Source organism: Neovison vison, chromosome 1 (assembly GCF_020171115.1).
Source record: "Neovison vison isolate M4711 chromosome 1, ASM_NN_V1, whole genome shotgun sequence".
Classification (NCBI taxonomy): domain Eukaryota; kingdom Metazoa; phylum Chordata; class Mammalia; order Carnivora; family Mustelidae; genus Neogale; species Neogale vison.
The window spans coordinates 82,978,027-83,122,205 of NC_058091.1; the positions used below are offsets into that span (position 1 = coordinate 82,978,027).

The 144,179-nt window shown below is 36.0% G+C and overlaps 4 protein-coding genes across 7 annotated transcripts; 1 reads left to right on the plus strand and 3 right to left on the minus strand.

The window, feature by feature from the left end:
* Positions 1 to 7,442: 7,442 nt before the first annotated feature.
* Positions 7,443 to 50,924, minus strand: KPNA5 (karyopherin subunit alpha 5). Of its 3 annotated transcripts, XM_044250080.1 has the most exons (15): positions 50,725 to 50,924; positions 50,413 to 50,577; positions 44,446 to 44,579; positions 41,507 to 41,608; positions 41,306 to 41,405; positions 40,228 to 40,322; positions 37,578 to 37,709; positions 35,304 to 35,392; positions 30,678 to 30,777; positions 20,586 to 20,749; positions 18,630 to 18,708; positions 15,876 to 16,001; positions 14,957 to 15,084; positions 10,846 to 11,024; positions 7,443 to 7,799 (listed from the first exon to the last, which is right to left on the minus strand). In XM_044250080.1, the coding sequence occupies exons 1-15, from the start codon at positions 50,726 to 50,728 to the stop codon at positions 7,612 to 7,614; spliced, it is 1,785 nt and encodes a 594-aa protein (XP_044106015.1). In that variant the 5' UTR covers positions 50,729 to 50,924; the 3' UTR covers positions 7,443 to 7,611. The 3 variants fall into 3 exon arrangements, with proteins under 3 accessions (XP_044106015.1, XP_044106032.1, XP_044106024.1); XM_044250097.1 differs by lacking the exon at positions 50,413 to 50,577 and having other exon boundaries at positions 14,957 to 15,045; XM_044250089.1 differs by lacking the exon at positions 50,413 to 50,577.
* Positions 50,925 to 52,933: 2,009 nt separating this feature from the next.
* ZUP1 (zinc finger containing ubiquitin peptidase 1) lies at positions 52,934 to 81,544 on the plus strand. 2 transcript variants are annotated; one of them, XM_044250111.1, is made up of 10 exons: positions 52,934 to 53,172; positions 54,468 to 55,043; positions 64,213 to 64,323; positions 66,024 to 66,145; positions 67,891 to 68,059; positions 71,029 to 71,217; positions 71,649 to 71,814; positions 76,193 to 76,344; positions 77,384 to 77,604; positions 81,312 to 81,544. In XM_044250111.1, the coding sequence occupies exons 2-10, from the start codon at positions 54,482 to 54,484 to the stop codon at positions 81,357 to 81,359; spliced, it is 1,740 nt and encodes a 579-aa protein (XP_044106046.1). In that variant the 5' UTR covers positions 52,934 to 53,172; positions 54,468 to 54,481; the 3' UTR covers positions 81,360 to 81,544. The 2 variants fall into 2 exon arrangements, with proteins under 2 accessions (XP_044106046.1, XP_044106056.1); XM_044250121.1 differs by lacking the exons at positions 77,384 to 77,604; positions 81,312 to 81,544 and adding an exon at positions 76,756 to 76,778.
* Positions 81,545 to 83,721: 2,177 nt separating this feature from the next.
* On the minus strand, positions 83,722 to 96,064 carry RSPH4A (radial spoke head component 4A). The gene is made up of 7 exons (XM_044236975.1): positions 95,953 to 96,064; positions 94,494 to 95,364; positions 92,579 to 92,813; positions 89,318 to 90,058; positions 88,049 to 88,199; positions 86,741 to 86,858; positions 83,722 to 84,768 (listed from the first exon to the last, which is right to left on the minus strand). Exons 1-7 carry the CDS (start codon positions 96,017 to 96,019, stop codon positions 84,525 to 84,527), a joined length of 2,427 nt encoding a protein of 808 aa, XP_044092910.1. The 5' UTR covers positions 96,020 to 96,064; the 3' UTR covers positions 83,722 to 84,524.
* An 18,022-nt stretch (positions 96,065 to 114,086) lies between these two features.
* On the minus strand, positions 114,087 to 114,518 carry LOC122899367 (transmembrane protein 230-like). The gene is made up of 2 exons (XM_044236989.1): positions 114,425 to 114,518; positions 114,087 to 114,364 (listed from the first exon to the last, which is right to left on the minus strand). The coding sequence occupies exons 1-2, from the start codon at positions 114,516 to 114,518 to the stop codon at positions 114,087 to 114,089; spliced, it is 372 nt and encodes a 123-aa protein (XP_044092924.1).
* Between the last annotated feature and the right edge of the window lie 29,661 nt (positions 114,519 to 144,179).

A 144,179-nucleotide genomic window follows, 5' to 3' on the forward strand; every position in this document is an offset into this window, starting at 1 on the left:
GTATAAAGGCTGAAATAAGCAAGCAGAGCATTGTTTTGTTTAACCTGGGAACATGTGGGAACATGTGCCTTAGGTGACTCAATTTTTTTTGCCACTCTACACAATGTCCACAAGTAACCTTGACAATGACCTGAATATTGATTTGGAGGAGTAGGGAAATTTGATGATAAAGAATCTGCAAAAACCAAGAGAAACTACACTGACTAAATCATATTTTGTGGAAAAAAATCTGGTGTTTTTTCTGCATCATGAATAAGCATATGGTTTTACACTGTTAATACTTTGAATAATAGACTTTCTAGCATTGAACCCATTTTAAGATATACCCAATGTGTCATTTATCATTTTATTGCTTTTAAGCTCCCAAAAAAAGAGAACAAATTTAAAATGCCTGCTACTATTACAATCAATATTGTACTAGAGATCCTACGTAATACAATAAGAAAAAGAAACGAGGATTTGAAATGAATGTCATGATTCAGGTAATTTTGTCTACAAAACCCCCAAATCATCTATAAATTGGAATTTGACAAGGTTGTTAGACATGATTAATATATAAAGTTCAATTACATTTGTATACCCCAGCAGCAAGTTAGAAAATTTGGGGTAACAAAAGATAATTGTTTTATAACAGTGAAAAACACAAGGGTCCTACCTTAAACTTTAAAAATGGGAATGATCTTTGGGGTAAATACCCAGTAGTGCAATTGCAGGGTCATAGGGAAGCTCTATTTTTAACTTCTTAAGGAATCTCCACACTGTTCTCCAAAGTGGCTGCACCAACTTGCATTCTCACCAACAGTGTAAGAGGGTTTCCCTTTCTCCACATCCTCTCCAACACACGTTTCCTGTCTTGCTAATTTTGGCCATTCTAACTGGTGTAAGGTGGTATCTCAGTGTGTTTTTCTTTTTTAATTTTTTAAAAGATTTTATTTATTTGACACAGAGAGATCACAAGTAAGCAGAGAGGCAGGCAGAGAGAGAGGGGGAAGCAGGCTCCCCACTGAGCAAAGAGCCCGATGCAGGACTCAATCCCAGGATCCTGAGATCATGACCTGAGCCGAAGGCAGAGGCTTCAACCCAGAGCCATCCAGGCGCCCCTCTCTCAATGTGGTTTTAATTTGAATCTCCCTGATGGCTAGGATGATGAACATTTTTTCATGTGTCTGATAGCCATTTGTATGTCTTCATTGGAGAAGTGTCTGTTCATATCTTCTGCCCAGTTTTTGACATGATTATCTGTTTTGTGTGTGTTGGGTTTGAGAAGTTCTTTGTAGATCCTGGATATCAACCTTTTGTCTGTATTGTCATTTGCAAATATCTTCTCCCATTCCGTGGGTTGCCTCTTTTTTTTGACTGTTTCCTTTGCTGTGCAGAAGCTTTTGATCTTGATGAAGTCCCAAAATTACCCCAAAGATACAGATGCAGTGAAGAGGGCCATCTATACCCCAGTGTTTATAGCAGCAATGGCCACTGTCACCAAACTGTGGAAAGAACCAAGATGCCCTTCAACGGACGAATGGATAAGGAAGATGTGGTCCATATACACTATCGAGTATTATGCCTCCATCAGAAAGGATGAATACTCAACTTTTGTAGCAACATGGATGGGACTGGAAGAGATTATGAGTGAAATAAGTCAAGCAGAGAGAGTCAATTTTCATATGGTTTCACTTATTTGTGGAACATAACAAATAATATGGAGGACATAGGGAGATGGAGAGGAGAAGGGAGATGAGGGAAATTGGAAGGGGAGACGAACCATGAGAGACTATGGACTCTGAAAACAACCTGAGGGGTTTGAAGGGGCGGGGGGGGGGTGGGAGGTTGGGGGAGGCAGGTGGTGGTTATTATGGAGGGCACTTACTGCATGGAGCACTGTGTGTGGTTCATAAATAATGAATTCTGTTACACTGAAAAGAAATTTTTAAAAGAAGTGAATGATCTTTTTTTTAAATTTTTATTGTTTATAAACATATATTTTTATCCCCAGGGGTACAGGTCTGTGAATCGCCAGGTTTACACACTTCACAGCCCTCACCAAAGCACATACCCTCCCCAATGGTGAATGATCTTTGTATAGAAAACTACAAAACTTATTTTTTGAAATACAGTAAGGGAACTCTAAGTAAATAGCAAGCTTTAACTTCTTCATGGATAGTAAGAGTATCATTAAGTTGTTAATTTCTCCAAAATTGTCCTCTACATTAATTTCATCCAAAACCCCTATGGGGCTCTTAACAGAATTTGTGAAGTGAATTCTTTATGTGAAAATGCAAAGAGCTATGGCAATCCTGAAGAAAAAGCAAGATAGCAGACTTGCCTGATCAGATAATCACATAGTCACAAAATATAATAGTATACAGCAAAGAAAATGAACTAGACACATGCATCAATGTGAATGAATCTCAAAAAATGTTAACATTGAGCTAAAAAAAATCACAGAATATGTAAAATATCCCATTTTATATATTTCAAAAACAGGGAAGTGAAACTATTTTAGGGATTCATAAACATGAAATAAAACAATGAGGAAAATCATAGGAATTACGAACACAATCCAGAGAATGGTTACAAAGGACTGATAATTTAAGTTGGGTGGTGAATATATGTGTTTGTTATTCAAATTGTCTTCTTACAATCCTCTTTGTGTATGTTTTATATAAAACAATTTAAAAGATGGAATGCTCAGAAAATAGTGAGCCATGTCAAAACCCTAAATAAAGTGTATTAAATTTTGTCATGCTATTTTAGCTTTTAAAAACATGTTAACCATAACTGAAAAAGAACAGGACAGATCCCTCAAAAGTAATCTGTAAGTTTAAAATATTCAATTTTTAAATAACAGGCATTTATTTTTAGGCATTACACATTAAATTCCCTCAGCTGCCTATTGTCTCCAAATTAAAATGGTTGTGCATTAACTACTGAGCATTCCAAGTTATTTCACGGGGTTGCCCCCAATTGACATTTTAGTTCTGGTGGTGCTTTATAGCCAGTGAATTATTTGAAAGTCCTTTTTCAGAACAGAATGGAAAATTGAAATGTTAAAGTGCTATTAATAACGATATGATGTATGTTTCCTAAATAAGCTACTGAAACAAATATAAAAATTATTTAATGTGCTAAAAGGGGGTATCATGTGCTCATTGAACTTAGTCAACTCTTGAAATATGAAAGAAAATTAAAGAACTCTTTTTTTTAAAGATTTTATTTATTTATTTGACAGATCACACATAGACAGAGAGGCAGGTAGAGAGAGGAGGAGGAAGCCGGCTCCCTGCTGAGCAGAGAGCCAGATGGGGGGCTCAATTCCAGGACCCTGGGATCATGACCTGAGCCAAAGGCAGAGACTTTAACCCACTGAGCCACCCAGGCGCCTCCAAAATTAAAGAACTCTTAATCATAGAAAAACAAACAGAGGGCTGCTGGAGGGGAGAGGGTGGAGGGATGGGGTAACTGGGTGGACATTAAGGAGGGCATGTGATGTAATGAGCACTGGGTATTATATAAGACTAATAATCACAGGCCTCTACCTCTGAAACCAATGATACATTATATGTTAACTGAATTTAAGTAAAAAATGTTTAAAAGTTAAAAAAAAAAAGAACATATATAAAATTGAGCAAACATATCATTAAAGGATGTACTTAGGAATTTCTGGGAAGGGAATGTCACTGCATATTTGTCTATTGTTTGCCTTGTACATTGTCTTTTCAGGAATTCATTTATCACTAGAACTGCAGAGTGCTTTATTGAAAGGTACCCTAAAAATAACATCCAATTACTTTCATTATTCTGTGATTAATCTGTTTCAAATACTGAAGGAAAGGAAACCAGGCAAAGCAAAAAACAGAGCAGCAGCAGCGAACAAAAATACTAGTCTAAGGAGGCTTAGGCTTGGCTACAGTGTGGACCATGTATCCCAGAGTTCATTAATAAATTAAATCGCACATTCCCTCTGATTTCTGTTCATCAGGTTTTAAACTCTACCCCTTAAATAAATGCATCATGTTGCATTAAAATAACAGAAAAGGAAAAAATAATCTCAAAACATGTGCATGTCTGTTAACTGCCAAAGCTTGAAATACAAAGACAAATTTGATGTATAGCACAAGATGTAAGTTCTAAAATAAAAGCAACACACTGCTTTATCGGATATGCTACAAACAGCAATCTGACTGGTTTTAGAAAGGGAATGGAATTATAATCAATGAGGGCACCTATTTTTGTTCCATTAGGAGTATACCATCCTAAGTGAGAACAAATGAAATAGAGACATTTATATAAATGCAATTATAAAATAGTATTTTATTATTTTTAATAGAGTGCTGTAACATTTCATAATATTTCATACTGCTCAAATGTTGGTTTATTTAGTTATGGAAGAATATCCTCCCCTCATCCCACTCCCCCATTCAGAATTTAGACACATTACCCTTGTAGAGCCCTACCATATGGGCTCCTAATGTCACATTTTGTAAAACAGTAATGCTATGAACTAAAATGAGTAAAGGTTAACAACAATTACTTTGATTTCACAGTTTCACAAAGCAGCCAGTATACTGCTGAATTGAGAACAGCAACAAAAAATCATTAAGACTTTGAATTAGAGTTACCCTTTTCCATAATGCTCCTTAAGAAAAAAATACGAGGCAAAGGTAATGCTTCTTTTAGTCCTTTATTCAACAAATCAACCTTTACCTTGCAAATAAGTTTTACAGTTACCAAAAGATGTTATTTCTGTGCCACTAGACTTTTTATGTGTTTGGTTTTTTTTTGTTTTTGTTTTTGTTTTTTTGCTTTCTTGTTCTGGTGCTACCAGTTAAGTGAACAAAATGACATTAAAATTAAAGTTCTAGGAACACGTTTCAAAATAAAACCTGTTAAAGAAAACCAGGCTAGTGAGTCAGGTACTTACAAATACAAAACAAGTAAGCATAATTGCATAGATTAACTAGTACAAATTCAAATTCAGACAAAATAAAACAATGAATTTAATTAAATAAATGTAAAAGGCTCTTTCAAGTGTTTTCTTTTTTTTCCATTAATGTTGCATGCACTTCCCTTTTACAACATGTTTTAATTTTTTTTTTTTTTTGGCACAATTGCTCTTGAATTTAAATAGATGTTTTTAGGAGAGCAAGTTAAAAAAAGAGATTTTTTTTTTCCATAAGGGTAAGTGAGATTAATGAAAATACATTTTGGAGCATTTTAAATATTTTATTTGAAAAGTGTAGTCATATAAAAAAAATTTTAGTAACAAAGTATTTGCTAGTCTTGGTTCAATGAAGTCATCAGCATGTCCATAGCTGGTCCCAATTATTAGATAGATACTCACTCCCTCTTGCATTCAAATCTAATCAAATTAATTACCCAAATAACAGATCTAAAAAATTAAATATGAGTCTGTATTTAGATGCTTGAAATATGGTCATATTCTGTGTTAGAGATAGAAGATTTTACTGGCAAAATTTAAAAACTGTCTCCTCAAAAATCGTTTTATATGTGTGTAGGTATGCACACACATATGTATTATTTTTCCTTCTATAAGAACTATTTTGTTTGAAAGACTTGGCTTATTTATTAATGTGACTACAGGGTCCTCAAAATAAAAGCAGGCACAGTTGGTTAGTTTATGAATTATGCTGGATTATCAAGTTCAATTGATTAGAAAGAGTAGAATACCCTGTCACCTGATACTTAGAACCATCTGTACCACAAAAAAATGTTTATCTCATAAGTTCACCATCAATTTGATAATCTTTGATATAACTACCCTGTTCTTTTGACTATACATAACACAAGAGAAAAACTTTTTATACTAAACTTTCTAACTTCCACTACAATAAAAAGGGCACAGATACAATCCTCTACTTAACAATATATAAAAAGGGGTTTGGCAGATACAGTCAGCATTATGGACACCATTTAAACCTGTATTTTATAGCTGTAGGTTTTAAGTGTCTTGCCAAAAGCATAGTTTCATGATACAGAATTTACAAAGTGTCATACTATTTAAAAGTATTCCTATATACATTTTCTTCTTGTAACATGCCTCTGATTTCCAGCAGAAACATTATAAATGCTATCATAAATGAAATCTTTCTTTACAGAATAGACTATGAATCATATCAAAAATGCTTTAGTTCCCATCTTAAAACAGTTGTATACTAATTTTTAAATAAGTATTTTAGGTATATAATTAGAAGTGTAAATAGCCTGCATATAACTATAAACGAAAAGACTGAGTTCAACAGTACCACATCTGCTTAGAAAGCTCTACCAAGTACATCACTGTGAAAATAACACACAGACACCATTTACATATGTATCTATAAATAAATATATATATACTTTTCCTATTGAAACTTTTTTTTAAAAGCTTTATGGTTTGAAGAGGTTTTTGCTGTTAAAACATAAAACATGTACCTTATGTTGACCAATCTGATACAAATGTAACTTAATACACTGATTTACAACAAGCAGCAGTATGGCCCTCCAACTATTATGAAAAAATGAAAAAAACAATTCCTAGTACAGATTTCAACTATATTAAAGAGTCCTTAGCAATTTTCATTAGTGTCATCCTTTAGTGTCCAAACATTAAGTCCATTTAATAAAATTTAACACGTAACAAGGTGATCTCTTCAGGATAATTTTGTCATTCAAGTACCTAAGTTTATTATTACACAGAAAGTGAAACTTTTCAATGACTGCTCTGAAAAAAATCAGAGAAAAGATTACAGTATTATTTTTGCTATGCAGCACTACTTTAGATTCATGATGGCATCTCTATCATGATGCTTTTTAAAATGAAGAGTGAAAAAATAATAAAACACTATTTCAAAAATGGTAGCATTTTTGGTCAAAATACAAAATATACTAATATAATAGCATTTACATGTTAAAAACACAAATATTTAAATGTTGTGTAATCATCTTAATGTGTTCAACATGAAGAACAGCTTTTCTCTTCACAATTGCCACATTTTAATTGATTATCAGTACAATACTTCTATGTTTTATAAATAAATTTTACAGGTTTTCTGTTGTAATTTTTTTTTTTTTGCAAAGTATAACCTACAGCACAGTGATTTATAATTTAAGGTAACAGATATTTTCACATTCTAATTTAGCTTTTACACTATTTCATGCTTCTGAAGCTTTTTTGTTTTTGCTTCAAGATAGAGGTAGATTTAGTAGATTGGGCATGTCAGACTTACTGCCAAAATGCAATTATCAGCTGTACTGCCAATGTGCAGTTTCCAAGATGCGAGAAAAAAAACTCAGAACCATTATATATAATACTTTATCGAAGTTCTCCTTTTCAAGCTTAAGTTATTAAATAATTTCATATATATTTAATTGCTCACAAAGTTACAAAAAACAGGTAAGACAATAAAAACACAAATATACGTACACCAAAATAAAAAAAACTAAAATGAAAGATTGCATCTGAATGGAAACTTCTTTTGTTTTGCTTTTTAAAAGTGCATCAACTTTTTCCTTTTCCTAAGTAAAAACACAGCAAACACTCCTACTGATATTGTAACAAAGAAGAGATCTCTGAAACTATCCTTCATAGCCAGTAATTTTTACCCCACCAAGTTAAAGTTGAAATCCTTCCATTGGTGCTTCCTGCTGCTGAAATACGAACTGTTGCTGACTTTCATCCACCTGAGGTACAATGCTGGGGTCATCTTCCTCTACACCAAAGTAATGTTCAATCAGATCAAAAGCCTTTTGGTAAATTTCCTGATTTTCATGGCTTTGCAGAAATTCAATTTTATCCAGACCTGTTTTACATATATATACATATATAAAGAAAACTGTTACTCAAGTTTCATTATATATGTGAACCAAAATAATGAATCCATAGCATTTGTCAGTCTATCATCAATGGGGCTGTTGTTCCTATCTATTTTTTGCACATACTGAGAGCCAACGCAATTTATGTCTTAAACTTCAAGAATGACAGCATAAGGCAGTGTGGTGAAAGCACCAGCCTGGGAATCAAGAGATCACAGACTCTACCTTGTTAGCTGTGTGATTTTGACCAAATAATTTTGGTTTCTCTATACTTTAGTTTCTCAATTTTAAAATCAATTTCTCAACTTTAGATTATGTAACTCTACACGTCCTTTCCAGAGTAATTATGTTATTTATAAAAAGCACAAAAAAGGAAAAGCATCAAAACAAACACAAATGAAGAAATAAAAGGTCAGCAAACTAACATACATTCTCTCAGAGATAGGAGATCAATATGGAATGAGTATTATTTACAAATCCAATATAGCTATTGTATAATACGCCAAAAGTACAACCTACAAGTGAAACTGAAAAAGCCTATTTTTACAAAATTAACAAAATCTAGAGCACTCTATTTTATTGCCTACAAGAAGAAAAATCTACACTAAGTCTGGGTGATGCTGAATATATTTTTCATTTAATTACAGGTAAACCTCTTCAACTGTATCATTGCAGAATAGTACTGAAGTACCAGCCAGAGCAATTAGGCAACAAAAAGAAATTAAAGCCATCTAATTCAAAATGGAAGAAGGGAAACTGTCACCATTTGCATGCTATTATATATAGAAAATCCTAAAGACTCCACCAAAAACCTTAAAACTAATCAATAAATTCAGTAAAGTAGCAGTATATAAATAAAATTAGTACAAAAATCCATTGCATTTCTATACTTCCATAACAAACTATCAGAAAAAGAAATTAAAAAATAATCCCATTTACAAGTGCATCAAAAAGAATAAACTACCTAGGAATAAATTTAACCAAGGAGGTGAACGACCTGTACATTAAGAACTATAATGAAAGAAATTGAAGACAGTACAAATAAATGGAAAGATATTCTGTGCTCATGGGTTGGAAGAATTAATATTGTGTTAAAATGTCTATTCTACCCAAAACAGTCTACAGATTCAATATACTCTGTGACAAAATTCCAATGGCATTTTTCCAGAAATAGAACAAATAATCCTAAAATAAACATAAATATATTTGAAAGAGAGAGAGCACAGAGGGAGAGTGAGAGGGAGAAGCAGACTCCCCACTGGACAGGGAACCTGATATGTGGCTCAATTACAGGGCCCCAGGGTCATGACGAGAGCGGAAGGTATACACTTAATTGACTGAGCCACTCAGGTGCCCCTTTATAGAAGCACACAGAACCCCAAATAGCCAAAAGCAACTTTAAGAAAAAGAACAAAGCTGGAGACATCATACTCTCTGATTTCAAACTGTATTGCAAAGCTGTAATAATAAAAACTTACTAGCATAAAAACAGATCGATGGAACAGAGAGCCCAGAAAGAAACCCACATATAAAATCAATTAATTTACTACAAAGAAGCAAAGAATGTAAAATACAATGGGGAAAGGGCAGTCTTTTCAAAAAATGGTGCTGGGAAAACTGGACAATCACACACTAAAGAGTGAAACTGGGCCACTAACATACACTGTACCCAAAAACAAACTCTGAATACATTACTTGAATGTAAGATCTGAAACCATAAAGTAGAAGAAAACATCAGTGATAAACTTTTGACACTGGTCTTGTCAATATTTTAGAATTGACACCCAAAGCAAATACAACAAAAGTCAAAATAAACAAGCGGGATTACATCAAACCAAAAAAAGCTTCTGCACAGCAAAGGAACCCATCAACAAAATCAACGAAATGAAAAGACAACCTATAGAATAGAGACAATATTTGCAAGTCATATACCTTAAGGAGTTAATGCCCAAAATACATAAAGAACTGAACACCAACTCAACACCCAAAACAAGCAATCTGGCTAAAATATGGGCAGAGGACCTGAACAGAAACTATTCCAAAGAAGACAGATATCCAACAAGCACCTGAAAAGGTGTCCAACATCAGTAATCATTAGGGAAATTTAAATAAAAACTGCAATGAAAATAATTGCCTCACATCTGTTAGAATGACTATTATCAAAAAGACTAGATATAACAAGTATAGGTAGATGTGGAACAAACGAGACCCTGGTGCACTGTTGGTAGGAATGTAAATTGGTGCAGCCACTATGGTAAACAGTACAGAGGTTCTTCAAAAATTAAACTACCCCCCAAAAACAGAACTATCACATAATTTAGCAATTCCACTTCTGGGTATTTATCCAAAGAAAATGCAAACACTAAGTAGAAAAGACATCTGCTATCCCAATGTTCACTGAAGCACTATTTAGGGTGGCTAAGATATGTGAGCAACATACTGTTTACTGACAGATGAATGGATAAAAAGAAAAAAAAATGTACACATGTATACAATAAAATATTCAGCCATAAAAAAAGAATGTAATCTTATCGTTTATGACAACACGGATGGACCTTGATGGCATTATGCTAAATAAAATATGACACAGAGAGAAAATAATCTCACACATATGTAAAATCCAAAAACAAACAACAACAAAAAATACCAAGCTCATAGATACAGAGAATGGACTGGTGGTTGCCAGTGGGGAAAGTTGGCAAAATGGGTGAAGGAGGTCAAAGGTACAAACTTCTAGTTATAAATAAGTCATGGAGAAATAACGTATAGCATGGGCACTAGAGTTAATAATATTGTATTATGTATTTATAAATTGCTAAGAAAGTAAATCTTACAAGTTCTCATCACAAGAAAAACATTTTGTAACTGTATGGTAATGGTTGTTAACTAGACTTACTATGGTGATCATGATAGTTTTACAGCATATACAAACATGGAATCATTATGTTGTATACCTGAGGGCAACTTGTAATGTTATATGTCAGTTAAAAAGAAGACTTGACTGTAATGATACATTTTGAACTGACTGCTTACCATATGCTTCTTCAATGAGAGCACAGTAAGGATTAATGCCTATTCCATTCTGCTTAGATTCTTGTTCTCCAAGACGTAAAATATTTTCAAGTCCATTTAAAGCCACTTGGACTATTTTAGAGTCCATAACAGTCAACAGGTCACAAAGTGGTTTAATGCAACCTAAGGCTACCAAATACCTTCAGAGTAATTTAAAAAAAAGTGGGGGGAAAAAAAACATTTAGAAAGACTTAAATATTATTTATAGCAAATATTCTTCAGTGAACTATCAATAAACAATTAAGAAAAGTATCTTTATACAAACTCGACATTAAAATATTTAAATTTTCACTTACATAGGAACCTGAAAACTTTTTACTCTATTTTAACATAATTAGCAATAAATGAGATTACAAATATTACAAAAATACACATACAAGTAAATCGTTACTTGGACTGTTTCTGCATGGCATATGAATAGTATTAAGAGCAACAGTGGTTTCAAGGTGCCAATATTTAAAGGTGAGTCTATGTGCACATACTAGGGTCATATAGAAGTAGGCAGAAATGAAGAGGGATAAGGGATACCTAAATCAAATTTCTCACAAAAAAAAATCATAGCTGATGCTCTAAAATACCACCTATGTTTCAGAAGCAATACTGAATACTGAATACTACATTGTGAATAATATTAATAAACAATGTTCACAAAGTTACTCCATTCATTTTTTAGTACTTTGTTCTTTTCTAGTTTTTATTAGCTCTTTTCCATTCTCTATAATATAAACAAAGTAACTGATTTATTTTGTTGGCAAAAGTCCACTAAAGCTAAAGAAAAAACACATGTACTTGTTTGAAGCCAGATTGCATGGCTTCAAGTCCCAATTCCACTCATTAGTTGTGTGACTTTGAGTGACTGCTCTGTGCCTCAGTTTCTCCATCTTAAAATGGGGATAATAACAGTACCAAGCTCAGGCAGTTGCTACAAAAATATAGTTAAGCATTCAATAAAAGTTAGTTTCTTTTTTTCTTTTTTCCAAAGACTTTATTTATTTATTCTACAGAGAGAGACACAGTGAGAGAAGAACAGAAGCAAGGGGGTAGGGAGAAGGAGAAGCAGGCTTCCCGCTGAGCAGGTATCCTGATGCAGGGCTCAATCCCAGGCCCTGGGATCATGACCTGAGCTGAAGACAGACACTTAATGACTAAGCCACCCAGGCACCCCTAAAAGTTAGTTTCTACTCTCCTTTTTTTTTTTTTTTAAATTACATACCTTCACTAGAGCACTCAATTGCCATATACTATAGCTAATCAATATATTTGTTGATTGAATATTTCTTAGAGGTATGAAGTTAAAGGACATAAAATACATGAAGGTATCGGATACACCCTTGGCATTTAATAACTGAAATGACTTAGCACAACAACTGGCAATATAAGACATTCAATAAATATTAGTGGTATGCATGCTGAAACTAATTTGTAATCAAGATTTCCTCCCATATATGTAGAATTAATGAAATGATGAAAATGGTAAGAAGAAATAATGATCTCCGTTTGGACACTTGATTCACACCAATAAATTTAAGTAATAATATATGGACTAGACATAATAATGAAAATAATTAAACAAAGAAACTTTGTTTCCCAAAGAAGATAAAAATAATATTAGTTGATAAAAAAAAAATGCAAGCTGACCCTGTACACTGTTGGTGGGAAATGCAAGCTGGTGCAACCACTCTGGAAAACAGCACAGAGGTTCCTCAAAAAGTTGAAAATAGAGCTACCCTATGACCCAGCAATTGCACTACTGGGTATTTACCCTAAAGATACAAATGTAGTGATCTGAAGGGGCACGTGCACCCGAATGTTTATAGCAGCAATGTCCACGATAGCCAAACTATGGAAAGAACCTAGATGTCCATCAACAGATGAATGGATAAAGAAGATGTGGTACAGATATACAATGGAATACTATGCAGCCATCAAAAGAAATGAAATCTTGCTATTTGTGATGACATGGGTGGAACTAGAGGGTATTATGCTTAGCGAAATAAGTCAATCAGAGAAAGACAACTATCATATGATCTCCCTGATATGAGGAAGTGGAGAGGCAACGTGGGGGGTTTGGGAGGAAAGGAATAAATGAAACAAGATGGGATTGGAAGGGAGACAAACCATAAGAGACTCTTAATCTCACCAAACAAACTGAGGGTTGCCAGGGGGAAGGAGATAAGAGGAGAGGGTGGTGGGGTTATGGACACTGGGGAAGGTATGTGCTATGGTGAGTGCTATGAAGTGTAAACCTGGCGATTCACAGACCTGTACCCCTGGGGCTAATAATACATTATATGTTAATAAAAAAATTTAAAAATTTTAAAAAAATGCAAGCTAGAACAAGGGGGAGATCTTGTTTTATTATTCTTTATATTCATAACATAATGAGATGGAAATGTAATGGAAAGAGGTAGAATGGAAGAGATGTTATCAATATATAAAAATATAAATCTTAGACACAAGATAATAGCACAAACGAAGGCAATAAGGCAAAGCTGTCACAACAGGTTATCTCAAAATCCTCTCAGTAATTTGTAAAACAGCTAGCAGCTGCCTTATTTTATAAATTAAAACATAAATTAAATATTCATTAGAAAATACTTCCTTAACAGTCACTTCAAGAAACCCAAAGAATCCTGAGTTTCACAGACAAATCCATAGAACAAGAAGATTCTGTAGGAAGTCAGGCTTTTATGCAAGTGCAAAGTAGAACCTTGTTACGGGGCAAAAGAGAGTAAAAAGCACAAGATAAAAAGAAATTTAGGAATCAATACTGATCATAAAAGTTGTGATGATTACAAATAACAATGATAATATTAGCTAATCTTAGTAGAGAACTTAATGTTTAGGTACCATGTTAAGTGCTTTAAATGTATGAATTCCAGGGTGCCTGGGTGGCTCAGTGGGTTAAGGCCTCTGCCTTCAGCTCAGGTCATGATCCCAGGGTCCTGGGATCAAGACCTGCATTGGGCTCTCTGCTTGGCAGAGAGCCTGCTTCCTCCTCTCTCTTTGCCTGCCTCTCTGCCTATTTGTGATCTCTCTCTGTCAGGGAAATAAATAAAATCTTTAAAAAAAATTAAAAAATAAAAAAATGTATGAATCCCATTTAATTATCAGGAGACTACCATAAGGTATTATCTGTTACCAAATTCACTTAAAAAATGAAGAAACTGGGGTGCCTGGGTGGCTCAGTGGGTTAAACCTCTGCCTTCAGCTCAGATCATGATCTCAGGGTCCTGGGATGGAGCCCCACATTGGGCTCTCTGCTCAGCAGGGAGCCTGCTTCCCCCTCTCTCTCTGCCTGCTTCTCTGCCTACTTGTGATCTCTATCTGTCAAATAAATAAATAAACTCTTTAAAAAAATAATAAGAAGAAGAAACTGTGGATCAGACAGGTAAAATGACTTTGTCAAAGCCATACAACTTTTACTGAAAAAAACTGGATTTGAAAGCAGTCTGACTTCAAAGCCCATGTACCTAGTATTTATGGTCTTAGTAAAAGAAACAAGTAAACAAACAACAAAGGGCCTATCAAAAAAGTTACAGTGAAAAAGAAAAAAAGGAAACAATTATAGGGAAAGAAAAGATACCATCTACAGTAAGGCTAACAACTGACTAGGAGAACATTACTATAATAACAAATGTCTATTTCAGTATTATCTTTTTAAAAATTATTTTAAATAAGTGGATTCAAATTCATTAGCCATTTCTATATAATACAGTTATATGCATGTGACTCTAATAGTATAAAAAAATATTTAGTGTCCATTAGAGTATATTTTGCAAATTAATATAAACTATTTTTTTTCGGATTTTTAATCTCTGATTTTTCATAAATATTCTGCCAAAGCAAGTGATGTTAACTATCCTTTACTGAAAAACATTAAGAACAAAAAACTACTGTGAATGAATAATATAACTGACATAACAAATGCTTTCATTTAACATTAAAAATGCATTTTAAATTGACTTAGAAATAATACTTTAGTTTCATCAACAAATAAAAAGTATGTAGTACTTTATTTTATTCCATGTGCATTTAAAAAAATAAATATAAAAAAACCCTGTTATCACACCTTATTTGTTCTGGAGTACCTCCTGATGTTGCATTAGTTATAGCCCAAGCTGCTTCTTTCCTGGTGCGAAACTCTGCTTTCTGAAGAATCTCAATCAAAAGAGGAAAAATATTTGCATCTATAACAGCCTGAGGAGGGAAAATGATACAACATAAACAGTCCCAATGCTATTTTAAAAATGTTATAAGTAGAGAAAATATAAGACCCATCGGCTTTAAAATGACTATTTGGAAATAACTTTGGAAATCTTTCTAATCTTCCAACAAACTTTCACATACTTTCAAAACTAGAAAAAATATTAACAGAATATTAATTTAAAGACGATAAAGCTCAGTTGGTTAAGGGTCTGCCTTGGCTCAGGTCATGATCCCAGAGACCTGGGACTGAGCCCCACATCCTGCTCTCTGCTCAACGGGGAGCCTGCTTCTCCCTCTGTCCTTCACCCCACTCACATTCTCTCTCACTCACTTTATTATTAAATAAATAAATAAATAAATAAATAAATAAAATCGTAAAAAAAAGATGATAAAGCACAAGGTAAATACTTGATCAAAATGGATAGGTAATTTTTGACTCAAGAAGCCTGATAAGACCCTAATAAATCATTACTTGAAAGTTGAGAGGAAGGTCATTACCAAACTTATTTAAAACTAATAAAAATCAATCCCTTTTTAAGACCAGCCTTATGCATGCAACACTGTAGGCAGTTTTATACACACACACACACACAATTCCTCAATAGATTACTATAAATGAATGTTGTTATTTTAGAGGAGAAAAGACCATGTTCTGTAAAATACTTTTCAAGAATTCTTTTTTAAGTAATTCACTAAAAAAAAAAAATCATTCATAAAATGCTGACTTTTATCCAAACTTATTTAAGAGATCTTGCTGTTTTCTTAGATCTGGAAGGATTTACCTGAATCTGAGCTCTATTTCCAGCAGTGATGTTAGAAACAGTCCAGCAGGCTTCTTTTCTGATTGATTCCTTTGGGCTACTCAACAAGTGTAAGAGACATGGTAATGCAGAGCAATTCAAAATTACCTGAAACAGAAATCAGGAATGGTAACAAAGTCTTATAGCAAAAAACTACACAACGATAGGCGAATGATTTATAGAAATACAAAAATCACTCTTGAAAAACTAAATTAAGAAAAAAGAAATTCATCTCAAAGTAAAACTTAGGTGCTTGCTACCTTCTACTCTCCCACTTCACCAAACATGCTGCAGTAAAGTGCTCTGTCAAACCACTAAAATGCGAATAAGCAGGACACTGAGAAGTGTGTCCCTCATATTTATGAATACACTCAAGAATTCAACTGATACGACACTTCAAGAGAGATTTAGTGACTGATCACGATCCAACCTCTAGTTTAACCAAATGAAATGAAAAAAAAAAAAAAAAAAATCAAACATTTTCAAAGTACCTGACCTCAGAATAGGTAAGAAACCTCAATGTACAGAATAAGTCAATTTTTTCATTAAACTTTTTTTTTTACTGTTCTGCTTTTCTTTCAGAACATACTAAAGAAGTACGCTCTGAGCAAAGAAAGACAATTATATGGTTTTACTTGTATGTGGAACATAAGGAATAGCATAGCATGGAGGACATCAGGAGAAGGAAGGGAAAGATGGAGGAGACTGTGGAAATCAGAGTGGGAGATGAACCATGACAGGCTATGGACTCCTCTGGGAAACAAACTGAGGGTTTCAGAGGGGAGGAAGGTAGGGGCAATGGGTTAGCCTGGTGATGGGTATTAAGGAGGGCACAGACTGCATGGAGCACTGGGTGTTAAACACAAACAATGAATCATGGAACACTACATCAAAAACTAATGATGTACTATTTGGTAACTAACAAAACATAATAAAATTTTTACAAATTTTTTAAAAATGTAAATTAAAGTGAAAGTAAAAAATTAAAATACTTTGTTTTTTAAAAAAATAAAATAAAATTTCAAACATAGGGAATGCCTGGGTGACACGGTTAAGGGATCCAAAACCAAGGTTTTGGTTCAGGTCAAAATCTCAGGATTGTGGAGACTGGGTCCCAAGTTTGGCTCCACGCTCAGTGAAGAGTGTGCTTGTCCCTCTCTCTCCCGCTCTGTCCCTACCTTCACTGCTAATGTGTGTTCTCTTTCTCTTAAATAAATAAATAAATAAATAAAATCTTTAAAAAAAAAAAAAAAAAAAAAAAAGGAAGTATGTTCTACTTTGTTCCTTTACATCTTTACACTCTTCCATCCACAGCATAATTAATTATGTTCCTATTTTCAGAATACCCACAAGATTTACATTAAATTTATTTGGTGACAAATGTATGAAGCAGTGTACCAAAAGTCTGCTGAAAAGTGTTATGTTTAGAAGGGCATTTCATTTAAAGAGCTATTTTAAATTAATAGCTATCAATTACTAAGGATCAACTGTTTAAAAACTAATATACCTAAATAGGACTTGAAAAGATTAAATGTGAAAGATAACATGTAAATTAAAATAAAGTTTAAGTTATGGTGGCAAACAAAGGAGAATCTAATGTGTTACAGAGTTTCAGTTCCTATCTTCAAGAAAGATTGCTCCAGATCTAAAAGTCAATTGTGATCACACCTTTTCTGGTATCTCAATATTCTCCAAAAGACAGACGGACAGACACACAAACACACACATAGTTACAAATCTGGAAAATATTTCCTTGCTATCTTTTCTTCCATTCTCGTAATCTAGGTCTTCAATCTGCTATAAAAGGTTGGGGTACCAGGTAGTGGGTATTATAGAGGGCACGGATTGCATGGAGCACTGGGTGTGGTGAAAAAATAATGAATACTGTTATGCTGAAAATAAATAAATTTAATTAAAAAAAGATTAATAAAACTCAAAAAAAAAAAAAAAGGCTCTCCTATTTCCAACCAACCCCATGCTTAAACTATAATCAATCACCATTTCACCAACAGGTCCTTCTCCAGTCAAGCTTAATGTCTCTTAAATACAACTCACACGGGGCACCCGGATGGCTCAGTGGGTTAAGCCTCTGCTTTCAGCTCAGGTCATGATCTAAGGGTCCTGGGATCAAGCCCCGCATCCAGCTCTCTGCTCAGCAGGGAGCCTGCTTCCCCCTCTCTCTCTGCCTACTTGTGATCTCTCTGTCAAATGAATAAAATCTTAAAAAAAAAAAAATACAACTCACACATGTCTGCTTCTACACCTATGATCACATAAATCTCTTCTAGTTTACTTAAGTTCTTCCCCAACTTAAGGATATAGCTTTAATTACAACTTCTTTATGGAATCTACAAAGATTTCTCAGCACAGTGATTTCTTTTTTAAAGTTCTATAGCATTTACTGACCAATCAGTTCTCAAGAAACATACACTGATAGGTAATTTGCTTTGCTTTCATATATATTTTCTCCTCAATTTTATTTTAAGTCCCTCAAAAGCCATCCTACTATCTTGTACTTCTTTGTATTGATATAGATCTAGGACAGTGCTTTCACATATAGCTATTCAAGGCTGATCTTGATTATCAAGAATATGCTTACTGTCACATTATAGATGCTTATATAATTATGGTAATGCTAAAGTCTTAATTAATATGTAAACCAAGTAGTATGAAACTAAATAAATTTCTTAAAAATCCATTATCTTAACAATTTATCATATTAAAGTCTGAACTCACCTGTGTTTGAATATCATCACCAGTCACAATATTACCAACTGCTCTTAATGCAGGCGATACAACTTTATAATCATTATGCCTAAAAATAATAAAAATATGAACTTAAATACTATGCAAGAGTTAAAATTTACAAAAGAATTGCAAAAATAATACAAAATAGTCCTTTACCCAGAGATCCCACTCAAGTTTCACTAATTATGCCAGTAATACTTCTGTAATAAAGAATCTAATCCAGGCTTATGTATTATACCCAGTTGTTATGTCTCTAGTCTCTTTTAATTAAAAAGTTTCTATTTTTTCCTTTATTTCATGATTTTGGCATTTATAATGATCATAAAGCAATTATAGGTTTTGTCCAACGTTTCCTCATGATTAAGATACAAATTATATACTCTTAGTTAGGATATTACAAATGCAACCATCTTTTCAATACATAGGATAGCATCTGATACCTGTTTTGTCCACAACAGTGGCACTGAATTCCAGTCACTTAAAATGGTGTCTGTCAGATTTCTCCACTTCAATATACTGTTTTTCCCTTTATAATTAATATTTTTGAGAGAATATACTTTTAGACTGTGTTAAATCCCATTCCTTAAGCCACTTTCACCAATGACTACTTTCACCACCTCTTGATGTGTATTGTCTGAATTATCAATATTGTTTGTTGCCAATGATAATTTTGTAATACCATCATTCCAACTACATGCTTTTCAGTCTATCTATTGATTTATCTACTTATTTTAGTGGGGCTCATGAATTCCTATTTTATTCAATGCTATATCATACTATTATAATTTATTCTAATGCTCAAATCATCTGAAGCTTGGAAGTTAGAACAGCAGGAGTCCCTGCAAGCGGGTTTTATGCGTTCTTCTGATAGTTTGTCACTCTTTAAGCACTTACTACTTTCCGGATTCATCTTATTTTTTCTCAATCCCAGCCCTAGAATCAGCCATTTATCCAAGAATTTTGGTTCCTGTTAATGAAGAGTAGCATTTAAAAACCAAGACCTGGTATGTTCAGCTTTTTAGTATAGATATGTCACTATTCCCATGCCCTTTAAGAGGACATATACACACACATACACACACTTATTTCTACATCTATCTCTTTAAGTTGAAAGCCATGAGTTCACATTCTCCAGTTCTAATCTAATACCACAAGATTATTCTGGCTTTCCTCCTTTCCATATTTATATCTCCATTCTCTTAGAATAAGAAACTGGCTTCTGATCCAGCTAGGCTGTTATCCATCATGTGTCGCTCCAGCCTGCTTGTTATTCTGCTCTAGTGGGTGCCATCCTCAAGCTTGAGCCCTGATCCCCGCATTGGACCTGCCTGCCTACCCTTCTCAGATGTTGTCTTTGGAGTAGAGCCACAACCCCTTCTCAGACCTCTCTTCTTTGTGCCATCTGCTTCATGTGAGCCTACCTAATGGCTTTTTGACAAAAGGAAGTAGTATAATGTCTTTTTAAAGAAAAAAGATAAAGAAACTATCATTTTAAAACAAATTCTCTTATAAGTTTTTAACTTCTTTTGTAAAAAATCTGTTCTTTTTAAAGAAGGTAGCAATAATAGTCTAGCAAGTGGACTTTTACAGCAATTAGTTACTTAGTGAACAATTACAGTTACTGTAATGAACAATTAACTAGATTACTGGTTCTGTACAAGCAGGTACCTTGGGCATTCCATATATACCTGTTGAATGAAGTCCCTGCCAGTCATAAAAAGATTAAAACCAGTGAAATATATTCACAAAATGATAGTTCCAACTAAGGATGGGATACAAATTTAAGAAGGTCAACTCTTCACATTATAGCTGTTCTGAAAAATGAGGCTGATGGCTTTTCAATACTTCCTGAAGACAGTCACTTTTAAGATCTTTATAAGGCCATTACTCTAACTGCTAAATTTAATCCACAATCATAAATTATTAATCATAAATTATAGTTACATCAAAAGTTCCACCAATCTTCGACAGACTCCAGAATCAATGACTGCTTGAATTTTATCATTGGGTCCATCAGAAAGATAAGAAAGGGCCCAGCATACATCTGCTAATACATCTGGGTCACTGCTGAACAACAATCGTGACAAGACATTTAAGCAAGGTGAAACCTGGAAGAAAAGAAAAGAGCCAATATTTAACAATTTTCTCTGTTTAAGCCAAATTTCTTTAGGAAAAATATAGAAACCCATTTTAAAATAAAAATTCAATGCTATAAAAATGCCGGAAAAATTGAAATGTTCTATTGTCTTAAAAAATAATGATCATATATGAGAACATGTAACTGATTTTTTCCAATTAATCTTTTTTTTTTAAAGATTTATTTATTTTAGAGAGAGAGAGACAGCACAAATGAGCTGGGGGAGGGAAAGAGGGAGAAAGAGAAGAGAAGCAGACTCCCCACAGAGCAGGGAGATCAATGCAGGGCTTGATCCCAGGACCCTGAGATTATGATCTGACCTGAAACCAAGAACTGGATGCTTAACCGACTGAGCCACCCATATGTGGGTGTAATTTAAAACTTTTTTAAGAGTAACGAAATACATGTTTGAGATCCCCTATCTATAAATCACACACATAACACACCCAAAAAAGGCATACCAAAATTAAGAGAAGTAAAAATGTTTTAGTTAACTAAAAAGGTTTCATTTTTTAAGTGTTTAATATGATCATGAAATATGATCTAACTGAAATAAACCTCACCCTACTTATTACATGTACATTACTAGAAACAAATCTAATAATCAGTTGGGGACTAAAGGTGTAGAAAATACAAAAAGAAATCTGAAGGGTTTTTAAACGAAAGTCACTAATAAACTGTACTTCTTCAGGTACTGAAACCCTGAATTTTTAATTACAAAAAAGAAAAACCACATACATGACAAGAAATTTTAATCTCTCTAGCATTAATATTACAACTACTTAGTTGTGAAATGAGCATATCACTTCACCTCTTTGAGACTCAGTTTCCAAATCTGTGACACAAAGGCTGAATTAGAGAAATTCTATGATCCTTCCTTTCTCAAACTAGACAGTCCTAGATTCACTAGCTGTATGACCATGGGCAAATTATCTAATATTTCTGAAACACAATTTCTTCATTTACAAAACAGGGATTAAACAATATTGTTAAATTACTAAAAATGCATGTAGCATCTTAGAACAGTGTCTGACATACAGTAAGCACAGAGATACTAGCTCTTTTTATTGCCATGATCAGTATTGATTCTACTACAATCCTTAAAGTTTTTTTTAAAGAGGTTTTTTTTTTTTTAAGATTTTTATTTATTTATTTGACAGAGAGAAAGAAATGGCACAATCAGGGGGAGCAGCAGGCAGAGGCAGAGGGTGAAGTATGGGATCATGACCTGAGCCAAAGTCAGATGCTTAACCAACTGAACTACCCAGCTGTCCCTTTTTTTTTTTTTTAAGATTTTATTTATTTGACAAAGATCACAAGTAGGCAGAGAAGCAGAGAGAGAGGAGGAAGCAGGCTCCCTGCTGAGCAGAGTCCGATGTGGGGCTTGATCCCAGGACCCTGGGATCATGACCTGAGCCGAAGGCAGAGCCACTGAGCCACCCAGGCACCCCCTTTTTTGTTTTTGTTTTTTTTTAACAGCAACCTAAAGTATACCTCAGATAAGAGCTGTATATGAAATTTAGATATACCACAAATAAAGAGTAATGACAACTTTTTTAAGGTTCTAGTACTTAAGATAAATTTTCTCTTTACCTCTGCTTTAAAGATTGCCAGTACATAAACTATAACCTTCTAAAAATACTTATCTATCTTTTCACTGGGCCCTTCTGTCAGGATGACACTAGGGCCCATGAACAAAAAACAAAGTTTGCTTTTTTAAAAAAATTTTGTAATAGATGTGTTTGTAAGTTAATAAAACAGATCTGTACAACTGGATCCTTTCCAAACAATCATGCCTTCACGCTTGTCAATGACCTCCTCCTTCCTTGAGCAGAGAAATGTGAGAATCATTTTTTAAAGCAAATAGAAATTTTCGAGTTAAAAAATAAGCATACAGATCTGTATCTTTTTACTGATTTAAAAAACAAAGCACTACAGATTTCTAGTTTTAAGGGAGCAAAATAAAACCATTTCTGACCCACAGTTTTCTCAGAAACAAGGAAAAGAAGAAAGTGAAATATAAATCCCATTTCTAAGGAATATAGCAGACATCTGTAATCATGCCCACAATATATTGTGGACAGGATTATGAGAAGAGAAAAGGGATACCTCAATGCCTGGAGAGGGAACTACCAAAAAGAAGAAAGCTAATTTAAAAAAAAAAAAAAAAGAAGAAGAAGAAGAAAGCTAATTTATCCTGCAACAATCACTTCAAAGAGCCTAAAGAATCAAAAGTGCCAGTTATCACAGAGGGCACAGAAGAGGAATGGTGCTAAAACAGAAAGAAACCTTAAAGAGTTAAATGAGAAACACGTTAGACTATAGGTAGGTGTCTAATATTCTTAATGCTACCAAAGACTAGAGGTTTATTTTAAGGAACTGAAAATCGAGAAGTGAACTATAGAAACTGAACTTTGGGGTATCAGATATACAGGAGTTTGAAATAAAGCACGAGACCAGAAATTACAGATTAAGTAAAAGTTTACATACTGACGGATGAAAGCCTCTAGTCCTCCTCTAATGTCCAGCTCGCCCCTCTCCAGTAGTATTATCTATTCTACACCTCAACCCAATCTATTTACTTTCCAGCAGAAGACTGGAAAATCTGTCTCTGGAGAAATGAACGGTCTCAGAAAATACAGAAATTTTGAGTTCCTCATAGAAAACATGGTTTTGCTGCCCAATTACTCTATAATGAAGCTCAAGAAATGACGAATCTAAACACTCACCTCTCTATCTATTTTTCACTTTAGCTTTTAGTGTCTGCCTCCTAAGTATGTCCAGAGTGCCCAGGATCACCAGTTATGTGAGATTTCCCAGTAAAAAAGAGACTAAGACAAAAAAACCATAAACAAAATAAAAACATACAGAGAAGCAGACACCAGAAAAAAGAAAACTTCAACAAAATTATAAATCCTCAGGTAGATAATCTGCTGAGTCCATAAAAAAAGCTGTAACACTGATACAGAAAAATTCCACCTAAAGATGAGTAATCAGAGAACAAAAAAAAAATCCTTGAAAATTATTGTGAAAATAAAAATTTCAAAAAAATGTGAATGATAAAATATCTCATAGAAAATCACAGAAAAGTTATTAAAAAAAAAGTCTTAAGCCTTATTAATATGAATTACAGTAAGTTTGGAATACATAAATAAACAAAAAGAGTCAACGATTCCTAACTGAGTTTATATTTTAGTGGAAGAAAGATTTTTTTAAAAATTAAATGTATAAAACATTTTTTTAAAGATTTTATTTATTTGTTTGACAGACAGAAATCACAAGTAGGCAGAGAGGCAGGCAGAGAGAGAGGGGGAAGAAGGCTCCCTGCTAAGCAGAGAGCTTGATGCGGGGCTCGATCCCAGGACCCTGAGATCATGACCTGAGCAGAAGGCAAAGGCTTAACCAACTGAGCCACCCAGGTGCCTCATATAATACATTTTTTAAAACATATATTATATTAAAAGTTACTAAGAAAAAAGTTAAGAGAAAAATGTGGAGGTCAGTGGCTGGGGTAATAAGAGATTACATTATTATGTAGGATAGTTGCAGTGGAGCTCATGGAAAAGGTAACTTATAAGCAAGCACTTACAGAAGATGAGGAAATTATGCAGATATTAAGCAGATATTAAGCATTAAGCTGTAGGCCAGTTCTCAAAGTGTGGACCATGGACCCCTGAAGGATTCTTGAAACCTTTGGGGGAGATGCCAAAACCATTTTCATAATTATACTAACACATAATTGGTCTTTTTCATTTTGTTGATATTTGCACTAAAGTTACAAAAGCAATGGTGGGTAAAACTCAGCACAAATCAAGGCAGTGATACCAAAATGTACCACAGATCTTTGTATTCTTTATGTTCACAAACTTGCAAAGAGGCAGGGTAGGGGGATGATGCCCGTTTCATTTAAGAATTTACCTTATAGAAGCAATAAAAATTACTAATTTTATTAATTCTCAATTTTTGAATACATGTCTTTTGAAGACATTGTGAGATGTAATGGGAAATATGCATACACACACATACATATAAAATACATTTAAAAAATATATCTACTGCCCTATTTGAGAACCAACTGCAGATATTATCATGGTACTTACTTCACCCCTAAAACTTCAGCATGTGTCTCCTAAGAAAAATGGCATTTCTTTACATTCTTCTAAGACGATATAATTGTCACATCCAAAAATTCTTCATTGGTACAATAATATTTCTAAGGTCTAAAGCAAATTTAAATATTTTAAGCTAAGACTTAATTTTGATCCATGATCTAATCAGTAATTAAACATTGCATTTACTTGTTGTATCTCATTAGTACCTAAAAATAAAGTCAGATTTATTGAGGTAAAAATTACAGTAAAAATAATTCTTTTTAAGTGTACAGTTCTAGTGAGAGTTCTGACAAATACATTCAGTTGTATGGCTACCACCCAATCACAAGACAGAACATTTCTATCATCTCTGAAACTACCCTCCTGTCCCTTTCAGGCAATCACTGATCTGATTTTGTTTCATAGTTCTGTCTTCCCCAAAATATTATATTAATGAAATCATACAAAACGTAGCATTTGTGTGTGGTTTCTTTCAATTAGCTTAATTCTTGTGAGATTCACTCACATTGCTGCATGTACAAGGAAAAAGCTTCTTCCTTTTTATTGTTGAATCCCAGTCCACCTTATGAATGAAACATAATTTGTTTATCCATGTACCAGTTGATGTACGTCTGGGCTGTTTCCAATTTTTGGTGATTATGAATAAAGTTCTCATAAACATTTATGTACAGGTCTTTTTGTAGACATACTATGTCCTATTCCCTGGGTAAGTATACCATATTCCTAACTAGCACAATAAGTAAGACAATTCTTACTAAAGTGTCTATGCCATTTTACATTTTTACCATCAATGTTTAAGAACTTCAGTTGCTATCCATCTTGTCAGCACTTGTATTATTAGCTTTTTAGATTTTAACCATTCTAATAGATGTCTGCCTTTACTGTTTTTTAATCTTGAATAGCTCCTCAGCCTATTTGTGTGCTTTCACACCACTGATACTCTTAAGAGTCCAGAACATTTATTTCACAAACCATTCCTCACTTCTGATTTGTCTTACTGTTACCTCATTATTAGACTGAAACTAAACATTTCCAGCCAGGGTGTTACATAGGTGATGAGGTGTTATTTTTAGTCATGTCCCATCTAAAGGGACATAATATCAGTTTTCCCCTCATTAGTAACATTGAACTTAATCATTTGGTTAAGGTGATTTAAGAATTTTAATTCGCAACAGTAAATAAATTCTCAACAGTAAATAAATTCTCAACAGTAAATAAAACTCCCTCCCATCCCCTTTGTAATTAATAAATATTCTGTAGGGCAATACTTCCGAACCACATCAATATTCTGTTCCCCAACAATCTTTCACCTACATGTTTTAGAACTCATTGATGATTCCTGCCTAAATCACTTATTAGCATGGTGGTTGACCTTTCTAATATGAAGTCCTTCTACAACTATTAACTGAGATCCTTCTGTAAAAAAGAGCTTTCTTTCCCCATTTTTTAGAATTAGAATAGACTCACAGATTTTTTTTTAAGATTTTATTTATTTATTTGTCAGAGAGAGAGAGTGTGTGCACACAAGCAGGGGAAGTGGCATATAGAGGGAGAAGGAGGCTCCCCACTGAGCAAGGAGTCCCATGCAGGACTTGATCCCAGGACCCTGGGATCATGACCTGAGCTGAAGGCAGATGCTTAACCAACTGAGCTACCCAGGCTTCCCAGATTCTTTTTATTCAATATACTAAAAGTATTTCCTTTCCATAATTCATCTTGATCCTCAAACAGTACCAAATTTGGCTAGAGGAACCCCTACCTGAATATACTTCGGAAGTAGAGCCAACAGAATTTAACTGATGGAGTGACTATAGAGAATGAGATAAAAAAGAAAGCAGGCGAAAAATGTTAAAGTGCCTCATTTAATAATGGAAGATGGAAAGTCTATTAACTGATATGAAAGACTGCTGGCACAGAAGGTTCTGGGGGAAAAGAACAGGAATTATATTTTAAATATGTTAAGTTTAAGATGTCTATTAGATATCCAAATAAAGATGCTGAGTTTGGAGTCAAAAAGAACATCTGAGCCAACCACTGGAATCTGAAAGTTGCTGGCATGTGGATGACATTTAAAGTCACAGAAAGGGAATATCAATAAGGAATTGAATGCAGATAAAGATAAGAAAAAGCCAAAACCATTCACTTTGTACTCTCAACTTTAGGAGGAAAAAGAGAAGAGGAACTAATATATGAAACTGAGACAGAGCAATCATTGAGGTAGAAGGAAAACTTAAGAGAGAAGTGGCCTGAAAACGAAGTGAAAAAAAATTACGTAGGAAAAGGAAGAGATCGAATGCATCATATGAAGGCAATAGATCATGTAAGGTGAAGACTGAGAAATCAATGTGATGTAGCAAGTCATTTAAGATGAGTGCTAGGGCGCCTGGGTGGCTCAGTGGGTTAAGCCGCTGCCTTCGGCTCAGGTCATGATCTCAGGGTCCTGGGATCGAGCCCCGCATCGGGCTCTCTGCTTGGCGGGGAGCCTGCTTCCTCCTCTCTCTCTCTCTGCCTGCCTCTCTGCCTATTTGTGCTCTCTCTCTGTCAAATAAATAAATAAATAAATATTAAAAAAAAAAAAAAAAAAGATGAGTGCTAAACATTCGCCCCTGGATTTCACAATGCGAAGACACATGTGCACTTAGTGAAAGCAGACTCAGTGTAGTCACTGAGGGAAAATTCCGACTGAAGAGGATTCAATAAGAATGAAAGGAGAGAGAGGAGACAATAAGACTAGACAAATGAGGAATTTTACTATAAAAGAAAGCAAAGAAGTGGATGGCAATAAACATGAAAGCTAATAAGGCTTTCAGGGACCAAGAAAAGATTTAATATGAGAGAAATAACAGTATATATTTATAGTATTGAGAATGATGTATTGAGAATGTGCCCCTTTGGGGCACCTGGGTGGCTCAGTGGGTTAAAGCCTCTGCCTTAGGCTCAGGTCATGATCCCAGGGTCCTGGGATAGAGCCCCGCATTTGGCTCTCTGCTCAGCAGGGAGTCTGCCCCCGCCCCCCGCTTGCCTCGCTGCCTACAGATCTCTCTGTCAAATAAATAAATAAAATCTTAAAAAAAAACCACCTCTAAAAAGCATGTAATATAGTTAGAACACTAGAAGATCTCAAAGTTTAAGCAATGCCTTAAAAAAATGCAATACTGGGGTGCCTGGGTGGCTCAGTGGGTTAAGCCTCTGCCTTCGGCTCAGGTCATGATCTCAGGATCCTGGGATTGAGCCCTGCATCAGAGTCTCTGCTCAGCAGGGAGCCTGCTTCCCCCTTCTCTCTGCCTACTTGTGATCTCTCTCTCTCTCTCTCTCTGTGTCATATAAATAAAATCTTTTTTAAAAGATGTGTTAAGCAGGAAAAAAGGAACAATGAAATATGGCATTTGAAACTAATCATATATTTACACCTATTATCACATTATTACTATTTTAACATATACACATACAGATGCACGCTATTTTAAAAGCAAAGGGGGTAAAAACCTCCAAACTCTTAAAAGGACTTTGTATTTTAAAGGAAGAAATTTCGAATGAAAAGCAATGCATAAACCAAAGTTCACTGGGTAAAAACTCAAACAAAATATAGTTATCCCATACCATTTTTTAAGAGGTAAAATAAAGGGAAAAATGAAGAGGGAGATATTGGAGTGGTAGACAAACCATGAGAGACTATAGACTCCTCTGGGAAACAAACGAAAGGTTTCAGAAGGGAGGGAGGTGGGGGGTATATGTGAGCTTGATAATGGGTGTAAAGGAGGGTATGGACTGCAGGAAGCACTGGGTGTTATATGCAAACAATGAATCACAGAACACTACATCAAAAACCAATGATGTACTGTATGGTGATTAACAGGATACAGTAAAAATAAGTAAATAAATAAATAAATAGGAGGTAAAATAGATTACTATGATTGCTAAAACCATGAATATATATATAATTAGCAAGCCAAACTATATATGCAAGTCTAAACCTACAAATAGCTGGTGAAGGATTCACCATCATCAGTTGAATTAACCCTTATTACCTCCTCAGACAAAATATGAACATTTTCTTTCCCTTCAATTTTATAATAATCATTGCCAAATGATGTTTTTATATATAATTTTTTAAAAGATCATTGAAGGGTACTGTGTACCACATAAATATTCTTTTCCTTGTACTATACCCAGGTCAAATATATATGCCTTGTCCTTCTATTATTAAAGTGAAAATTATAAAAAATTCTTTTACTCTAACTAAGGCCACTGGTGCAACATTATTTTGTAACTTTCTTCCTTGGGGAGCTGTGGTATATAATTTACTCAAAACTTTTCTATGACACATATCTATTAAACCAAATTTCTGATTAAAATAATAATTTTGGGGGTGCCTGGGTGACTCAGTAAGTTAAACACCTGACTCTTGATTTTGGCTCAGGTCATGACATCATAGGTCATGAGATCAAGCCCTGTGTGGGTGGGGAGTGGGAGGTCTCTGATCAACGGGGATCTGCTTGAGATTCTCTCCCTCTGCCTCTCTCCCCACATGCATGTGTGCCTTTTCTATTCTCTCTCTCAAAGAAATACAAATCTTTAAAAAAAAAAAAGCCTTTTATTTTTAGCATACTTTATAATGCTTTAAACTAGCTTCTTAGTCATGTTACGTACTTGTCAATAAACATGGAATAGAATAGGCATGGATGGTTACAGAAAAATTTTATGAACTATGATTAAACCCATAACATGCTACAGGGTATGGGAAAAGATCAACAGATTGATGTGGGGGGGTCCTGGGTGGCTCAGTCGTTAAGCGTCAGCCTTCAACTCAGGTCATGATCCCAGGGTCCTAGGATCAAGCCCTGAGTCAGGCTCAATGGGAAGTCTGCTTCTCTCTCTCCCATTCTCCCTGCTTGTGTTCCGTCTATCACTGTGTCTCTGTCAAATAAATAAATAAAATCTTAAAAAAAAAGGTCAATAGATGATGGTACCAATGAGATTTTAAAGTCATGTTGGTGGTTCAGATGAAATGTGGCTAAAATCATGCATTTTTCAAACTGGAATGGTAAAAGTATAAATGAGAAGGCATACCAACTCATGCATCATATTTTTCAATTAGGAATTTGTTATTTTTTGTCTCCAGCAACTTTTAAATCCTCACCAGATTTTGAGCTCTTCTTAGTGCTATGGTCAGTATTTCCCTTTCAATCTTAGATACTGAATTAGAAAGAAGCATGATGGTAGCCCAGAAATTTACCTACATTCTATCTTTTTAACATCTTATTGATAAGAAAACAGAACTAGGTTAGAAATTTATTAATAATTTATTCTTTTAGCAGCAGAATATGAGCAGATGGGGGAACAGATATTTGAAACAGATAAAAAATACACTGGGAAAGGACAAAACCCTGTGGACTAATTACTTTTCCAATTTTACAACTAATAGGACTAAGAGCTTTTCCAATTTTACAACTAATAAATTACCTTAACTTTTTTGGAGGCTTCAATTTCACTTATAGGAAATAAATGAGAAGAACTAGATTAAAAGATTTCTAAAAAGTCAACATTAACATACATAAACATCAAGTGACACGGTTTGCTAAGAGGCAATCACGATGTAAAGTAACGGTAGAAGGGAAACTTCCTTTCTGTTGTATATTCTCTAGACTTTGAGTATGTGCAAATATTGTCTAGCCAATAAATAATTACTAAAAAACCATAAAGTTCCTTCAATCTCTAAAAGTCTATTATAAGGAGACTAAGAAGTTTACATACATAGATTCCTTAATTTGTGTATTTTACTCATACCTTACTAAAGTTTGGAGGAGGGTTTTTGCCTCTACATAAATTTGAGAGGGCCCATACAGCATTTCTGGTTGTTGTAAGTCTGTTTGAATTTGTTAATAACCTGCCAAAAAAAAAAAAGAAAACAAAAACAGAAAAGAAAAAGAAAAAAGAAAATTGTCACTTTACATTCATTTCTTCTCTTTAGCTATTTTATATCATAAAATATAAAAATTCTCAATATATTTATTACACAGTCAATGTGGTAAAGTAGGAAAAGGTAATTTAAAAAATTATATATATATGTATTTTATTTTTAAAATTCTGAATCTATGATCTGAATGGATCCTTACAAGACACAAAACATGTCCAAAATAAAGGGGGTCATGGAAAACTGATTTGTTTACTTCTATATACTTTATTTTTTTAAACCTTGACAGATTTATTGTTTTTAAGTCACAATATAAAGTACAGATAATACAATTTTGAATATGAAATCTTTACACTGGGACTTTTGAGGAACAGAAAAGGGAATGGATTAAAGTCTTATCAAAAGTAGCCTAAGCATTACAAATTAAGGCCAAATTATCTTAGTAAAAAAAAGAAAAGATACAAAACATTGGGTTTGATGCTTAATTAAAATTATTCACTATACTTTAAAAAGAATATTAGATTACATTGTTTTAAATGATGAAAATAATACATTTCAGGAAGTAAAGAATACAGGGTCAAACTGAATGAAGATCAGCTACTGAGAAGAGATGTTTGTTTTGAACAGATTGTCAGTATTATTGATCTGCAACCTATTACAAGTATAGAGAAATTAGGTTTAAAAAAAAATCCCTATTCTGTAGTGAACTCGGCAAAAATGGTGGAGATGGTAACTCTGGCAGCCTGTCAGCCCCCCAGAAACAACCAAAAAAACCTTGTAAACTTTATCAGAATCGACTTTATCAGAACTCTCGAAGATAGTCAAAAGTTTATAGTACCCAAGAAAACTTTTAACTAGGAAAGGGCTGTGATGTGGTAGGAGATTTCAGGCAGCATAATTTACCCTTGGCCAACTCCCTCCCAAGTCTGGCAGCAGTCTTAAAGAAGAAAGCTAGAATTCCCACTGTGGGTTCCTGGTTCCAAAAAGGAGCTAAGAAGCCTTGTTTCCAAGGAATTGTGTTTGTCTGTTTTGATCTGTGTGGGTGCTGTCTGATGGACTAATGCAAGGGGCCTGCCTTTGTTTTGTCTAACTGGGAACTCTTTCATTAAGATCAACAGATAAATTCTTATCAAAAACCATGAAGAAAAGAAGGCAATGAGATTATATTTAAGCTGTTAAAAGCAAAAGCTGTCACTTAATATTTCTATATCCTACAAAACTATCCTTCAAAATATCAAAGAGAAAGTAAAAGATTCCTAGAACAAAAGCAGAAAAACGCATCACCAGTAGGTCTGCTTTACAAGAGCAACTGAAAAGAACGAAGTGAAACGACAATAAACAATAACTCAAAGCCAGAAGAAAAAGAATACCACCAAAAATAACTATACAGATAAATCTAAAGGTGGTAATTTTGATTTGTAATTTTCTTTTTTTCTCTATGATTTAAATGACATACATAAAGCCATTAAGACAAAGCCATTAATAAAGAATTAAAAGCTACTATTTAAACAAAATCCTGTACATGAATGTTCAGAGGAATACTATTTAATCAACAAGTAGAAGATAAATGACCATCAACTGATGAATAGGTACACAAAATGTGGTACATCCATACAAGAGAATATTATTCTGCCATAAAAATAATGAAGTACTGATACATGTTATACTATGGATGAACCTTGAAAACAATATGCTCAGTGAAAGAAGCCAGATATGAAAAGTCATACAATGTATGATTCCATTTATATGAAATATCCAGAATAGGCAAATCCATACACAGCAGATTAGTGGTTTCCAAGGGCTGAGGCTAGAAGGAAATGGGACATGACAGCTTAATAGGTATTGGGATTTCTGTCTGGAACTTGATAGTGTTGATAGGTATAAAACACTGCCAGTGAACTGTACATTTTAAAATAGTTAAAATGATAAATTTTATGTTATGTATATTTTACCATATACAAAAAAAAATCTGTTCTACAGGTTTTCCTATAGTCTTTGAAACCTCCGAAAACCATAACTCACTTAAAAATAAAATACTTACATTGACTTTCTATAACAGGAGTTGAAAAACTTTTTCAGTAAATATTTTAAGCTTTACAAGCCTTTTTCTGTAGCAAATATTCAACTCTGCTGATGTAGCACGAAAGCAACCATAGATATTAAGTGAGCAAATGGGAGTGACTGTGCCCCAATAAAACTTAATTTACAAAACACGAAGCAGACCAGATTTGGCTTGAGGCCTGTAGTTGGCCAAACTGTGTTGTATACTATTCTTTATCTATATTAATGAGGTTATTATAATCATTAAAGTCAAATTAAATTAAAACAGCAAATGTGTCAGTATATGAAACCCGTAGTATTTAAGATTTACATTTGCTGATTTAGGTTTACTGCAAAGTTATGTTTACTGAGAATCAAATGGAAGTAGAATAAAATTAAAACTCAAACAGAATTGATAAAACCATACATTAACAGAAGTTTTACACTTACTTAAGCAATAGCTAAAACACAAATGTCAATGTGAACAACAGATAAACCATAATCTTAATAAAAGCCAATAACTTTCTTCCTTTTGCCCAACAAAAGTGAGAGTATCTGGTAGCTAGGTTGACATAAATTCTTTTTTGCTATTTTTCTCAATTTTTTAATGAAACTTTCAAACTTTCTAACTTTTTAAGCCTACTTATTTTCTGAAATTCATTATATTTATAACTAGCACTACATAGCTGGGTACTTTTTCTCCATTAGAGCTTAGTTTTTAGTTTGGTTTCTTTAGTCATGATTAAAAGCTCCTTAGACCATTTAAAGGAATTAGACCTAAGAAATGTTTACTTACTAATTCAGAAACAATTACCAACTTGAGATAGTAATAAGAAAATGAGACAGAGAGCAAAAGTAAAAAGAAACAAAGTGCTCAGTTAATCTATGAACCATATAATGAGGCCAGACAAATCTCAAATTGAAAATTTAAGAGATACTTTCAATAGTATGAATTTCTTTTTTTTTAAATTATGTTAGTCACTATACAGTACATCATAGTACATCATTAGTTTTTAATGTAGTGTTCCATGATTCATTGTTTGCATATAACACCCAGTGCTCAATGCAATCCATGCCCTCCTTAATACCCATCACCAGGTTCACCCAGCCCCATGCCCCCCTCCCTTCTAAAACCCTCAGTTTGTTTCCCAGAGTCCATAGTCTCTCACAGTTCGTCTTCCACTCCAATTTCCCCCCTCATTTTTCCCTTCCTTCGCTTAATGTCCTCCATGCTATTCCTTATGTTCCACAGATAAGTCAAACAATATGATAATTGACTTCCTTTGCTTGATATATTTCACTCAGCATCATCTCCTCCAGTCCCATCCATGTTGATGCAAAAGTTGGATATTCATCCTTTCTGATGGCTGAGTAATAGTCCATTGTGTTTAGGGACCACTTCAGGGAAATTCAAATCAAAACCACATTGAGATACTACCTTACACGAGTTAAAATGGCAAAAATAGTATGAATTTCAAAATAACCCTGATATTGAGCTCTAAATCAGTATTTTCTTTTTATAGCTCAGCTAAATTCTTAATTCTTCTAAATTCTTAGTTCTTTGGAACATCAACTTTGAATAAGACCAAAGTTAATGACATTATAGTAAGTGGTTCAGTGCCCTGCAGGTAGTTAAGAATTCAATGTTAGTTGATTGAAACGCTGTGAAATCACTCTGTCCATGGAAAGTTACTCTCTCTAAAAGAATAAAATACCTTTTGCAAGCTAATAACTAAAAATTTATTCTTCCTTTCAATTCTTTAGCTTGGAGAGGATGGCTAATAGCACAGAAACAATAAAATTTTTCCTTTTACCATACCCTCAATTACTTTTTTCTTTTTCACTACATGCCAGTGGCATCTAGCCTAAAAAAAAAAAAAAAGACCCCCTTAGTGAATGATAACCAAGATGAATAAAGGAATCTACCTTTCAAATAATTTTATGTAATTTCTTTAAAGGTCCTTACATTATAGGGTAATTTCTTTTTTAAAAATATATAATGCATTTTAAAAAGAAACTACTAAATAAATCATTTAATTCTAATTCCAAAAGAAAAATCTCTTATGATCTTTGTTCTCTGAACATTTCCATATCAAATATAAAAACCTGATATCCTAAATATATCCTCTGTTCACGTACTAAAGATTTCCTCCTTTAGCAAAACTTAAATTTTTATTGTACTAAAAACTACCACATATCCTTATTTTGTAGAATTATTACTTCAGCATAGTAAGCATCAAGCACACAATAAATACTATTAAGTATTAAGAAAATATAAAAACCAAAACAAAACCGGAAAATTTCTTGGTTTGCTTTTGCTATTGCTCTTGCAGAAACAGCTAAACATACCCGAAATTTAAAAGCATCACTGAAGAACGTAATTGTGTATGTAGAAATACAATGCAAATTATTTTTCTTTTACAAAACTAGTATTAATTTAATTGTGATAAAGTACTTACTCTAAAAGAGGTGGAAGTATTTCACAATTCAAAACAAAATCTCTGCATTCTGCATTGTCACCAGCAATATTACCAAGTGCCCAAACAGCCTTAGAAAAATGAGAAAAAAATATTCTGTTACAATATCTTAAATAAGATGCGCTCTCTTAAGAATGAGATTTTAGTATAGAATGAACAAAGTAATAGTTTCCAAGATGTTAAAAAAAAAAGAAAAAAGCTAGTAGGACAGTAAAGAAGTTTAAAAGTACCATTTACTAATATTTTTAATCAACTGAAGGATAGGGCATTAACATTTTTCATTACACATGGTGAAATGCTTATTCTGTTCAACAAAGATGATAGTCTATCTACTCTGAATCTACATGGAGAGACAAAATTATCAATTTAGTGAATTTTGCAATTACCTATACTAGAAGTTTGTTCCTATGCCAAGGATTCCACTCACTGGGAAGGGACTGATTTATAAAAGAAGAGAAGGAGAGACAAAATATAGAGAAGTGAAGTAAAGCTACTATGAGAATTAGCTTGGATTGATCTCTTAAAATAAGCTTAGAATTAGTCCAGATTCATTATAATTTTTTAAATAAGTAAAAGATCAAATTATTCACTTATTAAATTTCAATTAAATGACAAATTATGCAAATGAAAATCATCATTTCATTATATTCTCACTTCACATTTTTCAAATACGTGCAAAAGTAGACATAAGTTACTTTTTCAACTGGGAAAATTTAAACATTTAAAACATGAGTTAGTATTTTTAATATTTACCCTAGGCCTAAGTTTATTTTCTATTTTTTAAAAAAATCTTTTACAAGACAGGTGTCTGAACCAACTAACCCATAGAGCCACCTTAAGAAAATCTTTTGAAATAATGACATTTTTCACCCTGTGAAGTCTAATACTGGTGGGGAAATTATTATGTATAGTTTCTTTGGAGGTCAACTTTGAAATACATGATTAGAACTTGAAAAATTTTTCTTTTACCAGGATTAAGTCATTTTTCCTAATGAAATAATCAAAATATACATACAGATTGATAGTGATATTTATCATAATATTAATACGCCAGAAATAACTCTAATATATAACTGAGAAACAGATCACAAATTATGGTTCATACCTGACTAGATAATGAGTAATCAGGAAAATTTTCTTGGAAGATTAATGCCATTAGAAAAGGCTACCAATATCAATTAAGTGGGGAAAAAAAAAACCTGTGTGTGTGTGTGTGTGTGTATACATATATATGTCCATATATATAAAACTAAACAGATGAATGGATGGTAGATCAACAGATCAATTTGCCCTAAAAATAGTTCAAAACAAAAACATTTTATTTTCTTTCACTGGTACAAAGTAAATGTGATTAAATTTTCCCTCTTGCAACAACTGTGAGAATTTATCATGTCTATTTAAAAAGTTACATTAGGGGGGTGCTTGGGTGGCTCAGTGGGTTAAAGCCTCTGCCTTCAGCTCAGGTCACGATTCCAGGGTCCTGGGATCAAGCCCTGCATCGGGCTCTCTGCTTAGTGGGAAGCCTGCTTCCCTTCCTCTCTCTCTGCCTTACTCTCTACTTACTTGTGATCCCTGTCTGTCAAATAAATAAATAAAATCTTTAATAAATAAATAAATAAAAATTAAAGAAAATAAAAAGCCACATTAGGGATCAGGAGGGAGACAAACCATAAGAGACTCTTAATCTCACAAAACAAACTGAGGGTTGCTAGGGGGGAGGAAGGATATGGAGAGGGTAGCTGGGTTATGGACATTGGGGAGGGTATGTGATATGGTGAGTGCCGTGAAATATGTAAGCCTGACGATTCACAGAAATGTAGCCCTAGGGCAATAATAGATTATATGCTAATAAAAATAATTTAAAAAAGTAAAAATAAATAAAAGAGCAAATCGACTAATGGCTTAAAAAGATTTTGATATTTTAGGAAGAAGTAACAAAATAATCTATGTACATGCAAAGAATAAGGAGTCAGACCAGCCCAGGTTTAAAACTTAGTTCAGCCATCCACTGTGACTAGGTAGATTACTAACTTTTCTGAGTCTCAGTATGCTTTTTTATACATGGGAATAGTCATTTCTGATACCTGACATCACACCTACAGAGAACCCAGGATTATGCCTGAGACAGTGCATTTTGGCTTCCTTCTAATTTGACACTGAAGAGGAATTACTGTATTTTAACAAACGCAGTGCACATGCAACTCTCAAGAGAACATTAAAATCTAGTAAATATAACCATTCAGATTAAAATCATACCTGCTCTTGTACATCTTCATGCTCTGAATTAAGAAGTTTGATAAAAATTGGAACTGCCCCAGTTTCAATCACTACCTTGGTATGCAGAAAAGTTCCAGATGCTATATTAGTTAATGCCCATGCAGCTTCAAACTAAGGAAAAACAAAGGTAGAATAAATGAAAGCACCAAAGAAATGTCAGAAAAAAAGGGAAGAAGAGAGGGAGTAAAGGGTTAGCTGGACAAGCCTTTAAAGAATGATTTATGATTAAGAAGATTAATCAGATTTCATAAATAAAAACCCTTGGTTTTAAAAACAGGACTCGATCTGGAAAAATGAAACTGAGACTGTAATGAAAATTTTCAAAATCATGAACAATAAATGAACACATCTGAAGTTGTATTTCACAGAACTCCTAATGCTTACTATTTAGAGAGCCAGGTGTCCTAAAGCAAGCAGTTTAAAACTAATGAGACACTACTTAAAAGAGCATGACAAGAAGGGCCATCTGTACCCCAATGTTTATAGCAGCAATGGCCACGGTCGCCAAACTATGGAAAGAACCAAGATGCCCTTCAACGGATGAATGGATAAGGAAGATGTGGTCCATATACACTATGGAGTATTATGCCTCCATCAGAAAGGATGAATACCCAACTTTTGTAGCAACATGGACGGGACTGGAAGAGATTATGCTGAGTGAAATAAGTCAAGCAGAGAGAGTCAATTATCATATGGCTTCACTTATTTGTGGAGCATAACAAATAGCATGGAAGACATGGGGAGTTAGAGAGGAGAAGGGAGTTGGGGTAAATTGGAAGGGGAGGTGAATCATGAGAGACTATGGACTCTGAAAAACAATCTGAGGGGTTTGAAGTGGGGGGGGGTTGGGAGGTTGGGGTACCAGGTGGTGGGTATTATAGAGGGCACGGATTGCATGGAGCACTGGGTATGGTGAAAAAATAATGAATACTGTTATGCTGAAAATAAATAAATTAATAATAATAAAAAAAGCAACAGTGCATTTATGGAACTTAGAATCTTAAAAGGTACTTTTGTTTCCTTAGGGATGGATCACCTAGTTCCAACCTCATTTAAGAAATTAATTAGAAGTCCAGAGACTTAGATGATTTGTTCGAAAAATTCACTATTAGCAGAGCCACAGGCAGGACTTGTATTCCTGTAAGCAGTAGAACCTCTGAAAAGTCATTCATATCAATTCCACTTAAATCTGAATATACTTAAATGTGATGGGTTTGTAACACAAGAAACAGAAAATTCAACCCATGGCTCCCAAACAGTAAACTAGCAAAGTACTGAAAATGATCTATAAATCCACAGGCAAACTAAAGAGTGACCATAACTTCAAAAATATTTGGCACAGACAACTTTTCACATGAAAGGTACATATCACTATGATTAATAAAATAAAATTTTACTATTTTAATTTTGTTATTTTAATAAATAAATACAATATTTTAAATAAAAATATAAAAATAAATATATTAAAAATAAAATTTATAAAAATTAAATAAAAACAATATTTTAATTTTGTAATATAATGCCTTACACACAATATATGGCTAAAACTATCACTCGATTTTATTTATTTGTATTTACTCACTTCCTCTTTCATTCATTTATAACTAAAAAGCCAAATAATTAAGTATCAGGAGGCTTGGGTTTTAGTCTGGACTTGAGGCTTAAATAGAAAGCAAATGGGCTAAAAATCATGACCTATAGTCCTTACAGATTATACCTAAAGACCTTGAAAACTAATGGACAGTATTACTATATATAGCACAAAGTGGCTTTTCCCTCAGACATCCTTATTGTAAGCACTCTCAAAATTTTTCAGCATAAAAATCATGATAGGTAATATTCATGTGTGTAACACATTTCTTTGCTTCTTATCTAAAGTGTGAGGAGCTTTCCCAAATTACTCAAATATGTGGAACACTATTCCAAGTTGTAATTTCAACAACTTTTACTCAAATACCAGTAACAATCTTCCATTACTGACAACAGCACTGGTAAACTAGGTGCAGCTCCTGTGCAATTCCTGATAGATAAAATTCCACATTGTATTCCTACTTAAGAATATACATAGCAATGAAATCAGAAAAAGCAATCTTTCTTTAAAAAAAAAAACCAGTAAAATATTTGCAAAATTCAGTAATTTACTATTAGCAGCCAATTATTTGGAAGACATCTTACAGGGGTCATTACAGTATAGCTGAGAAGCAATGCTCATTTGGACAAACCTAACTTTGGTCACATTTTAGTTGATTTTACTGATTTTTTTTTTAGAGTTTATACTAAGAAGTTACAACCCTTATTAGCTAAGAGCCAAAAAAAATTTACCCATTAACATTTTAATTTGAGGTTTTCTAAAATGAAAAAGTTACTAAAGGTTGACAACTACAAAATTTTTATGAACATTATGAATGATTTTATATAGTTTTCTCAAAATTGTTTTAATGAAACAGTTCCTACAAAGAACTAGCATTGCAAACATGACTACGGCAAGATGAATGGCACTACCTTTTCCTTTAACTGCCAAGTATTTCCTGAATGCTTACAATATATTTAGTATTGTAGAAGTTCACTAGAAACTTTAATCATATGTTATTTCTGGAAAGAGATTAAGAAAGAAAACTTTAGAACTCACCTGTAAAGTACAATTTTCATTTCTTTCAAGAAATTTCACAAATCTCTGTACAACTCCTGGTTTCTGTATAACCTGATCAATTGGTGGATTAGGTTCTAAAAATTTAAAAAGAATTAAGTTATTTATAGGCATAGAAAGATAATAACCTGGTCCCTGTGTCAATTAACAGGATGCACAAAATAAATCTTTCCTAGGTTTCAATGACCAAGTTTAAAAGCCTCAGGTGAGTTTAACTGAAGTAAACAAATATTCTCAAAAATGCAGTCCTTATTGGAAAGCAAATTCTTTTTCATTAATCACAGTAAGAAAAATTTTAAAATACTGCCTACACAAATATTTAGTACTTTAAGTTGAAGGATATTTAGAAGGTCATCTTCACAACATGGAGTATTTCAGTCTAATATTCAAAACACCAACTGATAGATAATCTTCCCCCAATCCTGTATAAGAATACCTCATTTTCCAGAGATGTCTCCTTCCCTATCAACCATTATCTAATACTTCTCAACTAAATGATATTCTGTTCTGTGAGCGTATCATTTATTATTCACAGAAAACCTACTGGACTATGTAGGATTCTTCATAAATTTTCATGAAATGCAGAGGGTTTTTGAGAATCATAAAATCTCTAAGAAATTTTAAAACAAAAATAAGCAAAATTAAAACCAAGATATTTCAGCTACTGACAACCTAAGTATCAACAACTCTTCCTTCTCCCTTGGCTTCAACAAAAAGTATGCTCTTGTGGTTCTCTAGGATATTCTGTTAGTGTTCCATATTTGTCTAACAAAAAGGATAAAAAAGACCTCCTTTAGTTTCCCTGGATGGCTCAGTCAGTAGAACAAGTGACTAGATCTCAGGGTTGTGAGTTCAAGCCCCACACTGGGCATAGAGTCTACTTAAAATAAATAAATACACTTTATAAAAAAATAGATCTTCCTTACAAGTATATTTTCAAGAAAAATTAAGACCTACTGTCTTACTGACAATGATGATGTCTTAAAATAAAAAATATCTAATAAATAAAACTCTCAGAACCTTTTAATATCAAATAAGCATACTTGAAAATAATTCTTGCCTTTGGAAAGCAGCTTTCTAAATTTCTGTGTTGCTGTTAGCTGTTGATCAGCATTGTTAGAAAAAATCATCTGAACCATATCTGTGGTGATAACTTCTTCCTAAAAACAGAAAATATAACAACACTTAATACTTTGCATGAATAACTGTTGTATGAAATACTGTTGAAGTATAATTTGAAATACATTTTTGTAAAATCTACCTCTGGAATGGGGACAGTGGAACTGATATCTGGATCCTGGATAGGACTTTCTAGCATAGACTCATCGTTTCTGGGCAAAGAGACATTTCTGCGTTTGAACAACTGTAATAAAGAGAAATCACTTTATACACTGGGCTTTCCATAAAACACTGAATTCCCATAGAATTATATTTTTCATTTATGTGAACAAAACAAAACAATCATTTAAAATTCTACATATTTACTATTTCTCAATCACTATTCCATGAAGATCTAAATTATTTTTGAGAAGTTAAACTCTCCTGACTTGGTTAGCTCTTCCAGCAGACCATTTTGGGTCAATTCTTATTCTCAGGTCTTTTACCAATGGCCGGTCCCATAAGTAGAGTACACATTTACTTTTAATAGAATTTGAGTTTATCTTTGTGTATGGTGTAAGAGAATAGTCGAGTTTCATTCTTCTACATATAGCTGTCCAGTTTTCCCAGCACCATTTATTGAAGAGACTGTCTTTTTTCCACTGTATATTTTTTCCTGTTTTGTCAAAAATTAATTGACCATAGAGTTGAGGGTCCATATCTGGGCTCTCTATTCTGTTCCACTGGTCTGTGTGTCTGTTTTGATGCCAGTACCATGCTGTCTTGGTGATCACAGCTTTGTAATAAAGCTTGAAATCAGGTAACATGATGCCCCCAGCTTTATTTTTGTTTTTCAACATTTCCTTAGCGATTCAGGGTCTCTTCTGATTCCATACAAATTTTAGGATTATTTGCTCCAGCTCTTTGAAGAATGCCGGTGGAATTTTGATCGGAACGGCATTAAAAGTATAGATTGCTCTAGGCAGTATAGACATTTTAACAATGTTTATTCTTCCGATCCAAGAGCATGGAATGGTCTTCCATCTATTTGTGTCTTCTTCAATTTCTTTCATGAGTGTTCTGTAGTTCCTCAAGTACAGATCCTTTACCTCTTTGGTTAGGTTTATTCCCAGGTACCTTATGGTTCTCGGTGCTATAGTAAATGGAATCGATTCTCTAATTTCCCTTTCTGTATTTTCATTGTTAGTGTATAAGAAAGCCACTGATTTCTGCACATTGACTTTGTATCCTGCCACGTTTCTGAATTGCTGTATGAGTTCTAGTAGTTTGGGGGTGAAGTCTTTTGGGTTTTCCATATAAAGAATCATGTCATCTGTGAAGAGAGAGAGTTTGACTTCTTCATTACCAATTTGGATACCTTTTATTTCTCTCTGTTGTCTGATTGCTGTTGTTAGGACTTCTAATACTATGTTGAACAAGAGTGGTGAAAGTGGACATCCTTGTCTTGTTCCTGATCTTAATGGGAAGGCTGCAAGCTTTTTCCCATTGAGGATGATATTTGCTGTGGGTCTTTCATAGAGAGATTTGATGAGGTTCAGGAATGTTCCCTCTATCCCTATACTTTGAAGCATTTTTTTTTCCAATTTATTTATTTTCAGAAAAACAGTATTCATTATTTTTTCACCACACCCAGTGCTCCTTGCAAGCCGTGCCCTCTACAATACCCACCACCTGGTACCCCAACCTCCCACCCCCCCGCCACTTCAAACCCCTCAGATTGTTTTTCAGAGTCCATAGTCTTACTTTGAAGCATTTTAATCAGGAACGGGTGCTGGATTTTGTCAAATGCTTTTTCTGCATCAATTGAGAGGACCATGTGGTTCTTCTCTCTTCTCATATTAATTTGTTGTATCACATTGATTGATTTGCGAATGTTGAACCATCCTTGTAGCCCAGGGATGAATCCCACCTGATCATGGTGGATAATCTTTTTAATGTGCTGTTGGATCCTGTTGGCTAGGATCTTGTTGAGAAAAAGTACATATGCTCACAGTGATATATGCGATATCTAAGAATTTTTCCAAGAAAATCTTAATAAAAAAACAAATTAGTTATATGGGAGAAATATTGTGGTATATTAACAAACAAATTACAGATTAATAAGGAGCAGAGAACAACTCTAAGGAAATATGGCCCTATCCTTTTTATTTCAGGAATGAATAAAAATTTTAAAAAAAAGAGAGAGAGAGGAGGAGTGAAGCATAGTAACATCACTGAGGGAAATTTATAGATACATTTTCTATATCAAAATAGATAAGAAAAAAAATCTGGTATATTCCTTCTGATAGCTAAAGAAATACTGCTCTTCTTCAAACAGTATACAATTCCTTCTAATCATTCATCCAACAGATTTTTTGAGTTCTTAATGTAATAAAGTAGGGAGTGTGCTAGATACTATAGATAGGAAGATGACAAATCATATTTCTAAAACAGGCCTTTCTCTACTTTCATCATTGCTAGTACTTTCTACACATTAGTTTTTAATTCACGCATGTGAGGACTATACCCTCTTAATATAAAGACTTCTAAATTTAAGTGTATCTTGGAATGAAAAATGTTGAGATATATTCTTTTAAAGGATTTTTCTATTCCTTATGTCATATACACAAAGTTCAAAACAGAGAAGGCTAAGAGAGCTAGCTGGCTGAACTATAGAAGGAAGAGTATGAGTAGCATAGGTAGAGGACTGTAATTAACTTAGGAGCAAGAACTATGAAAACCCACAAAGCAACAAATAAATATTATGCTTTTTGGGGGGGTAGTGGGCAAATCTGGTAGTGACAAATGGAAGTGATCTAAATAGGCTTAAGAGTAAAAATTTCTTAACACTGGGATAAAATATGATTAAGATAAAAGACTTATCAATAAAACAGAAAAATTGTTCCTCTCAGTGATTAAAAACAGCACACGATTCTGATTCATGAAGTATTCCTGGAGTCTAATAAAGAATAGATTGATATTCAATTTCCTAAAAATACTTTATCATTTTAAATTATCTAAAAATAAGCAATGATAATGTAACTTCTAAAATCTATATAATGTGTCTGTGTTAAATAGATTTAAATATTTTAAAACACCCACCTGCTCTTCCCTTTTTTGTTTTCGAAGCTGTATTCCTTCTTCTTCTCTTCGTCTACGCATTTCTTGGGGATTTAGGGCTTTATTCTTGTAACTTTTCATTCTATAGTTATCTTTCCCTGGACTAGCCATTGCATCTTGAGTTTAGGAGAGAAGAAAACAGATACTGATAATTCTCAAAACAACATGTGATGTTTACTAGGAAAACTAAGTTCATGCTTACTGCTTAAACAGATTGACAAAATTGATTCTGAAAATTATGTACAAAGAATACGTTCCCTCATTCCCACATCAATATTGGAGCAAAGTAACCAAATTTTTGGACTAAATTATCAAACAAATAACAGATTTTGGTCTAAACACAGATAAAGTCATTATCCTAATTTCACTGATTTTAAGATGCACTCCCCAATGCCTGGAGTTTTAACCTTTCGGAAGAGGGATGCATCTTAAAATCACTGTCTGCCAGAATATAATCAATCATGAAGTAGTTGGGTAAAAAACTTTAAAATTACAGCTCTTGGCAAGATCAAAAGATAGCCAGAGTAAGTGAAGTATCTCTATTTTCAGTGGAATATATTATTAGGCTTCAATAAGCATCCCTCAAATATTTGGGGGGGTCTGGCTTCTTTCATTTACTTAAGGTGCTGTCTTTGGAACTAAGGCTGCACGGCTCATGACTTCAATCATGACTGCAATACTAATTTGCAATACGAGGGTATAATTACTTCTTTTTAAATACTGAAATACTGGGGCACCTGGGTGGCTCAGTGGGTTAAAGCCTCTGCCTTCGGCTCAGGTCATGGTCTCAAGGTCCTGGGATCGAGCCCCGCATCAGGCTCTCTGCTCAGCGGGAAGCCTGCTTCCTCCTCTCTCCCTCCCTGCCTCTCTGACTACTTGTGATCTCTATCTATCAAATAAATAAATAAAATCTTAAAAAAAAATACTGAAATATTTGTATGCTTTATTTTTAAGTAGTTTTATTATAAATGTATTTGAAAGCATTAACATTTATGTAAACATATTCTTACAAGTATATTTACAAGATTTTATATAACACTTCACATTTAAAATAATATAATTTTACTTTTAGAAACCAGAGTGTTGTGATCAATTAACACTTATGAAGTAAAAAGAAGAAAAGGAAAGGCTGGCATTTATCTGCCATCTCTGATGTTGAAGATAGACTAATGAACTGGTAAATTATACTGTAAGTAGTAAAGTACACTAAAACATATGCATTAAATCCTGTGAGAGCAAAGAAGACACAGCAACTAACTGTGCTTTAGGGAGTTCTGAAAGTTATCTTAAAAGAGCAAGAATTTGTCAGGGAAGAGAATGAAAAGGAAAAATCGGGAAGGAATAAGTATCTCAAGCAGAGGATTGTATGTCAAGAGTTCTTGCAGAAGACTAGCACAAACACAAAGCAGTAAGAGACTAAGTGTGCCTAAACAAGATCTGTGGGAGAAAACACAGGAGATAAAGCTAGAAAGGTAACTAAGAACACATGGTTCGTGCAACGAGGTTGAGAAATTTGGACATGATCCTAAGTAACAACTGAAAAAATTAAAGAGAAGATTGTCTTGAACTTTGATGAAGATCTGAACTAAATTAGCAGCTACACTGGAAATATGGAAGACTGGTTGATTTCAGAAATATTGCAGAAATTGATTTAATAAGAATTAGAGACCAAATAAATGTAAGAAAAATGTGGTAAAGAAGAAAAAAGAGTTTAGGGCTCCTGGGTGGCTCAATTAAGCTTCTGCCTTCGGCTCAGGTCATGATCCCAGGGATCAAGGCCAACATCGGGCTCCCTTGCTCAGCTCGAAGTCTGCTTCTCCCTCTCCTACTCCCCCTGCTTGTGTTCTGTGTGTGTGTGTGTGTGTGTGTGTGTCAAATAAATAAACAAATAATCTAAAAAAAAAAGGAGTTTAGGATGACTCCAAGGTTCTTATAGCTTGATCTATTTCAGTACAGTAATAAAATAAGCCAAGACACGGAATAAAGATGGAGTATCAAAGTGATGGTTTTGTTTGGTTGCCTCCTTGTTTTTGAGATGAAAACAATGAATTGTTTTATTTTTAAAATTTTTAAAGACTTTATTTATTTGTCAGAGAGAGAGAGAGAGGGAAAGAGAGAGAGAGCTACAGGCAGAGAGAAGCAGGCTCTTCACTGAGCAAGGAGCCGGATGCAGGACTTCATCCCAGGACCCTAGGATCTTGACCTGAGCCAGGAAGGCAGCCACTTAACTGACTGAGCCACCCAGGAGTCCCTATTTTTCAATTTATATTTAAATTACATACATCAAAGAAAGAAAAAAAAAATCACTCTTTTGATACAAAGTTCTATGAATGTGACAAATGCACAGGCATAAAACTTTCACAATCAAGACACAGCTCCATGACCCCTAAAAAATGTGGTCATGCTGCTCCTATTAACCCCTCTCCCACCCTTAATACCTGGTAACCACTGATCGGTTCTCTACCTTCATAGTACTGACCTTTCCTGAATTTCACATAAATGAAATAATAACAGTTTATAGTCTTAAACTGGCTACTTTTATTTAGCATAGTGTTATTTGTGAGATCCATACTGTTGGCATGCATTGGTAATTTATTCCTTCTTATTGTTGAGTAGTGTTCTATTGCATAGATATGCCACAGTTTGTCCATTCATTAGTTGAAGGACATTTAGATTACCTCTAGCTTAGTGCAGTTATGAATAAGCCTGTTATAAATATTCATGCACAAGTTTTTGTGTAAATATAAGTTTTCATTTGTCTTGGGTAAATATCTAGAATTAGGACTGATGGATAATATGGCAAGTGTATGCTTCACATTTAAAAAGAAGCTGCCAAACTGCAAAGTATTCCATCAGCAATGTATAAGACTTCCTGTTGTTCTATGCTCTGCCAGCACTTGGTATTGTCAGATTTTGTTGGTAATTGTAGCCATTCTAATAGATGTATAGTACCTTTCATTTTAAGCGTATTATACTTATACGTATTATACTTAAGCGTATTATACTTATGGGGCACACACAGGAGATTAAGACCTATAGATGGTTAAAAGTATGGGTCAAGGGGTGGCTCAGTCGGTTAAGCTTTTGGCTAGGATCATGATCCCAGGGTCCTGGGATGAAGCCCCATGTCAGGCTCCCTGCTCAGCGAGTAGCCTGCTTCTTCCTCTTCCTCTGCCTGCAACTCCCCTTGCCAATGCTCTCTCTGTCAAATAAAATAAAGTCTTAAAAAAAAAAGTATGGGTCAAAACTCAGAAAGAGTCCTAACTGAGCTAGGGGAGAAATTTCTAGAATGTTTGTTTACATTTGAGTGGGAAAAGGAAAGAGCAACAGAAACCAAAAAGAAGTAGGTCAGCTAATCAGAAGTAAGAGTCATGAAAGAGAAAGGAATTCAAAAGACAAGGAGTATTTCATTTGTAGTAGCACTAAAAATAAGCCACTCAATTTATTCATTCACTGATTCATCCAGCAAATATAAGTGCCTACAATAAGCCAAGTACCACATGAGGCATAAGACTGGATAATTAGGTCACTGGTAAAGATAGGGAGAAAAATTTCATTAGTGGTAGAGCTAAAAGTAGAATGGAATAGGCTGAAGCCTTCAGAATGATTTAAAAAGTACTTTGTGCCTTTAAACCTAACACATGTACATTCTAGCAATTTAAGTATACTTATAATATGCTTATTTATTATATTTATATATTTAAAATATATGTATTTATAATATTTATTATAATTATAATATTTATAGTTTATAATATTTATAATATCCTTAAAGTATTCAATGAATTGATCAACAATACTGGGTAGACCTACAAATACTTACCATTAGAAAGAGCTTAATCTTAAAAAAAAAAAAAAAGAAATAGCTTAATCTAACTTTATTAATAACAATGTTCAGCATTATTCCCTAAGTATTTCATATATAGAAACTGTCTCATTAATAACAACTTAGGCTCTAGGAAAGGAATTACAGAGATGAGTTCATTGCAGAGCAAAATGGGCTTCAACATTAGTTGTTGAATTATGCTCAATAAGTATAAAATATCTAGCAAAATGAAATGTTCACAGTAATAAACCTCTTAATACTTACCACTTACATTGGGCTTTTCGAGGCCATTGGGTTCTAACCGTTTTTGTTTTAAGATTTTATTCACTTATTTGACAGAGGAGAGAGAGGGAACACAAGCAGGGGGAGTGGGAGAAGGAGAAGGTTTCCTGACAAACAGGGAGCCAGATGCGGGGCTCTATCCCACGACCCTGGAATCATGACCCAAGCCAACGGCAGATGCTTAACAACTGAGCCTCCCAGGTGCCCCTCTCTAACCATTTGTGATCACACATCCTCACATGTGCAAAATTTATTTCAGCATTCATCCTCAATGTTTATTTATATGTAAGTATTACTAGCATAATAATCTAACCCATTATAAAATTAAAGGAGGGCAGGTGTTGTGATGAGCACTGGGTTTACATGTAACTAGTGAATCATTGAACACTACCTCAAAAACTAATGATGCACTGTAATCTGGCTAACTGAACAAAGTAACAATAAACTAATTAATTAAATAGAAAATTTTTAGAAAGGAATAGTTTTAAAAGGTAAAGAAACAAGTTTTAATACCTTCCCCCCATATCTGATTCAATTACCTGTGCCTCCACAACCTACACACTGGATACTTCTTCTAAAACCTTTAATTTAGGTGACCACATTAAGACCTTTATATAAATATGTTAACCAAATAAAACCTACTCTGAACAGCTCATATATCATTTGTTCCTTTTTCTGATGTCGTACTAACTTCTTATTTAATAACACCTGCAATCCTCACTGCAATTGCCTTAAAGCAGACATAAAGACCACGAAAAATCATCTCTAAAGGTGCCTGACCCAACAGGATTGTTCCCTTTTCTGGAAAATAACTTTAAAGACTATATTTCTTTCTTTTTTTTTTTTTTTAGATTTTATTTATTTGACAGAGAGATAGAGAGAGATCACAAATAGGCAGAGAGGCAGGCAGAGAGAGGGGGAAGCAGGCTCCCCGCTGAGCAGAGAGCCCGATGCGGGGCTCGATCCCCGGATCCTGAGATCATGACCTGAGCTGAAGACAGAGGCTTTAACCCACTGAGGCACCCAGGTGCCCCTAAAGGCTATATTTCAAAGGTTGCCATCTCATACAAGTTATTTTAAATATAAGAAATACTATTCAGATGCTCTGAATCCCCAACCGAGGGTTGGGTTTTTTGTTTGTTTTCAGTCATAAGCTTATTTTTCACCCAGCTCTTTGGAAAACTGTTTTGAGGCTGAGAGACTAACTGGAATTTGAACTTTTTCTAGTACCTATTAACGGAATTTCTTGTGCCCCGAAGTCTCCATTTCTCTGGTTTGGGTGCCTATTAGTAACATCATAACAGGTACAAAAGGGTAAGTGTGCTGAGTGAGCCCTTAGTACTTAAAGACAGAAAGGACAGAGCTGTTTCTTACCAAGGAATAAAGTCGCTCTCTTACAGAATATGAGTCCTAAGTGTTGTAATTAAGAGACATCAAGTCAGAGGTTTGTTTTTAAAAAATGTTTTAAAAGCCAAAGAGTAAATGCTGATGTCGTATATTTTTGAAGGATCACTATCCCGCTTCGCAGGTTTCGAATTCTTTATCTCTGATGCATTACCGCGGAAACAATTAATTTTCATCTTGGAAGGGAGCTGACAGATTATTAACCCACCCCTGCCGACGTCCACACAGCCCTCCGAGGCACCTGCATCCAGGTGGAGGAGGGCAGAGGGCGACCGCGACGGTGCGACAAGTAGCCCTCCCCGCCCCCAGCCCCAGAGCCACCCCTGCCGTATTCTGGAAACTGGAACTAATACGCTGCTGCTGGGCTCACACAGACGCTGAGACCCAGGAGTGAAGGGCAACGACTGACAAGCCCGTGTACCGGGAACAGGAACTACCAAGGCACGAAGAAGCCGAACCGCAGGAGGATGAGCTCGGCCGTTTAAGGATCCCTCTGAAGGCCAGCCTGGCTGCCTGCGAGGATCTGTATTCCCCGCACCTTCGCGTCAGTAAGGAATAGGTCCGGCTGCCACGCCCCCGCCACCGCGGTCTCCCTCGGGAACCTGAGGGGAAAAAACCCGGCAGCATGGCCTGGTCCCCAAGCTTTCGCAGAGAAGGGGTAAATAAAAACAGTGGCCCCTGGTACCAGTGACTCCCAAAGGGACCAAGCCCGAGGTTCACCCAAACTGGCCTGTGTCACTCCCACTTACCCATTAATGTGGCAGTACCCGATGCCTTAACTTCCCAGTTTTCCCGGTAGCTGCGTCCGCTGCAGGTAACCGTAGGGTCGCCACTCCGCCCCTAGCGTTGATCGTAGTGACAAGGTTCGCAGCTCAAGATGGCGGCTACCTGCGCCCCTTCCCCGAGACCCCGAGGCTCGGCTCCCAGAAGCCCTTGCATGCGGCGACCGCAGTGGTGGCGGCTGGAGCTGCACCCGCCCGTAGAGGGGCGCAGAGCAGCGAGCGTCGCAGCTCCACCCACCGAAGGAGGAGGAGCCGGCTCCTGCACCGACTCCGGAATTTTAAACCGGTGCGGACGCCGTGCTTGCTGTGTGTCAGACTGCCCTAGTCCTCTGTACGAGCTCTCATTCATTCACTCATTCGTTGGTTTAGTTTGTTTATTCATTCATTCATCCTACAAGATAGTATTGATCTGTGCTAGACACTGTTTTAGATATTAAGTAGCTATAGCATACACAACGGAAAAATTCCAACCTCGTGAATCTTTACAGAGGCTCTTCTTCAGCTGCATTAACCTCTTCCTGTTTGTCCTGCTCATTCATTTCAAGCTTTGGAATTTGCCATTTATTTAAAATTTGGATTCTATAACATCTGTGGATTTCTAACAAAAAGGTAGTCATTGATATATGAAATAAATAACTCCAAATAAGGAATTCTAAATTATTATGCACACATAAGCTTTGTAATCCATCTTGCAGTTCAACAAACAGCACTGAAAAGAGACTGTCTTCTAGAATATAGAAGAAAATTATACGTGATTCCTGCCCTGAGGAAGATCCTGTTTTTTATCTCTTATTCTTTTTGTTTTCTGAGAAATTTCTTAAGTTATATTCCAGCTCTGGATTAGATAGATAGATTGATTGATAGATTCTGATGTTGTATTTTTTTTTAATTTTGCTATTGTATTTTTAATCCCAAGAGCTATTTCTTATTTTTGATTCAGGAATTAAATCTTTTTTCTAATGTCTCTCTGAAGATATTGTAGTTTCCTCTAAGTATTTTTTTTTCCTCCATTCACAGTCTCTGATTCTTTAGAGTGTTTTTCCTTTTTGATCATTTTGGCTTTCGTCTTTCTTGCCACAGCCATACTCTAATGCCCAGTGATCCTTGAGTATCTATTCATATTTAAGACTGAGACACTAAAGAAAACTATTGTAAACTTGTGTATCTGCTGACTGTTTACTTGCCAGCTGTTGAGATCTTGGTTGTTTCATTGGAGGACTTTCTAAAAGTCTTTATCTGTAGGTCTTTTCTCTCTGACCAATAATTTGCCCTGGAGAGGAATTTTCTAATCTCCTGACATCAGAATGTGATGGGGGGGGGGGCGGTTAGCCTCATAATTCAGTATTTAGTTTGCACTATTCTACACTTATATTCCAACACCTTGACTCTCCCTCTCCGCAACTCTAAGCTATGCATTTCTGATTTAATAGTCTTTCTGATTAATTTTCTTTATGAAACCAAACCTATAGTCTTCTGTCTTGGAAGGAAAGATCAGTCACTTGGCAAGCTGGTAATGAGGAAATCTGGAGGTAGGAAGCTAACTGCTTCTTATTGAGAGTTTTACGCAAAGTGTTCCTCTTTTCAGGCCCAATTTTAATATGTTTTTTAGAAGCATATGGTCTTTAATTTTTGAACATTTCCAGAATTCTGATGTATAAACTGATTTATTTTTGTTGACTTCTCTTAGCCAAGTTAGTTACTACTCATCCATCCTTTTTCTAGCTTTCAAATGTTATTAAAATCTCATTAGCATTTATTTTTATTAGTTTTATTCGGTCATTTTAGTAGATTTTGAGAGGCAGGAAATATAGATGTACATATTCAGTCTGCCTTGATGAACCACAAAACCCCAGATATACCGTACATTATCAAATTATGCCACTCTCTTGTTTAAATATTCCAATAGTTCTCTATAAGAGTCTACATGATTTGGCCCCTGTCTTGACATACCGTGGCAGTTGGGCCCTAGGGTATTGTGCACTCGTGTAATGTCTTAGCTCCCATCGTAGGAATTCATTCTGAAAATTCTCAGAGCCTTGTGTGTCTCCTAGTAAATTAGGAGTCAGCACCGGGAACCGATGATGCCAAAAAGACTACGACTCCCAGAAAACACTACAACACAGACTAGCGTGGAGCAGTGCATGCTGGGCGCCTTTTCCTTCCGGGGGTACCGAGGAAAAGCGTTTTTTGAATGTGAGGATGGAAGTGGAAGTATTTTGGAGGCGCTGGTTTGTTTCTTGGTTAACTGTGACTCTCAGGGTGTAGAGAGGGCCTGTGCGTCCTAGTCTGCCGGGCCGGGAAAGGTAATCGACGTTGAACGTCTCTCTGCGGGAGAGCCAGACCGTGTCGGCGGCCGGCCCGAAGAGGAAGCCCAAGATAATCCGGCAGTGTGGCCGCGGCCGGATCTTTGGGCCGGTAGGAACTAATGGTCTCTTCCCGTATTCCCCCGGCCTCCACTATGACCCAGTCAGTGTCTGGGCCGGTTTCGGGTCCTGGAAGTTGGCGCGGACTCTTGGGCAGAGTGGGCCTTTGGCATGCGGCCCTTACGGCTTCTCTCACCGTCTGCTCAGCCTGGCACCTGTCAAAGTCTCCTTAAATCTCTCAACCACTTGTCCTGATCAGAGTATTTGGGAGTTCAAGCGTATCCCTCTGTCTAGCCCCGGGAAGATAAGAAACTGGATATGACGTTCTTTCCACTGGTGGTTTGGGAGAGTTTCCTTCTAAGATCAGAAACTATTTTCACTTGTTTAAAAGAGAATAAGAAACATAAGGACAATGCAGGAAGTTCTTGTAAAGCTAAATTTATTCAAATAATGGGAATGGTTTCCTCCCCCCTCCCCGTTTGTTTTTAAATAGTCCTTAGCTGAACAATATAAGAAGGTTGTAGCTGTGATTGATTTTAAAAATTCTTAACAAAATCAGCTTTTGTCCGTACCCAGTATTTCTATTAGTCCATAAACCCTAAAGTGATTGCTAGTTTAGTACAATTCATTTTATAGACCGATCCTCAAAGACATGAGCTATCTTACCTAAATTCTGAAATGTGAGATTGCATTCCAGTTCTCTTGGTTCTGGAATCTATGCTCTTTGCTACGATAGACGCTCTTTTTATTCTTTGGGTTGAGAGGACAGTGTTTGGAGCCTGACTGGATTAGCATTTGGCTCACCATTTTCTGACCTCGGTGACCTATCTGAGCGAGGGTTTCCTCCATATAGGAGGATAATTATGCTACTTAAATTACTTTGATATAGCTAAAGCTCTTTAACTGTTAACTTATTTTATTAAGCTGTGTTTATTTACCCTCCCCATTGTTAAAACCTTTAAATTTCTGTATTTAGATAGATCAATTGTTAAGATTTCTTTTAGTTTTCTCTTAAATACCATACTTGGGCAATTTTATAAACATTATTTTCTTCTCGACCTCACACCAGACATGTTTTTTGAAATATATTTAAAATTATTTATTATAATTTGAACTATTATTGCCTTTATTTTATTGAAACCATAAATTCAAAATACAGTCGAGAAATTTTGATTGAGATTTATAATGAAGTTTGTACATTTGAGGAACAGTTTAGTACATTGAAAGTATCTTCAAATAATCCAGTTTTAAATAGATACTTCCTAAAAATTTGTTTCAGATCATCTTATAGAATGCATTTTTTTCTCCAGTCTTTCAAACTTAAAATAACATTGTATTCTTTTCTAGCTACCTGATGTACTATGCTTTCTTGTGATATTTGTGGTGAAACAGTAACCTCAGAACCAGACATGAAGGCTCACCTGCTAATTGTTCACATGGAAAATGAAGTTATATGTCCATTTTGCAAGTTGTCAGGTGTGAATTATGATGAAATGTGTTTTCATATTGAAACTGCTCATTTTGAGCAAAATGAACTAGAAAGAAACTTTGCAAGGATCAATACAATACAGATTAGAACTTCAGATAACAGGAAGGACAATACCTTACAGTGTAGAATGGAAGTTAATTCTAGTGTCCATTCAGCTTGTGCATCTAATCACCCAAAAATTTCAGTGCAAAGCCTGCCTAATGATGGTACTTTAGAACATAAAACCTTTTATTCGGAGAACTTAACTGAATCCAGAAAATTCCTTAAAAGTAAGGAAAAAGAGTGTGACCCATCTAAAATAAAAGGATCAATTTATGAAACAACGTATAGTTCTCCCGAATGTCCGTTCTGCGGAAGAATAGAAGATTGTAGTCAAGATATGGAAAATCATGTGAAAACAAAGCATGCCGATCTTTTAGACACTCCATCAGAAGGTAAGATACTCACTTTATGTGATAATTAACAGTAGTGTCAGTTTAATATGTGGTGTCCTAAATGTTGGTTTGTAAATCAGATTACTGCAAATGTGTTTTTTATTTTTATTTTTTTAAACTTTATTTTTTTCAGTGTTCTAAGATTCATTGTTTGTGCATCACACCCAGTGCTCCATGTAATACATGGCCTCCTTAAAACCCACCACCAGGCTTACCCAACCCCCCCATTCCCCTCCCCTCCAAAACCCTTCGTTTGTTTCTCAGAGCCCACAGTCTCTCATGGTTTGTCTCCCCATATGATTTCCCGCAACTCTCTTCTCTCCTTCTCCCAATGTCCTTCATATCATTCCTTATGCTCCACAAGTAAGTGAAACCATATAATTGACTCTCTCTGCTTGACTTATTTCACTCAGCATAATCTCCTCCAGTCCCATCCATGCTGATACAAAAGTTGGGTATTCACGTCAAAAAATGGGCAGAAGACATGAACAGACACTTATCCAAAGAAGACATACAAATGGCTAATAGACACATGAAAAAATGTTCATCGTCGTTAGTCATCAGGGAGATTCAAATCAAAACCACACTGAGATACCACCTTACACCAGTTAGAATGGCCAAAATAAACAAGACAGTAAACAACAAGTGTTGGAGAGGGTGTGGAGAAAGGGGAACTCTCTCACACTGTTGGTAGGAATGCAAGTTGGTGCAACCACTTTGGAAAACAGTGTGGAGATTCCTTAAGAAATTAAAAATAGAGCTACCTATGACCTTGCAATCGCACTGCTAGGTATTTACCCCAAAGATACAGATGTAGTGAACAAAAGGACCATATGTACCCCAGTGTTCATAATAGCAATGGCCACAGTCACCAAACTATGGAAAGAGCCAAGATGCCCTAAAGCAGATGAATGGATAAAGAAGATAATATATATATATATATATATATATATATATATATATATGGTGGAATATTATGCCTCCAGCAAATGTGTTTTTTAAATTCAGTTTATAACATTGTTCATTTACTATTATTATAAAAATACAGTTGTGGAAAAGAATTTTTGATTCAGTTAATAAATAATTCAGCTACTTTGAGAGTAGTTTTAGAACCTTTCTGAGGAGGACTATACTCAGAGTCCATTTTTCAGAGGGCATTCTTTTATTTACCACCAGCCCATTGGCATCTGAACTGTCTTGGACTCTGATTTTCTGTGGTTCTGAGTTTGACACCCTTATGATCAGAGAACACACTCTATGATTTTAGTTCTTTTAAATGTGTTGAAACTTGTTTTATCTGCCAAGATACTGTATATGATCTGTCTTGGTACATATTCCATGGACACTTGGGAAAGATATATTCTGCTGTTGTTGGATTGAGTATTCTAAATTTGTCATTTAGATCATTTTGTTTGTATTCAGGTCTTCAGTATCCTTTCTGATTTCCTGTCTAGCATTTCTACCAGTTTTTGAAAGGCGGTTGTTGAAGTCCACAATTATAATTACATATTCGTCTATTTCCCCTTTCAGCTCTATCAGGCTGTGTTTTATGTATTTGGAGGCTCGGTTTTTCTTGCATACAGTACATTTAGAATCATCTCTTTTTCTTTATTTTTGAGTTTAAGAGTAATTTCTTTATTTTGGATATGTGTTTTTTATCAGATACATGTTTTGCAGATACTTCTCTCAGTTTGGAGCTTGTCTTTTCATTCTCTTAACAGTGTTTTTCACAGAGCAGAAGTTTTAACTTTTAATAAAGTGCTACTTACTTGATTTCTTCATTCATGGATTATGCTTTTGATATATCTAAAAACTCATCACCAAACCCAAGCTCATCTTTCCTGTGTTATCTTCTAGAACGTTTATAGTTTTGAATTTTACATTTAAGTCTGTGATTCATTTGAGTTAATATTTTAAAAGGTGTAAGGAGAGTGTGTCTAGATTCATTTTTTTAAATTAATAAATGTTATTTTTTAGAGCAGTTTCAGGTTCATAGCAAAGTTAAGTAAAAAGTACAGAGAATACCCATCTACCCACTGTCCTCATATACTAACAACCTCCTCCACAATCAATATCTGTACCACATGATACATTTGTTATATTCAGTGATCTACATTGACCCATTATTATCACCCAAAGTCTATAGTTTCCATTAAGATTCATTCTTGGTGTTGTATATTCTACAGATTTTGGTAAATGTGTAATAACAACTACCCATCATATTAGTTATGCAGAATAGTCTCACTTCCCTAAAAATCTTCTGTGCTCCACCTAGTCACCCCTCCCCCACCCTAACCCCTGGCAATCACAGATCTTTCTACTACTATGATTTTTGCCTTTTTCAGAAGGTCATTGGAATCATGCAGTATATAGCTTTTTCAAATCGATTTCTTTTACTTAGTAATATGCATTTCAGCTTTTCTTTATGTCTTGTCATGGCTTGATAGTTTTTTTTTTGTTGTTATTGTTTTTGTTTTTGGTTTTTTTTAAGAGCTGAGTAATATTACATTGTCTGGATATACCACAGTATATTTATTCATTCACCTATGAAAAACATCTTGCTTGTTTCCAAGTTTTGGTAGTTAGGAATAAAGCTGCTTTAAATATCCACATGCAGGTTTTTATATGGACAGATTTTCAATTCATTTGGGTAAATACCAAGGAATGTGATTAATGGATTGTATAATAATAGTGTGTTTAATTTTAGTAAGAAACTGCCAGATTCTTTCACAGTGGCAGTGAGTGAGATTTCCTGTTGCTCCACATCCTCACCAGCATTTGGTACTGTCAGCATTCCAGATTGTGACCGTTCTAATATTTGTGTTGTGGTATCTCATCTTAATTTAATTTGAAGTGCTCTCTCATAACATGAATATCTTTTTGTATGCTTAATTGCCATCTGTGTATCTTCTTTGGTAAAGTGTCTATGAAGGTCTTCAGCCCATATTTTAATCTGGTTTTGGTTTTCTTATTGTTGATTTTTAAGAGTTCTTTGTATATTTTGGATAACATCTTTAGTACATGTATCTTTTGCAAATATTTTTTCTCATTCTGTGACTTGTCTTCTTTACTTTGACAAAGTCTTTTGGTGAGCAGAAGTTTTTTATTTTAATGAGGTCCACCTTATCACTTATTTTGTAACTTCACCAAGCCTTTGGTGTTGTCTTGGCCATATCCTAAGTCATCTAAGTTTTCTCCTATGTTATCTCTTAGGAATTTTGTGGTTTCTCATTTTATGTTTAGGCCCATGATCATTTTCAAGTTACTTTTTGTGAAGGGTATAAGATCTGAGTCTAGATTCATTTTCTTTACATTTTGATGTCCACGTGTTCCATTGTTGATAAGATTTTCTTTCCTCCATAGGAAAGCCTTTGCTTTGTCAAAGATTTAGTCGACTAGACTATTAGTCCATTTCTGGGCTCTCTGTTCTGTTCCATTGATCTGTTTGTTCTTTTTTCAATACCACAGTGTCTTGATACTCTAAGTTTATATAGTAAGTCTTGAAGTACGGTAGAGCCAGTCCTTTGAATTTGCTCTTCTTCAATATTGTATTGGTTATTCTGAATCTTTTGCCTCTTTGTATAAATTTTAGAATCAGTTACTTGATAGCCACAAAATAACTTGCTGAGATTTTTTATTGGGATTGTCTGGAACTTATAGATCAAGTCGGGAAACATAGACATGGTAGCATTATTTAGTCTTCCTATCATAAACAAGAAATATCTCTCAACTTAGTTTTTCTCTGATTTCTTTCATCAGAATTTTGTATTTTTTCTCATGTGTATCTTGTTATATATTTCATTAGGTTTTTGCCCCTTTTTTTTTGGTATTAATTTGTCTAATTGTGTCTTTCAAGGAATTGGTCCTTTTCATCTAGTTTATAAATTTATGGCATAGTTCATAATATAACTTTCTTATCTGCAGAATGTACATAGGACTTGTGATATCCCCTTTTTTATTTCTGGTGTTAACAATCTGTGTTCTCTTTTTTCTTCTTACTTACCTTGGCGAGAGGCTTTGGTTTCATTGGTTTTCTCTATTGGTTATTTGTTTTCAGTTTCATTGATTTCTGCTCTATTTTTTTTTTTTTAATGTCTTCTTATTTTGGATTTAACATGTTCTTTTTTTCTAATTTCCTTCAGTGGAAACCTAGATGATTGATCTTTCTTCTCTTCTTATATATGTATTCAGTGTTATAAATTTCCTTCTAAGCTGTGCTTTTGCTGCATTTCACAAATTTTAATTAGTATTTTAATTTTCATTTAGTTCAAAATATTTTAAAATTTCCCTTGAGATTTCTTTGGGATAATATTTAAATGTTTATCTAATCTCCGGGTATTTGGGGATCAACTCTTTCTCTTAATTTTTGTTTGTTTCCTTTGTAGTTTGAGAGCAGACATTGTTTGATTTTAAGTCCTTACATTTCCCAAGTTTTAATGGCCTAGATTATGTTTGATGGCCTAGAATGTGGTCTGTCTTGGTGAATATTTTCTATGAGCTTAAGCAGAACGTATATTCTGCTGTTGTTGGATGAACTTGTCTATAAGTATATTCAGTTGATTGATGGTACTTGAGTTCAACTATATCCTTACTTATTTTCTGCCTTCTAGATTTGTCCACTTATAAAAGAGGAGTGCTAAAACTTCTTTAACCATGTAATAGCAGATTCATCTGTTTCTTCTTGCAGTTCTGTTAATTTTTTTGTCTCACATATTTCGACACTCTGTTAGGCCCACACACATTAGGGATTTTTATGTCTTCTTGCAATTATTGAACCCTTTGTCATTATGTAATGCCCCACTTAATCCTGGATACCATTCCTTATTCTGAAATCTGCCCTCTCTGAAAATAATATAGCTACTCCCGGTTCTTTGTTTGGTTTTGGTTTTGGTTAGCGCTAGCATGGTATGTCTTTCTTTATCCCTTCACTTTTAACATATATATATATATATATATATATATATATATATATATGAAGAAAGAGAGAGAAAATTTGTTTTATTTATATATTTATTTTGGGGGGGTGAATATGCAGAAGGAGAGAATCTTCAAGTAAACTTCCCACTGAGTGCAAAGCTCACACAGGGCTCCATCTCATAACCCATGAGATCTAACCAAGTTGGGTACTTAACCAGCAGAGGCATCCAGGTGACCCTCTATGTGTGTATTTATATTTAAAATGGATTTCTTGAAGATGACATATAGGTAGGTCTTATATTTTCTCCACCTTGATAATCTGTCTTTTAATGTGTATGTTTAGAGCAGTGACATTTAAAGTGATTATTCCTGGAGTGCCTGGGTGGCTCAGTGGGTTGAGCCTCTGCCTTCGACTCAGGTCATGGTCTCAGGGTCCTGGGGTCGAGCCCCGCATCAGGCTCTCTGCTCAGTGGGGAGGCTGCTTCCCCCTCTCTCTCTGCCTCTCTGCCTACTTGTGATCTCTCTCTGTGTCAAATAAATAAATAAAATCTTTTTAAAAAACTGATTATTTCTATAGTTAGATTAATGTTATCTACCATCTTTGTTATTGTTTTCTATTTGTTGCCCTTGTTCTTTGCTTCTTTTCTTGTCTTTGACTTTTTCCTGTTTTTTGCAGCTTAATTGAGCATTTCGTATGATTTCATTTTCTCTCCATGGGGGAAAACAGTTCATACCTGTAACCTTTTGACCCTATTTGGCCACATAAGAATGATCCTTGGGTGTAGACCACTTTGTTATCAAGAGTTCTCACAGCCTTTGTATGGAAATATCTTTCCCTTTTTCAGGCAGTAGTGTGTATTCTTTTGTTTTGCTTAAGCATGTGTGTCATATGGCACCTAAACTGCCTTAATGCTATGTCTGTCCTCTGCTGGAAAGGGATGAGATCCTTCATTGTGTTGTGCAAGAGAGGTGTGTACAGACCAATTGCCCTGTGTTGGCTGCTGGAAGGGACCCGTTGGCCATGGCAGATTAGTGTCGAATACTGAGGAAGATCTTACTCTTTCTCTTCTCTGTGTGTTCCGCTATGTTCTCTATGAGTAAAGTGTTGTGACGGGTACTTGACTGCATTATGTTTTCCATGGCGATTATGGTATCAAGAAGCATTTGGACTTCTACTCTTGATATATAGGCAGAAGATTTCACTTGCTCAATACTCGCTTTTCTTAGCATATCAGTTATGCTTATTTTTACTTTTTTAGTGCTTAGCCTGGAGTTTGCAAGTATACATTAACAACTAATCCAGGTCTACTTCTGAATACTGTTGTATGACTGTGAATACAAGGACCTTATCATAATAAGATATTCCTAATTCCTCCCCCATCCCTTGTTTTGTTGCTGTCATTCATTTCAAGTAAATGTAAGCACACACATATACACATATACACACACACACACACACGCACATAAGTGAATACGCTTATATTCTTATTTTGAATAAACTTATTTTTATATCAGTTAATGAGAAAAATAAAAGTTTTTATTTTATTATCTCCTATTTCTTCCCTGATCTTTTCCTTTATGGATATCCATGTTTCTGGCCAAATATTATTTTCCATCATTCTGAAGAACTTCTTGGAACATTTCTTGCACAGCAAATCTATTGGCAACAATTTCCCTCAATTTTTGTCTGAGAAATTCTTTCTTTTTCCTTCATCTTTGAGGGATAATTTTGACAGTACAGTATTTTAGGTTGGTGTGTTTTTTTATTTGTTTTTCTTCTGGAAAATTTAAATATTTCACTCCTCTCTCCTATTACCTGAATGACTTCTGAGAAGTTGTATGTAATTCTTATCTTTGTTCCTCTATAGGTAAGGTGTTTTTTTCCCTCTGTCTTCTTTCAAGATTTTTTATCTTCGATTTTTCTGAAGTCTGAATATAGTGTGCCTAGATGTAGTTTTTGGTATTTACCGTGCTTGGTGTTTTCTGACCTTCCAAGATCCATAGTTTGATGTCTGACATTAACTTGGGGGTATTCTCAGATCTTATTGCTTTAAATAATACTTTTGTTTCTTTCATTCTTCTCCTGGTATTCACATCTTGTGTATGTTATACCTTTTGCAGTTCTCCCACAGTTTTTGTACGTTGTGGGTTTTGGGTTTTACTGTTTTGTTTTGTTTTTTGTTTGTTTGTTATGTTTAGGGAAGGTTTGGGGAGGATCTTTTTGTCTTTCCATTTCATTTTAGGAAATATCTCTTGTCATATCCTTACACTCAGAGATTCTTTCCTCAGCCATGTCCAGCCTGCTAATAAGCCCAAGGGTTTGAACTCTAACATTTCTTTCTTTTTTAAGGATGTCACTTCTATTAGTTTTTGAAGATTTATAACACTTAAATTATGTTTGCTTAAATGTATGAATGTTAAAAAAATTTTTGAAAAATATAAGAGCACTCAATTTGGTCATCAAGTAAAAATAAAAACTGCCTTTCTTTTTAAAATTAGTCCAAAGTAGCATTTAGGAACATAGTCATAGGCTGCAATGTTGACACCACGCAAAACCAAGTATAGGGTTGCATCTGGTTTTGTTTTGGTTTTGTTTTCAGTAGCCGGTGTTCTTGGGTTAAGTTCTGAAAATGGCCCGGTTGTAAGGCAGGTATCTGTTTGGTTCTACCAGGGCTATGTTCCTTGAGTTGACTGCTGCAGGGTGAGGTACATTTTCTGGACCATGTCAATTACCTACTAGTCATCAAAGTAAAAAAATTCATCATCTCTTCCTTGATATTCTATTCCATGGAAATCAACTCGGTATTATGAGGTACTTCAGTTCCACCAAATTCTTTCACAAACTAGGGTCTTTCTTATGTCTTGTCTGTGATCATTTCCAGTGTAGCTCCAAACTTTTTTTTTTAATTTTATTTATTTATTTGACAGACAGAGATCACAAGTAGTCAGAGAGGCAGACAGAGAGAGAGGAGGAAGCAGGCTCCCCGCTGAGCAGAGAGCCCAACGCAGGGCTCGATCCCAGGACCCTGGGATCATGACCTGAGCCGAAGGCAGAGGCTTTAACCCACTGAGCCACCTAGGCGCCCCTAGCTCCTAACTTGATGGTTTTAAGCAAACCATTGCAGGAGGGACATACTCTCAATCAGTTAATGTTCCTGTCCTGTCATGAAATGAGATTTATCCTTCTCTTTTTCTTCAGTTAGACAATTTTCTCCTCTTCTGTACGTTGGCTATGAAGAACATTTCTCATTATATCCAGATTTTCATAAACCATTAGAATCTCTACAGCTCCCACTTCCAAAGCCTTTAGTGTATCTTCATCTCCAAAACAGTACTTACCTGTGTCCTGGCTGATTTCACCAAAGTGCTGAATTAATTTTTCTGCTTGAATGAATTTTACCTTGGAAAGAACATCAGTAGATAATGCAATAGCTTGGTTTCCATTTTCACTACCATAGGATATATCAACTAATTTTAAGTCTTTTGACTGTGGTGTCTCTCCAGACATGTCAAATTGACTTAGTTCAGTTTTAAAGTCAACTGATCCACCTAAAATGAGACCAGTCACGGTCACTTTGTGGAAGTAACAGCTATCTAGCAGTCTCAGCTACTATCTGAATACAGATTCAGATATTCCACTTCCAGACCAGACCTTACATGTATGGATTGCTCGGCTATAAGTGCTCAGTGTCCCTCTTCTGTGCCCAATATCAGTCAGGTTTTGGTCTACGCAGAGGTACTGCTTCTGTTCTGGGCAAGGTGCACCTATCTGCTTGCCATGCTGCTTAATGGGTGCAGCTCTTTGATCTCCTGCTCCAACTAGGCAGTATGATCCCAATTCCAAGCTTTACACTGAAGGCTTTATGCTGAATTTTGTACCTCACCACTTAGTTTGGAAGGAGGATGCTGATAATTTAACCCCTAAAATTCATGCATAGACTGGCCCCTACTTACCATTTTGATTTTCCTTTATACTTTCCTTTTCTTGCTTTAACTACAGATCCACATATTTGTTATTAATTTTTTCTTTTATTATAGTGGTAAGAGAGATTTGTGCTTCTGCTCAGTCTTCCATTTTGACCCTAAAAGTAGAAAATAGCTTTAAATCCAACTACAAAAAGCTTATTTACTTATTTACTTATTACTTATTTCTTATTTAATAAGGTTAGTGGACAGTGGATAATCTTTGACTTACGGTGAAAAAATCTAAAAGTTTTAAAAATAAAACAACTGAATTATATCTCTAAAACAGACCATGATCAACCTCTGTATGACTGTCCTATGTGTGGGCTCATCTGTACAAATTACCCTATTCTCCAGGAACACGTTGACTTACATTTGGAAGAAAGCAGCTTTGGACACGGTATGTTGATATGTTTAAAAATAAGAATCTCTTGATTTAATTTCTGCTTCCTAGGTTATATCTAAGTTTTAGAGTAGTAGTAAAGAGGGAAAAAAGCATACTGGTTAAAAATAAATTTGTCTCTTTAAAGAATTATAATATAACTTCAGCTTCTTTTTAGAAGTTGTTTCACAGAAAAGTTGTATAGAATGAACTACTGTGGGCAGTAGCCAAACTAGTGGTTTTGTCCCCAGAGTTTATCCCAGAACACGAATATTCAGAAGACAATGAAATTGTACAATTTAAGAAATCTGTCTGATGAAGTTGAGGCCATTCTTTCAGCAGCTAGAAATAACTAGATTTAGCATCAGTTCAGCAAAAGTTGTTGAACCAGGAAGCTGCCATATGACACATATGATTTTTAAAGAATATACGAACTGTATGATTTAAATGTTTTTCAAGTTCATTTCCATTTTGTCCAGTTTCTTATATTAACCGCTTATTAATTTTGTAAGTGACTCTGTACAGTTTTTTCTCTGTCCCTTACGTTTTTGAATAGTGGCATTGATAAGGTAATCCTTATAGTGCCTTAGAAGTGGAAAGATTCTATGAGTTTTAGAATCCCAATGAAAAAAAAATAAAGTAGACTCTAAGAGAAACCAGTTGTGTTCTACTGGCACTTAAGGTACCTACTGTTCTTAAGGTACTTTGATATCTCCTGTTAATTCAGGGGCCTTCAGTATCCAGTATTAAGGATCCTAATACCAGTCCATGATCTTCATGAGTAATATCCCTTGTTCACTCAGTCTAATCCCAAAATGGGAATCACTGGAGCAAAGATGGAATAGTCCTCTTCTCCAGTGATTCTCTGCTAACTACTGCAGGAAAATACCCCTCTGAAGCTGAATGTCTGATAATTCTTTTGTTTATAATAGGCTTTGTATGGGCACATAAATTATTCTGTAAGCCCAGGGTAAATAATGAAAGATATGGCCTGAGTAAATCACTATAGATAGTGTCAGTAGTATGCTAAAAATCAGTTGTAATTTGTTTATCCTCGGCAGTTGGAAGTGGGGACCAAAGAGGAAGATCTAGTAGAGACTGGGAGATTTGAAAGAAAAGAAAGAATACTCAAATACATAATTCAAATATCAAATTGGAAGTTAGGGAGTACCAGATCCTGTCCAGAAGCCACTGACTAATGGATCTGTGGGATACTGGGTAGAGAGGAAACGGCAATATGTTGCAAAGTTGTACCATTTGTTCGTGACCAGACTGTAATTAAGCTGTACTTTGCAAACATATTTTGATGCTCCTCATTATTTTCTTTTCTGCCCCAGTTTATTTTAAAAGCCAGTCTTCCTTATTTATGTTAATAGGGAGCACCAATGAAGAATATTACTTAATTTTTCTAAGTTCTGGTTTCCTTAGGAGATAATACGTAACTTCCTAAGGGTGTCATGAGGATCAAATGAGACAATTAATGAAAAATGCTTGTCACAGCCTACCTATTCAATGTATATTAGTGATTTAAGTGGAGGTTTTACCCTTACAGAAGCTGTTCAAGTTCTGCTAGAAACAGTGTTTCCATGACATCATAGTCATGAGTAAATATCAAAATAATAGCATTTACTCCATTTAAAAGATATGAGTTAAACATATAATAAGTGAGATTTAAATTCAGTAATTACCTTATTCTAAACATTAAAAATATCTATTAGGCATAGACAGAGTCCAGTGTTCTAGAGATCTAGAGTTGGCTCACCAGCTTCAACAAGAAGAAGACAGAAAGAGGAGATCTGAGGAATCACGACAAGAAATGGGAGAATTTCAGAAGCTGCAGGTATCAAGATTAATAACAATCGTAGTATTTTGGTTTGGTAGAGTTCTTATTTTTCAAACATGCTGTCGAGACTACAGCCTATTATTTTCGTCATTGTTGATACACAAAATACTCTTTTTACATATACATTTTATAGTTCATAACAGCTACCACTTATAATTACTCATTCTGGTTATGTACTGGGATAAGCACTTCACATATAGTACCTTAAGATCTTCACAGCAACTCCCTAAATGACAGATGAGGAAGCAGAGACAGAGTGCTTATGTAGCTAGTAACTTGTTCAGGTTCAGGCTGTATTAAATGGTAAAGCCTGGATTCAAACCTATGTTAAATTGATAGGGAAGATTAGAAAACAAAGAATTTAAGTGTTTGTATAGATACTTAAAAGAGAAATTTAGAATTAATATCTCTTGTCTGAGTGTTAAATTCTTTTAGTGATTGCAATTCAAGTATTTAAAAAGAGCCACGTTTAATGGAAAATCTATTTTTGATGACATTTGAGATTTTATCTTGGGTTTATGTTGGTATCTGCCGAACTAAACTGGCGGCATCTAATATATTTTTAATGCATGTACTCTTTTTTTTTTTTTTAAGATTTTATTTATTTATTCGACAGACAAAGATCACAAGTAGGCAGAAAGGCAGGCAGAGAGAGGAGGAAGCAGTGAGCCAAAAGCAGAGGCTTTAACCCACTGAGCCACCCAGGCGCCCCAATGCATGTACATTTTTAATAGATTATTTCTATTTTTTTCAGTCCTAATTTTCTGTGAACTATTACCTGTGCTAATAATGCTCAGAGTTTCTAATTACTCTTTTTCTGTGTGCTAATAGGATAATGTTTGAAAAAAAAGGGTTTATGATTGAATAGGTTTGAAAGTATTCAGTTAAACACGTTTGCATACTGCAAGATTTTTCAAAACCTTTATTATACTAATGTGCATTGTACATATCATAATTTTCTCAGACTCACTTCTGAGTTTTTCTGTTCAGATATGTCACACATGACCATGTAATTCTCTATTTGGAGTATCTAACTTGGGCTGTTTTTCTCCTTAGTGATTCATCTGTTTGCAAAACATTTTCCCACCAAGATTCAGAGGAGGCAAAAAAGTTGGCTTTTCCTAAGTTTTCTTTGTCTTAAATAATTTTGAACATTATAAATACGAAAAGTTTCCAGTATTTAAATGCGTTTGTTAAGTAATTTCACAAGTTCTTTAGATCTCAAAAACTTTTTCCTTGGAGGCTATGTTATAATTGGAGATTCTCTATCAGTGTGCAAAAAAAAAAAAAAAAAGTTAATTTACTATGTAGAATTAATGCCTGAATGAATTGTGGGTTAAGTAGATCTTAATAGGCTATTCTGGGAACAAATAATAAGTACTGACAAGCTTTCTTAAATCAGTGCTATGTTCAGAACTTGACCTGCCTTTTTCAGTACCTTTAGTAGGAAGACAGGATTATCTACTTTTCCTACTACAAAGAAAGCAAATCTCTTGCCCTGGCGGTTTACAGAGAAAGGCTGTTACTAACTGAGGGATTTGTGTATATGTATGTGTGTTATTTATCTTTAATAAAAATCTTAAGAAAAATCTTTAATAAAAATCTCTAATAAAAAATCTTGTATGAAAGTCTATAAAGTAGAATGTTTCAAAATACATTTCCAAATAAATAAAATTGTAGTAAGTTTCCATCCTCATTGAAGTTAAGGGACATAAAAAGTAAGTCATTTTTATGTTCAATAGAGACAATATGGCTTAGATAATTCTGGAGGATACAAACAACAGCAACTACGAAATATGGAAATAGAAGTCAATAGGGGAAGAATGCATCCATCTGAATTTCACAGAAGAAAAGCTGATATGATGGAATCGCTAGCTATTGGTATTGATGATGGAAAAACAAAAACTTCTGGTGAGTACTTAAACATCAAAATCATTATTTTAGTATTTTATATAACAGTGAAGTAATAATCAGGATTTTTTGAATTTGCTTAACTTTAATAATCCATAGTTTATATACTTTTAGGTGAGACTGTTCAAATAATTTTTTTTAAAATTATTTTTGAAACTCTTGTACTTTTATATTTTTATTAAATAATTCACTTAAAAATAATTTACTTTTATATTGTGTTCATTTACTTGACATTTGAAAATGGGCCTTTTAAAAGTTTTTATTGAGTGTTTACTATGTTTGAGATCAATGCTGTGTGATAGAAGTATAAGATACACACACACACGAACCAAATATATATATATATATATTTTTTTTTAATTCCTGTAGTCACATTAGGAAAAGTGATGAAGTAAAATTAATTTTAATATGTTAAACCCCATGTGTCCATAATATTATTATTTCAATATATAATCAGTATTAAAAACTATTAATGAAATATTTTGCAGTCTTTGTACATTTTTCAAAATACGATGTGTATTTTACACTTTACAGAGTATTTATATTTGGATAAGTCACATCTCAGATGTTTAATAGTCATACTTAGATAGTGGCTACTATATTGTTTTAGTATAGTTTTAGACACTAAGACCTTTATATAAACTGCATCATTTAACTTGCAAAACAGACACTCACTTATATACTGTTACATTTTTCTGGATTAGTTAATTGTGATTTAGATAGATTAAATTACTTTCCCACTGTAACCACATAGCTACTTACTGGCGCAGCTAGTACTCACAATCAAATCTGCCTTCCTCCAAAGAATGCCTTTTCCCTGATATTTTTTAAGGTATTCTTTTAATGTACACTAGTATAGAAAAAAAAATTTATATGGAAACAGCTTTGTTCCTACCAAAGAGGTTCCTAATCTTACTGTTTTAAAGCTGTAAACCTTTCATCTGTGTTTTAAATCCCATGTGCATCCCTTTCTGATTTTAATCCCTCCTCACCCACACGGAGAACCGATATCCTTAATTTGGTATTTACCTGTCTCATATATATTTTAATGCTTTTACCATATATGTAGGTGTCCATAAAAAATGTGTAATATTTTAATGTATTTAAACTATGTGTAATTGGTATACATCTGTTCCTACTTGGTCTCCTCAGATATGTTGATTCTTATAGCTGTGCTTCATTTTGACTCTGATATCCTTTGTTAGAATTATACACAACTGATTTACCTGTTTTCATGTTGACAGACATTTAGGTTGTTTCCAGTTTCTTACTCTTACAAATATTGAACAGGTTTTCTTTTAATCCTTAATGCCTATTATCCATTTACCCCATCCCCCATCCACCTCCCCTCCAGCAACCCTCAGTTTACTCCCTTTTCTCAAGAGGTCTTTTTTAAGAGTTTTTCTATAATGCAACCAGAACTGGAAATACAAGGTTAAAGGGCACATATATCTCTTACTTTGTTGAAGTTAACTGCAGAATTGTTTTCCAAAATGATCATAATCTACATTTGCATCATTGTATTCTCACTCACACTTTGTATGGTGACGCTTTTTAATTTTTGCCACTCATTTTTGAAGTGATAGTACCTAATGTGCATTTTCCTCATCACCCCTGAGTTAGTTTCTTCAGTAAATAACCTATTCCCTTCTTTTGCCCTCTACTGAGTTGTCTTTTTCATCTTGATTTACAGGAGTTCCTTCAGTATTCAGGACACTAATTCTTTGTTGATTATCTGAAATTCAAATATCTTCTTCAACATCTATAATTTGCCTTTAAATTTTATGTATGGTATCTTTAATTAGTTTTAAATTTGAAAATTATCAAATTTCTGTCTTTGTCTTTATTTATATCTTAAGTGTCTTGGTCAAGGAAATCCCCCAACTTTGAGGTCATAAACCTATCTCTTTATATTTTCTTTAAACATTTATACTTTGCTTTTCATATTTGTACTTTTAATTCACTTGGAATTTATTAGTACATATGTATATATGAGAAAGAATGAGAAAGAGAAAGAGAAAGTGTGGATTTAATTTTTCCCCTTATTTATAACAGTACTTATAAGGTCTTATTGCTTATACATCTCAAGCAATAAGAAAGGAAAGTGACTCTGTACTTTCCCCACTTATCTGTAATTCCCTGTGCCATGTATTTTCATATCCAGTAGTCTGTTTCTGAAGGCCATCTTTATATTTCTTCAAAGGTCTCTGTGTAAAAAGGTTTCTGTGGGATAGGACATTCCAGCTGATCTGGAATACGATTCTTTGGGGTATACAAGAAGAAAATACTAGAGTTTCTATTTGTTTTTAATTTATATCACCCTTTAATTTCTGTTTGTGCATATGTTTTAGAATTACTGTAGAATGTATAGAGTATGTATAGTTGTTATAATATTGATATATCTGTAGGGGGTTAAAGAATACTGCTCTGTTATATACTATGTCCTTTTTATAAACTGCTTTGAACTTCAATTATTATGTGGCAAAGATTTTTATTTTTGTGAGTTATACAAATATTAATTAAGCAGCTATTAGTTAAAGCTATTATTTCTTTTTAACAATAGATTATAATTTAACAAAAGATATTGGAAAATATCTAAAGAGGTTTAGGGGCTAAGGATAAAAAATTTTATTATAAAGAAATTTTTCTTTTATTATATATATATTATATATATACAATTATATAATTATATATGTATTATATAATTATATAATGTGGTTGCTAAGACCATGTTACTTAGACAGCGAGGCACCATTGTCCTAGTATAAGTAATACACTAGTGTTAGGAAAACTTGCATAGTGGTAACAAGACATGAACTAAGGTTATAACAGTAAAAAGATAAAGAAGATGGAATTGACAGGATTTAGATGGGGCACTTGAGGAAGAGACTAACATTAGAAATATATGAGACAGCCATAAAAGATGATAACTTACCTTCTAAATCTTCTAAGTCTCTTTTTTATTTTAGGAATTATTGAAGCACTTTATAGATATTATCAGAATGCTGCTACAGATGTGAGGCGCGTTTGGCTTTCCACAGGGGTGGATCACTTTCATTCATCTTTTGGTGACAAAGGTTGGGGTTGTGGTTATAGAAATTTCCAGATGCTACTTTCATCATTACTACAAAATGATGCCTATGATGATTGCCTGAAAGGTATGTGAAGTATAATTTTTTTAACTTGTCTGCTGATACATAGTTGACCCTTGAAGAACATGAGTGTGCACTGCATATACATGGATTTTTTAGTCTAATATTATAAATGTATTTTCCTTATAATTTTTTCTTTTTCCTTTTTTTCTAGTTTTATTATAAGAATACAGTTTATAATAAATGTAACATATAAAATACATGTTAATCAACTCTTCATTTTATGTTTGTTGGTAAGGCTGTCCGTCAACAGTAGGTTATTAGTAGTGAAGTTTTGGGGGGAGCAAAAAGTTATATGCAGATTTTTGACTCTGCAGGCAATTAAGTGTCCCTGACCCCTGTATTGTTCAAGGATCAACTGTATATATAATATGGAATGAAGTAATATATAGTACTTCAGTAGCTGTCATGTAATATGTTTGCTTGTATAATTATAGGTATGTCAATTCCTTGCATTCCAAAAATTCAGTCTATGATTGAAGATGCATGGAAGGAAGGTTTTGATCCTCAGGGTGCCTCTCAACTTAATAATAGGTTACAGGGAACGAAGGCCTGGATCGGAGCATGTGAAGTATACACACTCCTGACCTCCCTAAGGGTAAAGTATGTACCTGAAAACCCACATTAAGGTTATTGTCATATATGGGAAGTTTTCCATGTTGTTAAAAGGATAGTTAAAAAATAAAATTTAAGTGGCACTGAAAGGCTTGTGCTAAAAACCAATTCAGTCCCTATCTCATGTTCTTCTCTATTCTCAAGTCCGATTTCTCAGAGGCAGCTGTTAATTCCACTGTTTCTGAATAATGTGCTTTCAGGGTTTTTCTTTCTTTTCTTTTTTTGATTTACTAGTTTTAGACATTGTTACATTTCCCTCACGTTTCCCACCTTTGTTCACCCTCAGTCCTTGTAATTTGGTTAAATCTCACTTTTTATTTGCTAAAGTCAGAGTTTACATCATGACTGTATTAATATTATTCATTGCTAATTTTACTTTCCCAAAAAGCTTTTACAATTTTTCCTTGAGTTAAGAACTGTCTTTTCTTTTCCTTTTTACTCTTTGACTACATCATGGTCTCAAACTTTTTCACAACCTCCGCTTATGTATTCTGAGGCACTCCTATCCTGGACACTTCTTCCTTGAAGCCCTCTATTGTGTTTGCTCTGGCCTCCTAAATCCCCTTCAAAGCTGTAACCATGTGTCATTTCTTCATTTTTTTTCTTGAAGTGGAGCCTGGACTTTTTTCTGGATTCCATGTCTATCTTTTTTGGATTGTACTCCTGCTTAAGTACATCTTTCATAAGCTTCCTGAAAAAAGGTGCCTGGTCCTTAATACTTAAATGATCAATTGGGTGGCTGTATTATTCTAAATGCAAAATCATTTTCGTATCAAATTAAGGTTTTACTCTGTTAACTTGTAGCAATCAGTGTTACTATTGAGAAGGTAAGATGTTATCTGATTTTCATTCTTTTTGTATAACCTATTTATTTTCTCTGAAAGTTTTTTGCATCATCTCTTAGTCCTGCTATTATGAAATTTAACCTGCTATTATGATTCATTGTATTAGGCATTTGTTTTTCCTTTTGAATCTAGAGTTGTAAGATCTCATTGTAGCGATAAAGAGCTTAGACTTTGGAGTCAGGCTGCCTACAGCTGATTCTAGTTTTCCTGCATATTGGCTGGCTGTATGACTTAATTTGTCTGTAGTCTAGTCCCACCATTGATAAAAAGAACATGTAAATAGTAACTGCTCCATAGAGTTGCAGTGATATTGAGATGATCAAGTGCTTAGAACTATGACTGGAATGTAGTTACAGCTCAGAGGTTAATGATAATTAGATCCCTCCATTTTCTTTGTTCTTCTTTCTGAACTTCTGGTAGTTGGCCACTGAACTCTTTTGACTTTTTAAGTTTATTGGTCATGTTTTTTTTTTCCTCTTTGCTTTTTGTTCTACTATGTAGATTTTCTCAGCTTTATCGTCCAACTATTCTATTGAAATTTGTATGTTAGCAATCATGTTTTTAATTTTAAGGGGTAATTTCATAGCATTATAGTCTGTTATGGTTGAAAATTTTTTCCCACCATTTTCTTTCTTTCTGTTCCTTGTGCTTTGTGGGGGTTTTCCATGTTAATTTGTTTTCACATCTATTTATTTTAGTCTTTTGCATTTTGAGGTCTTTCTTTTAACTTTTGTAAGTCCTTAGTTGTCCATTCCTAGAGTGAGGATGAAGCACTAAAAGATCAGAGGTCCTATAGGATTACTTGGAGCTTGCAGATAAGCAGACTCCATTTATAGAGTTTTAGGTGGTGGAAGCTTGCTATTTGTTTGGGGAACTCCGAAAATTTTAATGTAGGAAGAGATCTTTTTCTCGGGGCCATTCAGAGACGAGTTCTCCACTCTCCTGCCTGGAGCTCCTGCATTGATGGAGTGGGGTAGTTAAGCAGTAATTTGCCTTTCTTATGCAAATGTTCAATTCCTTTAACATTATAACCCCATTACTACTCTCGCCAATAACCAGTGCCTCTGAGCTTCCAGCATCTCTGGGATTTTAAGACAATTGTCTGTTTTTTCCATTCACTTTTATGTTTCCTTTTCTGCTTTTCATTTCCCAAAACTACAGGACAATTTGGGCTGTCTCCATTCTCTTTGTCTTTGGCTGTTTGAATCATTTTCTCCTTCAATATGATGATGTTGGGCTTTCAAGAGGGAATGGAGATAGATGCTTATCATTTTTAAGAGAAAGTTTGCCTTTAAGCTTCATGACTCTGTTTTCCTTTATATTTGTTTTGTATCATTTTTATCACATTAATTGATTAGGTTCAGAGGTAAAACTATTTCTTAACTTTTAAATAGGTAAACTTTGGGGGTGCTTGGGTGGCTCAGTTGGTTAAGCTTCCAACTCTGGATTTCAGCTCAGGTCATGATCTTACAGTTGTGAGATTGAGCCCCACATGGGGCTCCCTGCTCAGTGTGGAGTCTCAGCTTGAGATTCTCTCTCTCTTCTGCCCCTCCACCTTCCTCCACTCGTGCTCTCTTTCTCAAAATAAATAAAATCTTTAAAAGAAAACAAATTGGAAAACCTTGTTTAATAATTTTCTTGAATTATTTATTTATTTATTTATTTATTTGACAGATAGAGATCATAAGTAGGCAGAGAGGCAGGCAGAGAGAGAGGAGGAAGCAGGCTCCCCGCTGAGCAGAGAGCCCGATGCGGGACTCGATCCCAGAACCCTGAGATCATGACCTGAGCCGAAGGCAAAGGCTTAACCCACTGAGCCACCCAGGTGCCCCTTCTTGAATTATTTAAATCAAAAGGACTTTTAATGTGTTCTAACTTTACTATTTCTTTTCTTTTTGCCACTCTGTTCACATTTTCACAATACATCTATATATCATATACTGAGTTTTCAAATAATGTTTAAGGAAAGGATAATATCTGTCTAAAATACCTGGTAATATCCAGCTTTTTCTGTTGGTGCTTAAAACAGTTTAATTTTTTAGTAAAGCCTCTTTAATACTGTGCTCTGAATTTGTTTATTACTTGTTTAAATGTCTGTCTTTCACTTTCTGAGTTATATTTTTAGGGTACTATTCAGATTCTAAATCTTAATATACAGTCAGTTTCTAACCTGAAAGATACCTGCTTTTTAAAAAATTTATTCAGAAGTTCATTTCAGTGTTTAAAACTCAGTAGTAGGGACACCTGGGTGGCTCAGTTGGTTGGACGTCTGCCTTGGGCTTAGCTCATGATCCCTCAGTCTAGGGATCGAGTCCCACATTGGGCTCCTTGCTCAGCAGGGAGCCTGCTTCTCCCTCTGCCTGCTGCTCTGCCTGCTTGTGTGCAGCTCGCTCTCTCTCTCTCACTCTTTGACAAATGAATAAATAAAATCTTTTTAAAAAATTAAAATAAAAAAAACAAAACTCAATAGTAATCAATTGAAAGTTAGCCTCAACACTAAACTTGCTGAGGCTAAGGATAGCAACCATTTAATTTTAGTGTATTGGGAGACTTTATTTGTCAAGAGAGACAAGGAAGGACAGGATATCTGTCCTATACTTTAAAGTGAAAGAAAACCTTTTTAATTGCTATTGCTTATAACTGAGCTTTTATTATTATTTTTTTAAGATTTTATTTCCTTATGAGAGAGAAAGAGCATACATGCACAGGTTGGGGGAAGGGCAGAGGGAGAGATAGAATCTTAAGCAGCCTCCTTACTCAGCAGGGAGCCTGACATGGGGCTTGATCCCAGAACCCTGAGAGCATGACCTGAGCAGAAATCAAGTGTTAGAATGCTAACTCACAGAGCCACCCAGGCGCCCCTTGCTCATACCTGACCTTTTAAAAATAGTTGCTAAGAACTGTCAATAGTGCTTCCGGTTAAAATAATTTTATTTATTCCAGGTTGACTTCCTCTCGTGGAAGGAATACCACTGTAGTCTAGTGCCAAGTAGCGGATAGATATATGTATAGATGGAAGTCCATACAGGGTTTTTTGAGATCTTTGTAGGTATTCTTTTCTTGTCTGTTTATTGGAATTTGTGAGAGCCAACAGGAAAAATACTCAGGATATTTTTGATAGATGTGAATGGCTATTGTGGAATTAAAATTAGAATTCAGCTTCTAATTGATCATCAGGTTTGGAGAATTTAGAATGAAAGTTTGTCTCACATGTAGATGACTTTTAAAAACCAAGTATGGTCCTTATTTACTGTTCAGTAAATACTGGGGATTCTATGTGTCAGAAAATGTAACTTTTAGATCAATGATCAGTCTTATTATGAAATTACTTAAATAATTATTTCATCATAAAATGACATTTTTCTGGATACATAATGGAACTTACATTTATTTTCTTCTTAAGAAAATACTGATGAGATAAAATTAGTTCTGAATTAAAATTTCTTTGTATTTGATGACTCCATTGGTGAAAGTTTTAAAAACTCTTCTACAAACAGTCCATTTTGTTAATTTTTTTATAGGTGCCACATAGTTGATTTTCATAAGTCAACTGGTCCTTTGGGTACACATCCTCGTTTATTTGAATGGATATTGAACTATTATTCTTCAGACCGAGAAGGGAGTCCAAAAGTAATGTGTACATCTAAACCTCCAATCTATCTTCAGCATCAAGGTTGGTATAACTCATAGATAATAAGTATAGCTTATATCTTTACAGGAAAACTAATTGACTTTTGCTCTTTTAAGATTGAGGTAATAGGGAAGAGGAGAGTATTGTGACATTAGTCTTATTTTCAAAGCTACATTGTCCTTATGATTGGTACCTTCCTGGGTATTGAAGGGTGCTATCCATTTTATTATTTCAGGGCCAACCGGTTTGCTCTTCTGTCTTGTTCATCCCTTACTTTTTTAGGTCTTCATCTAAGACTTCATTGTGGCCTTCCTTGATCACCTTATTTGAAATTCCATCTTGTTATCCACCCCTTACCACTGGCACTTTCTGTTTCTCTTCCCTGCTTTATTTTTTGCTTCTAACATAATAATATGCTTATTTATTTACTTTGTTTATATTCCTTCCTTTTAGAGTGAAAACTCCATGAAGGCAGGAATGTTTGTTTTATTTGCTTCTGTATAGCTAACTGCTTGGAATAGTACCTGGCACATGGACACTTGATAAATTTTGTTGAATGGATGATTTGAATCAACAGAAATAGGAGAAGTAAATGTTGGGAGTTTCATCATTTAGGAATACAAGCTGTAAAAGTTAAGCCCTTTCCATTGAAATTCTAGTATATATAAATTTACTTTTATTAACCTTTTGGATTCATGAGAGTTTTTGTTCTGTGGTAGGTAATTTTCAAATGCTTTCTTGTGAGATAATTTGGATAAGAAAGATCAAGGGATTAGGAAAGAAAAACTAAAATAATATGGGACAGTAGACACAGAGTTTTTTGTAATGAAACTGAAGAAAAGAAAAATTGAGCAAATGAAAACTGAAGCCTAGGAAATAGAACTAAAACTATTGTGTCTTCAGAGAGAGAGTACCTGTTAGAGGGACTGACTGTATTTCTATTCTAAACACACGTGTGCACATACTGCAGAGAATATATATACTGTGTGTGTATGTTCAGTAACATGTCTATATGTATAGCAATAGATAGGACACACACATATATAGCTGTTTTTGTTTTTGTTTTTTAATTTTTTGATAGGTCATAGTCGCACAGTTGTTGGAATTGAAGAGAGAAAAAATCGAACATTATGTTTACTAATATTTGATCCTGGATGTCCTTCTCGAGAAATGCAGAAACTGTTAAAGCAAGACATGGAGGCTAGCAATCTCAAGCAACTTCGGAAATTTGTGGGAAATTTAAAACATAAGCAATACCAGATAGTGGCAGTAGAGGGTGTCCTTTCTTCAGAGGAGAAAGTTGTAAGTATCTACGTATTTGATTATGTGAAGCTTGAATAAGTTGAACTTACAAGTTTAAGATTTTTAGTTAAAATCAGTGTTATCCCTTTGTATCTCATTCTTCATTATTTTGGTTTTATATCATTTAGTTTCTGGAGTGGACATCTTTAAATTTCAAATGCTACCTAATGACTTTCAAATACTTCACTCAGCTTCATAAAAATGTTTAATCTTATATAATGTAATTGTTAATGCCAGGCAAATGATGAAAAATGACAACATATGTGGTAAGAAAACCTAACTCAATCCCAGGAGACCTAATGCATATTCGTCTTAATAATTATGGCTTATTAAGTATGATTCTAATAATTATTGTGGCTCTATCTTACACATCTGCAGTTACTGGATAACAACACAGTTCTAGAATTTAACTTCATACAGTTGCTTCTTTATCCTTTACAGTTAAGTGGTGACTGGTACATTCAGAAGAATTTCTAGGTATAGAAAACCCTCCACTTGGTATAAACTGAAGTTATGTAATGTCATGTCAATTCTAGAAAATACAGTTCTCAGTATCTTAAGAAATTTCCCTACCAGACTACTCCACATGATTTGTTAACCTCTGAGGAGAAAAGAGAGGATTAGAGAGGAGTGTTTATGAAGATTAATAGGATTACAAGAAAAAGCACTAAAATTACTTGAAATGAGAGAGGGAACTAGAGTTCATCTTTTCAGCCTTACAACTTGTACTATAAAGGTGAAGATTGTTTCAGAAGTTCTTCAGTTAATTAAATCTTAAAGGTTTCTTTGTTGTGACATAAATGCCAAAATCACATTCATTTTTGCACCCTATCATTAATTTGGCTGCATAAAGTTAAAGAGTAATTCTATTTATTTATTTATTTATTTATTACTTTTTAAAAGACTTATATTTTTATTTTATTTTTTAAAAGATTTTATTTTTTCAAGAGAGCATGTGTGTACACATAAGGAGGGGAGAGAGAGGAAGAAGTAGGCTCCCTGTTGGGCAGGGAGCCCCAAGTAGGGCATGATCCCAGGATTCTGGGATCATGACCCAAGTGAAAGGCAGTTGCTTAACTGACTGAGCTGCCCAGGTGCCCCTATATTTTTATTTTATTTTATTTTTAAAGATTTTATTTATTTATTTGTCAAAGAGAGAGCACAAGCCAGAGGAGCGGCAAGCAGAGGAAGAAGCAGGCTCCCCGCTGAGCAAGGAGGCTAATATGGGACTTGATCCCAGAACCCTGAGATCATGCATGACCTGTGCCAAAGGCACACGCTTAACCACTGAGCCACCCAAGTGTCCCTATATTTTTATTGTAATTCCAGTGTTGTTAACATCCAATATTATATTGGTTTCAGGTATATAATGTAGTGATTCAGCAATTCTATACATTACTCAGTTAAGTGTACTCTTAATCCCCTTCACCTAGTTCACCCATCCCTGAACCCACCTCCCCTCTGGTAGCTGTCTGTTCTCTATAATTAAGAGTCTGCTTTTGTTTGTTAGAGATTAGTTTTAGTAGTTATAAATGTTCATCAGCAGAGCATAGGTGAGATTAAGTATTATCATGGAGCCTGAACATTTTAGTTGTTAACTTTCTGGTTTTGGAAACTGAGACATTGGTGTTAGTAGAATACTAAAAATGTAATATGCTACTGTACTTTTTTTTTTTTTTTTTTTTGAGTCATGTAGGATAGCTGTGTCTTTAACCAAAAGAATCAGGACTTGACTAACTGTATAATACCGCCAGATAGAGAAGAAATAACAATATGATTGTGATTATAATTGTAATCTTAATAAAGTAGTACTTTATAATGCTTGCTTTGTATTAGGCACCATCCTAAGCATTTTACGCAGATATTAACTAATCTAATCTACCCCATAGTGTAGGCACTATTATTCCCATTTTACAAATGAGGATACCTAAGCTCAAAAAGTTGTTATAGTTCTAAAGTCATGCAGCTGCTAAGTTACATGAGGCAGGATTCCAGTTCAGTTCTACATTCCAGTTCTACATTCAGCATCCTCTATATTGCTTCTTCTGGGAGGATACAAAGTTTCATCGTTTCATGTTTGCTAAGTAAGCTTATATGTGAACAATTCACTTTTATTGGAAAGATAGGACAGTATATTTTGAAAAACGAAAAATCATCAGTTAATATTGTTTTCATATATTGCTTTCAAGCTCAGGGTTTTGTTTTTTCCTTTTTTGTTTTTTAATCACTGTGTCTTATAGTTATTCTGCCATTTTTAACAGTGCTTTTATACATTATAGGAATTCAGCAAATACTAATGTGTTGACTGATCTGCACATCACCAGATAGAAACTTGCGTCTGTAACTAAGGGCACATTAATGACTTTACTTTTTATTTCAGGGTGGTGCTTTCTTATATCTCATTTTAAAATATCTTTTTCCTCCTAAGTGATAACTATAGTTTTAATTGTAGGAATTTCAGAACAAATTTGTTATTTTAAAGTATCGTAAAATGTAGATATTTGTAACTGCATTTTATGTTTTGTTCCTCATATTTGGAGTTAATTAATTATATTTTAATAATCATGCAGCTTTTACTCAAGGAGAGGAATCGGGTTTCACAAAATTGTTTTCATCCTGGCAGCTGGCCTATAATTACCATAATAAATTTCTACCATGAATATATTTTGAGTATCTAATAATTCCAAACTGTTACAGATTTTGGACCATTTGTTTAGGTGAAAGGATTTATGCTGGAATGTATCTCCTAATACAGTTCAGTTGTAATGGATACAAACCTATTGAATAGCCATTCTCCTCAATTCTTTTCATGTGTTGACATGTTGTAGTTAAATTGTATCACTGCATTCTTTGTTTTCCATTATGTAATCCTTGTATTCGTAACTTGATTTAACTTTGTTTTAAATTAGCTTGGTATAATAGGTCTTGACTTGTAAAACAAATGGAAGAAATGTTTAAAAGTCTTTTAGGGGCATGTGGGTACCTCCGACAGTGAAGCATCTGCCTTTAGCTCAGATCATGATCTCAGGGTCCTAGGATCCAGCCACCCTCCCCTCCCCTTCCTCAGGCTCCCTGCTCAGTGGGGAGTCTGCTTGTTCCCCTCCCTCTTCCCCCTTCTTGTGCACGCCCTCTCTCTCTCTCTCTCTCTCTCTCTAAGTCTTTAAAAGTGAAATTTTTAAGGCCATAATGAAGGAAATAATTTTCTTAAAGGTTCTCTGTTCATAGCCCTCTCTCTCTCCTCTGTGTTTATACATGTCTCTTTCTGACTGTGAGCCAACATTTTTACTTTGACTCATTATTCCTTAAAACATAGAATTTTCTTTTTACTTTTTTCTGTTTTGTCTTCACCTGGTGTTTTGTTTAATTTCTTTTTTTTTTTTTCTTTTTCTATTTTGGTTTGGCTTTAAAAATGTTTACTTCTGGGGTGCCTGGGTGGCTCAGTTAAGCATCTTACTCAATCTCATGCAGGTCTTGATCTCAGGGTCCAAAGTTCAAGCCCCACATCATGCTCCACTCTGGGTGAGGAGTCTACTTTAAAAAAAAAGTCTATTTCTAATTTTCTTAAATTTGAAGTTGTAATTTTTCTTAAGGAATTTTCATTATTTTCAAAAAAATTTTTAGATTTTATTTTTTATATTAGATAATTAATATAAATTCTAAATAATGGACTTCTTAAAATTAACAGTTCTTTAAAATTCCTTTTCAAGGCCAGGAGACAAGCTTCTCAAGTCTTCACAGCTGAGAAGATTCCTTGAAGAATTAAGCATTTCAATGATCATGGAATTTTACTTTATTTTCCAAATATTGAAGTCCCTAATACAGCTATGAACCTGAATTCTTTAAATACTCAACTTATAATTTAATGTCTAAAACATCTAAATCATACCTCAAGTACCTCACTGTTTAGTAACTATTTCAATAAACTATTTTGTTTGCATTATGAGTTCTGTGTTTCCTCATATCCTCATATGTGTTAGAAACTGGTTTCGTGTAGTAGTCCTATGTAATATTTATTGGGTCCTTCTGTTAGGGATCCTAGTATTTTTCCATTTTTAATTAGTGTAATCTTCAATTCTGTGAGACAGATTCTGTTAGTCCTGGAAGGAAGCTGAAGCTCTGCAAAGTTTATAATTCACCCAAGGAAATGATTGTAATCGAGGGTATGAACCTAGGCTGTCTTACTTCCAAGCTCTTACATTTGAGCATTCTGCTTTCTTTCGTTATAAAATGTATATAATGAAATTCCCTCCTCATCACTTAGAAATTACCTTAATATTTAACAGGTATAGTTCTAAAAAGAGGGATTTGCTTTTGTTAAATATTTATACTCTTACCCATGCAATTGTGAATTAGAACCTATGTTTCACATGTCCTGTAGGAAACAAACTTTCAGATTCATGTTGGATGTGTCAAGTAAGGTTGCAAGCAGGAATCCTACTTTGGCCAATTTGAGCAGAAGGGAATTCATTGAAAGATCATCAGAAGCTCAGAGAATACACAGGTAACTAGGAAACTGTTCTGGAACAAAGGCAATTCTGGAGGCTAGAATGTGGTCTGATTTATAGTGGAACTATTGGGTTAGGAGCCAAGTCAATTGTCTCTGTTCAAAATTCAGATTCTAGGACACCTGGGTGGCTCAGTGAGTTAAAGCCTCTGCCTTCGGCTCAGGTCATGATCCCAGGGTGCTGGGATCGAGCCCCAAATCGGGATCTCTGCTCAGCAGGGAGCCTGCTTCCTCCTCCCTCTCTGCCTGCCTCTCTGCCTGCCTCTCTGCCTACTTGTGATCTGTCTGTCAAATAAATAAATAAAATCTTTAAAAAAAAAATTCAGATTCTAGAAAGGCCACATCTGATTGGCATGAGACTATGCCATGGGATAGAGGCAGTTTCTTGAAAGGAAATTAGGGTAGATAAGGAAATGGATATTATACAACAACAAAAAGCAACATGATGAAAAAAGAACATACTTGAATAAGGTTTTATAAATATTAGCTACTCCATCGAATAGTAAAAGCTGCACTCCCAAGAGTGAATAATACTGCCAATTGGAAAATCGTGGAAATCATCTTTCCTAATACTCTATCTCAGACAGGTAACCTATGTTATCTTGTTTCTACTTTACATCTACTTTACAGATTTCTACTTTATCTTGTTTTGTGCCATCATTACCTTTTATCTAGATAATATAATAATCTCCTAACTGGTCTCCCTGTCTTGATCCTGTGTCTGTCAGTCTTCCACACATAGGCCAAATGTTTTGAAATTTTGTGACTTCCTTGTTGAGCCTCATTGCTTCATTACTAGATAAAGTCCAGACATTCCACACAACCTGGGCCCTGCCTACCTCTTCAGGCTCATCTCTCACCACCCTCAAAGTTCTACTCCTTCCAGCCTAAAGTCCTTTGCCAAAAAACAGTTGATGCTGCCTCTGACCCATCTCCCCATAGTTCTCTACCTCTTGGAAATGCTTTCTGCAAGGCTCATGTCTAGATTAAATGCGCCCTCTAAGTCTTTGATAGCAGTCTTTTTCAAGGTATAGATAGATCAGGATCTGAGAATTGCCAGTCCATGACAAGATAATTACAGAAATCAGAATTGCTGTGATAACTTTATTTCACAGAATAGTGGCATTGGATGAGAACTTTTATTTTTAAACTGGTCTGCCACAGACTTTGGGAAACACTGTTCTATGGTACCCTGTGACATTTATATCACAATACCTGCTAAGTTGCAAACTGTTCTGATTTTCTATTTCTCTTTTCATATTTCCTTCCTTGAATGGATTCAGGAGCAATGCCTACTTTTTAATAATAGTTTCAGAGTGCCTGACACATAGAGGCCTTTAAAAAAACCTTTTTTAATGAATGGAAATAATAACTAGTTTTAGAAAAACAGTAGTGGAAAAATAGTGGTTTGAAGTCTTTGGATATTCCAGCTAGCCATCTCTGTGCAGATGATTTTTCCCTAATCAGATCAAACCAATTTCTGTAGGATAAAGGAGTCAGACTGAGAACGTTTTTTTCTTTTCTTTTTTTTTTTTTTTTTAATTTATTTATTTGTCAGAGAGAACACAAGCAGGGGGAGCTGCTGGCAGAGGGAGAAACAGGCTGCTGCAGAGCAAAGAGCCAGATGCAGGATTGGATTCCAGGATTGAGAACATTTTTTAAGAAGTAAGAAGGAGGGACACTGGGTGGCCCAGTTGTTAAACATCTGCCTTCGGCTCAGGTCATGATCCCAGGGTCCCGGGATCGTGGCCCGCATCCAGTGTCCGGCTCCCCACTTGGCAGCGAGCCTGCTTCTCTCCCTCTGCCTTCTCCCCCTAGTTGTACTCATTCTCTCTGTCAAATAAATAAAATCTTAAAAAAAAAAAAGTGATGAAAGTGTCAAAATTTTGAGTGCTAGTAGTCTCTGAGCAGGTGATAGAATTATAATCCTCTCCCCAGCAAAAACAAAAACAAGCCCTCCCACACACATACATACACAGTATTTGTGTACAGCTTCCCAGACTGGTTAAAAATACATGCTCTGATTGAGGGACTATCAATAATTTTTGTCCCAGTACCTGCTGACAAGTACTCAAGTCCCTGTGGATTGCATCTTTCCATGTTTGCCATATTAGAAATTAAACCTAAGACCTTTTTTTTTTAATTTAAAAATGCACATTATTCTATTAGCTGTAGCCAACAGAACAGGAACATGTTATTTAGCCTCTGAAAATTCCATTGAACATCTTTCTAGAGGTACATATTAGTAGTTGAACATGAAATTCCAAACTGGACATTTTCAAGGAAGAATATTTTGTACATGAATAGTTGCCAATTTTATGTAATTCTGTACTATATATACTATATATGTAAAATGTAAAATCAAGGGTCCACACACAGTATATGTGTACCAGTCTCACACAAGGCTGGGCTGATACTATTCTTGGTCAGAATCATCGTCCTCATCTTCATCTTCTTCAGTTTCTCCCATTTCTTCAACAGGAAGAGCAGCTGCTTCCCTCGCGGCTCGGAAAGCCTGCTCTTCTTCCACGCTAGGATCATCCATTTCTGTAATTTCGGCCCCGCTAGGGTATTCTTGGTAAACTGGTGGTAGAGCTGGGGGTGTGTAGTTGTCCGGACTATATTTATGACCCCAGCCTATGTAGAAATTTTCAAACTTTCTATAAAATTTGAAAAGAAAGTTGATGATCATTATATCATTTTTCAGTAAAAAAAATTGATCCTCCTCTCCTGTAAAAGTTGATCACTCTCCGTGTTATGGTCCCATAATTTCAAAACATTACATTTTAAGTGCTAGGGATGAAATAGCCCTCGATGATTCTTTTACTACAGGACACACTACTGTGATCCAAACCATTTAAGCTGGCTAAGAGGTGGGCCAAACTGTCACCATGTACGCTACACCTAGACCACCATCTTTAATCATTTAGTTGCTATTTTCAGAAAAAACAAAACAACTAATTTAAACAGTTACTCTTCAGCATTAGGAAGAACTAAAATGTAAGCCCGTGTGTGGTTTTTTGGGCCCACATATAAAGTTGTCAGGCTTTACCTGGAAGGTGTCACAGGAAAACGGCTGTCACTGCGCCATACTTGATGCCCAGCCAGTGCATTGCAGTCTCTAAGGAAGGTTCTAGTCAAGGACTCTGACCCACCCAGCCTGCCATGCTCTTCGCATAGCTGAGTTCCTGGCACATCTGCCTTCATTCTAGGTCTCTCGGAGGCCTTCAGCAGAGGTCTTCAGGTGCCTCTGCCAAGGCCTCCTTATGGAGTTTCAGAAGGGGGATACCTTAAAGACACTATTCCCTACTCTCAGTACTCAGTGCTTTTTCACTTCCAGCCCTTCCCCCTACCCTCTGCCAGCTTCCTGGACCCTCCGGGCCATAAAACTGCAGAAGCCTGATATTTGGGGACTCCTCAGTGAGATGACCTTCCATCAGTGTGCCATTCCAGGAAGGAAAATGGGACAGGAGCAGTCAGAGTTTTCTCCTAAATTACCAAAAGCTCAACTCACGTTTGGCTTGTGGCTATAATGGCAACTCTCACATTTGGCAGCTCAGTTCTCTCTCCAGCTTAGCTGAGCTTCTGACACTGGGTTCTTAGATGAGAAATGGAAGCATAAGACAAATGAAAGTGTATGTTCTGGGTGAAGGGTAAAAGGACATCAAGTATCCTCTTGACCCTAATTCTCTTAGAAGTGATAGCTTAAATAATACATACTTTAAATTACTTTTTTTTAAGATAGCCAAGAAAAATTATGTGAGATTCAAACTAAACACTGCATAGAACTACCTCCATTAATCCTAGAAAATGAGTAAGTCTATTGCTCAAATAATCAGAATAAAAACCATATTAGGACAGAAGTCTGAATTACTCTAGTGTTCTAAATTGATGCTTCACTAAGTAATATAAATGTTGTTTGACTGAATCTTACAGCACACACATCTGACATGCCAAGATGAGTTACCCGCCTTCCTCCTTCCTTAGCATTCCTGGCACCAGACTTGGCTCCAAAAACACATCACTGGAAAACTGGTCCAGTGAGGAAACAGCTTATCTGATTGTGGTGACATAGGTTCCCTGGGAGTGGTCAACTCGGCAACAGGAAGAAGCTCGACCTAGGCAGTGACATTTTACCCACTGTGGAATCTGGGGACTTTATCATCTGTCTCCAGCCTCTTGCTCTCTCTTTATCTCAGCCCCATTTCCCAAGCTGTGAAATCGGGGACATCTCTCCCTAGAGCAGTGATAAGAACTCATGGAGAAGATGTAAGTACAAGTGCTGAACATGATTTCTGGCTCATGGGCTGGTCCTTTCTAGGTATCTCTCCCCCAACCCCTTAATCTGGGTAGACTGCCCATACTCTTTTTTCCCCTCCCATCCTGGTCTGGGATCTCACTCCAGGTTATTGTGAGTGGCTGCCCTGAACAACCACCCAGGGCAGCCCTGTCTCTTACTCTGGGATTACTCTAACTGCCTCACCCAGGCTGTGCTTCACCTAGGGAAGCACGTGAGAGAGGGGTAAAAGGAAAAAAAAATAAAAACAAAAACAAAAAACAGAACAGAACATTCCAGTGATAATTATAATTTCCAGCACTTATATAATCCTGATAATGTCTTTGTATACTTACTTGCCATTGGAAAAGGCATATGCTCCAGGCCAAAGGTTGGATCTAAGGATGGCAATAGCATATTGAGGAATGAGAGTTGAGGACAGCCGTGTTGTCCAAGGTGGTATATTCTGGATTTCTGCAAACCAAAGAGAAATTCAAAAGCTTAACTCCTGTATAGACAAGGATATACTATGTATCAGACTTCTTTTTACAAGTCTTAAAACACACAAATTTGACATATAAAGAAAAATCAAGCATCAGCAGCTTAACATAAAGTCAGAAGGATAATTTATGAACCCTGTGGAACAACAAAATTTGATTATTTATATGCATGTATGTGTGCATGGGTGTGTCCATCTGTGCAACAGAAAAGTTTTATTAAGGGAGAGGAGAACTATGTGGTAGAGAGTATATTATTTCATGACCAAATAAAAGATCAAATTATTATTATGAAAGAGAACAAAGATTACAAGGAAAACTGCTCCAAAACTGAATAGGAAGAAACAAGACTAGGAGGACAAGAGAGGACTTAAAAAACCCACAGTACCTATGTGGTTAAAAAACCACATAACTAGGAGTGCCTGGGTGGCTCAGTGGGTTAAAGTCTCTGCCTTTGGCTCAGGTCATGATCCCAGAGTCCTGGGATCAAGCCCTGCATGGGCTCTCTGCTCAGCGGGGAGCTTGCTTCCCTTCCTCTCTCTCTGCCTACTTGTGATCTGTCAAATAAATAAATAAATCTTAAAAAAAAAAACCACATAACTATGTTACGTGTTTATGGCTTTAGACTATGGTCTGCAGAATGCAAGACAAGAATGATACACAAGACAGCTGTCAGCATTTCCAATAAGAGCTGCAGCCAATTGACTTTTCTTCCCGGCATCACTCCTTCACCCTCTGTCTGAGAAAGTTGCTGATGAGGCCAGCTATATTCTCATTCCCCACTCTCCCAAAACACATGAAGGGGAAAGGGGATGAAATTTTGGCTCCTGTTCACTTTTAATAGTTTTCTGACTCACATTTATTAACCATATAATATATACATGCATAAAAACTATAATATATATGTATACTATATATAGTATAGCATATGTACATGAAAAATACACTATAGTATATATACTATATATATTATATACACATCATATCTATATATGTATATATATGTGTATTATATACACATCATATCTATATATGATGTGTATATAAATATTATGTGTATATGATGTGTATATATATGTGTATATATGTATGTATACATACATATATGCATATATAGATATGATGTGTATATAATATACATATATTACGTAGTTTGTGTAAAACTACCTAAATCTTCAGAGATTGGTGTCAAAAGAGGAGGCCCCACTTCCTGTTCCATATACTCAGGCTCTTCTCCTTTTTCTTCTTCTTTTTCTTCATCTTCCTCTTCCTCCTCCTCCTCACTTTTTTGAATGGGATTGAACCAATTACAGCGACCCTGGAAATGAGTATTGCAAGATTATATAATCCAATGAGGACCTTAAAATATTAAACTATTTATTTGGATTAAAGCAATTATCTGCAGGAGGTCCTACTGTATGGGAATTTCATCAATCACTTATGCATTCAACATCCCAAGTACGAGGTTTTTGATCTAGCTTATTTTGAGCAAAAAATGGTATAATTTATTTCATAAATTTGCCAACTTCCTAAAGTTACAGAACAGTTATATTTTGAAATCAGCAAAACCTTAGTGGAAAAAAATAATGCACTTTATTAATTTGTAACAAATAATTTATGGGAAAGTGGTAAGGTACTATTATTAGTAGCAATAACAAATTTTTAAATGTGATAATAAAGTTAGGTTTGGGGCTATTTCTCTTTTGAGTAACCCTCATCCAGAGGCATAGAAGAGTCCCTCCCTCTTCTGTAGATCAAAGTGTAATGATTTTCTACCTGCAGATGTGGCAGGATAGCGGGTGATTAAGAGGATCCATTCTGCCCATTCACATGTGACTCTGTTTCCTATTAGCTATATTCCCTTTTTCATGCTTTCTAAGCTTTCTGCCTCGATTTCCCCATCTATAAAATCAAGATAATATTAGTCTTCCATGCTGTTGTGAGGATTACATGAGATAATACTGATTTGATTAAGTGCTATTGAGAGCACCTGGCAGAAGGGGTGCAAAATAAATGCTATACAGCACTACTTGTTTTCATTTTTGTTATAATAGTTTATTTTTCTTGGTATAAAAGCTCCATGTATTATAGAACTAGAATAAAAGAACTGTTCTCAAAATAGGAATGCACCTATGTATAGTTCACATATAAAATGCAATTTCACAACACACATTAATCTAAATCCTCACATAACTTGTCAAATTCTCCATAGAAATATTTATTTTATTTCTTTTTGGAAATAAACATTTGTTCACAAAGTTCCCAGATCTCCATGACTTGGCAATTTTATAGTCCTCTGCACTTTTATTTGATTTTTCAATGGTTTCTTTGTCTAGGATCTGAAGAACTTTGTTTTGTATATATCTGTGCATTGTAGAGAGAATTTAACAAAAATTTGCTGATTGGCTGATAGATTGAGAACTGAAAAACCCCTACCTGAGAGAGAATGTGTTGCACATGATGAACCCAATTAGAAAGGGATTCCACGAGATCGATCACTTGGATGCCTTCAAAATCTGGGTTTTCTTCAAAGCTATCTCGCCGGCCTTCTACCTCTTCCTCGTCCTCTCCTTCCTCTTCACCAAACTGATAGAATCCCAGAGGGCTGACGTGGGTCCCTGCTGAAATTCTGGCAATTTGTGCTCGTAAGTAATTGCTCTCATTTCCTGGGAAAGGTGGGTAGCTTACAATGGGAGTCTCTAAACGCCCAGTGAAAAATTTCTTGATCTTTCTTGCAGTAACAATTTGTGCAGGTGTAACTGGTGGTAACTTCACCCATGGTCCTCCTGGTTCATTGCACACAAAATACACGTATTTGTTGGCCCCCGTTCTGTTTTCCTCTTTTGGTATAACCTGTGGGGTCTTGTAAAATGTCCTTGGTAATTCATCTTCATCATTTTCCTCAGCGTCACTGTCTCCATCATCCCTCTCTTCAGTTACATCTTCTTCTTCTACGTCTTCTTCATCTTCTCCCTCACGAAATTCTACTTCAGCTACAATATAATTCATTTCTAGACCCAAGATCTTACCCCAGAAGCGGCATCTTTGGATTGGATGGGTGTCAGTAAGCTGCTTGAGGGCAAGAAATATGCGATAAGTCTCATCTGTGCCCAAACCAACTCCAGCTTGTTCGAAATAAAAAGCTGACTCCATTACATTTGGGAGAGAGCTTTCTGCCTAGGGATAGAAACACTGTGGTTAATGTTAGAAACTGCTTGCTTCCTTTTTCCTTTTTCAACATCTTGGTATTAGCTCTACATCTCTCCATGATGTCTTTGACATTTCTTGAAAGGTTTAGATCTAATAATTCCTGTATTCCAATTTTTCTCTCATTACACAAAAATGTAACTTCTACCATTGTGTCTTATACTTACCAATATAATAGTTGCCTTGTTGCATGTGTGTATCTTAAGGATAATTTAATAGCTATTATGAATAATAAAAATTGAACATCTTTTTATAAAAAATATTTAAGTGGTCATAGTAAAATATAATCTAACTCCCTATACATATTTAAAGAAAGTATATATATGTTTGTACATATTACCATAGTTTTTGTAGTAATAAATGTTATGTACATATGATAAAATACAGGATGAATAAAAATCAATATGGCCCTCTATATAGGGTAATTTATAGGATAAAAGGAAGACATAATAAAATAAGTGCTCACACATTACTTCTCTTGAAAACATAATTTAATCAGGTGTTTGCCCCTACTTATAATAAATGCTTTTGGATTTACCATAAAGAAGAAAATAAAAAAATGTTTCTATAAGGGAAATAGAAGTGAAAAAGCAAAGTCTCAAGTGAATGCTAAGAAAACATCTGTGAGAAAGTAGAGATTAACCTTAAGTAGGATACAAATTTTAGATAAATTTAGACAAATTTTAGACCTTGAAGGTAGAGAAACTGAGAGCACTTTGCTGTTCTTAAAAGTGATCTGCTCTTGTTGATATTATAATGTTGGTGTCAAAATAAGCAGGATGACTGTTCACAATCCTCATCTCTTTTGTGTTTGGCATTTGTTGCACCCCTCAGTATTTTTTTTTCCTTTTCCTTTTTCTTTTTTCTTTTCTTTTTTTTTTTTTAACTTGACTGTAGTGACACACTATGTTACATTTGTTTCAGGTGTACCCATAGTGATTGGACAAGTTTATACATGTGCTGTGCTCACCACAGGTGTAGCTACCATCTGTCACCATATGACAGCATTACAATATCAATGACTGTATTCCCTATGCTGGGTCTTTCATTTCTGTGGCATTCATTTCAAAACTGGAAGCCTGTATCTCCCACTCCCCTTCACCATTTTGCCCTTTCCCCCTTTCTAGAAGCATTTTGGTGCTTCTAGACTTTGCAGGGAAGGGAGATGTCTAATTCTAACTGGGAGTCCATGATCAGGTTTCCCAGCCAGTTTTGTATCCAGTCCCAAGACGGGAAGCAGCAGCCTGCCAGACCCAGAGAGCCTCTACCCTCAAAGAGGAAGATGATCCTGGAAACAAGGCTGCTCCACGTCTGAGGTGATACTAAATTGAAAAAAAACAGATCGAAAAAAAAAAACAAAAACTCAACAGTTTTTAAACTATCTTTTATTTGATTATATATATATGTTAACTTGCCACGATGGTAGAAAAATCTTTTGCTGCAATGATTCTGATGATTTTTTTGTTCTATCTTTTTTATAAAAGGAAAAGAAATATACACACTTCGAATTATGTGACTTTGTGAAGGTTTCTTCACAATATCACCTGCTCCTTGAGTACTCTGTATCCCACTGTGTCAGGGTGGTCTCCCCACAAAGGTTGTGGAGCCCTAGAGATTACCCTGCTGTCTAGATCCTTACCCTCCTATGTTTTTCTTGACTGAACTTTACGCTGGTTTCTGAAAATATCTTACACCAAATATCTAATTTGCAAGTATACAGACCGATTTTAAGTGGTCTTAGAGGTAATACAACATGGAAACTTAGTAGATGTATAGTATAAATCACTCGGTAGTATAAATTACAAGCATGAGGGCATTCAGGAAACAATACTTGATGCTATTTTTAAAATATTTGGAGCAAAAATTCCTGTGGTACAACTAATTTTATTCTTTCATGATAGCTTTCTATCTCTGACACCAACTTTCTCTGTAAATATTTTCAACACTTTGTCTGTAGTGATTAAAAGAAATATTTTATCCCTCTCCTCTTGTATGATAGCCCATTGATGTAATATGCACAATATCAAGACGTAATATGAGGAAGTCACCTTGGAAAAGAATCCAAATAACATTAGAGATACTTCCAGTTGCTCTAGTTAATTAAAGGGGCAGATAGGCAACTTGTTTTAAAGCCCAGCTTTAAACTATCTGACGTTAATTCATTCATTCAATAAATATTTAATAAGAAACAGCTTTAGAACCACATCTATACCAGGTACTTTGGAGAGTATAAAAGATAAAGGAATCATTTCCTCTGATATCAAGGAGCTCAACCCCACATACATATAACAAACAACCAAGCCTATGAAATATTAAACGCAATGTGAAAAAATAAGAAACTCTAAACAAGGAAATGAATGATGAAAAAATGAGGTTGCAAACACTATTTAGGAAACTATATAAGATAGTTCATAAGAATTTCAAGCCACGCCCACTCATCTCAAATAAAACCCTAGAATCAAACTATTCAAATTGATAGCCATGACTTACTATTTCATCTTCCAGTTCTTGGTCGACTCCTTCCAAATTTCCCTGGAGAAAAAGAGCCTTTTGCTTCTCTGCTGTTTCATATACTGGAAGCATCTCATTCTCATTTTGGAGTGTATCTAATTTTTTCCTAAAATGTGCCATCTTCACATCTTGGCTGATACTTTCAATGATGTCCACAGCATTTTCAGGACGCTCATCTAAGACCTTAGTTAACATATCAGAAAGATGATCATATCTACCAGAAAAGAGAAAATTCCAGATAATATCCATGTCAAACAGCTTTTGAAGAAGCATTACATGCAGACTCAATTAGTTGGTTTCTAGGAAACTTCAACAACTCAAAGCCTTCAGAAATTTTAAGTGGAGAAATACAGTAACTGCATCACTGCCACAAAAAACCTACCCTAGAACTTCCCTTAGGAAATGCCTCCAATGTGATATGAATATTTAACTTACTAAAAAAAAATACTACAGCAACTAGATTTCTTGATTTGCTCCAATAGAGACCATACATGCCATTAAATGGAGAGCTCCAAGTCCAATTTTTCATTTTATTTTTCAGATTTTAATATAATGTCTGCATTTGCTTTATTTATAGTTCTTCCAGCAAGATATTGTCAGTATTTTTTAAGAATTCCAAACCTGAAAATGCCTCTGTATCAAAATATAAAATATAATTATTAGATTTTAATTCATAGTTATAGCTTTTAATTTGGAAGTTTTAATAATTTGTTTTAATAGAATGGCAGAAAAGGAGGAAGTAATTCTTTCTGTAGACTTTTTATTCAACAGAGTAAAACAGATCTTGTATTTTTATAAAAGACTTTTAATTACAACAAAAAATATTTTTCATGGCTGTCAAATAAGATATGCATATAAGAGTGTTAAAGTAATCTGTTACTGAGCAGGGTTTTTTGTTGTTGGTTTTTGTTTTTGTTTTTACTGAGCAGTTTTTAAAGGCAGGCTGTGAAGTACTTAGAAGATAATAGTGAATATTCTAGAATATATTAATTTTTGACCTCAGAGACTTAGCATTTGGAAAAAAATGAAATTTAGATATTTAAGTAATATCAGTTACAAAATAATTCAGTGAAGAAAATTCTTCTGTTTTCATATTTTGTGTTCAGTTTTAAATTGTTAGTGAACTCTCAAGTATTTATAATGAGCTCCTCTGGGATTTTAACACAATTTATAAATTCATGCTTATTATCTAACCCAGGGAATTATGACAATAACTTTATATGACAAATTCAAGTAGAATCCACTACTGAGTATAAATCACATCATTGAAGCTTAGTAAACTGTAGTTTAAAACAGGACTTTAAAGATAATCTTTTGAATTGTCAATCTCAGGTTTTGTGGAAGATTTCTAACATTAAATACTAGTTTTAAAATTAAAACTAATTATTGTGACCAATTCTAGTTTGCCCCAGACTGAGGGTTTTTTAAGAATGCAGAACAGCCAGTGCTCAAATCAGGACAGTTCTGGGTGCCCGAGATAGTGGATCACCCCCACACTGGCCTTGGGCAGGGATGGGGGAGAGCTCAAAATCAAGCCAGACAAGCACCAGGATGCCCAGATGAGACGCCATGAATTCCCTATCACTAGCAGACAATTGCTTTTTATAAGCACCTTGGAGAGATGCCGGGACTTCACTATCTTCATGATCTCTTTTAAACCCAAGATTCCGTAATTCCTAGGTTTTATTTCTGTGTGCCAAGGGTCTTTAAAGAAGTTAAAAGAATCTCCACCAAAGACCTATTTTGAGTTCTGTGTTGCAGAGTTATTAAGCCACTAACTCTCCTACTCATGCAGACTTTTCAAATTCATTCACCCACAGAAATACACTCTCACACAAAGATACACCCTCTTTTCCTTGCCAACCGCCCCCTCCTTTTTCCCTTTAAGACTTACAGATTTAAGCCAGACTTGCTGCTGGTCTTCAGCAGGTAGGCCTTAGCACTCTGGATGGCAATCTCAAGCGGGCTGGGGGCCCCTTCAGAGATCCCAGACTCAGTGTGATCCAGTTCATAGTTACTATTTGAATCTTCCTCCTGAAAGATGTTAAATCTCAGCTCTTTTTGTTTAGAGTTGTTATTGCTCACATCTTCTGATCCATACAGGTGACGTTCGGTTTGCTGAGACTGTTGAAAGGTGTCTCCCTCTGATTGGCATGTTTGAGGAGCAGTCGATTTGCCTTGATCAGATGATTGTTCCAAACGGTGGGAGTGAGGTGTCTCAGCTTTGGGATTCACATCAGTGGTTCTGTCTGACTGCCACGGGGCCGCAAGCTGCTGTCGGGCCAGAGCCAGCGTAGAAGGAATGAAAGAAGCCTCCGGGGCAGGGGAAGGTGGAGATGGTGCACCTGGTCCCGTGACGTCATCCAGAGGAGGGCTGGCTCTAGACTGCGGGCTCTGCGGAGGGCCGCTTCTCGGTTGGGGTCCAGTTTCCAGCCACTGCTCGGGTTCCAGGGGCTCAGATAACCCAGACTCGGGATCTTGGGAAGAAGCTGATATTTCTTCCCATGGCCGCCTTGCTTCCCCCAGTTCCTGATTTTCTTGGTCTTGCTTCGGGGATGTCAAATCTTCCATGGAAGGAGTCAAGAAAAACGAAGTTCTGGATGAAGGGGGAATGCAGATATAGAAAGGCAGGGTAGCCGCTTTGCTGAGGTCGGTTAAGCGATTTCTGGGCACTAGCGGCTCCGCAAGTTGCAGCGTCCTATCTCCATAGCAACCGCGGGCCAGGTTTCCTCGTAGAGAAACTACGCACATCTGTTGCCAGGATTCTAGAGAGGAGACCAAGAGAAAAGAAAACCCTAGGTTTGTGATTTGGTGAAGCCTTTTGCTCCTTTCCTGCCGCAGCCAATCGGACCTGCAGTTGACCAGTATTGGTTGGAAACCTGAGAACTGGTCCGGCGCCGCAAATACAAAATAACAAAGGAGGAGGAGCGGTGGGAACTGCGATCCAGCGCGGGAGAACATTCAGGGTTTGATAGTTTTTGTTTGTTTGTTTGTTTGTTTTTTCCAATTTATTTATTTTCAGAAAAACAGTATTCATTATTTTTTCACCACACCCAGTGCTCCATGCAAGCCGTGCCCTCTATAATACCCACCACCTGGTACCCCAACCTCCCACCCCCCCCGCCACTTCAAACCCCTCAGATTGTTTTTCAGAGTCCACAGTCTCTCATGGTTCACCTCCCCTTCCAATTTACCCAAAAGCACATACCCTCCCCAATGTCCATAACCCTACCCCCCTTCTCCCAACCCCCCTCCCCCCAGCAACCCACAGTTTGTTTCGTGAGATTAAGAGTCACTTATGGTTTGTCTCCCTCCCTATCCCATCTTGTTTCATGGATTCTTCTCCTACCCACTTAAGCCTCCATGTTGCAGGGTTTGATAGTTTGATTCACGTTGCGCGGAAAGGGGTGATTCAGGCATTAGTAGAGAAATAATGCATTTACAGAGTGAGCGAGTGAATGAGTGAGTGAGTGAGCGAATGTGGTGTGGGGGGGGGGGCGACAGAAAGAGACAGACACCGACAGACCTTGGAAATCCCGAGATGCAGGTGCGAATGAGAAGCCAGTGTGCAGAGCAGGAATGTCCAAGACTCACACTTAGAAGGCAAAGATGTCTTATCTGCGCCATCCAAACTCGAGAGGCTTTTGGAGGATAAACAAGGAAGTCCTGATTTTTATTCTTCCCCCTCTTATGGAAGATGCCAGATGAGTAGGTAGCATTATTAGCTTGAAAGTGAAGGCAATGTAGGAGGTTATGTTACATAAATAATACAGCTCAAGGGTTACCTGTTTTCTAATGATTGAAACTCAAATGAACTCTAAAACTATTTTGGCATGATATAATCCCTCTATGATAATGTAAGTGTGAATTCATAATTCTGCAATATTTTAAGGTCATGACTATGACTTAATGCAGATTTTTCAGTCTCCAACTTGAAGAAGGTATAAAGGATGGGACATAAATGGTCTGGACTATAAACTGAATATTCATTAGTCTTTAATGTTCATTTGTTCTGTATCTCTCTTTTTAAATAAATGATTACTTGGTTTTTGATATTATACATTGATGTAACTTCCAATTAGTAAGATGTTGGTCATTACTTCTAACTTCATGGAAGAACATAATCCTTAGCTCTTGCCCACTCCCAATTTGGTGGGAAAATTTCAGAGCTCTTCCATAAATCTGTGCACCCTTACCCTTCACGAAATATATGTGTCTGTGCACACAAAATGTTTCATATAATTTCTGCTGGTTCAGGAACTCCTTGAAGTCAAACTCTTCAGATTAGAATCCTTGGAATAGACTCAAAAATGAAAGAAAAACTAGAGTGATGTATTAGGGGAGAAGGGCAACTGAAAAGAATGACCTAAGAAAATGTCCCTTAGTTTTCCTGCTTTATTTCCAGCCCAAACTGCTGTCTAGACTCTGACTCTAGTAATCCTAAAGTTGATTCTCGTTCTTAGAATAACTATCAAAGCTCCTGGCCCACTTAACTCTCCATTTTCATCTGGAGCTGCTCTCCCTTCTGGTCGGCAACCTAGTCACTCTGATTTTTCTCTCATTCACTGAAATGTTCCATATTCCTTCTTACCTCAGCGCAATTGCACATCCTATTTTTTTTGCCTGAAAAGTTTTCCCCTGTTCCACATCAGTGCCAGAGCAGAGAAAGGCTTTACTGTCAAAGCTAAATATCTTCTGAAGTTTCTGGAGCTTCCTCATGGAATGTCTCAGACCCTTTAGAAATCATTGCAAAATGCTGAGTGCCCATTACCTGGGTGGTATCCTTATAACATTAAGCTATAGAGAGGACACAAAGTTTTACAATGACAAAAATTCCAATAATAATGATCAAAATGCTGATTCCAAATTGGAGGATTGACCTAAACCAGGAAGCAATTCCTGAGGGCAGCAAAAGCTAAAAAGAATCAGTGGACACTGCATTTAGCCACTTAGATTGCACCTGGATTTTATCTAGTTCTGTTTCTACTTGGTCAGAGCTGTTTGCCCAGGTACAACAAGAGGTGTTTTCCTCAGAGCAAACCCCACATTGTTTAGCTCAGAGTGAAGCAAGAACAATTCCATTAATGAATAAAACTCATACAAGGGAGTCCAAAGATTTTTCTTGGATGCCTATTGCTGTAGCAACAGATTTAGTGATCGCCCTCGGGATTTCAGAGAGATTTCTGATGGGGCTTCTCTCCAGTTTGGTTGGAAGGTCTAAGGTTCTGCTTGTATATTCATTTATGGCAGCATCTACCCAAGGAAAAGTAATCTTCCAAACCCGGCAGCTTTGCTGGGGTTGACACCAGTAGTCACTTACCACCCTTGACTCTGTGCAGCCAGTGTCATACTGGAGTCTCTCAAGTAAATTTAAAGGTGATGCCCAGTGCTACGTTTCTGATTGATTATACAAATGAAATGGGTGTGACCAATAATCCAGTTGCACAACCTTTACTTTGACAGGGACTTAAACAGCATGTTCCCTGAATGTCCTTTTGCCAAACACTAATAAAAATATACCCTGAGGAAGCACACATTATTGAGTCATTATACCTTGTAGTTCAGTCAATAAGGTGGACATGTTTTAATAGGGAAATTAACTTAAGAAAGGAAATAAGTATTTTTTCCCTAAAAATACCAATAATCTGAGCATGTCAGACATTTGAGTAATCAAAAGCTAAGGAGTTCACTGGCATTGCAAAGCACTAATGTGAAATGGATTAAGAACAGAGTCAAAATAATGTTCCTCATACAAGCCTGGCCCAGAGTCTTGAATTAGCTGCCCACGTTAGATGCCATCTTCATTTTCCTAGTCAATTTGGGTCAGAAATCTCCAGCATCTGTACAGTGTCAGATGTCAGGTGGAGCTGTGAGCCCTGTACCCAAGGCTCAAGTCCCTGACATTTACCCGCCATTTGGGCAGTGAGTGAGGAGGACCTGACACCATCTCTTCAAGGAGATTCTAAGGCAGTTATTGTTCTTACTGATTTCATATCACAAGGGTGGGAGAAAATTAGTAATGTTAGCTTGGAGAGTCAAAGCCAGAGATTTTAAAAAGCTAGAATAATTCAGGATCTAGTCCAGCTTACAGATATATAACAAAACCTCAAAGACAATTAATAGGACTAGAATCTAATATAGACAAAGGTACAAACATAACTTCTCTCTCAACAATTACCCCAATTAAAAAAAAACAAAGTTCATGAAAAAAATAATCTGTTTAAGCTTGGCTTGATTATTTATATAAAAGCAGCAAAAATAATGATGGACTATATAAACTTTTTTAAAGATTGCTTTGTTGGAAGTTTGCTAGCACAGTACTAGGCCAATTTTTGCAAGCAGTTCTCTAAAGATGTGCGGTCATACCGGAGTCTATGCACTTATGTCGCAAACACTCATGTTTTAGTCAAAGCCTTGGCAAGGGGGCCAATATTTTAAAAACTGTGTCCTGTGACAAGGGGAACAACTTATCACTGAATTTATGTAAACAGTAACACTATTGTTTGAGTTCTAAAGGGATCAGGTAGAGAGGAAAGATAAATGCTTCATCTTTGCTTACAAAGGTTTATCTTACCAAATTGTTGAAAGCTTAAGAGAGAAGGTTTCCCTAAATCTGGAAAAACAAAAGATTAAAAATAAGTAACACTTTAGACAAGAGGTTGTGAAAATTATAATCCACATTCATCAGCTCATTAGTTACAACAGTCTTACATAATTCATACTTGTTTGGATTTGAATTGTACTCTGTATGAGTACAATTTTTTTCATTTGTTTTGTTGACCTTGCCTGACTAACAACAGTGATAATTTTAAGACATTTGTAAGGTTTTCATTAAGTTTTATGTAATTTGCCCAATGAAGTGGGCACCTGGATATTGTGGAAGGTAGGTCCTAAATGGGAAGCACATCAACATTTTGATAATCCACTGTTAAGTGGCAGCTGAATGAAGTCCAGTTATAGATGTTCCAAAAGTCCAGAGTAAGGAGGTCTGAAGCCTCTGAAGACCAAGTTAGTCTTTCTTAAATGCACTAAGGTGAGTCAAAGAATACAAAAACCAAAAATGGTTTTGCCAGGGAGCTAGGAAGGACCAAGTGGCCATTCTGGGTTTCACACAGCCCTCATTGTTGATTTCTGTGATTCAGGAGCAGACTGTTGTCACGTTACAAGGACATTGGGATGGCAAGAACGTGGTAATGAGGGGCCATTTTTTGTAGAAGCAGAATACCCATCAACACATGTACCACAATCTTTATAGATTTTATTGTCCATTGTTGAAGATCTAAAGAGAATTCACTGCAATGGAATTGACAAGAAAGTTTGGTTATTTTTGAAAAACACTACATTTTGCGATAATAACTAGAATTACAAGTAATAAGTTGATTTGGGGAATCTTGTTAAAAATATTCAAAAGGTGGGGCATCTGAGTAGCTCAGTCCATTAAGAGACTAAGACTCAGCTCATGATCTCAGGATCCTGGGATTGAGCCCCACATTGGGCTCCCTGCTTGGCAGGGAGCCTGCTTCTCCCTCTTCCTCTGCTTGCCTCTCTGCCTACTTGTGCTCTCTCTGTATATATGTCTGTCAAATAAGTAAAATCTTTAAAAAAATAAAAATAAAAAACACTCAAAAGGCTTGAAGATACTTGGTCAGATAGGATCATAAGTCCTGTGAAACAATACTCAGTTATCCACTTAACCATGGTGATAATTAAGGACTTTGCAGCAAATAGATAAAATTAATATAGTTATAGGAATCTTAACTCTTTCCATAGAAAAGCCTCAGGGACTTCTCAGGACTTTCTATTAGTGTATGGACTCTAATACTTTGGGAACTGATGACCTCTGGCCAAAATTACTTCTCAGTGGAGATCTAAAGCCCCAGAGGAAACCTGCCGGACTGCCTTTGCCCAAAAGGGTGAGAATTTCCCTTCTTGGCATTTGGAGGGATCCTTCTCTCCTTCTTATTTCTGCTTTTGGCCCTTTGGCAGGCAACCCTAGTACTCCACAGATTGGCCAGGGCTTCTCTCCAATTTGATAGGAAGGTCTAAGGGTCAACAGGTCAGACTAGCCATACCCATGAGGGTGAAAGACATCTTTCCTCAAACTTTTCCCACTCTGTTTCCTCTGAGGTCTCTGTTCCCAATGTGTGGCGCAGTTGGCAACAACAGGTCATCCTGGGTAAATCCACACTTTACAGACTGAGTGGGGACCCTTTCCCAATGTCAGCTAACTCTCAGCTACCTTGCTTCTTGGTGGGATGCCCCTTTGAGCATTGGCAGCCAGTTTTTCTCACTATGGGCCAACCCCCCTCTATTCCTTCTGACTTGCCCTTGGGTTTTATTTTTAAAAATGGGAACAAATTTAACCCCAGAAGACTAACAAAAAAATGCCCCATCTTTTTAGTCATGTTTCCTGGCCTCAGCACAAATTCCCAGATCAAGAACCTATTCTTGTAATACTATTTGTCAGCTTGACCGCTTTTGCTGGAGCTCTTCCAGATGGCTGGAGATCCCATATATGCAAGCCTTCAAGGCATTGTCCCCCAAATCCTGACCTCTGCAAAAATTAGAATGTGTCTTATTCCATTTCACAGCACATCTGATCCTGCAGACATTCTAGATGACCCCTCTTTTTTTCCACCCTGTCATCCCCTACCCCTGAAGGCCCAGGTTCTCCTGTGGACTTAAACTGCCCACTTTCAATTTTCCCACAGGTACCCCAGGTAAAAATTGACAGTGGGGAGCAAACTGATTTACTTTTAGTGGACACAGATGCAACGTTATTAGTATCCAATCTTCACAGTGATTTCACCAGAATAGCTATCATCTCAAGAAACCACTTCATTTGCTCACCCTTAAGAAGCAACTCCTCATCCATTCAAGTTTGATCACGAGATTGCAACAACTCAATCACATCTTCAGGCTCCACTTCCAATTTTGGTTCTACAGATCCTTAATTTGTAAAAAAAAATATGGAACCTGCAAAAACACAAAAAAGTGAAACACAATCAGATGAGTATGCCTGTAACTGCTAATGGAACATTAAAGACGTAATAAACAGAGAGGACAGGAAATCTGGAAGGCAAAGGGCTTGGGATGGAGCAGTGTTGTTAGAATATATGAAAAATTGGCATCCATTAATATATGCATTTTTAAAAAATTCTATCTTCCTCTATTCTTAATAATATAATTGATGCTCATCATTTTTGTTCATTTCATGAAAATATATACACAGCCGAATTTTAATAATATTGGCATTGGGCATGTGACTAATGACATAGGTCCACCATTCAAGGGTCATACAGAGTAGTTTCAGTGACCTAAATACCTTCTATGTCCCTCTTACTTAACCCTCCATCTTTTCCAACCCCTGGTAATCACTAATATTTTTACTGTCTCCATGGTTTTTTCCTTTTCCAAAATGTCATATAGTTCTGATCCTATAGGATGTAGCTGTTTCAAATTGGTTTCTTTCACTGAGTACCATAGACTAGGTTTCCTGCATGTATATTCATGACTTGATAGTTCTTTTTAGCACTAAATAATATTTCCTTGTCTGGGTGTACCACAGTTTATTTATTCACTTACCTACTGAAAGATTTCTTGTGTTCAAGATTTCCAAGTTCTGGCATTTATGGATAAAGCTGCTGTAAACATCCATGTGTAGGTTTTTCTGTGGAGAGAAGTTGTCAGCACCTTTGGGTAAATACCAAGGAGTGTAACTGCTGGATCCTAAGGTAAGAATATGTTTACTTCTATTTTATTTTTATTTTTATTTTTTTTATTTGACAGAGAGAGAGATCACAAGTAGGCAGAGAGGCAGGCAAAGAGAGAGAGGGAAGCAGTCTCCCTCCTGAGCAGAGAGCCCGATGTGGGGCTGGATCCCAGGACCCTGGGATCGTGACCTGAGTTAAAGGCAGGCACTTAATGGCTGAGCCACCCAGGTGCCCCTCCACAGCTTATTTTTTAAATTGAGTTGTTTGTTTTCTTATTGTTGAGTTATAAGACTTATTTGTATATTTTGGATAACAATCCTTTATTAGATACGTCTTTTTTCCTAAGTCTCTGCCTTGTCTTTTTCATTCTCTTGACAGTGTCAGGTCACAGATTTTTAATTTTAATTAAGCCCAGCTTATCAATTATTTCCTTCATAAATTGTAACTTTGGTATCTTAATCTTAAAAGTCAGGACAAAACCCAAGGTCATCTAAGTTTTCTCCTATGTTACCTTCTAGGGGTTTTACTGTTCTGTTTTACTTTTAAGTCTATGGCCCATTTTTGAGTTAATTTTTGTGAAGGATGTGAGGTTTATGTCTAGATTCCTTTCTTTCTTTCTTTTTTTTTTTTTTTGCATGTGGGTGTGCAGGTGTCCCAGCACCATTCATTGAGAAAAAAATGACCTTCTGTATTATTGTTTTTGCTCCCTGTCAATATCAATTGCCTATATTTATGTGGGACTAGTTCTAGGCTCTCTATTCTATTCTGTTGATGGATTATTTTCTTCTTTTACAAATACTACTACACTGTCTTGATACTATAGCTTTCTAGTAAGTCTTAAAATCAGGTAATATCAGTCCTCCAGTTTCATTCTACTCTTTCAATAGTGTTGGCTATTCTGGGTCTTTTACTTCTCCATTATAAACTTTAGAATCAACTTGTTGGTATCCACAAAATGTTTGCAAGCTAACATCCGTAAAAGGCTGTGGTAAGAATTTCAGGACACCATGTGGTCAAATAAGTGGTATTTATTAGTAGTAATATAGTTATTATTAATACATGTCATCAATACATCAAGATCTTAATCTTATTTTGAATATTGTATTTGGAGACTCTCTCTTAAATACTTATACCTGATAACTTTAATGAGACAAATTGTTATTATTTCAGCATTCTCACTTTTCTCTCTTTTATAAACCTACTAAGAGTAATGTTTTTTTCTAAGACAAAATTTGATTATTCAGGATACTTAAAAGTAGTTCTGAACATAAAAATAATACATTCATAATAAACACTTAACTGGTACAGGTATAATGTGAAAAAAATTAGAGCATATACATTTTGAAATCCATTAATCAAATCAGAATATTACAATAGCACATATATCTTTTTTTAATTGATTAATTTTTTTTAGGGAGAGAGTTGCAAGTAGTGGAGAGGGGCAGAGAGAGAAAGAAAATCATAAGCAGACTCCACACCTATTGTGGAGCCCCACGTGGGGCTCAATCTCACGACCTGACCATGACCTGAGCTGAGATCAAGATTCAGACACTAACCAACTGGGCCACACAAGTACCCCCAAAATGCATATCTCTAAGCCAATTGGTAAAAATGCATAAACTTATTTAGAATGGGAAAAACATTTTTCCCCATCTAACTTATCTTTTTTATAAGCTAGGAGTGAATATGTGTTTTTTTGTTTTGTTTTTCTCTGTTTTGGGGAGGTGGGGGAATATATATATTTATGAATATATTTTTTAAAAAAATAAATGGGATATTAGGTACTGTTCTATAGCTTACTTTTTTAAACATGTGATAATCATTTCACACCTTTCTAAATTTTGAACATATGTGTATGTGTATATATATGCATATATTTTTTATTAAATAACTCCACAATCTATTGTGATGGTTAGTGAGCAAGACTTAATTTTCATTTTCTTATTTTTAAAACAATGTAACACTAAATATTCTCCTGAAGTTGTATCTGTTTAGTTCTTGAGGTAGATATTATGTGTTTATGTGTGTGTTTTTACATATATGTGATAAATTTCTAGATGTGACATTTTTCAGTCAGCAGTTATGCATATTTAAAATTTAATTTGTATTGTTAAATGGCAATTAATTTATAATATTCCATAATTATTACATTTTTAAGGTGAAAATCTGGGTCAGCATTATAATTGGTAAATTATTTCAGTTGTATAGACATGAAAGGATAATTCTAATACTTTAATCTCAATAAGATAGTCAGTTAAATAATATCTCACCTAAAATGTTTTTATTCTGTGTAAACTGTTTTCTGTTCAATTATATTTGTAAGTGCTTCATTTTCCAGTTAAACTTTCATATACAGAAGCAGCAAACCAACACCTTTAAAATATATTAAAAACCATATTTAGAAGATACATATAAATTACCTTGATATGTCAAAGAAAAGGAGATGAAGACACAAGCAAATACTATGTCTCAGTATTTTGGCCATTCAGAACAATTTTGTATTTATGTGTGTGCCATCTGATATCCTCTTTATGACTTAGTGCTTAGATAAAGCACATAAGCATCAAATGAACCATTTAAAATTGGAAATTACTGAATGGGAGAAAATATTTGCCTATCATTTATTTGATAAGAGGTTAATATCAAAAGTATGTAAAGAACTTAGACAACTCAATAGCAAAAAAACAAACAATCCAGTTAAAAAATGGGTGGAAGATCTGAACAATTTTTCCAACGACAGCCACAGTGAAATATTACCTCACATTGTTAGTACAGCTATCAGGAAGATAAGAAATAACAACTGTTGGTGAGTATGTGGAGAGAAGGGGACACTTGTGCTCTGTTAGTAGGATTGTGAATTGGCGCTGCCATTGTGGAAAACAGCACCGCAGTTCCTTAAAAATAGAACTACCATATGATCTAATAATTCCACTTTTGGGTATTTGTCCAAAGAAAATGAAAGCATTAACTTAAAAAGATATCTGTACCCACATGTTTATTGGAGCATTGTTTATAATAGTCAATGCATGGAAGCAACCTAAGTGTTCATTGACTAATGAATAAAGAAACTGTAGCATATTATTTAGTCATAAAAAAAGAATGATATCTTGCCATTTCTGACAACATGGATGGACCTTGAGGGAATTATGCTAAATGAAGTAGGTCACACAGAGAAAGAGAAAACTGTATAATCTCTCTTATATGTAGAGCCTATATTTAAAATCAAAACAAAAACATCATTAGCCCTCAGGGAGATTCAAATTAAAACCACATTGAGATAGCACCTTACACCAGTTAGAATGGCCAAAATTAACAAAACAGGAAACAACATGTATTGGAGAGGATGTGGAGAAAGGGGAACCCTCTTACACTGTTGGTGGGAATGCAAGTTGGTGCAGCCTCTTTGGAGAACAGTGTGGAGATTCCTCAAGAAATTAAAAATAGAGCTTCACTCATTTGTGGAGCATAACCAATAGCATGGAGGACAAGGGGCGTTAGAGAGTAGTAGGGAATTTGGGTAAATTGGAAGGGGAGGTGAACCATGAGAGACTATGGACTCTGAAAAACAGTCTGAGGGGTTTGAAGTGGCGGGGGGGTGGGAGGTTGGGGTACCAGGTGGTGGGTATTATAGAGGGCACAGCTTGCATGGAGCACTGGGTGTGGTGAAAAAATAATGAATACTGTTTTTCTGAAAATAAATAAATTGGGAAAAAAAAAAAGTAAAAAAAAATAAAAATAGAGCTTCCCTATGACCCTGCAATTGCACTCCTGGGTATTTACCCCAAAGATACAGATGTCGTGAAAAGAAGGGCCATCTGTACCCCAATGTTTATAGCAGCAATGGCCACAGTCGCCAAACTATGGAAAGAACCAAGATGCCCTTCAACGGATGAATGGATAAGGAAGATGTGGTCCATATACACTATGGAGTATTATGCCTCCATCGGAAAGTATGAATACCCAACTTTTGTAGCAACATGGATGGGATTGGAAGAGATTATGCTGAGTGAAATAAGGCAATTGAGCAGAGAGAGTCAATTATCATATGGTTTCACTTATTTGTGGAGCATAACAGATAGCATGGAGGACAAGGGGCGTTAGAGAGGAGTAGGGAATTTGGGTAAATTGGAAGGGGAGGTGAACCATGAGAGACTATGGACTCTGAAAAACAGTCTGAGGGGTTTGAAGTGGCGGGGGGGTGGGAGGTTGGGGTACCAGGTGGTGGGTATTATAGAGGGCACGGCTTGCATGGAGCACTGGGTGTGGTGAAAAAATAATGAATACTGTTTTTCTGAAAATAAATAAATTGGAAAAAAAACAAACAAAAAAACAAACAAAAACAAAAACAAAACTCAAGCTCATAAATACAAAAAACAGATTGGTAAAAATTATAATTTTTTCAGCAGTTTAATGAGTGAGGAACACCGTATTTATACCAAACTTTGTATTAGATAGGATGTGAGATAGTTGCCTATATTAAAATGATTTCACTTCTTTGCCATATATGTTTTTGCCCTCCTGATCACAGTAGAGAGACTGATCCTAGCAAAGCCTCAAAGTTCAAAGTTTTGTTTTGTTTTTTTAAGATTTTATTTATTTATTTGACAGAGAGAGATCACAAGTAGGCAGAGAGGCAGACAGAGAGAGGAGGAAGCAGGCTTCCCGCTGAGCAGAGAGGGCTTCCCGCTGAGCAGAGAGCCCGATGTGGGACTTGATCCCAGGACCCTGAGATCACGACCTGAGCCGAAGGCAGCAGCTTAACCCACTGAGCCACCTAGGCGCCCCTCAAAGTTCAAAGTTTTAACAGAAGGAATGAGGTTTAAGTTTGCCTAATTCATTCTGGAGCCCTGAAATCTGTTTCAGCCCTTCCAGTCCTTGAGATTTCCCAACATTCGTGCAACACATTCCTTTTCTAAAAAGTTAGTTACCAAAGTTCACTTCTGTTATCTGCAATAAAAACAACAACAACAACAAAACAAACTTCATCTGTGTAGGACTTGAAGGGAAAGGCATGTGGAGGGGCAGAGGCAGAGGGAGAGAAGCTGACTCCCCACTGAGCATGGCAATTGAGCTACACTTAATTCTGAAGGAAAAAAGATGAATTCTGATGACTATGTGCATAATGCATTCGTCCCCCTTCTCCATGGGGGGATATGTTTCAAGACCCCAGTGGAAGCCTGAAAACACAGATAGTACCAAACTCTCTATATACTATGTTATTACCTATGCATACATACCTATGATAAAGTTTAATTTATAAATTAGGCCCAATAAGAATTAACAACTAACAATAAAATAGACAAATTATAATCATATCTGTAATAAAAGTTACGTGAATGTGATCATTTTCTCAAAATATCTTACTGCACTATTTTCATCCTTCATCTTGTGATGATGTGAGATAATAAATTGCCCACATGATGAGCTGAAGTGAGATGAATGGTGTCGACATTGTGACATAGTCTTAGGCTACTACAGACCTTCTTCTGATGATAGTCAGGAGGATCATCTGCTTCCAGATCATGGTAGGCTGAGTCATTGAAGTCATATGGAAAATGAAACTGTGGATAAGACAGTGAGGGATTACTGTAGATCGCAGCAAATTACAATTTGCCTTTAGAAGTAAAAAGTTTGACAGTAATTCAATAGCAAATTGTCCATCTTGTGACTTGTCCTTTGTTTTTCTTCTCATTTATTCCATCTTCCAGTTTTCCACTTGACTGCTGGCGTATTCTAACACAGGACAGTGGGCTGTGAAAGGGAAAACGCATATCAATCATAATGGAATGCAAATATACTGAACGTTTCCTTCTTTCCCATCCTGAGTGAGCAACATCACTTTAACATTTGTTAAATGTTAAATGTATTTGTCCTCTACCATCAAGCATAACCTTGTAAATGCTCACCTTCGGCATTTCACACCCTCCTTCGGGTCTTGGGAAGTGCTGAGCTCTCCTTACACCTGTGCACTGAGTCAAAAAAGTCTTAAACCTTCTGCTGGTGTTGACTTGTCATGGCAGGAATGTGACAGGTCTCTGTGGATCAGATTTCTATGGCTCTTCTCCCACTTCCTTTTCCTTCCCAAAGTATGTAGAAAGCTCAAAAACAGCATGTTCTAGCTATAGAGATCTGGAATTCCCATTAAATAATTGGTTCAGAAGTGGATTATAAACATGAAGAAGAGCCACAGACTCAAGACCTCTGGAATTTCCACGGATGAAACTTGTCTAAGAAATACAACACCTGGAATTACATTTGCATATTTTCAACTTTGTGTCATGAACACACCTTTAGAAAAATGTTCAATATGTCCTCTTTTAATAGTTAAAATCTCTCAAAAGTTTTCATGAAATTTAACAAAAATTAAGATAATTACATGTCTTTGTATGTAATTAAGATATGTTTAATAAAAATTAAGATAATTACATATCTATTTAAAATATCTAAAGTCACCTCTTTTAACTTTCAGGTTGTATATAAATTTAGAAACCCTAAAAGTGTAGTGACATCTTTTTATCATTTTTCAAAAGTTAATGTTGGAGTGCCAGGCTGGCTCAGTTGGTTAAGCCTCTGACCCTTGGCTTTGGCTCAGGTCATGATCTCATGGGCTGTGAGACACAGCCCTGATTTGGACTCCATTCTCAGTGGAGAGTCTGCTTGAAGATTCTCTGCCTCAGCCTCTCCCCCCATTCACTGTGTCTCACTCTCTCCCTGTCTTTCTAAAATAAATAAATAAGTCTTTTAAGAAAAGTTAATGTTAAAACTTATGACATCAGCCATAAAAGAATTCTTGGAAAGATTTTTCACTAGTAAGGTAAATTTACTTTAGGAGATAAAAGACAGCAACCATTCTGCTTTGTGGCTTTGATGTTGTAAGCAATATGTTTTTTAGGAGGAAAGATCCATGTCCAGAGTAGAAAACACAAAATATGACATATGTTTCAATATTTGGGACTCCATACCATAAAGGGGACTCTTAAAGGAGTTGGTAAACAGGATAAAGTGTTACAAAATGGAAATAAAAAAACAATTTAGAAAGAATTTAGTGATTTCACAGAACTCTCACTAATTTTAGGAATAGATGAGGTAGTGTGATAAGATATTTCTAATTATTTCAAGAAGAAGCCCAGGAAGTTAATATAAATTGAATTCTGTCTTGGTGTGACCTGTGCACGGTATTTTTATATTTGTGATCTTTTTAACCCCAATGTGCACTGGGAAGTAGATATTCTTACTACCACTTTATGTAAGAGGAGACGAGGCTCACCACAGTTGAGTGCTGTGACTGGGGTTACCAGGACTACATTGTTACTGTGGTAGGCCTATGTGACACTTGGCTCAGTACCCTTACTTTGTATTTCTGACAGCAGACATTTGTTTGTATTTGATTTTATCAACCAGATAGAAAAAAATATATATTGCTTGATGTAAACATAGTCCAGAAAGATAAAAGAACCTGGATATTGCACATGGAATTTTATTGTCCTTTGGGTCTTATTAGATTTGGAATTTCTGATTCATTTATTTTATGTTTGTTTTCACCAGTGTTTGGAAGTTCCTGGTTTGACCATTTAAGACTAGGTACATTCTTTTTAAAGTATATTTGCCTAAGGCCTTTTTAAATAAATATTTTTTCAGGTTATCGATGAGTAAAACATGACTGGAAATTTAAAAAATGCATGGGTTTAATTTATTCTTAAGCCTTCATATATCCTTATATTTAAAATAGGCCAATAGTAATTTCTTCATTTATTCTTTCATTCTACAAATTTATTCAGTGCTTACTACATTCTGGTTGTCATTCTAAGAATTGACGAAAACAGACAAAAGTCCCTGTTTTCCTACCACTAACATGTTAGGGGGGAAAGACAGACACTAAACAATAAATACAATAAATAAGAAAATTGTTTAGCATATTGGAAGGAGAGAAATGAAAAAGTAATGTAGGAAAGTGGTGATCAGAAGTGAAGGGAAGGGTATTAACAGGTTGGGGGGTGTTGCATTATTAAATAGGATAGGCAGGGTAGTCCTCATGAACACCTAGGTGCGCATACATGAATGGGATTTATAGTAGAGTTCTTTCTCATAGTTCAACTTGATTCCCTAACAGTTTCCTCAACTTTTTTTTTTTTTAAAGATTCTATTTATTTTATTTGACAGAGAGAGAGAGATCACAAGTAGGCAGAGAGGCAGGCAGAGACAGAGGGGGAAGCAGGCTCCCCACTGAGCAGAGAGCCTGATGCGGGGCTCCATCCCAGGACACCGAGATCATGACCTGAGCAGAAGGCAGTGGCTTTAATCCACTGAGCCACTCAGGCGCCCTTCCTCAACTTTTTTAAACTACAAAGAGAAACACTTTGAGCTATAGCTGCCCTGCAGGCTCTCATTCACACATCTAGTTACACTGATGATCCCTCATCCAACATCTAGTTTACTCATATGTACATTGTTGCTTCATCATGGGAGTCACGTGTGATCAACCGAACTCTTTATAGGACCGCAGAAGCACTGTGTTAAAAATCAGCAAATTTCTTCAACGGCAACTGACTAGTGAGGAACTGGAATCCATAGTGAAACAGGCTACTTTTAAAATCATGGAAGAAAAACCCAGAGCAGATTATGACATTGAGATCCACTTTTTTTTTTCAATTTATTTATTTTCAGAAAAACATTATTCATTATTTTTTCACCACACCCAGTGCTCCATGCAAGCCGTGCCCTCTATAATACCCACCACCTGGTACCCCAACCTCCCACCCCCCCGCCACTTCAAACCCCTCAGATTGTTTTTCAGAGTCCATAGTCTCTCATGGAGATCCACTTTTTTGAAAGGGCGGAGAACAAGACTTCCTCTGAAAAATTAATGATAAAGTGATATGCTTTGTTTCAAAATTAGGGACAGTGTCCTACTCTAAGCGCGTTCTTGGAAATAGTTTTCTGTGTGTAGATGGGTGATGCTGTGGTCTCCTCTCTGCCAGCATCTCTTGTGTCCAATGACCTGGCCTGCCCAGACAGCCAGCCATGATGACCAGCTGTCAGTCACTGCTGGAAATCCAACCTTGTCAAAAGGATATTATTATAAGAAATTAGCCTAAACTTTGAATTAACAGAAGAGCCAAATATATATAATTTATAATTCAGCGAGAGTTATCAGATATGTGATCTGGTGAACTATAATTTTAAAGTTACGGCACACATCATGAATGCCATATCTGAAATTCAAACAATGCTCCAGTTTCTAATACTACCTTCTATAATCTGACCATGTTCTGATACTCCTTTTGTCTTTATTTGCCTAACTGTTCTCTTTGTGATAAGGTCATCTGTGCACTGAAGTTTGCACTATTGACCATATTTGGATCTTTGATACGTAAATTGACATTCGTTCACTGCCATTTTGTAGGTTAACCTTCTATCAAAAAAGTACTTCCTTTCCATCACTGTGTCCTCCTTTTAATATTAATTATACACAGTGAAGTTGGGCTGGACTTTTTACCAGATACTTTTCAATGGACTATTTGGTATAGTTTGTGTTTTCTAATAAGAGGGAGGATTGCAAAGGGTATCAAAGCCCAAACGAATTACAGCTCATGTTTTCCATGTTCATTTTGCACAATCTCAAGCTAGTATTTAGAAATATACCATTTTATTACATTTGTTACGTGTCTGGTCTGGGTACATAATATAGTACCAGCGGAAGACCACCAAACTCTTAACTTGGGTATGTTTCGTGCACCTTAAGGGTTAACACCCTTGAGTGTATCTTTCTTCTCCTTTATGAGTTGCCAATATTCTTTGTCCAGGGAATGCACTCTTTTATCTTTCATAAATCTAAGTCTATTCAGGCATTCACTCATTTTCTTATGCTTCACTTTATTGCACTTTGCCGATAATTGCATTTTTTACACAATGAAGTTTGCAGCCACTCTGCATCCTGTAAGTCTGTTAGCGCCACTTCTTCATCAAAAGTTGCTCACTTCATGTCTCTGCGTCACATTTTGATAGTTCTCACAATATTTCAAACGTTTTCATTGTTATTATATCAATGAACTGAAATCTCAAATGATGATTAGCATTTTTTAGCAAGACAATATTTTTAAATTTTCCTTTTAGAACAGGAGAGAGGTGGGGGTGGAGGAGAGGCAGAGGGAGAGAGAATCTTAAGCAGGCTCCAGGCCCAGTGCAGAGCCCAACATGGGGTTCAATCTCATGATCTTGAGGTCATGACCTGGGCTGCAAACGAGAGTTGGATTTTAAACCAACTTAGTCACACAGATGTCCCAATTTTTAAATTTAGGTACTTACATTTTTTTTGGACATAGTGCTATTGCATACCTAGTAGACTACAATATAGTTTACATGACTTTATATGCACTGGAAAATCAAAAAATTCATTTGACTCACTTTATTGCAATACTTGTTTCATTGAGGTAGTGTGGGATGGAACGAATCCACAGTATCTCCAAAGTATGCCTGTATTCTTTATCTACAACACTTCAGAAAGTATCTTTTTGTAGGATGATATCTTTTATTTTTTTAATTTATTTTTTATTTATTTTCAGCATAAAATATGCTGCTTCATCAGTTATCTTTAATCTGGAACTACAGCCTTAACTGCAGATATGTCCCCACATTCAGTCCTTTTCTCCAGATCCTTTACTTTCTCTAGAAAGCCAGATGTACCACAGAGCTAATGATACTTAATATAGGTCCTTTGCTATGCATGACACTTAATTTTGTATTTTCTTAAGAGACCCCTCCAAATTACATAAGCCTTAGGTGCCACAAATCCTATATCTGCCCTATTATATAGGACTCAAGAGGAAAAGATAATCACATGAATAAAAAACAATCCAGTGACCTGATTTAAACTAAGAGATGACTTTATAGAAGAGCACCTTTTCTAGGGTTGCCACCTTTCCTAGGTTAACTCAAATGGAAGCACTTCACTTGTGGCTTTAGTCAATTTTATGTGCAATCTTCTATAAAATCCTATCTTACAGTAGGGAATTAACACTTTGGCGAACACCTCTGTGCAATGTTGTTAATATAAATACTATATTTGACCTCTACAGAAACCTCAAACAGTAAGAATTATGGTCCCAAACTCTGTCTCAGAATATTAGGATGATTTGTCCAGGGTTACACAGCTAAAAAATTGGCATCTGGGATGTAAAACCACTTTTATCTCACTCTACAGCTCCACACAACACAACTGTATTGTTCTCTTTATTTCTCCTACATTGATATTTGATTTTACCAAGATATCCATAGACCACAAAACTGACGATAAGCATGGAGGATAAAATACTCAGAAATTTTCCAAGTAAGTTAACTAATATGAAAGTAGACATACTGCATTTTTCCATTTGCCACAAGATACAATTATCAACGAGGACTACTTAATAGAGATGTTCAGCTCTAAATAGGGCGGTGGGGGCAACATTTTGTTCTACAGAATAACATCACTTTCCAGTACAATTAATGTTGCTTTTCTTCCACTCTGTATATCCATGTGGAAACATTTGTCAGGGGTTTAAGCCAGGGCCAGGAAAACAAAAATGGCGCACTTCTTAGCCTTCTGTTTGGCTATCTGTAAGCTCAGTGAACATTTTGGGGATGAATTTATAAGACCTGGCCATAGTTTTGCTAAATATCTACAAAGCTGCAGAGTTCCTTAGTCCCGAGGCATAGGTTTCCACAGCCTCTCCCAAATGCCTTAAGGCTCCGCTCCGCTCCCTCCGCGAGTCCTCTTCTCCAGGCTGCGGTGGGGGCTAGTCATCACAGGTCGGAAGGTCACTGAAGGAGTAGCCCTGGCAGCCTCGGTGCGCTCTGTAGGCGATGAGCAGGTGGTAAAACCCGGGCAGGAACACGAGGATGCCAACAATCAGAACCGGAACGGCCCGGTTGGCGCCCACTTTGCTGATGTGGCCCGCCAGCAGGAGGCAGCCCACGATAACGAGAAAGGTACCAATCAAAAACTGCGCGGTGGCACAGGCAATGGCCTTATAAGGAATCTTAGTAGAGCTTCTCTTAAACTTTAATATGTGAGCTCTCACTGTACATCTTTGCAACTTAAAGCTTGCTTCGGCAGGTAATGTTTCCTTCTGACGATGAATGTGTCCACTGTCAGTGCTGGAGAGCTTTGAGTATTTCACTTTGCTACTGGGGATCCCGGCAGTCACGTTGGTGCGACTGGGCACCATAACCGGCGGAGTGGGTGGCGAGCTCGCCCGCTGCAGCGGGCGGAGGCGTCAGGGCCCCCGCGCCCACCCAACGGCTGCCCCGAGCTCAGCGGAGGCTCGCTTCAGCATCTCCCTTTCATCTTAACTCCCCCTAAAGAACTGTTTCTGCAAGACTGCCGTGTTCTTGATGGATATTCCTCTTTTATCGTGAAAAATTGCGATTACTTGGATAGTCTGATGTTATATTGGCGTCTTTATTTTCTTAGGACAGTTCTAGTCAACTCTGATTCCTTTGTCATTACAAGTATTCATATTGAGTAGATTAGCTTACATTCAGTAGAGTTCAATTACTCAATCTCATAGAATTTCCTTTTTCCGTTCATGTTCGTCATCACGTCCCATGTTTGCCTCTCTTCCATTGGTCTAACATGCAGCACACTTAGCTAATTTGATCAGCCTCCAATGGCTAACTAGGGGACAGGAGAGATGTGACCGTTGCCATCGAACCTCGCTGAAATCCTGGCTCTGCCTCTTCTTAACTGTATATCCGTGGTCATAATGTGTATCTAAAAGCCTAGTTCCTGCTGTAAAACAGGGAAGGGAATCTTAACAGGCACTGCAGTTGATCATTGTGTTGTACTTACTGAATGAAGGATGCAAACTGCTTTGCTTCTAGAGGTGCCCCCATGGAGCTCAGGTCCTGACATGATCAAGGGCAAGTCATGTCCAAAGACTTTAAGGCATCTCATGCCTAAGTTTTGACTCATTTTATAGATCACAGCAAGTTATAGTGCCTGAGCATTGAATTGGCTGCCTTGTGGGAGTGATGTGCACTTTAGAATGGTAGGGTTTAATGAGAAGTGGTGTGGTCTTCTGTTAGGCTGTTGCTGAAGGGGTTCCTTCTTCATGAGGGGTTGACTTGAGAGAGATCTCTGAGTTCTCTCTCAACTCCTGGAGTTTGTACCTGAGCTGTAGGCTCTGCTTCAAGCATTTTCTACCAACCAAATATAGGATTTCTCTCACTTCTGTGCTCTATGCCTACTTCTTATTAACCTATCCCTTCTTACTAGTTTATAATTCATCATAAAATTTATCACCTACTATATCCACAATCTGGTTTAACTCAATTTAACCTCATTTGGAAGGTGGATTTTAAGTTCTACCAGTGAGTTGTATTTTTAAAAGTGTATTCTTTTATATTTGACCAAGATTTACCCAAACTAGAATATAAAGCTTCTCTACAGAAGTAATGGTGTATCTTCAAAGTCCTTTAAACCATAGAAAGCCTAGCACTAAGCCCTGCTTTTTGTAAACCCAGTGTTTACAAAATATACTACAAATAGAATATAACTACTTAAGATAACTTTCCTATAGGTATTTAAATTATAATCTTCCCTTTATTTACAAGGCATTTTATAAGGTACAATCTTGTCTTTCTAACATATCTCAGAAATACAAAGTTTGATTTGCATTTTTGGCCCATGGTCACACACCTAGTTAATAGCAAAGCTAAGTTATACGTAGAGGATGTCCCAACTATTAGGAGCTAGAGGCAAGTCCTTTGTAATGGAGTTAAGCTTTGACTTCATTCCAATTTGTATTCTATGTCTATAATCACAATTGGGGTGAACTAGATGATAGAAATAATATCTCAGACATGTCCATAATGGGTTCTTGAGAACAGACATTTGCATTATGAAAGAGAAGACAATCGGAAGACATCTGTCTGAGAAAAGAAAGTTAAACTGAGGCAGAGGAATGCAGACTTATTCCAATAGCCAATCTCAGAGATACTATCCAATTTTAGTGGGACTTTCAAAGTCCAAAGGGGACCTGTGCCTGAGGTAGTAATTTTGCTGCAGGAAAACAAGAGGAAAAGATATGAATACAAGGTATAAATTGTAAGACAATACTGACATACCAAAGGGCAGAGGAGATTCATTCATTAATTCATTACAGAAATGAATGGTAATTCATTACAGAAATGTATTTCAAGTAGCTTAACATTAATATATTACTTATTATATTAATTTTATCAACTGGTTTGGTCCATATCATGTTAGTGTTTCCTTAAATAATACAGCTGACTTATTTTATTTATATGTAAATAAATAATCAATTTTTAAGTTTTAAAATGTAAACAGGAGTAATTTCAGTACTCATTTATTTCTAAACTTTTTTTAAAATTTAATTTTAAATGGGATACAGCAAAGGCGGTCCTAAGGGGAAAATACATAGCCATCCAAGCCTCCCTCAAAAAAATTGAAAAATCTAGAACACATCAGCTGTCTCTACACCTTAAAGAAGTGGAGAATCAACAAAAAATCAAACCAACTCCACACATAAGAAGGGAAATCATCAAGATTAGAGCTGAGATCAATGAGGTAGAAACCAGAGATACAGTAGAACGTATCAATGAAGCTAGAAGCTGTTTTTTTGAAAGAATCAGTAAGATTGATAAGCCACTGGCCACACTAATCCAAAAGAAAAGAGAGAAAGCCCAAATTCATAAAATTATGAATGAAAAGGGAGAGATCACAACTAACACCAAGGAAGTAGAAACAATCATCAGAAGTTATTATCAACAGTTATATGCCAATAAGCTTAGCAACCTAGACGAAATGGATGCATTCCTGGAAAAATATAAACTACCAACATTGAGCCAGGAAGAAATCGACAACCTGAATAGACCGATATCTAATAACGAGATTGAATCAGTGATCAAAAACCTCCCAAAAAACAAGAGCCCAGGACCTGACGGATTCCCTGGGGAATTCTACCAAACCTTCAAAGAAGAAATAACACCTATTCTCCTGAAGCTGTTTCAAAAAATTGAAGCAGAAGGAAAACTTCCAGACTCTTTTTATGAAGCCAGCATTACCCTGATTCCCAAACCAGGCAAGGACCATACCCAAAAGGAGAATTTTAGACCAATATCACTGATGAATATGGATGCTAAGATTCTCAACAAGATTCTAGCCAACAGGATCCAACAGCACATTAAAAAGATTATCCACCATGATCAGGTGGGATTCATCCCTGGGCTACAAGGATGGTTCAACATTCGCAAATCAATCAATGTGATACAACAAATTAATATGAGAAGAGAGAAGAACCACATGGTCCTCTCAATTGATGCAGAAAAAGCATTTGACAAAATCCAGCATCCGTTCCTGATTAAAACGCTTCAAAGTATAGGGATAGAGGGAACATTCCTGAACCTCATCAAATCTATCTATGAAAGACCCACAGCAAATATCATCCTCAATGGGAAAAAGCTTGCAGCCTTCCCATTGAGATCAGGAACAAGACAAGGATGCCCACTTTCACCACTCTTGTTCAACATAGTATTAGAAGTCCTAGCAACAGCAATCAGACAACAGAGAGAAATAAAAGGTATCCAAATTGGTAATGAAGAAGTCAAACTCTCTCTTTTTGCAGATGACATGATTCTTTATATGGAAAACCCAAAAGACTCCACCCCCAAACTACTAGAACTCATACAGCAATTCAGCAACGTGGCAGGATACAAAGTCAATGTGCAGAAATCAGTGGCTTTCTTATACACTAACAATGAAAATACAGAAAGGGAAATTAGAGAATCGATTCCATTTACTATAGCACCAAGAACCATAAGATACCTGGGAATAAACCTAACCAAAGAGGTAAAGGATCTGTACTCGAGGAACTACAGAACACTCATGAAAGAAATGGAAGAAGACACAAATAGATGGAAGACCATTCCATGCTCTTGGATCGGAAGAATAAACATTGTTAAAATGTCTATACTGCCTAGAGCAATATATACTTTTAATGCCATTCCGATCAAAATTCCACCGGCATTCTTCAAAGAGCTGGAGCAAATAATCCAAAAATTTGTATGGAATCAGAAGAGACCCCGAATTGCTAAGGAAATGTTGAAAAACAAAAATAAAGCTGGCGGCATCACGTTACCTGATTTCAAGCTTTATTACAAAGCTGTGATCACCAAGACAGCATGGTACTGGCATAAAAACAGACACATAGACCAGTGGAACAGAGTAGAGAGCCCAGATATAGACCCCCTACTCTATGGTCAATTAATTTTTGACAAAACAGGAAAAAATATACAGTGGAAAAAAGACAGTCTCTTCAATAAATGCTGCTGGGAAAACTGGACAGCTATATGTAGAAGAATGAAACTCGACCATTCTCTTACACCGTACACAAAGATAAACTCAAAATGGATAAAAGACCTCAACGTGAGACAGGAATCCATCAGAATCCTAGAGGAGAACATAGGCAATAATCTCTTCGATATCAGCCACAGCAACTTCTTTCAAGATATGTCTCCAAAGGCAAAGGAAACAAAAGCGAAAATAAACTTTGGGGACTTCATCAGAATCAAAAGCTTCTGCACAGCAAAGGAAACAGTCAAAAAAACAAAGAGGCAACCCACGGAATGGGAGAAGATATTTGCAAATGACAGTACAGACAAAAGCTTGATATCCAGGATCTATAATGAACTCCTCAAACTCAACACACACGAAACAGGCAAACACATCAAAAAATGGGCAGAGGATATGAACAGACACTTCTCCAATCAAGACATACAAATGGCTATCAGACACATGAAAAAATGTTCATCATCATTAGCCCTCAGGGAGATTCCAATTAAAACCACATTGAGATATCACCTTACACCAGTTAGAATGGCCAAAATTAACAAAACAGGAAACAACATGTGTTGGAGAGGATGTGGAGAAAGGGGAACCCTCTTACACTGTTGGTGGGAATGCAGGTTGGTGCAGCCTCTTTGGAGAACAGTGTGGAGATTCCTCAAGAAATTAAAAATAGAGCTTCCCTATGACCCTGCAATTGCACTCCTGGGTATTTACCCCAAAGACACAGATGTAGTGAAAAGATGGGCCATCTGTACCCCAATGTTTATAGCAGCAATGGCCACAGTCGCCAAACTATGGAAAGAACCAAGATGCCCTTCAACGGATGAATGGATAAGGAAGATGTGGTCCATATACACTATGGAGTATTATGCCTCCATCAGAAAGGATGAATACCCAACTTTTGTAGCAACATGGACGGGACTGGAAGAGATTATGCTGAGTGAAATAAGTCAAGCAGAGAGCGTCAATTATCATATGGTTTCACTTATATGTGGAGCATAACCAATAGCATGGAGGACAAGGGGCGTTAGAGAGGAGAAGGGAATTTGGGTAAATTGGAAGGGGAGGTGAACCATGAGAGACTATGGACTCTGAAAAACAATCTGAGGGGTTTGAAGTGGGGGGGTGGGAATTTGGGGTACCAGGTGGTGGGTATTATAGAGGGCATGGCTTGCATGAAGCACTGGGTGTGGTGAATAAATAATGAATACTGTTTTTCTGAAAATAAATAAATTGGAAAAAAGTTTTATTTTATTTTTTCAGTGTTCCAAGATTCATTGTTTTATGCACCACACCCAGTGCTCCATGCAATACGTGCCCTTCAGATGAATCTATTATAGATGCGTAATATGACACTGCTGAATGGGGTGTAGGGAAAAAATCCGATCTAAATAACTTAAGAACCAGTATTTTGTCTAAGTACTGTTAAGACTAAAGACAGAAAGAACTGAATACCAACATTGTACTCCAGTAGGTAAGTTCTTCTTTCCTATAGACATGTGATGTAGCAATTCCTAAAATACTTTTCATGTATATTAGGGTTGGACAAATAAGCAAGTGTGTTATAGGTATAGGTTTCTTACTTTGAGGAAAGGAAGAAACATTGGCATTCTTTGTACTATCTTTGAAATACTTCTGTAGGTATCTTACTTAAAAATAAAAAAAATATTTAAGAAACAAAACAAATGAACAAAAAAAGAAGAGATAAATAAAAACAGACACTTAACAGTGGAGAACAAACTGCTCGTTACCAGGGAGCAGGTAAGTGGGGAGATGGGGGAGATAGGGGAAGGGGATTAAGAGTGCACTTATTTGAGCACTGAGTAATGCATAGAATTGTGGACTCTTGGCATGTTACAGGAATACAATAAAAATTTATTGCATGTTGAATATTTGAATTCATAACAAATTGGGTTAATGGCATATCAATCTACTTTTTCTTTTTTTAAAAAAAATATTTTATTTATTTATTTGACAGACAGAGATCACAAGTAGGCAGAGAGGCAGGCAGAGAGAGATAGAAGAGGAAACAGGCTCCCTGCTGAGCAGAGAGCCTGATGTGGGGCTCGATCCCAGGACCCTGGAATCATGACCTGAGCTGAAGGCAGAGGCTTTAACCCACTGAGCCGCCCAGGCGCCCCTCAATCTACTTTTTCAATGAAGACATCTGTCACGTGAGGAAATAACATTAATCCAAACCCCATACTCCACAACTAAATTCATATTAAGTTGACTTTAGAATGTTCTAGGAGAAATAAAGGAAAACAAGAATGGAACTCTTCTAGTTACATATATCCATTACCCTCAGATAAGACTTGCTAACAAATTTTCAAGAGTAGGGTCACATGGACTAGAATGAAGAAAACTTGTATTTATTAATCAGGTTCCAGTGACAGGCTCTGTACTCAAGATCTGTTTTATTTCCTGGGACATTTCTCAGAGCCACTTTGGTTAGAATCATTGATTCTTTTTAGGGCCCAATGATAGTTCTAGCAGAGACATGTTGGAAGCACTCCTTGTTTAGCTTAGGGGCCAAGGACTCAAGAGAAGTCTCAACACTTCTTCTATAAACCACTGACCATCACCTTTGTGCAGGAAAATTCTTTCATTTACTTGTGTCTTGATTACATCGTTTAAAATATAATCATAGTTGATTTGTGGATCATATATCCTGTTCTGAAGTGTAGCCTGTTTTACAATAGCATCCACATCCTCTTCACTCAGTTCTTTCTCCAAAACACTGCTAAGTTTAAGCACAGCACTTCTGAGATCCTGAAAGAATCATATGAGAAACTATTCAGCATATAAGAAATGCATGAATTATGTCCTAACAATCTTACCACATTGTGGAAAACTGAAGGTGTGTGGGCTTGTTCTAAGTCTAAAGTTTCACAGGAATGTGTTACTTCTTTGTTCCTTCTATGAAAATAAAGGCTCTGGCTGTCAGATTTGTTATAGCTTCCTACTGCTTAATTTTATAAGGATACCTTATCACTTATTCGTGCAAGAAACACTTTCAGACTATCTTTTCTGCTTCAGAGCTGTTCTAGGTGCTGGAGAAGTTCAAGAGAATAATAATATGCTATTTGTGCTTGTTAAAAGCTCACAATGTCATGAGGAATGAGTAAAGCAAATAATTAAATATAATGGGCCTGAGGAAGAAAACTCAGTCTAGATGACTTTTCTGGTGCCTTCTTCCAGACATTAAAGAATTGACACCAATCCTCTTCATACTCTTCCAAATAATCGAAGAGAAAAGAATTTTTCCAAAATCACTTTATATGGTCAGCATTGCCCTGATACAAAGAGTGAGACAAAGACACTACAAGAAAAGAAATACGATTCAGGTCACTTGAATTACAGTGCAATTCATGGTAGAAGTAGCTTTTGTTGGGAGGTGGTAAGTTCTATTTTGGACCTGTTTTGTTTGAAGACCAAATATTAGACATAAAAATAGGTGAATAAAAGACCAATTCAATATAAATGTACCTGCGCTGGTGATATATATATATTTGGGATTCACCAACTTATTTTCCAGCCTGCTCTAATCTGGTTTACTGTATACCTCATTCCAGACTTCATGTCACTAGATTTAATGGACATTTTAAAGTCTCTTTTTCACTTGATTTAATACACCTGCTTGGCTTCTATGTCACCACGAATTTCTCATTTTCTTTCTACCTCTCAGACTGTTCCTTTTCTGTTTCCTTGGGGAGCTCATCCCTCTCCACCCAAACTTAGTATCCTAAGGTCTCTCAGTAATAGATTCTAGTTCCTTTTCTCTTCTCTTCTCCCTTCTCCATTTCTCCCCCTTTTCCTACCTCCCTCTCCCTTTCTTCCCTCCCTTCCCATTCTCAATTTATCCATGTTCATAATCTCCGTTTTTTTTTTAAAAAAGATGTATTTATTTACTTATTTATTTATTTAGAGAAAGTGAGGGGTGGGATCTGGGAGGCAGAGGGAGTGGGAGACAGAGAATCCTAAGCAGACCCCACACAGAACACAGAGACTGACAGGCTCGGATCTCATGACCAGAGCCGAAATCAAGAGTCGGATGCTTAAAAAAAAAAAAAAAAAGAGTCGGATGCTTAACGAACTTTGCCACCCAGGTGCCCCCATAGTCTCAAGTTATATTCTATACAGTGATGATGCCCAAATGAATATCTTTGTTACCAGTTATATTCTATGCTGTGATTATGCCCTAATTAATATCACCGATATTTTAGTCCAGCTCTTCCTTGACCTTTAGACCTGTATTTTCTATTTTTTTCCCAATGTCTTCATTTGGATACTTGATACTTCCAAGGCATCTTAAACTCCATGTGTCAAAACCAACCTATAATCCTCTCTCTCAACCCTTATCCTGTTTCTGTGATCCCTGTAACATCTTCATGAATGACACCATTGTCTACGCTGATAGATGAACCAGGAATCTAGAAAGGATTCTTGATACCTCTCTTTCTCATTTTTCCTTTGCATAATCCCTTCTTCTTTTTACCTCCTAAGTATGTTTTAGAGCACTGCATTCTCTAATCTCAATGATACCATTCTAATCCAAAACACCAATGTTCTTCAGTGGATTACCCATGGGTCTCTATCTTACTACTCTTAAAGGGCTTACTGCTTTTAAGTTGAAAGAAATCATTATCGTTAACGTATCTAAAGACCTTGCACAATCTGGCTCCTATGCACCTCTCTACCTTAGCCTTTTGTCACTTCCACTTTGTTCTTTAATTTTTTCCTTCACTTCTTAAAAGATGTCTTGCACTTCAGTGCTTTAGGCAATTTGCACATTCTTTTTTGTTGTTGTTTTTTGCTTAGAATTCTCTTTTACCTCTCCTTTTGTTAACTCATATCTGTTAGCTTATAGTTTTCATGTTACTTTTTCCAGAAAACGTTGCCTATTACATTCACTCTATCAGTTTTCTTCATTTCATGTACAGATACTGTACCTATAGTTTTCCTTAGTAACACATATCACAGTTTTGGATTATATGTACCTGCTGGCGAATACCTGTCTTCCCTGTTGAACTATAAGCTCTATAAATAAAGGGTTTCTTCTTCTTTGTCTCATGATTTAGTACCTGTCACATGGTACACATTAAATAATTGTTGAAATAAATCAATGAAGACCACGCAAGAGTGAACTTCAAATGCACTTTACTTGGTTTATAGAATGTTTTAAGGTACGTTTGTTTGGATCCCAACATGTAAACATTATGTGAAAGGAAGAAAGAAAGGAAGAAAGAAAGAAAGAGGGAAAGAATGTACGAACGAACGGACGGACTTATATGAAAGGACATACGTCCACCTCTGGCTAATTCAGCATATTTTAGTGCCTTCCCCACTCCCACCCCTGCTCTGCTGGCCTTTTCTCTTGTTTAAGGTGTGCGTGTTCTAGATTTGAGTTTGCCTTTATTGCTACAAATGGTTACTTGGAAAAGAATCATAAAAGATGAAAGATGATAGTGTAAAGTGCTAAGAGAGCCCTGAGGAAACCAGTAATTATAAGATGAGCAGGAAATTAGAAACCCCTCAAAAGCCTGAGAAGTCCTTAGGAATGAAGATAACTAGAAGGTAGTTCACTGAAACCAAGATAAGAAAAGGTTTCAAAGAAGTAATTTAAAACAATAATAACCTTTTCCTCTTACCTTCTTCATCTCCTCATACATCATGAACAGAATACTGAAGTCATGTCTGTGCTCATACCAGCCTCTGATGTGATAAAACCAAAGGCTTCCAGGCACTATGGGGAACAATTGCATGATTTTAATAGAAACCTATCTTTCCTAAGTATGTAGGAAAGGAGCAATGCAGAATAAAGGATCCCAGATACAAATTCTGAAGATTTCTTTAAGGTAAGCCCACTACTTTTCCTTACTTTTGCCACCTGAAAACATTTCTTTATTTCTCTTATTATTTTAAGATCTCTAGATAGCAACATTAGCTATCTAGAGAGCAACAGAATCTTCTAAGTGAATGAGAACTCTGACTCCACATTCCACAAGCCTCTTGCATCAGTCTATCCTCCCTCATAGTGGAAAGAAAATTCTATAGCTCTGATATAAGGCCTACAATGAGTCCACGACAGAAGACGAAAACTAAACTCTCCCTGAATATCAACTATTCTAAAACACATGGATCTAGGGGCGCCTGGGTGGCCCAGTGCGTTAAAGCCTCTGCCTTTTGCTTAGGTCGTGATCTCAGAGTCCTGGATAGAGCCTCGTGTCTGGCTCTCTTCTCAGAGGGGAGCCTGCTTCCCCATCTCCCTCTGCCTCCCTCTCTGCCTACTGGTGATCTCTCTCTCTGTCAAATAATTAAATAAAGTCTTCAAAACAACAACAACAACAACAACATTGAACTAGCTCTGGATCTAGTTAGTTTGAACTGCTAGATTATTTGTGACTCTCTTACTTTCTGGTCAAAATATTATTTTCTTAAAGATTTTATTTATTTATTTGACAGACAGAAGCACAGAGAGAGAGAGGGAACACAAGCAGAGAGAGTGGGAGAGGGAGAAGCAGGCTTCCTGCTGACCAGGGATGTGGGACTTGATGACCTGAGCCAAAGGCAGACACTTAATGAATGAGCCACCCTGGTGTCCCCAGTCAAAATACTTTTTTTTAAAATTTTTTCAATTTATTTATTTTCAGAAAAACAGTATTCATTATTTTTTCACCAAACCCAGTGCTCCAGTCAAAATACTTCTTAAACAATATGCCTTTGAAACCCTGACAATCCCTGAAGTGCGGGTGAGAATGGAAAAGCCATTGAGGGACAGATTAAGTTGACAGACACTAGTAATCACTTATGTGAATCCCACCTTCAGTTGTTAACTTTCTCCATCTCTGTAAAATATATCCCCTAAGTTTGAGAATTTAATTGAATGGCAAAATTGCCTCATAAACATTTTACTTAACAAAAAATTCATAGTTACCTTTTACATCTAGACATCTTTCCATGAAATCTTCCAGGTTATTGAATCTTCTAATATAAGCAATGATTTTGAAAAATAAAAATATGAGGTCATAACATTTTTGGGGTTTCTATAGATGCAAAGGATCTGCAGGGGGAAATAATACAAGTTTTAACAATTCCTGGTTGTTCTTACCAGTTTTATAAAACATTTACATAGTATTCCATTAAATGAATGCATGAAAATTTATTCTGTCTTCTTTATTATTCATTAGAATTTAGGTTGTTTCCAACACTTGGCAATATGAAGACTGTTGCAGTAAATAACTTTATTCACTAGTCATTTCACATGTGCAAGCTTACAGGACTAACTTTCGAAAGTGAAATTACTTATTAGTAAGATTGATTTAGATTGCAAATTACCCTGCATAAAGGCTATTTCAGTTTACCCTCTGTGTGCATTAACATTTGATATACAACAACCAAGATAGCACTAAAGATCAGTGGAAAAAGAAAACCTTAACGGATGATGTTGGGACAAATAATTACATAGAAAAAAAGAAAGAAAATGAATTTCAACCTCACACCATACACACAAATCATTTATAAATGGATTAGAATTTAAATATGAGAACAAAACTAACATCTAAAAAATAAATGATACATTTCTTGTCCTTGGCTAAGGACAGCAAATTAGCCAAGAATAAGGGGCATTTTGTTTGTTTTGGTGGGGTTGTTTTTGTTTTTTTAATCTAGCACAATAGTGAAGATTGATGATTCCAATCATCGGAATATCTATATTATCTAGATATACTACGTATATCTAGATAAGTGATATCTAGAGATATACACTTATCTCTAGACATGAAGATAAAAGGATTAACAACTAACTTACAAAATTATTTAACAGAATGTATTTTATATGTGTGTTAGTGCCCCACACAGAGAATATATACCATTTTCTCATATAGGCATGGAACATTTTGAAAAATTGATCATGTAATTCACTATAAATTTCGAAAATTAGAAGTCTTATAGTACTATTACCTATTGATAGAGCTGTAGTTCTAATAATCAACAATGAAGAAGTTAAAAAAGAAAATTATTATTAAACAATTGAGGAAAACATCTTCAAAATAACTTGGACCAACTAGAAAATTAAAATCTAAATGATAGATTGTTTAGATATTAACAAGATTTTATCTATAGTTTTATTGAGGAAGATACTCATCATTTTAAAATACCAATACTTAAAAATCAAACACTGGGTAAAGATAATGATATTCACTTAAAGAGAGGGAAAAATACAAACAAAATATGAAGAAATAATTAAAATGAAAGCAGAAATTAAAAAATAGAAAACAAGTTATGTTTCAAAACAGAAGCTAATTTTTTGGAGGAAAAACCCCAATTTAATAGAAGATTGCTGATATCTTGAAAAATGTAAAAAGAAATTTATTTATTCATTTATTTGAGAGGGAGTGTGGGAGAGAGTGTGAGAAGGAGGAGGGGCACAGAGAGAGGAGAGAGAAAACTCTCTCTCAGACTTCCTGCTGAGTGCAGAGCCCTCCAGGGGGCTTGATCCCACAACCCTGAGATCTTTACAGTAACAATGACCAAATAGAAAAGACACCAGTGAGAGAAATATTCAGTTCACAATAACCATAACAAAATTAACAATAACAACAACAAAAAACCCTGGAAATTGAGGGGAAAAAAATGTGTAGGAAGCATACAAAGAACACCATGGCACATTTAGGGGGTGTAGAAGTAAAAATGATAAAATAAACAGCAGTAGAAGGATGCTGGATGGAATGTTGGACTATTGCAATGCCAATGATTGTTGTGGAATTAATCAATACATTTAGACAATTCTAATTGGCATCTAAAATCATCTGGGGAATTTGTTTATTAAAAAATCAAGTCAGTGAGATTTGCCTTATCAGTTACAATATTTAAACAATGAAGGACTATGACATATTAAACAGACCTATCAATTATTGGAATAAACAACACAGAATCAAAGAGAGACTATGGAATCTTAGTGTATGAAAACATAGGCTTCAAAATATCAGGGAAAGAGTAGATACTTAAGCAAATCATATTGGGTCAATCAGCTAACCCCTTGGCAAATATCATGCTACAGTCATCCTTCAAATCACATTCAGTATCAGATACACTTTACAATTAAATGCAAACAAAAAAAACATAAAGTTAATTAGAAAAAAACATGGAGAGAATTTATATAATCTTTGTGGTGTGGAAGCTTTTCTTAGCAAGACACAAGAGACAGCTATGAAGTAAATATGGATAGACTGATAATACAAAATTTAAAACATTCAGTGATTTTAAAGGTAAACTACTAATGGCCAAAGTATTTGTCCCAAAGAAATTCTTCACCAAAGCAATAAATAACAAACAAGTTAAAGAAAAATAGGCAAGACCACCTCGGTGCTCAGGCGGTTGAGAGCCAACTATTGGTCATGATCTCAGGGCTGTGGGATCCCGCCCCGTGTCAAACTCTGTGCGTAGAGGTGAGTTGGCTGCAGATTCTCTCTCTCTTCTTCCTGTGCTCCTCCCCCTGCTCTCACTCCCTCTCTCTCAAATAAATGAATAAATAAATCTTTAAGAAAAGAAAAGAAAAATGGGTAGAGAATATAAAGACCATTCCAAAGCCAGAAATATATAAAAAGAGACTCCAGGTTATTAAAACTAAAAGGACAGCAAATTAGCCAAGAATAAGGGGCATTTTGTTTGTTTTGGTGGGGTTGTTTTTGTTTTTTTAATCTAGCACAATAGTGAAGATTGATGATTCCAATCATCGGTAAGCATGTGAGGAAAAAATCATTCCTTAGTATTTGATGAAGTATAAGTTGACAGATTACAGAAGGCAAGCAGTTAGTAACTAAATATTTGGTAATCAATTAAAATATTTGGACACTTTAGTTTGAAAATCCCATATTTAGAGGAACATGTCACCAGATCAGAAAGTACAAGGAAAGATCTATCAGACTGTGTTACTAATTTAGGGAAAGTAAACAAGACCATGAATTTCAGAGTAGATGGCAAAAGGGAGAAACTGGAGCATTTTCTTGAAAATCAGGAATAATAATTTTTTTTTATTGAGTTAGACTCCAATGTATCTTTCAGCAACATTAACCACTCTATACAACATCGCTTCAAGGGCACCAATCATCCTGTATTCTAAAGAGCACAAATTAGGGGGTGCCTGGGTAGTTCAGGCAGTTAAGGGTCTGCCTTCAGCTCAGGTCATGATCTTAGGGTCCTGGGATGGAGCCCTGCATTGGGCTTCCTGCTCAGTGGGGAGTCTGCTTCTCCCTTTGCCCTTTCTTATGCTCACTTGCTCGCTCTCTCTTTCTCTCTCTCTCAAATAAATAAATAAATATTTGTTTGTGTTGTCCATAATTATTCACCTAGAAGTAAAAACAGATAAAATTCTTTTCAACTCCTTAGGACTTTATAATAATGACTAACACTAAAGGAATATGAAGTATGGCAACATACCATTCAGATGTCACCTGTGTATCAACTCATTAACCATACTAAATACTTTCACCTAACATTGCTAATAGTGTTGTTATTTTATTACTGTCTTATAGATGAGGGAACTTAGATACTAAGAGATTAAACAGCTTCTCCTAAAACCCAGGGGTGGAGGTATTATCATGATTTCAAACATATCGATGTGGAAAGCAAGGCACAAGTTTGGTTCAGCCAAGAGTCCAAGGTTGCCATCTATCAAAGCTGGCAAGATGTGGTAACAAACAACTTGGGTACAGAGTTCATGCTTTTTATCTCTTTACCATGTAGGTTATTGGAATTTTATATTTTTAAAATTGTTATAGAACTAGAAAATGTTTTAATGAATGTACCTTTTATCTCTTTTTCTTTTTTCCCCCTAGAACATGAAGAAGCTGCTGTCTCTGAAAAGCAGTTTCTCAGGCTTTGAAATCTGATATGCCTTTTCAAATGTGTTGTGGAAAATGCCTTGTATGAGTATAAGAATCAGTACCAGGTGGTGGGTATTATAGAAGGCACGGATTGCATGGAGCACTGGGTGTGGTGAAAAAATAATGAATACTGTTTTTCTGAAAATAAATAAATTAATTAAAAAAATAAATTTAAAAAAAATCAGCTTTACTATGGAAATTTTACCTTCATATAGTTGCAAGATATTGTATGGTAGTTACTACATTTTCTAGTAAATGTTTTTTCAGAAGTCTGAAATAAATCTATAGAAGAAAGTAAAAATAAAAATAGGAAGCAAATAATCTAAAAACATGTACATTTAAAAATTGAGCCAGCCAAGCTTTTCTTCATTAGCTCTGAGAAATCTATTCTTTTTTTTTTTCCTGAGAAATCTATTCTTGAATCAAATAGATAAGAGAATCTCAGAAGTTTTAATATTAGGTTAGAACTAGCATATATTTCAGTTAGATAGGTTTTAAAAACCTTTGTGCCATCAAGAAAATGAACTTGTTAAAAGTTTTGTGGTGGGTATTAAGGAGGGCACATTTTGCACGGAGCACTGGGTGTGGTGCATAAACAATGAATTTTGGAACACTGAAAAAATAAAATAAAATGAAATGAAATGAAATAAAATAATTTTTTAAAAAATTTGCAAATGTGGCTTTTCTAAATCGCACGTCAAGCAATATGTACAAACTATGAAACTCACCTGATCAATAGGAAGACGTCAAAGGTTAGAGTTTTGCCGAGTCAGAGTGGAAAATCACTTGTGTTACAATCATCTGGGTTTCTAGGTGAATGTTCATGGTTCTAGGTCCTATACCAGAATGGTAGAATCAGAATCAGGGGAGTGTGACCTAGAAATATTCATCTGGAAACCTCTCCATGACAACCAAAAAATGAGAAGCAAGAAAATAAAGAGCAACCCATGGAATGGGAGAAGATATTTGCAAATGACAGTACAGACAAAAGGTTGATATCCAGGATCTATAAAGAATTCCTCAAACTCAACACACACAAAACAGATAATCATATCCAAAAAATGGGCAGAAGATATGAACAGACAATTCTCCAATGAAGACATACAAATGGCTATCAGACACATGAAAAAATGTTCAACATCACTAGCCATCAGGGAGATTCAAATTAAAACCACATCGAGATATCACCTTACACCAGTTAGAATGGCCAAAATTAGCAAGACAGGAAACAATATGTGTTGGAGGGGATGTGGAGAAAGGGGAACCCTCTTACACTGTTGGTGGGAATGCAAGTTGGTGCAGCCTTTTTGGAGAACAGTGTGGAGATTCCTCAAGAAATTAAGAATAGAACTTCCCTATGACCCTGCAATTGCACTACTGGGTATTTACCCCAGTAGTAAAAAAGATACAGATGTAGTGAAAAGAAGGGCCATATGTACTCCAATGTTTATAGCAGCAATGACCACGGTCGCCAAACTGTGGAAAGAACCAAGATGCCCTTCAACGGACAAATGGATAAGGAAGATGTGGTCCATATACACTATGGAGTATTATGAATACCCAATTTTTGTAGCAACATGAATGGGGCTGGAAGAGATTATGCTGAGTGAAATAAGTCAAGCAGAGAGAATCAATTATCATATGGTTTCACTTGTTTTTGGAGCATAACAAAAAGCATGGAGGACATGGGGAGTTAGAGAGGAGAAGGGACTTGGGGTAAATTGGAAGGGGAGGTGAACCATGAGAGACTATGGACTCTGAAAAACAATATGAGGGGTTTGAAGTGGCATGGGGGGGTGGGAGGTTGGGGTACCAGGTGGTGGGTATTATAGAGGGCATGGCTTGCATGGAGCACTGGGTGTGGTGAAAAAATAATGAATAGTGTTATACTGAAAATAAATAAATTAGTTTTAAAAAAATGAGAAGCAAAGTAGTGATAAAGCACTGTCTTGGTTTTAATGAATGTTTTATGTCAAGCCTTGTAGAAGCTTTGTGGGATGTTATTTGTCTCCAATTAAAGATCCAATTAAGTCCCTACTGATCTGCCAGTGGTTCCTCATTTAAGCTGAAATTCAGGAAACCTCAACTAGAGAGAATAGAGAATAGAATAGACTAGCTATAAATCACAAATAATAACTTCAATTGAGGTAGGTAGAGAGTTCTTTTGACTTTGGAATCACAAATTTTCCAGGAAAAATCTTGGGAGAACTCAGCCTTTGTGGTGTGGTTGGGAGAATTTATATTATATAACCTGGACAACTGGAGAAACCGTAAGTAGGAAATACAGTTGAAGTGAAAGGCAAAGGTGAAATTGTGAATCATGGTTCATACTCCTCCTGACACCCCACAATGCTACACACACACATCCCCCTACACACACACAAGCAAAAAACAATTTCAGAAACTCTGAAGGAGGAAAAGAGGAAAAAGTTGTCAGCAGCCTGTACAAACACTCTGAACATCACTAGTCTTTTGCTACTTATTATGTTTAGTCTATCCTGCACAGTCTCAGGAGAGAGGAAATTTAAAAAGGTGCTGTGTCACAGAAACAAGAGAAAAGAAGTGGGTGGGTTCATGGAGGATCTCAGCACTGGAAGTTGTATATTGTTTGCTTTTCCTTGATGAACACAGAAGAAAGTGATTGTGTGAAGGAAAGGAAGTCTTGTGTCTCCCTCTTGTTCTCACTTTTAAGTTCAAAAGAAAAGGAGGAAAAACAGAAAAATCAGAAAAAAAACCACCCATTTGTATGTTGAAAAGAGGGTGAGTCATGGAAGAGGCTTAAGTCTACCTTTTTACTACTCACTGTTTCAGATCAACTGTTGAAGCAAAATCCACTTCTGATACAATTTCTAGGATAATAGGGATTGATGTGTTCCTAAGAAATAATCCCTACAGAATTCGTCTTGGTCAATGAACCATGTTCTACAGAGTTAGCAGGTAGCTCAATTTGGATACATAAATTGTGTAAGATTTTTTGATATTGGGAAAAGGATATCTGTTTACTTACTAAAAAGAGCAAGGCAATCAAACTGTTTGAAGATATTAAAAAGAACTGCAGATAGACAGGTTTCATATTTACTTATATTTGGTAACCTTGCAACAAACAAGATCTTTTTGAAATCAACAACTTTCGTGGACACAGAGGTGAAACTTTTTAGAAATAAGTGAAATTGGTGAAATTTAGAATCTTTCAGACCCATCTTACACATATTCTTCAGGTCTTTATTTGCACCATCCTCTATAAAACTGGCTATGGCTATGGAAGTTTCCAAAGGCCTCATAAACTTAATACTTAAATTTTTTGAAATGCCCAGGGTTGTCCATCTTAAGTGATGCCCTTCCACTTTTGTTTTTGCTTTTGTTTTAAGTAGACATTACAGAATATTCAGCCCACCTTTTCGGTATTCTACAATAATGGGCATTTATATCAGAACTTTTGCCCATTCCTCAGTCATCCTGCCTATACAAGCTGCCCTTTGATAATCATTCTTGGGCTTCCACTAAACATAGAATCCTATCCCAGGGAAGAATTTTAGTCCTTTCAGTGTCCAAATCTTCACCTGTAAGGACATAGGGTTTAACCTGTGGATACTTTAAGCTTGGAAAGGTCTCATGTTTCACATAGTGTTTGTAAATTGAGACAATCCATTTTGAGGGAATGGCATAGCCTGAAAAGTAGAAATTAAGTAGATAAGTAGACTACATATCAAAAGAAATAGCTCAGTCAAGAATATCTGATTTTATAACATGAATTTTTATTGAACTGAATGCTTTAGGGTTCTTTTGAGGTGTTTGAGATATTTTCCCTGTTCTCTCTCTCTAGACCAGTCTGTAGTGACACCAGAGTTTAAAAGACAGTATCACATCTGTGACCAAAGGAATTATTTGTTTCATTTCAAGACCAAAGAATAATATGGTATATGTAACAACTAATCTTTTTGTTTTCATGGAACCTTCTTTTTTTTTTCCAATTTATTTATTTTCAGAAAAACAGTATTCATTATTTTTTCACCACACCCAGTGCTCCATGCAAGCTGTGCCCTCTATAATACCCACCACCTGGTACCCCAACCTCCCACCCCCCCCACCACTTCAAACCCCTCAGACTGTTTTTCAGAGTCCATAGTCTCTCATGGTTCATCTCCCCTTCCAATTTACCCAAAAGCACATACCCTCCCCAATGTCCATAACCTTGCCCCCTTCTCCCAACCCCCCTCCCCCCAGCAACCCACAGTTTGTTTCGTGAGATTAAGAGTCACTTATGGTTTGTCTCCCTCCCTATCCCATCTTGTTTCATGGATTCTTCTCCTACCCACTTAAGCCCCCATGTTGCATCACCACTCCCTCATATCAGGGAGATCATATGATAGTTGTCTTTCTCCGCTTGACTTATTTCGCTAAGCATGATACGCTCTAGTTCCATCCATGTTGTCGCAAATGGCAAGATTTCGTTTCTTTTGATGGCTGCATAGTATTCCATTGTGTATATATACCACATCTTCTTGATCCATTCATCTGTTGATGGACATCTAGGTTCTTTCCATAGTTTGGCTATTGTGGACATTGCTGCTATACACATTCGGGTTCACGTGCCCCTTTGGATCACTACGTTTGTATCTTTAGGGTAAATTCCCAGTAGTGCAATTGCTGGGTCATAGGGCAGTTCTATTTTCACCATTTTGAGGAATCTCCATGCTGTTTTCCAGAGTGGTTGCACCAGCTTGCATTCCCACCAACAGTGTAGGAGGGTTCCCCTTTCTCCGCATCCTCGCCAGCATCTGTCATTTCCTGACTTGTTGATTTTAGCCATTCTGACTGGTGTGAGGTGATATCTCATTGTGGTTTTGATTTGTATTTCCCTGATGCCGAGTGATATGGAGCACTTTTTCATGTGTCTGTTGGCCATCTGGATGTCTTCTTGGCAGAAACGTCTGTTCATGTCCTCTGCCCATTTCTTGATTGGATTATTTGTTCTTTGGGTGTTGAGTTTGTTAAGTTCTTTATAGATTTTGGACACTAGTCCTTTATCTGATATGTCATTTGCAAATATCTTCTCCCATTCTGTCAGTTGTCTTTTGATTTTGTTAACTGTTTCCTTTGCTGTGCAAAAGCTTTTGATTTTGATGAAATCCCAAAAGTTCATTTTTGCCCTTGCTTCCCTTGCCTTTGGCGATGTTCCTAGGAAGATGTTGCTGCGGCTGAGGTCGAAGAGGTTGCTGCCTGTGTTCTCCTCAAGGATTTTGATGGATTCCTTTCTCACATTGAGGTCCTTAATCCATTTTGAATCTATTTTTGTGTGTGGTGTAAGGAAATGGTCCAATTTCATTTTTCTGCACGTGGCTGTCCAATTTTCCCAACACCATTTATTGAAGAGGCTGTCTTTTTTCCATTGGACATTCTTTCCTGCTTTGTCGAAGATTAGTTGACCATAGAGTTGAGGGTCTATTTCTGGACTCTCTATTCTGTTCCATTGGTCTATGTGTCTGTTTTTGTGCCAGTACCATGCTGTCTTGATGATGACAGCTTTGTAATAAAGCTTGAAGTCCGGAATTGTGATGCCACCAACTTTGGCTTTCTTTTTCAATATCCCTTTGGCTATTCGAGGTCTTTTCTGGTTCCATATAAATTTTAAAATTATTTGTTCCATTTCTTTGAAAAAGATGGATGGTACTTTGATAGGAATTGCATTAAATGTGTAGATTGCTTTAGGTAGCATAGACATTTTCACAATATTTATTCTTCCAATCCAGGAGCATGGAACATTTTTCCATTTCTTTGTGTCTTCCTCAATTTCTTTCATGAGTACTTTATAGTTTTCTGAGTATAGATTCTTAGCCTCTTTGGTTAGGTTTATTCCTAGGTATCTTGTGGTTTGGGGTGCAATTGTAAATGGGATTGACTCCTTAATTTCTCTTTCTTCTGTCTTGTTGTTGGTGTAGAGAAGTGCAACTGATTTCTGTGCATTGATCTTATATCCTGACACTTTACTGAATTCCTGTATAAGTTATAGCAGTTTTGGAGTGGAGTCTTTTGGGTTTTCCACATAGAGTATCATATCATCTGCGAAGAGTGATAATTTGACTTCTTCTTTGCCGATTTGGATGCCTTTAATTTCCTTTTGTTGTCTGATTGCTGAGGCTAGGACTTCTAGTACTATGTTGAATAGCAGTGGTGATAATGGACATCCCTGCCGTGTTCCTGACCTTAGTGGAAAAGCTTTCAGTTTTTCTCCATTGAGAATGATATTTGCAGTGGGTTTTTTTTTTTTCTCCGAATTTATTTATTTTCAGAAAAACAGTATTCATTATTTTTTCACCACACCCAGTGCTCCATGCAAGCTGTGCCCTCTATAATACCCACCACCTGGTACCCCAACCTCCCATCACCCCCCCGCCACTTCAAACCCCTCAGACTGTTTTTCAGAGTCCATAGTCTCTCATGGTTCACCTCCCCTTCCAATTTACCCAAATTCCCTACTACTCTCTAACGCCCCTTGTCCTCCATGCTATTGGTTATGCTCCACAAATGAGTGAAACCATATGATAATTGACTCTCTCTGCTTGACTGATTTCACTCAGCATAATCTCTTCCAGTCCCGTCCATGTTGCTACAAAAGTTGGATATTCGTCCTTTCTGATGGAGGCATAATACTCCATAGTGTATATGGACCACATCTTCCTTATCCATTCATCCGTTGAAGGGCATCTTGGTTCTTTCCATAGTTTGGCGACTGTGGCCATTGCTGCTATAAACATTGGGGTACAGATGGCCCTTCTTTTCACGACATCTGTATCTTTGGGGTAAATACCCAGGAGTGCAATTGCAGGGTCGTAGGGAAGCTCTATTTTTAATTTCTTGAGGAATCTCCACACTGTTCTCCAAAAAGGCTGCACCAACTTGAATTCCCACCAACAATGGAAGAGGGTTCCCCTTTCTCCACATCCTCTCCAACACATGTTGTTTCCTGTTTTGTTAATTTTGGCCATTCTAACTGGTGTAAGGTGATATCTCAATGTGGTTTTAATTGGAATCTCCCTGAGGGCTAATGATGATGAGCATTTTTTCATGTGTCTGATAGCCATTTGTATGTCTTGATTGGAGAAGTGTCTGTTCATATCTTCTGCCCATTTTTTGATGTGTTTGTCTGTTTCGTGTGGGTTGAGTTTGAGGAGTTCATTATAGATCCTGGATATCAACCTTTTGTCTGTACTGTCATTTGCAAATATCTTCTCCCATTCCGTGGGTTGCCTCTTTGTTTTTTTTACTGTTTCCTTTGCTGTGCAGAAGCTTTTGATTTTGATGAAGTCCCAGAAGTTTATTTTCGCTTTTGTTTCCTTTGCCTTTGGAGACGTATCTTGAAAGAAGTTGCTGTGGCTGATATCGAAGAGATTACTGCCTATGTTCTCCTCTAAGATTCTGATAGATTCCTGTCTCACGTTGAGGTCTTTTATCCATTTTGAGTTGATCTTAGTGTACGGTGTAAGAGAATGGTCGAGTTTCATTCTTCTACATATAGCTGTCCAGTTTTCCCAGCACCATTTATTGAAGAGACTCTCTTTTTTCCACTGTATATTTTTTCCTGTTTTGTCGAAGATTAATTGACCATAGAGTTGAGGGTCCATATCTGGGCTCTCTACTCTGTTCCACTGGTCTATGTGTCTGTTTTTATGCCAGTACCATGCTGTCTTGGTGATCACAGCTTTATAATAAAGCTTGAAATCAGGTAAGGTGATGCCGCCAGCTTTATTTTTGTTTTTCAACATTTCCTTAGCGATTCGGGGTCTCTTCTGATTCCATACAAATTTTAGGATTATTTGCTCCAGCTCTTTGAAGAATGCCGGTGGAATTTTGATCGGAATGGCATTAAAAGTATAGATTGCTCTAGGCAGTATAGACATTTTAACAATGTTTATTCTTCCGATCCAAGAGCATGGAATGGTCTTCCATCTTTTTGGTCTTCTTCAATTTCTTTCATGAGTGTTCTATAGTTCCTCAAGTATAGATCCTTTACCTCTTTAGTTAGGTTTATTCCCAGGTATCTTATGGTTCTTGGTGCTATAGTAAATGGAATCGATTCTCTAATTTCCCTTTCTGCATTTTCATTGTTAGTGTATAAGAAAGCCACTGATTTCTGCACATTGACTTTGTATCCTGCCACGCTGCTGAATTGCTGTATGAGTTCTAGTAGTTTGGGGGTGGAGTCTTTTGGGTTTTCCATATAAAGAATCATGTCATCCGCGAAGAGAGAGAGTTTGACTTCTTCATTACCAATTTGGATACCTTTTATTTCTCTCTGTTGTCTGATTGCTGTTGCTAGGACTTCTAACACTATGTTGAATAAGAGTGGTGAAAGTGGGCATCCTTGTCTTGTTCCTGATCTCAACGGGAAGGCTGCAAGCTTTTTCCCATTGAGGATGATATTTGCTGTGGGTCTTTCATAGATAGATTTGATGAGGTTCAGGAATGTTCCCTCTATCCCTATACTTTGAAGCGTTTTAATCAGGAACGGATGTTGGATTTTGTCAAATGCTTTTTCTGCATCAATTGAGAGGACCATGTGGTTCTTCTCTCTTCTCATATTAATTTGTTGTATCACATTGATTGATTTACGAATGTTGAACCATCCTTGTAGCCCAGGGATGAATCCCACCTGATCATGGTGGATAATCTTTTTAATGTGTTGTTGGATCCTGTTGGCTAGGATCTTGTTGAGAATCTTAGCATCCATATTCATCAGTGATATTGGTCTGAAATTCTCCTTTTTGGTATGGTCCTTGCCTGGTTTGGGGATCAGGGTAATGCTGGCTTCATAGAAAGAGTCTGGAAGTTTTCCTTCTGCTTCAATGTTTTGAAACAGCTTCAGGAGAATAGGTGTTATTTCTTCTTGGAAGGTTTGGTAGAATTCCCCAGGGAATCCGTCAGGTCCTGGGCTCTTGTTTTTTGGGAGATTTTTGATCACTGCTTCAATCTCGTTATTAGATATCGGTCTATTCAGGTTGTCGATTTCTTCCTGGTTCAATTTTAGAGCTGAGATCAATGAGGGAGAAACCAGAGATACAGTAGAACGTATCAATGAAACTAGAAGCTGGTTTTTTGAAAGAATCAATAAGATCGATAAGCCACTGGCTACACTAATCCAAAAGAAAAGAGAGAAAGGCCAAATTCATAAAATTATGAATGAAAAGGGAGAGATCACAACTAACACCAAGGAAGTAGAAACAATCATCAGAAGTTATTACGAACAGTTATATGCCAATAAGCTTAGCAACCTAGATGAAATGGATGCATTCCTGGAAAAATATAAACTACCAAAATTGAATGCAGTGGGTTTTTCATAGATGGCTTTGATGATATTGAGGTATGTGCCCTCTATCCCTACACTTTGAAGGGTTTTGATCAGGAAGGGATGCTGTACTTTGTCAAATGCTTTTTCAGCATCTATTGAGAGTATCATATGGTTCTTGTTCTTTCTTTTATTGATGTGTTGTATCACATTGACTGATTTGCGGATGTTGAACCAACCTTGCAGCCCTGGAATAAATCCCACTTGGTCGTGGTGAATAATCCTTTTAATGTACTGTTGAATCCTATTGGCTAGTATTTTGGTGAGAATTTTTGCATCTGTGTTCATCAAGGATATTGGTCTATAGCTCTCTTTTTTGATGGGATCCTTGTCTGGTTTTGGGATCAAGGTGATGCTGGCCTCATAAAATGAGTTTGGGAGTTTTCCTTCCATTTCTATTTTTTGGAACAGTTTCAGGAGAATAGGAATTAGTTCCTCTTTAAATGTTTGGTAGAATTCCCCCGGGAAGCCATCTGGCCCTGGGCTTTTGTTTGTTTGGAGATTACCCTGAATGTTAATGGGCTAAATGCCCCAATAAAAAGACACAGGGTATCAGAATGGATAAAAAAACAAAACCCATCTATATGTTGCCTCCAAGAAACTCATTTTAAACCCGAAGACACCTCCAGACTTAAAGTGAGGGGGTGGAACCGGCCGCAGGCTCGGTTAGCTCGGAGCGCGGCGGGAGTTTAGGCAGACGCGAGTTACTAGGAGCTGTTCGCTGAGGGCGCACAGGGGAGCGGGGACCCGGGGTCTCGGCTTCTCCGGGCCGGAGACCAGGAGGCCGCCATTTGTGTTCCCGTCCTCCGGAACTCTACGGAAAGTGCTCAGGGAACAAAAGCTCCTGAAAGCAAAGCCGAGCAGATCACTCAGCCCGGCCCCTGGTAAGGGCGGTGTAATTCCGCCTGGGGCAAAGACACTTGAGAATCACTACACCAGGCCCCTCCCCCAGAAGATCAACAAGAAATCCAGGCAAGACCAAGTTCACCTACCAAGGAGTGCAGTTTCAATACCAAGGAGAGAGCAGCAGAATTCCAGAGGAGGAGAAAACAAACCACAGAACTCATGGCTTTCTGCCTGTGATTTTTTAGTCTTGCAGTTAATTTAATTTTTTTCTTTTTCATTTTTTTTTCACTTCTTCTGCTAAAAATTTTTATAACTTTTACCCTTTTCTTTTTTAACGTTTTTTAACTAGATTATCTAATATATATATATATTTTTCTTTTTTATACTTTTCTTCATTCATTTTCTTTTTTTTTTAATTCTTTTTTTTCCTTTTTTTTCTTTCTTTCTTTTTGAACCTCTTTTTATCCCCAAATCAGAAGAGATCCTAATCTCTTCAATCTTTTTTTTTCTTTATTCTTTTTTAAATTCTTGATTGAATTTTTAATTCAATCTCTTTTTTTTAATTCTTTTTTTATTTTTCTTCTTTCTTTCTTTTTGAACCTCTTTTTATCCCCAAATCAGAAGAGATCCCAATCAGAAGAGATTGGGAGATCCCAATCAAAGGAGATCCCAATCAGAGGAGATCCCTCACCCAATCGTGAGGGAGGAGAAATCCCCCCTCACGATTTGGGATCTCTTCTGATTTGGTTAAAGCATATTTTCCTGGGATTGTTGCCACCCTTTTAGTATTTTACTTGCTCCTTCATATACTCTTAGCTGGACAAAATGACAAGGCGGAAAAATTCACAACAAAAAAAAGAACAAGAGGCAGTACCAAAGGCTAGGGACCTAATCAATACAGACATTGGTAATATGTCAAATCTAGAGTTCAAAATGACAGTTCTCAAGGTTATAGCCGGGCTTGAAAAAGGCATGGAAGATATTAGAGAAACCCTCTCCAGAGATATAAAAGCCCTTTCTGGAGAAATAAAAGAACTAAAATCCAACCAAGTTGAAATCAAAAAAGCTATTAATGAAGTTCAATCAAAAATGGAGGCTCTCACTGCTAGGATAAATGAGGCAGAAGAAAGAATTAGCGATATAGAAGACCAAATGACAGAGAATAAAGAAGCTGAGCAAAAGAGGGACAAACAGCTACTGGACCATGAGGAGAGAATTCGAGAGATAAGTGACACCATAAGACGAAACAACATTAGAATAATTGGGATTCCAGAAGAAGAAGAAAGAGAGAGGGGAGCAGAAGGTATACTGGAGAGAATTATTGGGGAGAATTTCCCCAATATGGCAAAGGGAACGAGCATCAAAATTCAGGAGGTTCAGAGAACGCCCCTCAAAATCAATAAGAATAGGTCCACACCCCGTCACCTAATAGTAAAATTTACAACCCTTAGTGACAAAGAGAAAATCCTGAAAGCAGCCCGGGAAAAGAAGTCTGTAACATACAATGGTAAAAGTATTAGATTGGCAGCTGACTTATCCACAGAGACCTGGCAGGCCAGAAAGAGCTGGCATGACATTTTCAGAGCACTAAACGAGAAAAACATGCAGCCAAGAATACTATATCCAGCTAGGCTATCATTGAAAATAGAAGGAGAGATTAAAAGCTTCCAGGACAAACAAAAACTGAAAGAATTTGCAAACACCAAACCAGCTCTACAGGAAATACTGAAAGGGGTCCTCTAAGCAAAGAGAGAGCCTACAAGTGGTAGATCAGAAAGGAACAGAGACAATATACAGTAACAGTCACCTTACAGGCAATACAATGGCACTAAAATCATATCTCTCAATAGTTACCCTGAATGTTAATGGGCTAAATGCCCCAATCAAAAGACACAGGGTATCAGAATGGATAAAAAAACAAAACCCATCTATATGTTGCCTCCAAGAAACCCATTTTAAACCCGAAGACACCTCCAGACTTAAAGTGAGGGGGTGGAAAAGAATTTACCATGCTAATGGACATCAGAAAAAAGCAGGAGTGGCAATCCTTATATCAGATCACTTAGATTTTAAGCCAAAGACTATAATAAGAGATGAGGAAGGACACTATATCATACTCAAAGGGTCTGTCCAACAAGAAGATCTAACAATTTTAAATATCTATGCCCCCAACGTGGGCGCAGCAAACTATATAAACCAATTAATAACAAAATCAAAGAAACACCTCAACAATAATACAATAATAGTAGGGGACTTTAACACTCCCCTCACTGAAATGGACAGATCATCCAAGCAAAAGATCAACAGGGAAATAAAGGCCTTAAATGATACACTGGATGAGATGGACATCACAGATATATTCAGAACATTTCATCCCAAAGCAACAGAATACACATTCTTCTCTAGTGCACATGGAACATTCTCCAGAATAGATCACATCCTCGGTCCTAAATCAGGACTCAACCAGTATCAAAAGATTGGGATCATTCCCTGCATATTTTCAGACCACAATGCTCTGAAGCTAGAACTCAACCACAAGAGGAAGTCTGGAAAGAACACAAATACATGGAGACTAAACAGCATACTTCTAAAGAATGAATGGGTCAACCGGGAAATTAAAGAAGAATTGAAAAAAATCATGGAAACAAATGATAATGAAAATACAACGGTTCAAAATCTGTGGGACACAACAAAGGCAATCCTGAGAGGAAAATATATAGCGGTACAAGCTTTTCTCAAGAAACAAGAAAGGTCTCAGGTACACAACCTAACCCTACACCTAAAGGAGCTGGAGAAAGAACAAGAAAGAAACCCTAAGCCCAGCAGGAGAAGAGAAATCATAAAGATCAGAGCAGAAATCAATGAAATAGAAACCAAAAAAACAATAGAACAAATCAACCAAACTAGGAGCTGGTTCTTTGAAAGAATTAATAAAATTGATAAACCCTTGGCCAGACTTATCAAAAAGAAAAGAGAAAGGACCCAAATAAATAAAATCATGAATGAAAGAGGAGAGATCACAACTAACACCAAAGAAATACAAACTATTATAAGAACATACTATGAGCAACTCTACACCAACAAATTTGACAATCTGGAAGAAATGGATGCATTCCTAGAAACATATAAACTACCAAAATTGAACCAGGAAGAAATAGAAAGCCTGAACAGACCCATAACCAGTAAGGAGATTGAAACAGTCATTAAAAATCTCCAAACAAACAAAAGCCCAGGGCCAGATGGCTTCCCAGGGGAATTCTACCAAACATTTAAAGAAGAACTAATTCCTATTCTCCTGAAACTGTTCCAAAAAATAGAAATGGAAGGAAAACTCCCAAACTCATTTTATGAGGCCAGCATCACCTTGATCCCAAAACCAGACAAGGATCCCATCAAAAAAGAGAGCTATAGACCAATATCCTTGATGAACACAGATGCAAAAATTCTCACCAAAGTACTAGCCAATAGGATTCAACAGTACATTAAAAGGATTATTCACCACGACCAAGTGGGATTTATTCCAGGGCTGCAAGGTTGGTTCAACATCCGCAAATCAGTCAATGTGATACAACACATCAATAAAAGAAAGAACAAGAACCATATGATACTCTCAATAGATGCTGAAAAAGCATTTGACAAAGTACAGCATCCCTTCCTGATCAAAACCCTTCAAAGTGTAGGGATAGAGGGCACATACCTCAATATCATCAAAGCCATCTATGAAAAACCCACTGCAAATATCATTCTCAATGGAGAAAAACTGAAAGCTTTTCCACTAAGGTCAGGAACACGGCAGGGATGTCCATTATCACCACTGCTATTCAACATAGTACTAGAAGTCCTAGCCTCAGCAATCAGACAACAAAAGGAAATTAAAGGCATCCAAATCGGCAAAGAAGAAGTCAAATTATCACTCTTCGCAGATGATATGATACTCTATGTGGAAAACCCAAAAGACTCCACTCCAAAACTGCTATAACTTATACAGGAATTCAGTAAAGTGTCAGGATATAAGATCAATGCACAGAAATCAGTTGCACTTCTCTACACCAACAACAAGACAGAAGAAAGAGAAATTAAGGAGTCAATCCCATTTACAATTGCACCCCAAACCACAAGATACCTAGGAATAAACCTAACCAAAGAGGCTAAGAATCTATACTCAGAAAACTATAAAGTACTCATGAAAGAAATTGAGGAAGACACAAAGAAATGGAAAAATGTTCCATGTTCCTGGATTGGAAGAATAAATATTGTGAAAATGTCTATGCTACCTAAAGCAATCTACACATTTAATGCAATTCCTATCAAAGTACCATCCATCTTTTTCAAAGAAATGGAACAAATAATTTTAAAATTTATATGGAACCAGAAAAGACCTCGAATAGCCAAAGGGATATTGAAAAAGAAAGCCAAAGTTGGTGGCATCACAATTCCGGACTTC

Bases quoted from the DNA above. Each gene is read 5' to 3' on its own strand.
- LOC122899367 (XM_044236989.1), bottom strand. From the start codon at position 114,518: ATGGTGCCCAGTCGCACCAACGTGACTGCCGGGATCCCCAGTAGCAAA. The intron at 114,365-114,424 runs GTCAGAAGGAAA...GTACAGTGAGAG, and splicing joins TGACAGTGGACACATTCATC to CTCACATATTAAAGTTTAAG.
- KPNA5 (XM_044250080.1), bottom strand. The intron at 41,406-41,506 runs GTAGATTTTACA...TTCTGTTTTTAG, and splicing joins CCACTGTCCCCATTCCAGAG to GAAGAAGTTATCACCACAGA. The intron at 37,710-40,227 runs GTGAGTTCTAAA...GTTTTTCCTTAG, and splicing joins ATGAAAATTGTACTTTACAG to TTTGAAGCTGCATGGGCATT.
- RSPH4A (XM_044236975.1), bottom strand. From the start codon at position 96,019: ATGCCTGAATCACCCCTTTCCGCGCAACGTGAATCAAACTATCAAACC. The intron at 90,059-92,578 runs GTAAGTCATGGC...TTCTATCCCTAG, and splicing joins AAGAACTGGAAGATGAAATA to GCAGAAAGCTCTCTCCCAAA. The intron at 88,200-89,317 runs GTAGGGGTTTTT...ACTCATTTCCAG, and splicing joins TGCAACACATTCTCTCTCAG to GGTCGCTGTAATTGGTTCAA.
- ZUP1 (XM_044250111.1), top strand. From the start codon at position 54,482: ATGCTTTCTTGTGATATTTGTGGTGAAACAGTAACCTCAGAACCAGAC. The intron at 68,060-71,028 runs GTGAGTACTTAA...TTTTTATTTTAG, and splicing joins TGGAAAAACAAAAACTTCTG to GAATTATTGAAGCACTTTAT. The intron at 76,345-77,383 runs GTTGGTATAACT...ATTTTTTGATAG, and splicing joins AATCTATCTTCAGCATCAAG to GTCATAGTCGCACAGTTGTT.